The 144,179-nt window shown below is 41.6% G+C and overlaps 1 protein-coding gene across 1 annotated transcript; it reads left to right on the forward strand.

Moving 5' to 3' along the window:
- Positions 1 to 38,254: 38,254 nt before the first annotated feature.
- On the forward strand, positions 38,255 to 95,624 carry LOC148030302 (uncharacterized). The gene is made up of 6 exons (XM_087686586.1): positions 38,255 to 38,995; positions 39,167 to 39,265; positions 69,545 to 69,722; positions 93,671 to 93,768; positions 93,849 to 93,916; positions 95,262 to 95,624. Exons 1-6 carry the CDS (start codon positions 38,501 to 38,503, stop codon positions 95,374 to 95,376), a joined length of 1,053 nt encoding a protein of 350 aa, XP_087542712.1. The 5' UTR covers positions 38,255 to 38,500; the 3' UTR covers positions 95,377 to 95,624.
- Positions 95,625 to 144,179: the final 48,555 nt, after the last annotated feature.

The raw sequence follows: 144,179 nt of genomic DNA on the forward strand, positions 1-144,179 counted from the left end.
GTCCCTTGGCACTACTAGTCCATGTTCTTGCATTCTTTCCTTCCCTACTCATGGTAAAATATCACTATCAATATTGTGTAATCGTAGAGTGTTTTTAAGCTCTCATGAAATCTAATCACGACATGTGAAATTCATGAGCATTGTTTCTTTACCTCTTTGCACACAAGCCACGTTAGATGTCACTATAAATCTAAGATCTTCAATTCTTTCACCCTCTACATAGTACAAAACATTCTTATTGTTACTTTAGTGATGAATAAGATTTACATGCTTTAACATCATGAGTTTACTATATAAGCAAGCTTATCATCTCAATTCTTTGTAATTGTTGAGACCAAAAACGAGCCTGACACTGGCTCTCTAGCACTAGCTAGACCTCTAAGACGCACAAGACAACCCACACAACCTTGCCCCCAAGAGCGTCTAAGGGACACACTATACTAATCTATAATATAGATTTTGCATTTGTAATAGGACACAATCCAACGTTTGCCCTCTCCTACTCCTCAGAGGGAGATCCCATAACATATAGGTATAACACCTCTCATATCCCATACACAGGAGGCAACCTCTCGATTGAAACATAGCGGCCTCACTGTAGCTCTCCAACATCTCGGGGATTGGCCCCAAGATGCATTGCTTCAACATAAATGACAAGCATACAAGCTCCACTCTTTGATTTATTGAACAATCCAGGAGTTGATGTTTCCTCACTAGACTTACCCCAAGGGACCGCTCGTCTATCCTATAGCAAGGACTTCCTCACACTCTCAACGTTGGTCATTTATTTAGCAATCAAGTGCTATGCATCCATGTTTTATACCATGTGGCATACAAAATGCAAAAGTGTATGACCATTGTAGGAAAACATTCTATGATTAGAAATCAACCACGTGGTGTGCAAAGCAATCCTTTAATGATTTTCGATCTACTCGTTATTGCTGTGTTACTAGAGACTAGCACCGAGTTTCCTCGTGCTACTAGTCTCTTTAAAACTTAAATTTTTATTGTTCTATATGATGTACACAAACAAAAGATCAGATTTTACTTCATTTTTTGCACTTAAACGCTTCCACAACCCTTCTTTTTCCCCTACCATTTATGTGTTCCATCGTTGCATATGTGTAAGGTTTTGTTTTTTTGCCATTTTCAATGTATAAAGAAATAAAAACGCGCTAAAACATAAAGACAAGAGTGAGCTAAGGCTATACCTCATGCCTCAACCTTGGTAAACACTTAGGAACGTTAATCATTTTTTCTTAATTTTTAAAGCACTAAAATCTATTTTTATCTCAATTTTTTCTATTTATTTATTCATAAAAATAGGTTATTTTTTATCTATGATTATTAACTGATTATGAAAGCTAAAATATATTTTTTATCAGAATTTTATTCCATACACATCTCTTTTTCCCACCCGAAACTAACAAAATCTTCATTTTTTACTTTAAAAATGTACTTTTCAGGTTGTAATTTAATTATTGTGACTATGTATCATTACAGTTCTGCATTTTTTTTATACACAGCCCTCAATCATGATGCAAACAAGATCCAAACAAATTTTTGTTCCATATGAATTTCATTTGACTATCAAACATAAAAAAGAAGCAAATTTTCTTTGTAAAAATAAGGCATACCGCTTATGCGCGTGTTGCGGGTTTTTTGATAATTAATACGGACAGCCCATGGACCAACCAATGATCATTCTTCAGTGCTGAACATCTTCCCTCAGCCTCCTCTTGATCTTGGAGCAATCCGACCGTCGGACAAGCATCCTTCAGCCCCTCTTCCTCTTGATATCCTTCGTATGAATCCCCATTTGGAAGAGAGAGAGGGAGGAGAGAGAAATACTGAGTTTGAATCTCAGCAACCAAGCAGTCAATCCCGAAGGCAAGAGTGGCAATGGAGAGCATAGAGATCCTTCATCTTGCTGTTGTGATCGATTTATATAAGTGTATTGACCCTAGGTTATGGCTTATAGTCCCCCCCCCCTCCATTTTTTCATGTCGTGCTGCCGCCATGGCTTCTTTTTTTTCACCTTAAAAGAAAATGGTCCCCCCTGTTGCCTGAATTTTTTTTTGGGCGGCCAGGGGGGTGGGGGGGAGGGGCACCCAAGGGTCACACCCTTGCCTTTAAGTCCATTCTCATTGCTCCCATACTTTGGCCTTTGCCTCGGGCACCACCATTTCCACGTCCAACCTTTGATTGATGATCCGGAAATTTTTTTATGACCGACTCAAAGTCCCCCACTATCGGCCACTTCCTAAAGTCTGATCAGATACTCCAAAAACATATGAAAATTTCCCAATCGTTGCTCGGTGGGTCTTTAAAGCACTTTTGAAACTCGTATGTTGCTTACCCCTTAAAATCGACCCAATTGCCTCTGCTGCCTTCGACAGAATCCAAATTTTCCTTGAAATTTGGATTTTTTGGCAAGTTTTGAGCACTTTTATAGGGCAAAAATCCATCGTTCATTGGCAACCACGAGATAGGGCGACTCAGCCCGTCGAATCCCACGAGCAAATCTGCACATCAACACAACCACAAAGAGCATCAAGTTGATACAAAAAATACATAACAAAACACATCACAGCTCTCACCCTACCCCCTGTCAAAACCAAGGCATGAAATCCACAAGGAGTAGACCTAGCATAAGCTGACAGAAGGCCAAAGTTAGTTACTAACCAACTGCTCCAACACGGCCAAGCTCAAAAGAACTATCAGAGAGGTCATCCTAAGTGGTGGTATGAACCACCATCCTAACTAAAGACAACTCAACCAGGAGCTCCTACTAAGCAAGGACTCTTATAGCCCGATCAAGAAATATTATCTTTTAGCACATTGTCCTTTTAGGCCTTTTTTTCCATATTCGGGCGTGTAAACAAGAGGGAGCTAAGCGTATTGACCCAAGGAGAACAAGGCATCGGCCTCAGGTTTGTCTCGGTATCCAAGAACTTACCAAGCCCTCACGAGGTGACACTTAATCTTTTTCTAGCACTCACTTTTATTTTTGCTCCAACATTCTCTTATTCTTATTTTTTTAGCTAGATGTTGTCCCTAGGAAGGCAAGGCATCGGCCCCGGTCTTGTCTCGTTCCCAGGAATCTACCAGGCCTTTGCAAGGCGATGAACAACTGCTCAATGATTTTTCTTTCTTTCCTTTTCTAATTTTATAGGGGTTAGAAGCCCTTTTAACACACCTTTGTGTATTTTTATTCTTCAATTGTTTAAGATTTTGCTTCTTTGCATATATTTGTTCTGGCAGGCTTTTCTAATTGCCTCGCAACTAATAGAAACTCCTAGAATGGCCGCCTAGCAGGTCAGCAAAACATGGTCACTAGGATTGCCATCTAAAACAAGTCTTTCAGTGCCTAACAATGCCTTTGCAAGAGATAATAATTGCTCAGACCTCCCACAGACATACCGAACCTAAACATGGGAATTCATGCCTTGATTGCCGATCTCCAACAAGAAAATGAAATCCCTCACAAGTACATAGACTATAATGTCCCCATTACTTAGTTTATTTTAATAAACAATGTGCATATACATTCCAAAGAAAATTGATTTATGTTGCACATCCATACATGAAAAAAAACTGTAGAATCTCTACAAGATTTACAAGAAGCATGACTAGTTTACTAGAATAGTTTGAAATCTCTAGTATCATGTTTAGATGACTTAATTCCCACTTTAGATGGATCCAAATATATACTGTGACTTGTTTTGAAGGGAATAAGTCGTCCAAGATAATAGATGGATAAAAATAACGCGATTTACAAAATTGTTATTTTGCTCTTTTTTTTTGGATTTTCGTAATTCTGTCCACGCGGGCTTGTCGATCAGATGCGTTCCGATCGTTTTCAGTACCCGGATGACTATATTTAAAGCTCATATGACGAAGTTATGATCCAAACAAGTTACAAGGCAAAAAAAAACGAAAATAGTGAAAAAAAAAAAGCATAAGCTTTAAAGCTAAGCGCTAAAAGAAAGTGTTCTCTCTTTGTCATCGATGATATCATAAAAAATGCTAAAAAGCAAACATCCTCTTTTTACCCCCCTCCCCCCGATTACTATATAAACAGGGGTAGAGTGTCACGTCAAGAACACACACAGACACACAACGATCCATGCAGAAGTCTCTCTGGTGATATTGATGTGATGGAGCTTTGATCTAATCATCCAAGCCTCTCTTTCTCTCTCTCTCTCTCCACCCCTATGTAGAAGTGCTACCCGAACCCATCAAGCTTCTTCCATGGCTCCCAAGAGACTCAAAGTATTGAGCGAGGTCACGCTCAGAGAACTCTCCAATGCAAGGAAATGACTGCTACTGCTGAGGAGATTCAACACGATGCTAAAGCACAAGCGCAAGTTAACCCTGAACCCATTCAAACCGAAGAACCAGCCATCCCACAACAAATCGTAGTTGTGGCCATAAATCATAATCACAATGGATTGTCGAACAGAGATAATCAAGTTTAGTACATAAGAAAAGTATTACTTTTTAAGCTATTAACTCTACAATTTCCTAATAAGGGATAAGCTATTCCATTACATAGATTATGATCAGTTAGAATGTACTTAAACTTACAAAAAAACATGTAAGTATTATCAATGGCTTTTAGGAAGGAACATGGAAATTGATGGAGGGGATAGATTCCATGCATCACATACATTGACAAGCATGTTAAAAATGTCTTATGGTTATGACTACTTTTGGATTTGTGAATGATGAATTGTGGCTCTTATGGCTCTGTGCTTGCACAGACGGACGAATTGCTGATTATAGTGGTTTAGGATGTTGGGGTCCCCAACCCAATGCTTCTTAACACTCCGTAGAGAGTGTGGAAAAACTCACCTACGGGTGGGGGTCCTATGCTCCCGAGGGAGCTAGGTGTTTTTGATTTTGATCACTCAAGCACCTGAGAGGGCAAAGGGCCAAGTGGTAAGTGCTCATGTTATGTAGGATGGCTCTTGAGGCTCAGAGATGCTTAGAGGGGCTCTGAGCCAGTAAATTCCCTGTTGACAGTGGATGGAGTGCTATCACATACAACCCAATCCTGAGGGATTGGAAGATCCTATCCTAGGTTGGACGGTGTCTCTTTGTGGAAAGACGGCTTTGTATCACTATGCGGAGTGATGGTGAAATAAAGTATCTGATTTTCGAATTGTTTGTTATGTGTTAAAGATCGAGTTTGATGATTCCAGTTTAACGAAGTAATAAAAGGAAGCTGATTTTATATGTCCAAATAGTGTGGTAGTATGCTTTGCTAATTAGAAAGCTAAGCAAACCCATCAAGATAAGGGGGAGGCTTTGATCCTGACAATTAGAGGTATGTGGCTGTGGGGTCGGGTAACTTTTCAACACTAGATAGAGCTGATTAAATCGTGACCCTCCCAATACCGGTAGGATTAGTTATCGAGTTTAACACCGTTTTAAGGGGCCGGAGTTGAGATTTTACCTTATGGGTAGAGGGATCGAATTACACTCTCCCCCGTCTCTCACTCTCTTTGAACCAAGTGCGATGTTAACCTCACTCCTGCCTTTGATTGATTACAAAGTGGTCTTTTTTAGGTGGGCATTAGATTGTTGTCAGGGGTAACTTGTCCAAGCTTCCCTGTGAAGTAGAACTGAGATTCCCATGTTCAACTAAGTCCAAGGTTTCCCATGGGGAGACGGGATGGTGATGTGCATGGATATGAATTTCTATCGACTACTAGAGGACTCCTCTGGGTCATCTCACATGTGGTATCAAAGCCTAGGTTTTAAATGAGCTTTTAGTGTAAGGTTAAGTAGTCAACGTATAAAATGAATTAAGAAAATAACCACACCTGTTTGAAGAAAACTGTTATTGATTATCTTGCACTAACACTAGCATACACATTGTGCTCATCAGGAACTTAGCGATGAGGAAGCTACACATTTGTGGGATATTTTTCCCATCATGTATTAAGTAGCCTTAGGGTCAAATAATTTCTCATATCGCGAGGCTATATTTGAGATAATGGAAATCAACCTTCAATTGTTTTGCAGCCTCATCATAACTCATGGTATGTTTGAGATAATGGAAATGATCTTTATTCCTTCAATTGTTTTGCAACCTCATCCTAACTCATGGTATGTGAGAGATTTTTGGCCAAGGAAAAGGTCACATATGGATATATATTATGGGTATAACATCCCTCTTCATTAGGAACTATGGAGGGTTTGATGGGTTGAACAACTAAGGATAGTTAAGATATAACTTTTGTTTAGTGCCTTTGCTAAACAATTACTAAACGTTGGGGATGAGCATGTATCTGAAACCTTGTGGGTATATCGAAAAGTGTAACAAATAGTACTGCTCGAGAAAGTTGTTGTAGTACCAAGAAGGGTTATATGTACTTAGACTCAACTCTATAAATGAAGATGTGAAAGTCTATCTCAAGTTGTTGAAATGGCTTAAGGACCTCAATTTGATAGGACTTTATAAGTACGATATTCTTTAAAATGATAAGGCAAGATATATAGATGGAAAAATTGTAATGGGAAATAAATTGGTGTATGACCAATACACAAATGTTATTTCTCACGATAGGATAACCCTTACCCGGGAGTGTAAAGTCAAAAATTTATGAGCTCCCAAAGGATCCAAATCTCCCAAAGTCTTATCGATTCCTAGAGACAAAGGCCAAACCACCTCGTTTTGTAACAAAGAAGTTACGAAGATAATCAGAATCGCCAAATGGTGCGAATTGATGAAACATACAAGGGACTCCAAGAGAAGACGTTTCTTCTCAAGTGGACACCAATACCTAGGTTTAGCTGTGAAGGACCCAAGGTGGAGCAAGATGCATAAGCGTGGATTGAGGCTTTGGATGATTATTTCCTAGCCACTGAAACTACTATTGCAAATCAGTCCATGACTGCTCGTCTTCATCTTACTAGCGAAGCTAAGCTTTGGTGGAAACATTTTTGCCGAGATAAAGGGGTAACAGAAGCTTCCCAAACTTGGGAGGAGATCAAAGAAGCTATGAAAGGACATTATCTTCCCCCATCTTTTGAATCAATCAAGATGAATGAATTAAGCCTAACCTTGGAAGGATACTATTCTAAGTTTGTGAGTCTGCACAAATATGCAGCCCCAATGACAACGTCTCAATAGATTGCAAGGTTCTGCCAAGGACTAAATCCACCTTTGGACACTCACCTTGAATCAATGAGACCAATGACTCTCAAAGATGCTCTTATGCAAGCAAAACCTATGGCTAAGGAAATTGCTCAAATTGGCCAAAGGAACCATTTAATAAACAACTATGGAAGGGGCTACCCAAACCGTAGTGTCGACATGGCCAATGCCAGAGGGAATGGTAGAGCTAATGCAATCACCCAAGGACCAAATGGGATAGGAATCAGACACTACTACAAGTGCGGAAGAATTGGACACCTAAGGGAAAATTATCCTAACCCAAACCAGGTTGGTGGAAGAGGCCGAGAGAATAGCAACAACAACCTAGGCTATGGACATGGAAGAATAGCTAATGCCCAGGTATATACCATGATTGGACAGCCCGAGGAATGCATGTTAGGTGAAGAATTTGAAAGAGGATCCATTCATACTACTGTAGAAAATAAAGGAGCAGACCACCAATGTTCAATAATTCAATCTCTAGCTATTTACAAGGGTATTTCGTTTATGATCTTAATTGATTGTGGTAGCACACATTCTGTTCTTGCACCCAAGATAGTTAAAAGATTGCATCTAGAATCCAAGGGGACAAGGAAAATGATAGTAGAATTGGCTAGTGGGAAGGAAATCACCTCAACCAAAATTGTAGGGAAACGTCAATTTGAGTTAGACAGTCATATAACTAAAATAGAATTTCAAATCCTACCACTAGGATGCTACGATTGCATTCTGGGAATGGATTGGCTCAAGAAGAAAAAAGGCCAGATTCTATGTGCTAAAGAGGAAATAATCTTTCAAGTCTTGGAGGGAGAAACCGTAAAGGCATATGGGAAAGCAGGAAGAGCTAGAGTCCAACTAGCCAAGGCAAGTTGACTCAGAAAGGGATTCAACCAATCTACATGATCCAGTTGAATAAGGTCAAAAAGACTAATGAAGGCACTCTACCTTCCTAGATCAATGACTTCGAGGATGTCTTCCCAGAAGAATTGACTCAACTCCCTTCAAAGCATGACGTTGACCATGAAATAAAATTGATTCTTGGAGCCCAGCCACCAGTGTCAAAATAATCGTACAAAATGTCAATTCCTAAAGCTATTGAGCTTAAGGAACAACTGAGGCAACTGATAGAGCAAGAAGTAACTCACCTTGAGGTGCGCTTGTCCTCTTCTAGAAAAAGAAGGACGAAACACTTAGACTCTGCATTGACTTCAGAGGACTAAATTAGGTTATGGTAAAAAACAAGTACCCCATACCAAGGATGGATGAACTTTTAGATCGCCTACACTGAGCCAAGGTTTTTTCCAAGATTGACCTAAGGTCCAGATACTATCAAATTTGAATCAAGGAACAAGATATCCAAAAGACTGCCTTCAACACTAGGTATGGTCTTTATGAATTTTTAGTCATGCCATTCGGATTGACTAATGCCCCAACTACATTCAATCGTCTAATCCAAGATATCTTTCGACCATATCTCGATGATTTTGTGCTAGTATTCTTTGAGATATACTAGTATACTCCAAATCAATAGAGGAACATGAAGGTCACTTATAGATTGCCCTGGTCACACTTTGTGAAAATCAGCTCTATCCCAAGATGAGTAAATGCATATTTCTCACTAACTGGATTGAATATCTTGGATACATTGTTTCCGCCAATGGAATCTCTGTAAACCCTACCAGAGTAAAAGATATCCTAGAATGGCTAATACCTAAGATAGTAAAAGAAATCCAAGGATTTTGGGGACTGACAGGATGGTTCTGAATCTTCATCAAGGATTATTTCCTCATTGATGCACCCTTGACAAATCTTTTGAAGAAAAATATAGTAATCATTTGGACCAATGAACATCAAGAAAGCTTTGATAAGCTTAAAGAAGTTGTAACCACTGCACCTGTATTAAAACTCACTGACTTCAGTCAACTATTTGAGGTGATCACTGATGCAAGTGGACTTGCAGTCGGTGGGGTGCTAGTACAAGAAGGAAGACCAGTGGCCTATACTTCCAAAAAATTGAAACCATGTGAGTCCAACTATGCCACTCATGACCTTGAGTTACTCGTAGTAATCCACGCCTTGAAATTGTGGAGACATTATCTATTGGGAAGGGAATTCACTTTAGTGATAGATCATAAAAGTCTTAAGTGGATCTTCACCCAAACTGACCTAAACATGAGGCAAAGAAGATGGATAGCCATTACTAATAATCCTATACTTGAGCTTGTACACCAAGCTATTTCTCAGGATAAAAAATATGAAGGATTCATTGCTAAGGTACTCCAAGGAGAAAGCTCTGACAAAGAAAGGTCTAAGATTAAGGATTATCATGCTAGCAATGGTTGTCTATATTACCATGATCACCTTTGTGTCCCAAAAGGACCATAAGTGAAGACCAAGATCTTATGGGAAGCACATGACAACCCCATTGCAGGACATCTGGGGTATGCCAAGACACTCAATACAATCCATAAGAGCTATCATTGGCCAAGATTAAAAAGGGATGTATTAAAGTATGTAACTCAGTGCTTGACTTGCCAAAGAGTCAAGGCAGAAAGGATCAAGATGCCTGGAGAGTTACAACCCTTGGACATTCCACAAATGAAATGGGAGTCAACAAGTATGGACTTTGTTGTTGGATTACCTAATCCTGGTGGATATGATTCCATCATGGTAGTGGTTGATAGATTGACAAAAGTTGCACACTTGATCCCAGTCAAAACAACCTATAAGTCATCTAACATTGCTCAAGTCTTTATCAAAGAAGTATTTAGGTTGCATGGATTGCCAAAGAGTATAATCAATGACCGAGACTCCAGATTCACCTCTAAGTTTTGGACTTGTCTATTCCAAGCAATTGGAACGAAGCTATGCTTCAGTACTACTTATCATCCTCAAACTAATAGCCAAACTGAGAGGGTGAACCAGACCATTGAAGATATTCTAAGGTTTTATTGTGGCAAAGAACCGAAACGATGGATTGAACATTTACCTTTGGTGGAGTTTGCTTATAACACTACATTTCAAAAAACAACCAAGATGTCGCCATCCCAAGCCTTTGTATGGGCAAGAATACCGTGCACCTCTAAACTTCTCAGATCCCACTCTCAATGTAGAGGCTTCTAAGGCTATGCTTGAAGGGATGGACCAACAAATCCAATTGATGTGACATGACATCCAAGCTGCTCAAGATCGGCATAAATCCTATGTAGATCTTGAAAGATCCATAAGAACATTCAAGCAAGGCGACATGGTGTTTCTAAGGGTAAGACCTAAAAAGAGCTCATTATCCTTGGGGAAATATAAAAAGCTTAGTCTAAGGTATTGTGGACCATATGAAGTAATCAAAGTAATGGAGAGGCAAGCCTACAAACTCAAATTACCACCCCATCTCAAGATTCACAATGTATTTCATGTAAGCCTACTGAAATCTTATGTACCAAACCTCGATCATGTGCTTAATGACGAACAAATAGTCATGCTTGCCCAAGGAAATTTGGAAATGCAACCCGAGAAGATTCTAGACACAAGGGAGAAACCTCTAAGAAACTAAATTCTAAGAGAACATCTAGTACAATGGAAGGATTATCCTGAAAAAGATGCCACCACAGGGGTCAATGAGGCAACTCTTATGAAAGAATACCCCCAATTCCTCTCGAGATGAGGACATCTCGATTTCTCTAAGAAGGGGAGAATGTAATGTCCCCATTACTTAGTTTATTTTAATAAACAATGTGCATATATATTCCAAAGAAAATTGATTTATGTTACACATCCACACATGGAAAAAAACTACATAATCTCTATAAGATTTACAGGAAGTAGGACTGGTTTACTAGAATAGTCTGAAATCTCTAGTATCATGTTTAGATGACTTAATTTTCACTTTCGATTGATCCAAATATATATTGTGACTTATTTTGAAGGGAATAAGTTGTCCAACACAAAAGATGGATAAAAATAATGCAATTTATAAAAATTATCATTTTTGTCTATTTTTGATCGATTTTCGCAATTCTATCCATGTAAGCTTGTCGAGCAGATGTATTTCGATCATTTTGAGTATCCGGATGATTATATTTGGAGCTGAGATGATGAATTATGATCCAAACTAGTTGTAGGGCAAAAAAAAATGAAAATAGTGGAAAAAAAAAGCATAAGCTTTAAAGCTAAGCGATAAAAGAAAGTGTTCTCTCTTTGTCATTGATGATGTCATCAAAAACGCTAAAAAGCAAGCATCCTCTTTTTATCCCCCCCTCCAATTACTATATAAACAAGGGTAGAGCCTCACGTCAGGAACACATACAGACGCACAACGATCCATGTAGAAGTCTCTATGCTGCTATTGATGCGACGAAGCTCTGCTACAATCACTCTCTCTCTCTCTCTCTCTCTCTCTCTCTCTCTCTCTCTCTCTCTCTCTCTCTCTCTCTCTCTCTCTCTCTCTCTCTCTCTCTCTCTCTCTCTCTCTCTCTCTCTCTCTCTCTCTCTCTCTCTCTACACAAAAGCGCTACTCGAATCCATCAAGATTCTTTCATGGCTCCCAAGAGACATCAAAGTACTAAGTGAGGTCATCCTCAGAGAGCTCTCCAACGCGAGGAAATGGCCACTGCCTACTGAGGAAACTCAACAGATGCTGAAGCGCAAATGGAAGTTAGCCCCGAACCCATTCAAACCGAAGAACCAACTATCCCACAACAAGTCGAGGCTTAAAAACCAATTAATAGCTTAAAAAGTTTAGTACATAAGAAAAGTATTACTTTTTAAGCTATTAATTCTACAATTTCCTAATAAGGGATAACCTAGATTACAATTGATTAGAACGTACTTAAACTTACAAAAAAACATGTAAGTGTTATCAATGGCTTTTAGGAAGGAACGTGAAAATTGATGGAGGAGATAGATTCCATGCATCGCATACATTGACAAGTGTGTTAAAAATGTCTTATGGTTATTACTACTTTTGGATTTTTGAATGATGAATTATGGCTCTTATAACTCTGTGCTTGCACAGAGTGACAAATTGCGGATTATGGTGGTTCAAGACATTGGGATCCCCAATCCAATGCTTCTTAACACTCTGCGAAGTGTGGAAAAACTCACCTATGAGTAGGGGTCCCATGCTCCCGAGGGAGGTAGATGTTTTTTATTTTGATCACTCGAGCACCTAAGAGGACAAAGGGCCAAGTGGTAAGTAACCCTATTATGTAGGACAGCTCTTGAGGCTTAGGGAAGCTTAGAGGGGCTCTGAGCTAATAAATTCCATGTTGACCATGGATGGAGTGCTATCACATACAACCTAATCCCAAGGGATTGGAAGGTCCTGTCCTAGGCTGGACATTGTCTTTCTGCGGAAAGACGGTTTTGTATCACTCTGTGGAGTGATGATGAGATAAAGTATCTGATTTTCGAATTGTTTGTTATGTGTTAAAGATCAAGTTTAACGATTCCAGTTTAACGGAGTAATAAAAGAAAGCTGATTTTATATATCCAAATAGTGTGGCAGTATACTTTGCTAATTAGAAAACTAAGCAAACCCATCAAGGAAAGTAGGAGGCTTCGATCTTGACGATTGGATGCGTGTGGCTGTGGGGTCGGGTAAATTTCCAACACTAGATAGAGCTGATTAAATCATGACCCTCCCAATACTGGTAGGATTAGTTACTAGGTTTAACATTGTTTTAAGGGGCTGGAGTTTAGATTTTACCTTATGGGTAGGGGGATCGAGTTACACTCTCCCCCGTCTCTCACTCTCTTTGAACCAAGTGCAGTGTTAACCTCACTCCTGCCTTTGATTGATTACAAAGTGGTCTTTCTTAGGTGGGCGTTAGATCGTTGTTAGGGGTGACTTGTCCAAGCTTCCCATGTGAAGTAGAACTGAGATTTCCATGTTCAACTAAGTCCAAGGTTTCCCATGGGGAGATGGGATGGTGATGTGTATGGATATGAATTTCTGTTGACTACTAGAGGACTCCTCTGAGTCTGTTGGAGGAGGCACCTTACACAGACACATATAACATAAAAGAATGGTACTCTTAAAAGGAAAGATATCACCTGGATTGGGCCACAAGAAGCTTTGGCACATAGCAAAGGCTCCCTAGGTTTCACTAATCTGTTTAGCACAACACTAAAACAAAAAACGTTAACCGCACTTGCACTAAACAAACAAATGGCCCTCTTGGCCTAAAATGGATAGGTCATTCTAATCCATGCAATACATGGTCTTCTTGGCATATACATCACATCCTATCAAACTAACCAAGTTGCCAAAGATAACATAAAATATGAGGACTAGCGTCATGCTACTCATGCGAGTCAGCTAAAAGCTTGATCTCGGCCCTTTGTAGATCCACTAGCCCAAGCCTTTCTACTGATATCTCAATAATAATGGCCATCTCTTCTTGGGTACTATGAGCTAAATGAATGACATCGTTAGGTTGATATATCTCATCTTCTTGGTCGTCATTCAAATGGATCACTTGTCCCAACTTTCCAATAACTCCTCCTACAGTGAGAATCATGGACTTATGATCATTCAACTCTTCTCTAATTAGACCATTACATATGCCAATGATACGATCCAAACTAGACAGAGCTTCAAGCCTAGACCCATCACATAGATGCATCGCAGGGCAGTCCCTATTGTCAGATGTAGCATTATGGCCTTTAGTCACATCCTCTTGGGAATCCATCAAAGCATGCGATTCCTGGCCCTTCATCTGACACACCAACCATACATTTAGAATTTTTGGGTCTCCAAATATTCATTTTCATATTACTAGACTGCCTCATTTTGCCACATTGGTCTAATGGACTCAAAGCGGACTTTATTGCTATAGCCAAATAGCCTCACATCCTTAAGACTACTATCGAGCACAAGGGAACCTTTGACATCATGCATCTTCCTTATACGAGATGTCTTTACTTGCCTTTGTCCACTCTACAATGATTGATTAGCCATAGGAACCATGCTTTTACTTAAAGGAATAGCCTCTTGGACACATCCACACTGGTAGGCCCATTGGTTCTATCAATGTGGCCGTCGCAACTACCTCTCATGGAAGCATTGCAAGCCTTGATGGGACTTGCTTGTCTTGGAATCTTTTTATCCCCAAGAGGCATATTATCACTACTCATCAAATTGCCATTTCTTTCTTACAGATTCTAGCTATCAAGATCCCCTGCCAAGGTTGTCTTGGTATTAGCAAATGAATCTTCTCCTTATAGAAAAGGCTAGATATTTGGATGCACTTGCAACGAGCGGGGGAAACTCCAAAATTTTTTCCAACATCTTTGAATATACTGCTCATAGTCAATTGCAGGCCTCTTGGCCTCATTTAATGACTTAGAATCTTGCATCCTCACTTGGATTTGCATATTAATCTCTAAGCCGCTCATAAAGACCTCACATAGCACATCCTTAGGTAACTTAGGAGCTCTTCTTGGCCAAAGTCTCAGGATATCGTCAAAGGATCTAACGTATTCTTTAGCAAAAGGGTAAGACTCTTGTCTTATCTACATAAGCTGCCCTAAGACCTTGGTCATAGGCATCTTCTTTTCATATTCATCTAAAAATTTATCATGCAGCTCCTCGAATGATTTAATCGACCCTCTTGGAAGGCTCCAATACCATTTTCTAGCTTCTCCCTTCAGGGTACTTGAGAATACGAGCATCTGATGTATATCATCATACCCGCTTGCAAGGCAAGTTAGGCCGTATTAGTGCAACATTGGGTCCTCATTTACTAGCCCATGAAACATTGGGAGATCCCTATAAGGAGGAGGGCATTTAGTCCTCTCCTTTGGGATTAGCACTGGTTCATTAAATTCTTCATAATCATGACCTGGCTCCAACATCTTAGGGTCCCTAACCTCTTTTGTTTCCACTTTTATTGGTGTAGGAAGGTAAATATCATCCTTGCCATCCCTTTTTGCCAACTCATAGAGTGGTCTAGGGAGTCCTATGCTATGCAATAGGGAGTCTACTCCATTGCCTACCGATAGTGTTTTAATAATTCTATCCTTATTTGCTATCATTTACCTAGAATCGGAGATAAGGGTTTTCCACATATGTAGATATTGTCCAATGCTTTATGGATTTGCGAAATTGCGCTTTGGAACCCAATTGCATTAGGCCCTAGCATCAGAGGTATCTCCTGCTCATAGGCATATATTACTTTGACTAGTGGCATCATGGTCTTTCCCTTTAAAACCTTATCACCGCTGAGGATTGTAGACATATGTGCCCTCCTAGCCTCACTTTTACTTTCTAGTCTTTTGTCTAACTCGCATGGACTATTTCTCATGATTACTCCATGGGTATTTTCCCATAGTGACCCAAACTCCATCATGGTGTCACTTTCAGGGCAAAGGGTAAAGTAATCGGCCACACTTCTAGCCAAAGATCCCACTAAACCATTTAAAATGAACAAAGTATCTTTAGGGTTACGGGGGTTCCTTGGTTTCATTGTCATGCTCATGGCTAAAACTTTAATCAACCTATTTTAGTATCCACCGCTTCAAGGTGGCTGTCAACTATAGAATAAAGCTAACATGTCCCTTATAAGACCAAGATTTGGAAATCACCACTTATAAATGACTCCTGGCAAACACACCACATGTTAGGACCAAAAACAAGCCCGACACTGGCTCTTTAGTACTAGCCAAACCTCTAAGATACACAAGACACCCCACACAACCTTGTGGCCAAGAGAGTCTAAGGGACACACTATATTAAGCTCTAATATAGATTTTGCATTTGTAATAGGACACAATCCAACATTTTTCCTCTCCTACTCCTCAGAGGGAGATCCCATAACATATAGGTATAATACCTCGTATCCCATACACAGGAGGCAACCTCTCGGTTGAAACACCGCAGCCTCACTGCAGCTCTCCTACATCTCGAGGATTGGCCCAAGATGCGCTGCTTCAACATAAAGAACAAGTGTACAAGCTCCACTCTTGGATTTATCGAATGATCCAGGAGTTGATGTTTCCTTACTAGACTTACCCAAAGGGACCGCTCATCTATCCTACAGCAAGGACTTCCTCACACTCTTAATGTTGGTCATTTATTTAGCAATCAAGTTCTATGCATCCAAGTTTTATACCATGTGGCATGCAAAATGCAGAAGTGTATGGCCAATGTGGAAAAATATTCTATGATTAGAAATCAGCCACGTGGTGTGCAAAGCAATCCTTTAATGATTTTCGATCTACTCGTTATTGCTACATTGCTAGAGACTAGCATCGAGTTTCCTCATGCTACTAGTCTCTTTAAAACTTAAATTTTTATTGTCCTATATGATGTGCACAAACAAAAGATTAGATTTTACTTCATTTTTTGCACTTAAACTCTTCCACAATCCTTCTTTTTCCCCTACCATTTATGTGTTGCATCGTTGTATAGGTGTAAGGTTTTGTTTTTGTCATTTTCAATGTATAAAGCAATAAAAACACACTAAAACATAAAGACAAGGCTGAGCTAAGGCTATATCTCATGCCTCAACCTTGCTAAACACTCACGAACATTAATCATATTTTTTCTTGATTTTTAAAGCACTAAAACCCATTTTTATCTCAATTTTTCTATTTTTTTTTATTTATTCATAAAAATAGGTTATTTTCTAATCTATGACTATTGACTGATTATGACAGCTGAAAGATATTTTTTATCAGAATTTTATTCCAGGTGTATCTCTTTTTCCCACTCGAAACCAACGAAATCTTCATTTTTACTCTAAAAATGCACTTTTCGGGTTGTAATTTAATTATTGCGACTATGTATTATTACGATTCTACATTTCTTTTATTCACAGCCCTTAATCATGATGCAAACAAGATCCAAACAAACTTTCGTTCCATATGAATTTCATTTAGACCATCAAACATAAAAAAGAAGCAATTTTCCTTTGTAAAAATTAGGCATATCGCTTATGCGCATGTTGTGGATTTTTTTATAATTAATATGGACAGCCCACGAACCAGTCAATGATCATTCTTTAGTGTTGAATACCTTCCCTCAGCCTCCTCTTGATCTTGGAGCAATCCGATCACCGCCGAACAAGCATCCTTCAGCCCCTCTTCCTCTTGACCTCCTTCGTGTGAATCCCCATTTGGAAGATAGAGAGGGAGGAGAGAGAAAGATTGAGTTTGAATCTCAACAACCAAGCAGTCAATTCCGAAGGCGAGAGTGGCAATGGACAGCATAGAGATCCTTCATCTCGCTGTTGTGATCGATTTATATGAGTGTATTAACCCTGGGTATGGCTTATAGCAAACCCCGCCCCCCCCCCCCTCCCCCGATCCATTTTTTCCTATCACGCTGCCATCATGGCTTCTTCTTTTTTCACCTCCAAAACCCCCCCCCCCTAATTGCGTGATTTTTTTATTTTTTTTTTTTTTTTTGGGGGGGGGGGGGGGGGGGGGGGGGGGCGGGCGATCACACCCCTTCCCTTTAAGTCCATTCTCATTGCTCCCATACTTTGGCCTTTGCCTTGGGCACCACCATTTCCGCGTCTGGTCTCCGATCGATGATCCAAAAAAATTTTCCTGACCATCTCAAAGTCCCCCACTGCATCCACTTCCTAAAGACCAATCAAACACTTCGAAAATTTATGAAAATTCCCCAATCGTTGCTTGGTGGGTCTATAAAGCAACCCGTCTATTGCTTGCCGCTTAAAATCGACTCAATTGCCTCTATCGCCTTCGACGGAATCCAATTTTCCCTTGAAATTCAGATTTTTTGGAAAATTTTGAGCACTTTTCTAGGGCAAAAATCCATTGCTCAGTAATACACATGTTAGTGGGATGCAATGCTGCGTTCTTGGCTATTTTCTCACCACTTTTTGTGGCTATCGCACATCCCTCTATAGTGGTGTGTAAAGTAAGCCTCTCTGTCACAAGATCTAGATAAACTTGCTCTATCATTGTATCCATGTCAACAATACTAATCTCCTTGGTGGTGCCTTCCACTATAAATCAAATCTATTGGAAACATGTCAAGGGATGGGACAATACAGATCCTTTGGAACAATCTGGATGAATATGTAATAAATAGAAAACTTGCAAGTTCCAATGGTCTTATCTCTATTGCTTGAGTGCATTGTTTGTTGTATCGTTGGAAAGTTGATTTGCTCTTTAGTGGTATCAATCAAGGGGCCTACATGGTTTATTCATGTTTAGTGACATATTTTCACTACAGGAATACAAGAGATGTCTTGGCTATAGTACTTTAAAATATTAAATATTTCAAATATGGAGAAACCAAATTTATTGGCGATGAGGGCCGATTAGGTGTATGCTTGTTCTTTTGTTTTCTTTTTTCGAAAATTGCACTACTAGTATCAGTTTCCTATAAAACGACCAAAGTCTCTTTATTAGGAGACAACAAAGTGCAATATACTCCTAAGAATGTAACTCATTTTACTTACCACACCTTTGAGACCTTGTGTCTTTTACATTTTCTTTTTCCTTGGTACAAACCTTTCTCATTGGAGGAGTATTCACCTTCTGGGTAGTCGAGGAAGATAGGGCATCTCTGATATACCTCCTCATCCCACTCTTGCTCTATCTGTTAATTCTCATATACGCATTAATCATCCTGTATGTCCACCCAATCCTGGTATTCTCTCAACAAAGTTTGTATAACCGCCCTCTCCATCTACATGTACATGAACCTGATAGGCAAAGTCACCACATTTCTAGAATGGATTGGTAAGATAGCATTGCAAACATGCTATAAGAGAAGGGTATTGTGAATTACTTATACAAAAGCCTCCATGCTGCCAACTTTGATAACTTCTATGACTCTATATCTTCATCCGACTTGAAATCATGGAAGACCATCAACATTTGCTCTCTATGTTTTCTCTTTATCTCTTGCATGTATTGAAAGAACAAATCATGTTCTACTCGAATGTTATAATAGTTCTCCCAACTCAAGAGTAGCCTCCTTTCATTGACTAACATATTGGCTGAGGTGAATTGGAATGCCTACATCCAAAAGACAATACATGTATCGACAAAGGTACTAGCCACAACACCAAGGGTGGTAAGAGGGGAGTCTCTGGTTACCACAGCAAAGTCTGAGAGAAAAAAACCTGCCTCCAAGGCTTCGACCGTAGGTTTTGGAGGAGTATTAATAGCCATCATTCAAAAAACTCTGGGGGAGGTGGAAAGAGAAGTAGTAGAGGAGACCCCAATGCTGTCATCTTTCCAAGAGGAGCATCGCTCCCCTACCCCAGCAAGCCAACCATCTTGCTTTCAATAAGAGAATAGGGTGAAGATGAATTCCGCAAGGAATAGCAAGATAATACAAAAAAAGTTGCTAATGAAAAGAATGACCGACCCTCTCAATAGTAAGAAGCCTCGAGTGAGAGGACAGTCAGTGAGCAACAAGGCTCATAGTTATCAAGCCAAGGGGGAAGAAAAAAGATCATTCTTAAAATCCCGATAAGAAGAACTCGGTCCACCTCCAAGGAAAATAGAGAATTGCAAAGGGTGGAGGAGAAATCCAAAAGACTAGAAGAAGAGCATAGTAAGAGACAAGAAGAGGAGGAAGAATGACTCAGGTAATAAGGGGAGGAGGAGATCACCCTAGCCATTCACAAATCAGTGGAGCAGTCCTCCCGATCCCAGGAATTGACAATGATGAGTTGCCTAGCATGAGAGGATGTGCCAAGCATGAGCGCAGTTAGTTGAAGAGGTGGGACCAAGACTCGTGGTGAAAGGCAAGGGTAAAGCCCCTCTATACCCAATCCCACCAGTCATGGCTACACCAATAGTCACCCCAACACAGGAACTATGGAAGGGGCTATCAATGAAAGCAACATCATGGCTTGGGTACAGTACTTAGTTAGCAAAGTACAAGAAATTGCATGTACACCTAGCAAAGGAGCCCGGGCCCCTTGCAGGAACAAAGAGACTGTAGCAGCAGCATTAGAGCCGACACAAAATCACGCCAAGGGCCAAATGTACCCCACTTAGAAGTGTCAACCACTTCAGTGCCTTCAGCCATATGCAACAATGAGGATCAGGGCAATCTGGTGAAGGAGCTTCAAAGCCAACTCAATAAGGCAACCGAGGAGAAAAAGGTCATGCTTACAAAGCTCAAAGAAGAGAATATTTCCTTCACAGTCTACATGGTAGAACAAGCAAGGGTGATGACCATCATAAACATGGAGGTAATCACACTAATATTAGAATATCAAGCTCCCATTCCTCTTCAATCGGTCTATCTTTATATGTGTGACCGACATTAGCTGGATATAGTTGTACACGTGTGTGACATTCAATAAGTCGGTGTAGTCAACCACAATTAGTCTTGGTCAGTCATACCTATGTGTGTAAGTCTCTTTCAATTAATATGATGGAAGAATAATGGAAGAAGAACAACAATGAGCTAAGGCTCATCTTCCGCTCCAATCTGTCTCTCTCCCTCTCTTCCAACATGGTATCAGAGCTTGAATGCCTGAAGCCTGAAGGCTTGGCAGTGGCCATTTGACATCAAGACATCAGATCTGAAGAAAATGCCATCAAAGGAGACTGTGCCTGTAGCCCATTTTCTTGCAGAAGCTATATCTTGCTACAAAAATGGTTTTTGGAGAAAGGGCCCACTATCTTTGAACGTTTCGATGTGATCTACAACTTTGCAGAAGAAAGTTTTCTCAAATTCCTCACAGATTTTGAGATATTCAGCACAGACATGTGTAGACTGGTAATTTACTACAGTAAATAGCAGGTGATTCCAAGGCGAGCACTTGTGGCTTTCATCCTAATAATGTATATGCCTTTATTATCATGCATTTGACCATGATATTGAAGTGTTAAATGCTCAATTTTGGAGCTTATTTGCAGGCTAGAAACAATGAACTGGTTGCTATCCTAAATTTGGAAACAATATACCTACAAGATTCAAGTATCTGTGATGCTTATTTGCTATTGACAAATGCTTGGATCATATCACTTGAGTGGTAGATGCTTTTTGGGATATTGTGAGTGCTGAAAGTCCAAAGTTTGAACTGATTTGTTGCTAGTTATACCAGGGTATTGACTGGTTGTTGTCTGTAGGAAGGATACCTATCATCTTCACTTGACATACATGCAATATATTCTGACCAGTTGGACATGTATCAACTCTTGCATAGAGTAGCAACTGAATGAGATGTTTTGGGGCTATTTTGAGGTTTGAATACTCTTGTTTTAATAGAGAAAATACTGTTGGTTATAGCAGTGGGCTAGGTGTATTTGGTCCTGCTACTTGCATACAGTACAAACATTGATACTTGTATGGACATAGTTTGTTGTTGGGATGTTTTGCTACTATCATAGAATGTTTTAAACTGATTTGAGATTGGTTTATGCTCAGTTGACTGTGTTTATTCATTGTTGAAATACAGTTTATAACAAGCAGGTTGTCAAGAAAATTATCCTGAATTGCAAGACATTGTCATGAATAGTAGGAAACTAGTCCTGAACTCTGTAAGAAAAGGAGTCAGATACTTATAGGTTATATACATAACTGAATACCTAAGTTGCAACTATGGAAAATGCTCAAGGCATTGACAATATCACTCAAATTGTGGGAGAAAAGCTGGATAACAAAAATTTTGCTTTATGGAAGTTCCGTATAAAGCATTTTTTGGTTGGCAGAGATTATTGGGACTTATGTATAAGTGATGAGGCTGAACATGAAATGCATGAAAGGAATCCGATAAATGATCAGAAAAGGGCTCATAAGCTATGGATTGAGAGAGCATGCAAGGTGTTACATTGGTTTTCCTTATGTATATCATATGCTAGGTTATACAAATTACTGGATGCAATTCTCCAAAGGATGCATGGGACATACTTATGAAGAATTATGGAAATGTAATAGATGCAAGAAAGATTCAACTAAAGCAACAATTCAATAACATGTCTAGGAATGGCAAAAGCATTCAGGCCTACACTACAAAGATCGAGAACTAGCGGATCAGCTTGCCACCATTGGATCTTCAGTGTCTGAAGATGATATGATTGCAGTGACATTAAATGGACTTGGTAAAGAGTATAAAGCATTTGATACGTCTATTTTTGTGAGGGCTGAATCCCCTGATTGGGATGAGCCGATTGCTTTGCTGCTATATGAGGAAGTTAAGCTAGGGTTGAATACATGTTCTAGTATGTCTCAAAGTAGAGACATTGTTCTTTACTCGAAATGCTTATGGACAACATCAACAGAATGCCTGGCATGGCACAAATACACAAGGCTAGCATAGATCTGGCAGCTTTAGAGGTAGGGGGAGATCACCCCATGGTAGAGGTGGTGGATTTGGTTCATGGCAGTTAAATGATCAGTCAAACAGAGATAAAAACTGTCATTACTGCAGTAGATATGGACACATTGCAAAGGATTGTTACAAGAAGCAAGGAGATATGAAGGCAAAGGGCAAATAGCATGGGCACTATGCATCTTCTAGTAGTGCTCATGATGAACAGGTTGACAAGTTGTTTGCCATGCAACATATGTTTAAGAATGCATCTAGCAGAATAGAGATGAGAGATGGTACATTGATTCAGGGGTTTCAAATCATATGACACCCCATGGAGAATGGTTTGATGAGATGGTTGCAGGTTCTCATGGACATGTTTGTACTAGGGATGATACCCAGCATACTATTCAGCATAAAGGAGTTGTACCTTTGTTGATGCCTGATGGCAAGAAAAAGAGCCTGCATGATGTACTACATGTACCTACAATAACCAAGAATCTTTTCTCAGCTAGATAGACGGCAAAACAGAATCTACAGGTGAGATTTAATAGAGATGGATGCTTTGTTGAAGAATATGGTAATGGCTACAAATTGATTGCTAGAGGCCAAAGAGATGGTAGAATGTTTACTCTTGATGAGTCAATTCCAAAATTGAAAGCAGCCATGTTTGCACATGATGATGGTGCTATACGGGATGTTGAGATATGGCATAAATAGGATTGGCCATGTGAATGTACAAAAGCTGAAATCTATGCAGCAGAAGGAGAGTGTGCTTGGATTGCCTAAGTTCAAGTATCATGACTTTGGACATGTATGTGATGCATGCCAGTTTGGAAAGCAAGCACGGTTTCCATTTATGAGACATGTATGGAATAACTCACAATCCTTGCAGTTGGTACATTTAGATGTATGGGGTCCGTCTCATAATGCTTTATTTGGTGGTGCTCCTTACTATGTATCCTTCATTGATGATTTCAGTAGGTGTACTTGGCTTTACATATTGAAACATAAGGATGATGTGTTTGATGCATTCAAGGACTTCAAGAAGCATGCTGAAAATGAGTTGAGCTGTAAAATTTCATGTCTTAGATCAGATGGAGGTGGAGAATATGTCTCTAATTACTTTGATAGGTACCTTGCTAAACATGGGATCAAAAGACAGTTAACTTGCAGCTATACACTGCAGCAAAATGGTGTAGCATAAAGGAAAAATAGGGTATTGATGGAATCGGCAAGAGCTATGCTGAATGAGAAGAGTTTGCCAAATGGTTATTGGGCTGAAGCAGTAGTGACTACTGTCTATGTGTTGAATAGAACCCCTACAGCAGGGATTCATGGTGTAACTCCATATGAGAGGTTGTATGGTCATAAACCTGACATTTCACCCTTGAAAGTATTTGGCAGCATTTCATATATGCATGTTCCTGATGAAAAGAGGAAGAAATTGGATCCTAAAGTTGTCAAGAGTGTGTTCCTTAGTTATACATAAGACCGAAAAGCTTACAAGTGTTATGTACAGTCTACACATGAGACATTGATTAGCAGAGATGTTTTTTTTTATGAGCTGGCATCATGGTATGGTAATCCTATTGCAGTGGCTACTGATGGATCAGCCAACACTAGTAATGCTAAAAATACACCTACAATGAATACATCTATGAGTGGTCCTACAAGTGATGGGTCACTTACAGTAAGTTCTTGGTCAGCAGGATGCTTGTGGAGTTGTACTCTTACATCCATTGACATGGATATGTCAGTGAGGGGGAGATTGGATAAGGGAAAAGAAAAGATGCTTGAGGATGTGACAAGTCCACTTACACCAGGTTATGAGTCATCTAACAACGACAGTTTGGATAGTGAGTTGGGCATTCTGTCTATTATGACACCTGGAGCAAGGTAGAGTCGTTATGTACCGCCTCATGAGAGGCAAGCTTAGAGTGAGCCACCGTTACGGACATCTAAGAGAATCAGAAAACGAGTTGACAGGTTTACATACACTAGTTATTCATCTCACCATTATGCATATATGACTAGTGTGACGGGTTACAAAGAACCTACAAAGTTTGATGATGTAGTTACAGACGATAATTGGTGTGCTGCCATGGATGAGGAGCATGCAGCCCTGGCTGAAAATGAGACATGGGAATTGGTTGAGTTGCCTGAAGGCAAAATCCCCATTGGCTACAAATGGGTGTACAAGGTTAAGTGCAAGTCACATGGTTCATTAGAACGCTATAAGACCAGGCTGGTTGCAAAAGGATATGTGCATCAATATGGCCTTGACTATGAGGAGACTTTCAGTCTGGTCGCTAAAATGGCAACAGTCAAAACTATCATTGCTTTGGCAGCATCCAAAGCTGGAAATTATGGCAAATGGACGTCAAGAATGCTTTCTTGAACGATGATTTGGTTGAGGAAGTATATATGGAGCAGCCTGAAGGCTATGTTCACCTGGACTTTCCTACACATGTATGTAAGCTGAAAAAGGCTTTATATGGACTAAAGCAGGCACCTAGAGCATGGAATACTCAGATCAGTAGTTATTTATAGCAACATGGATTTAGATTGAGTGACGTAGATCACTATCTGTTCATGAAGAAGACAGATCATGGATATGTGTTTCTAGGGGTTTATCTAGATGATCTTATCATCACTAGAGATAATGAAGAAGACATTGCTGAAATTATATAATGTTTACAGGCTAAATTCAGAGTCAAATACCTTGGTGAACTAAATTATTTTATTGGGATTGAGGTAGTCTCTATGCCTCAAGGTATATGGCTGCTACAGAAGCAGTATGCTCATGACATGTTACAAAAGTATGGTATATGGCTGAATGCAAGCCTATGGAGACACCTCTTGATCAGAATGTCAAGCTACAGATTGATGTTAGGAATGACATAGAGAATATGACCATGTATCGGCAGATGGTGGGCAGCTTGATATACTTGACTATTACCCATCCTGACTTATGTTATGCAGTGGGGCTGATTTGTCAGTTCATGTAGAAGCCTCGCAAACCACATTCAGATGTAGTCAACAGGATTATAAGATATGTAAAGGGTACTATAGATTAAGGGCTATTTTATGCATATGAAAAATCTCTTGACTTGACAGGGTTTATTGATGCCAATTGGGTTGGTTGTGCCTACGACAGGAGGTCAACCAGTGGTTATGCATTTGGATTGGGTAGCAATATGATCAGTTGTTGGTGGAGTAAGAAGCAGCCTATCGTTGCATTGTCTAGTACAGAAGCCGAGTATAGAGGAGCTGCCTTAGTGTCTTGCGAAGCAGTTTGGTTGATGAAACTACTGAAAGACTTGGGAATACAGTTGGAAAGCAGAGTGAGATTGCTTTGTGATAACCTCAGCAGTGTTATGTTGGCTAGCAATCATGTCTACCATGCTAGGTCCAAACATACTGAGGTTCACTACCATTTCATCAGAGAAATGGTTCTTACAGGATAGATTGACTTGATTCATGTGAAGACTGAAGACCAAGTAGCAGATATATTTACCAAGTCTCTTGGTAAAGAAAAGTTCATATATTTCAGACAACTACTTGGAGTTTATCAAATGGTTTGAGCTTGAGGGGGAGTGTTAGAATATCAAGCTCCCATTACTCTTCAGTCAGTCTATCTTTATGTGTGTGATCGACATTAGCTAGATACAGCTGTACACGTGTGTGACATCCAATAAGTCGGTGTAGTCAGTAACTTAACCACAGTTAGTCTTGGTTAGTCATACCTATGTGTGTAAGTCTCTTTCAGTTAATATGATGGAAGAATAATGGAAGAAGAACAACAATAAGCTGAGGCTCATCTTCCGCTCCACTCTGTCTCACTCCCTCTCTTTCAACAACTAAAAGAGACCTTAAAGGCAAGGGAGGGAGAAGAGACTCTAAAGGAGTTGTATGATGAAGAAAGAGAGAACTGTATCTCCCTAAGAAACATTGGCGCCTTCAACTCTAGGGAAAACATACATCTAGAGCTAGAGATAAAGGAGTTGAAGAGGCAAAGAGAAGAGGCAAGGATAGAGCTACGAGTGGCAAGGAACCAAAGAGATGAGGAGACCATGATGAAGCTGATGGAGCTGCAAAACCAGCTTCAATAAGCTCTCCACAAGCAAGTCATACTAAGAGAATAGATAGAAAACCAAAACCAAGAGCAAGAACAAATACACACATTATGGCGGGAATAGAAGCAGGCGATTACCACTCTACCTGGTGTACCAAAATCAAGGGCTAGAGCACATGAAGGAGAAAGCAGAGGAATGGGCAGCTAGGAACAAAGACAGAATCAAAGACTTAGCTTACAAGATGGCCCATTTCGAGAGTGAATGCCTCCTGGTAGAAAGCAAAGACGTGGATGTTGAGATAGGAATGTTGGTGTAACAATGCACATTTTTTAGCACAGTATTGAATGTTATGTAGTCAGGAGGAGAAGAGACATTGGAACAACTAAAAAGAAAACTAGAATAAACAAGGAAGGTGCTACAATATGGATTCCATGCCAAGGTACCCAAGCCTAGCACCAACTTGGGAGTAGAGGAGAAACGTGCCCATCTAATCTCAACAGGCTTAACCTCACAATAACTCACCTTGCTAGGGCTTGGGGAGTCAAAACAACAAGTGCAGCCACCTTAACAAGAGTCACTGGAGCTGGTCCAGGAATAAGGGCCTAACTTTGAGCTAGACCAATAAGAGGAAGAACAAGTGTAAGAACCAAGCCCCCCTCTGCAGCCACAAGTACAGCCCCAGAAGAGCAAGGGGAGGAAGTTAGGCCACCTGAATGGATGGTGGATATGAGGCACAAATGCAAAGAGCAAGTGGAACAAGCATGCAAGAAGTTTCAAGTTATGATACTGCAAGTTCCACAAATGGCCATCCTTCAAAGCAAGGAGTGCAACCCTGTCAACTAGGGCCAGGAACTTGCAATGTGGGAGCAATGGAAAAACCGTGTCGACCCCTTCGAGTTCTCCTTCACCTTCCCTTGCACATTTGATAGAGTACTGTCTCCTAGGGTGGTGGAGGATGTCATTAAGCTTTCAACAAGGCTAGGAAGGAGATGGCTAGAGGAATAGATGAGGCACCCCACGAGGTGGCAAATAGCATGAACTTGCAGACTACCGGGAAGATAAGGTGGTGGAGGTACCCCAGAGGGTGGAGGGATATGAGGCACAGCCTAGGTGGCGCAGTAACATCTGGGACTCTAGCTTAGAGGCCCGCATCACTTTTTGCAGCACCCTACCCCATGAATGGGATGATCCTATCTACATGCCCTATGCAAGAAGGATTGGAGTTGATTTCTATTAGGAGGTGCATGGTAGACACGAATTCCCTTCAATCTACAATGTAAATGCCTTAATCCTTGAAGAAAGATTGATCTTCATTGAAAGGGACCTTTGTCTATCCATAACAGGTTTCATCAAAGACTTCTCCTCATGCCCTGACCCCATCTTCATCACCACATGTAACTACCTCTACCTATTGCAAATATTGCTAAAACAAAGAAAGAGCAGTTTTTGCCCCTCTTTTTTGATATCAATGCTAGGATAGATAGCTCTGTGATGGTGCACCTCATGATGAGAGCCACTCTCTTGCCATTATTTTGTATGAATCTCTAAGAAGATATAAGTGATAGTAGATTCACTAGATGTAACCATCTATTTTTGTCATCTACTCCACTCAATATAAGAGCTAACTTGAAGAGATATCTGCAGAGTAGGGCATTCCTAAGCAAAACCCTCAAGCTGCCATGCAACTTGGCCTCTACTCATCAACGGGATGCTTCTTAATGTGCTCCCCATATAATTCAAAAAAAAAGGAAGAAAAAGAAAAGAATAGAATAGAAAGAAAAGAAAAAAAGAAAAGGACAAGGACAAGGACAAGAAGTGGAAAGAAAAGAAACATCATAATGAAATCAACCCATCTGTACTCTACGAGTGTCACAAGCAGTGCACCTAGGGACCACCCTAGCCCCTTTCACATTCTTAGGGCACATCAAGGGCAAGGCATACCTCGGGAAACCCCATGCACCTACAATTAGACATGTCTCCCTAAGTCACACCCACAACACCTCCCCTTGTACACGAACTGGGTCCTCAAGTGTGGAATAACACCACGGGCTTGTGCTTGAGGTTCGACCCAACTCCCAATTCCATTGATATGGACACTGTGCATTGTATGGTGAGATAGACTCACCACTAGGTAGTGCACTTCCTTTTAACTTTTTAGATACATTTGACAACCCACAATCAACCACCAACATCGGAGGCCCCTATTACCCACTCAATCTATCCTCGGCCTCTGTAACCTCTCATTCATTTTATTATGCTTCGTCTCCATAGAAAATCTCCCCAAAGCCCCATCATTGATCCACATGACAAACCTTCAACCACCCAAGCCCTCACCAACAAGTGCCACGTGATTGGCACTCGGCTAGGAGGGGGTTTAATGTTAACCCCAGTGCAAAGAAAGCAAAGAATATTAAAAAGACGTAGATGACAAAGTGAAAAAAGATAGGCCAATGAAAAAATAGAAGGAAAAGAGCCAAAAGCACAAGAAGCAAACTCAAAATTCCAAGGCAAGTGCAAAAGAGAAAAGGCACATTTTAAATATAAAAGCACACCCTAAATCCTTGTAAAAGAGTGCCAGACTCCCTTCTGTACAATTTGTAAATGTAAATGGGCATGGGTGAAGGAACAATGTAAATAGGAAGGAAATAGGGAAAAGAGAACCTAGGTTAAAATGGCCGGTCATATTAAAAAGGGATGGGCGCCAAGAGGAGTAGGGCATGTATAAAAAGGCAAAAAGTGAATGAAGAAGCTCATTCTTGTGTGTGGCCAAAACTAGCTCTCTTCTTCTTCTTCTTCTTCTTCTTCTTCTTCTTCTTGCTTGTGCTTGTGCTTGAGAGAGAAAGTGCAAGGGAGTGAGTGTGTGAAGGTGAAGGACCATGGTGGAGAAGCTCTCCATCTTCTCCTTTCTTCTTCTTCTCTTCTTTTCTCTTCTTCTGTCTTGTGTGTGGCAATGGAGATTGGAGCTTGGAGCTTGAGGATCAAACTCACTTGAGCTTACACCTTAGATCGTGGAGCTACTAGATAGTTTGAGGCAACTCGATCGGGTATGAAGATAAGCTCACTACTAGAGAGTTTGAGGGAGGAGGCAACTCGATCGGGTATGAAGGTAAGCTCACTACACTCGTAGGTGTGGAAGCACGCACTATTATGTGAGAGGTCGCCATTGTACTTGGCTTGAATTGCTTGAAACAATAAGCAATCCATGGATCTTGGCAGTTGAGCGAGAAGCTCCCACAATATTTAATGCTTTGGTGAATCTATTTTAGTGCTCACATGTTATGATGATGCTTTTAGATGCTACTTGGAGTTTAGGGCTTAAGTGACTTAGTTTTTGTAGAGTTTATTACTATAATAACAATTTGGGCAGCAAGCATATAACGTTGAGCTTTATGTTTTGAATGTCTACAAGTGCTTCGGGTACTCTATATGCTTATATGGATGATTTGGCATTAATGTATGTGTCGAGATATGGTTATGATGAGCTTAGAGCTTCTCATTTGAGCTTGTTTGAATGCATTTTGGTAGTGGCTTATTGATACGGTGATTCTTCGCTTGGAAATTTGAAGACATGTTGGATGTATATACTCCTCAATGTACTTATCATGTATATTGGTTGCCCAGATGTTATGACACTTGCTCAATTTACATTATGTTTTTCACAATTCCACACGTGGAGTTCTAGATGGCTTATGGGAAAGTTGATGGTGCAATATGAGTGATTTTAACTATTCAAATTCTATGGCTTTCACCATTTGTAAGCTTAAATAGAGTAGGTAGCATGGACAACACAATTAGTTTTTACACGTGCAATGATACAACATTTTGTAATTATCTTTTTTGTTCTTTTTTTTAGTTTTAAATCACACTTTTTTTCAAATCGCACCTGTAAATAAAATAATCTTCAATAAAAGCAACAAAAGATTTTCAATCATTTAACTTTTTTGAAGCTTTTCCTGCTCTGATTCATAGCAACACAAAGATTTTGTCTCCTTTGCTTAAGTGGAACAGAAGCTTATAAATTCACTTTCTACACGCTAGCTTTTGTCAAACTGCTAGTCAAAGTCATGCCCTGATTTACAGCAACGCAAAACTTTTGTCTCCTTCGATCGCACAGGTTTTGTCTCCTTCGCTCGAGTGGAATTATAAATTCACGTCACCCAGTTAGCTTTTGTCTCCTTCACTCGAGTGGAATAGAAGCTTATAAATTCACGTCACCCAATCAGCTTTTGTCTCCTTCGCTCAAGTGGAATAGAAGCTTTTAAATTCACATCACCCAGTCGAACTACTAGTTGAAGTCTTGCTACACGTTCTGATGTCCCGTTAGTCGTTGACCTCCATTTATCTTTTTAAAATATTGTTAAACAATGCAAAGCTTTTTAGATTTTTAATCATATATTTAAAACTAACAACGTTGTTATGTTTATTGTATTTCTTGTTCTTTTCAAAATTCTGCTTTTGCACTTTTGCATCTCCATTCAATTGCTAAAATTATTTGCCATCACAAAAGAGTGTCATCTCGCCATAAAAGCTTCAATCACCCTCGCAAGATAAGACAGTATGCTTGACATCGTGTGTCTTTGTCTTTAACACTTTTTCGTAAAGAGTAAAATAATTATTTGAATTGCCAAGGCATTCAGTTAAAACATTGATAAATCTCCTAATTGAAGGCATATGATGGTCATCATAAGCCTTGAGCTTGTACGTTAGTCTAAATTAAAGGCGTCCAAGTTACCATTGACTAAGGCATGCATTATGTGATCGATTCTATTTGAGTTGATTAAGGCATGAAGCCTTTGGTGTTGTTCTATGAAGCATAATCTTGATGACCCATCCAAGTGACCATTGATGAAGGCATTAAGCCTTACAATTAATTCCATTTGAATTTCCAAGGCACATGTTGCCTGACATTAAGCCTTAAGATTGGTGCCAACCGACAACCCAAGTCGATGCTTTGAGCCTTCCATTTTACATCCAAGGCAAGGCTTTGAGCCTTTGTACTAGAATTGTCAATATAAGGCACCTTATAGCCTTAGCATATCCTGTCCAAGTAATGAGGCCGCTTGAGTTGACAAGGGGCTATACAAAGCCACTTGAAGGTCACCCCCATGATCCAAGAAGTATATTATCTCTATTAAGTGTAATAAGAGTTTTACATCACCTTTAGCAATTAGTGCTACCATTTCAGGTCAAAGCACCTAAGCCATCTCGTGGATAATTGCCATACATCTAGTTGAAAGGAACGGGAATTGACTAGGGTTAATTGAAAATGGTTGCTCTAATTACCAAAATGAGAGAGAGAGAGAGAGAGAGAGAGAGAGAGAGAGAGAGAGAGAGAGAGAGAGAGAGAGAGAGAGAGAGAGAGAGAGAGAGAGAGAGAGAGAGAGAGAGATTGTACTAATATCAGTTAATTAATTTGACTTATATAGTATTAGTAACAATTATTGAAGGCATTTGAGTGACCATCGACTAAGGCATGCATTATGTCATTGTTTCCATTTGAGTAGATTAAGGCATCAAGCCTTTGGTGTTTTCCAATGAAGCATAATGTTGATGGCCCATCTGACTCACCATTGACAAATTCATTAAGCCTTACGATCAATTCCATTTGAATTGCCAAGGCGCATGTTGTCCAAATTGCCAAGGCGTTAAGCCTTACGAACCGACATCTCGAGTCGATGCTTTGAGCCTTACGTTTTACATTCAAGGCAAGGCTTTGAAGCTTTACTTTTTCATCCAACACATTAAGGCTTTGAGCCTTTGTGGTAGGATTGTCAATATGAGGCACCTTAAAGGTGCTAAGCCTTTGAGCCTTTACTTTTTCGTCCAAGGTACTATGCCTTTGAGCCTTTACTTTTTCATCCAATGTGCTAAGGCTTTGAGCCTTTGTGCTAGGATTGTCAATATGCGGCACCTTAAAGCATTAGCATATGTTGTCTGAGTAATGAGGCTGCTTGAGTTGACAAGAGGCTATACAAAGCCACTTGCATGTAACCCCCATGATGCAAGAATGATATTATCTGTAATATTAAGTAGGAGAATAACCTTAGCATATGCTATCTAAGTAACGAGGCCGCTTGAGTTGCAACTAGTGGTACCGTTTCACTTCAAAGCACCTAAGCCATCTCATGGATAATTGCCATACATATAGTTGAAAGCAATGGTAACTCACTAGGGTTAATCGAAAAGGCTTGCTTTAATTACCAGAAAATGAGAGAGAGAGAGAGAGAGAGAGAGAGAGAGAGAGAGAGAGAGAGAGAGAGAGAGAGAGAGAGAGAGAGAGAGAGAGAGAGAGAGAGAGAGAGAGAGAGAGAGAGAGATTCTACTATTAATAGCTAATTAGTTTGAGTTATGTAGTATTAGTAATAGTTAATTACTAGTTCTAGTATTAGTAATTATACTTATTAATAATATTAGCAGTACTTAATTAGTTAGACTTATTAGTAATTTTAATAGTTATAGTGTAATTAGTAAATTAGTTACACTTTTGTAATATCAATAGTATTTGTAATAGTTAATATGTAATTAATAGTTACTATATTTGTAGATAGACTTATGTTAGTTAATAGTTAAATAGTAGTGAAACGAAAACGAAAGAAAACAATATTTTGAGTGTATGGCGAAAATGAAAGCGTAACAAACATTTGAACGTACAAAAAAAAAAGAATCATCCTTACATGTCAAAAAAATGAACTATCTTTCAAACTTTTTAAATAAAGTATAGCATCTTTTTTCGTGAACAAGTGTACTACAGTTTTATGATTAAAAAACATTGTTCTCATTAGCATCAATGGATACTACGAAGAAACAAAGTCACATGGCATCCTTTAGGACTTCTTGAAAAAGAAAAACTATGGCTTCTAGAAATCCTGTTGGATAGTTGCAATGCAACATCATGCTGTCAACTCGCAAAAGAATGATCCATCTACACAAAAAATACAAGTTACAATGGCTTTGTCAAGCATTATTCTCATCCTTACATACCAACAACACAAAGTTAACATGATGATAACTAAATGCTGACCATGTCTTGCGCATCAAGCACATCCTTCGGTATAGTGTTCTCACCTCAATACTGGGATCCCCATCTTGGCACTGGTGTAACTTGAAGGACCTTATCACAATGGTCAACATATGAGAAATGCCTCATTTCTTTCTTATGTTCATTGTATACGAGGTCACTAGTACAAGGTGGGTCAAGATCAACAAGTTGGAATGCATCGCAAAGGAGTTCAATCCCGAATTCTCATGGAAAGATTGTCTCGTCGAGTGCACCATCCTCTTCCATACCAAGTTTCATCTTTTCTTCAATGAGTACATCCTTGGCAGACCTATTTGCATTGGGCGTGTCCACCAGCACCATGTCATTAGGTATGAGATCCAACATAGGGGCTCCCACATGTAATCCTATGCTTACATGAGACAAACATTGCAAATATGACAAACGAGATATCTGCGTACATTCCATATAACAATGATTGGTGCAGTTTGACAACAAAACTAAGAGCCCTCACCATGGCAAAGCAAATTCATAGGTGCCATTATGACTGCTACATAAGCAAAAGTAACAACCACGGTAAATGCAAGTACATATTTTCGTATGCCTCATACAATGATCTAGAGCCAATAATACACCCTGAAACTCAAAGATACATCTACTATCGTCTTAGAGATGAGCACCGAAATGTTGTGCCTTGTCACCCAACGTTACTACTCCTATGGGGAGCACACATGAATATTCAACGAGTAACAAACTCTTCCATCTCTTACTACCTGCTCAAGTACGTAATGAAGGCAGATCCGATCAGGAAGATAAACCTCCAGAAAAAAGATGCCAATAGACTTGGATTGCAGGACTTGGACCCAGCAAACAAGCAGAAATTAATTTATGCGCAATGTTGTGCAAGCCAATATCACCCACCAAAGCGACGTTGAATTGCTTACAGATCTCGATAGTTATAAGAAGTGAGTTCATCAAGTACATTGAGGACTCCCCCGCACAAAAATGATAGTGGAAGCTCACAAGGATAGGGAATATCATCATGCACCCTGTAGACCTTTACTATGCCTAGCCATCGAGCTTAGAGCATTTAACATTCTATCACTACCATAAAAACTACAGCATCACCAAAACCACCACCACATCTGATCACGAATCCACTCTCCATGACACTTGTGGGAATATAGTGCTGGAGCATACGAGACTAGTACGTTTCACCAATTTTCACCTAGGTCACCAAACAGAAGGTTTTTTTTTCAACATATTATTGCAACATATAACCTTCAGGTCAGAGACTGAACTAATAAGCGTTGAGAACTTGGCACAATCATACTACATCATGTGTCAAGTTAGTGATCTCGTGTCTGATGAGGAATACCTTGAAATGTTTATCACGGACTACACGTAAAGAAACTTGCTCGCGCCTCAAACTGAACCCACCAACTGAGAACATGATCATTCAAAAGATCCCTTTCATCAAAGACAACCCAATGACATTCATAATACCTCCAGTAGCTTATAACTACGAAAGTACCCTTGTATCAGTACGAATAAAGATGTTATAGCTCACGAAAGAGTTTTGAACAATTCCTAAAAGTACTCTAACAATAGAACAACAAGCTATCTAAAACCAGCTCATCAATGTGACATACGTCCTATACATCATCAGTGGCACACCAGGCAGTGGAAAAAGCTTCCTTATACATTACTACTATTACAACCTCATTGCCCGGAATAAGAGCATATTGTTGGCAGCGAGCACAGGAGCAGTTGCAACTAGACTATGCAGCTTATCCACCATGGTCCACTACCATTTCAAGATACTAGTATGTGCACAACAATATCTAGTACAATTGTAAGAGACGTACGAATGCTACATTGCAATAAGAGAAGCTGACATAATCATCATTGATGAGATTTCCATGTTAACAGGGACAATGTTCGATATAATAGTGAGTTGGATAGTGAGCGTCTACCAAGGCTTGCTGCTCAATCCATTCAGCAATAAGCTCGTGATATTATTCAGCGATCTTGCACAGTTATTGCCTATTTGCAACCATCAATTTGAGTTTTGTGAACGATGTCACATCATGTCGCACATGGAAAGCAACACACTCTCCAAACCTCTGTTCAACATGCACACAACTTGCCGTTCCTACAGTTCCTACAAGTGATCAGGCATCATTTTCAAACAAAGCGAGATATACATGAATGCTTACATTGGTGCATGATTGACGAGAAGGACGGCCTATATTTGTCGATAAAAAAATAACAATTGTATGTACACATAAGGAAGATATTTGCAAATATAACAAGCAGATTTTACACAAATACTATATAGGTGAACAAATCCAGACCATCAAAGTTTAGACGAATGCACATGATGAGCCAACATTGTAGACCTAGCTACATGACAAGAGCTTCCACGAGATAGATGAGATAGTAATTGGGGTGACTGCAATGATAACCAAGAACATTGACCTCACCATAGGTGTAGCAAATGGTGTGATATATAAGATCAACCGTATCGACACAATAAACAATCAAATGATATCATGAATCTTGGTCATGATCGTTTCAACGAACCAACAACTCACCCTGTGGTGCAACAAGCACCAATGCAAGGCACTGAATAGTAAGTGGTACCATAAATCCATGTTCTCTTTGACCCTCACATACGCGATCATTGGTCACAAATCACAAGGAGCCACCATGAACCAATAAGCACTTCTACACATTAGAAGCGTGTACGTACCAGGACTAGTGTACGTAATGCTCTCCTGTGTAACCGAAAGAAGAAATTTGCGTATCATCGGCCTTCTAGATCCATCTGCCTTTGCTTTGACACCTTCCTTGATGCCATGACTCAAGTAAATAAACAACACAACTCAATTATAAAAAAAACATTAAATACAACACATTCTATCACACAACAATCTCATACGCTTCTTGTAGCAAGTAATAAATCAAACTTCTTTATCTTCTTTCAAACGTTGCATGTTAATAGACCAATGTGTTCTCCAAATTCTCTTCTCTAACTAATAGATTTATTAACAAACTAATGTACTTTTCTTATTTTCTCCTTTACAGATACATAACACCCATCAAGGCAAAGATGACTCCGGATGAGGTACACACAAACCAAACTATACCTACTATGTATTTAAAAACTAATAGATTACTTTACCTAACCACATTCATCTATGCATGCTGATGTTCCAACTATACATTTAAAACCATAGGAACACCCAAGGCCCTATCGACAACCGTCTTGCAAACACCCAGAATCGTAGGTATGTAACAACAAACCAGATGAGAATGGCAAACATTGCTGGGCAAAAGCCATCAATATACATCAATGGCTTCGCAACGTACAATGACCTCCGAAAACTAATGGCCACATGCACTCAAATTCTCGATAATGAACGACGTCTCGCGTTAGATGACAAGCTTGCAATTGGTACACAATCTCTTAAAACTTCACATTGTTAAATTTTACTACAAACAACAATGCTAACTTATATGCACTTAACATGCAAGATTCCTCAAATACATACTTGACAAACTCGAACTTGAGTACGAAGATATGGCTGACAATCCACTACGAACAAGCATGACCCAAGCACTATTGGACACGAACAAATGACATCAGAATGTATCTAATGAGGTGTTGCACTACGGATTTAACATCTCACTCAACCAGTTGGTAGAAGTTACGAAAAAAGAAGGTAAGGACACACTAGAAGATTACATGAGAAATAACCAGTATAATCACGGTCGTGACAAATTTGCAATAACGATTGAGAAGGTTTGATCCATTCAACAACATAAACTACATAACATACATGTTATCAAACATATCATTTTCTCAAATATTTAAAAATTTTAAAATGACAATATCAACTTCTCTCACAAAAATGAAGACAGAAGCAAACCAAGCTCCAAACTTGTAGCCTCAACCACTGCAATTCCTGCCACTAGCTCAAGTACTTCCAAATCGTTCGGCACCATCAGCAACCAAAACCCACGAGTCTGTCCAGAAGTGCTAGCGCAGAGATGCAAAAGCAAGTACTTCATCTACAACATAAGATGTAAGAAAAACATCAAGAAGTACGTCGAATAGACGATGTACATCGAGAAAAGAATCCAACAACACTGAAGAAATCCCGTCAAGAAAATGAAAAAAGACACAAAAACATTCTGGCTATTTGAGGATAGCTTTGAGGTCAACACAAAAGCAATAGTTGATATCATAGATAAGGCTAGGAATTTTGAGCATGGTACCATCCGTAAGAAAAATGCAACCGTGACAGGGTACAATAACCTATACGGACACCCATCAAGATATAAAAAGTATTATTTTTTGAAAAGAAGAAACCTCATTTAACATAGTAAAACTAAAATAACGTTCATACTCGCGATTATTGACTCGAACTACATATACATACATATTCTCCTTTTGATGTCCTCCATGTATTTAAACAAAGCTGAATCTAATCTACGAACGTACTTCGCTTCGAAATACGACGCATGTTTAAACACTATCAGTAAAACTGCTACATAATAAACATGCAAGAATTGCATATAAAGCTTCATACTCCTTTACTGAGATGCACTTGTCAACCTAGCTTTGTTCGTAGACAGTGCACTTTTCAATAGATCGTGTCTAGACTAGAACTGGATGTGTGGAATTGTGGAAGAGATTAAATTAAATATGCTTTGTTGTCCGTTGAGTGTGGAAGCTATTCCGCCCATCTTTATCCGGGTAAAGACTCTCGTCCGGACGTATGCGAATCCGGCCTAGAATTCTCTTGCCTTCGGTTCTGCCATCATCTTTGGAGGAGGAGGAGAATCGTCTGTACTGGGAGGCTCATGACAGTCCGAGAGTGCCAGTAACAGTCTGAGAGTGTTAAATACAGAGAGGGCCAATACAGAAATCCAATGATCGTATGCAGTAAGGTCTCCATCAGGTGAAATCTGCAGGACAGAAAAGGAGTTCGCTCAAATGGGTTCCCATCACCTGCTGGTGGACTCGCCCCTCTGCCACTCTCCTGCTCCTTGTCTTCCCCATCCTCTCGCCTGCAATCCCCTCTCTAAGAACCGTATTCAGTTCCCCTTATCATCATGCAGCCAGGCCCCCACCCACAGACACCCATTTGCATTCCTTGCTAGTGCGCGAAAATCTAAGAGAGGCGACAGCGAGACGGCTTCTTCTTCTTCACAGGAGGCATCCGCTATACCGAAAGATGAGAAGGCCACGGCCTCTCCTCCTGAGGACGAATATGAGGAGGTTGAAATGTCTTGGATCCAGGAGAAGGCAGAGGATTTTTACCAAATGACTGGAGCTGCTGTCAATGCCATCCCAGGTCCGAGGGTCGGGAGCACCTCTTTGCCATGGCTGCTGACAGTCCCCATTGGGTACTTAAGCATCACATTTGTGATTGCTGTTGTCAGAACCATATTGAAGTATAACTCACCAAAGGCGAAAAGAAAACGTCTGGTAGACTAGGCTTACTCCCCCAAAACACGAATAGTCTACTTATGTTCAATAAGTGTTGTCTGCAGGCACTCAATTTGTGTCTGCTGTTATTGTTTCTGCCTATCAAAATTCTGAAATTGTGTTTTTACTTCCCATATTTTCTGCACCAAATTGTGCTTGTCATCAGTGCAGGTAAGCAAGAATGCATATTTGTGCAAATCATTGGATGAGTTTTTTCCATCTCAGCGTCTGGAATTCGACTCAGCAAAGCTCAAGAGGTTGGAGCGCGAGGTAATGTTTTTCTGAACTTTTAAAGATCAAGATGGTTTCTATATCCTGGAGCTCCAGTTAATGTGTTACTACATAATTTGTGGCGAGGAAGGGGAAGTTAACAGATTCCTAGCTTAAGAAACAGGTCTACTGTGAAACATGTGAGATAGATAGCATTTCAAGGGTGCAAAAAAAATTCATTTATAGTTTATCCAGGGTCAAAGTTCAAACACCATATGTAATGCTGGTGAGAGGGTTGGATCTTGCCACCAGAAGCAGAGGCTTGTGTGAAATAGTTGGCTATGAGAAGTCTAGATGATTGTGCTAGAATCATCCGGTTTGGTTTGCAATGGACAGTCCAGACAACTCATCAAGCAGATATAACTATGGGGGTGGATGTGAAGGAGTTGCCTAACAGAGATTGGGAAATTGATATCTAGTATTGGATTAGGTGGTGGAGAAGCCATGCTCAGAATCAGGGTTGAAGATGGAGTACTACTGAGTGAACTGAATTTGATATGAAGGAAGCATCCTCCTCTTTGAGCTTTCGACAAAAGAAGCCATTGGACCATGTCGCTAATTTTAAGCTTGCTTCAAGTACTGGGAGGAGACATTAGGTGCCATACATTAGTTGAATGCACAAAAACAAGGGTAGTTTAGACAGATAGTTCTTGTTGTATGAACGCCACCTTTAATTTCAGTAAAATCAAAGATTGGTCCCACCGTGGAATGGCGTACAACAACGTTTGGGTGCCTTTGGAGACCTGATCCATGCATCTTCGCAAGATGAGCTTGGAGGTTTTGTATCTAGCATACACTCTGATAGATTTGCAGTCTATGGACATAAAATAGGGGCAGCAAGTTTGGAAGGTGGCTTGGGATCTTGGCAGCATCTTAATACCAGATGACACTTGATAATTGCTACTTGGGGCTGCTGCACAGTACCTTGAGATCTGTGCTGTCCATATCACATCGGAGTTAGACCAAATCTTGAGCTTGGAAGAATACATAGATAGATTTTTGCTCTATGGATATAAAATGGATGCAGGGGCAACAAGCTGGCTGTCAAAACTGACCAGCAAGCCTCCAAACAAATTTGCCCCTTGGTTTACTTGGGGATGGGCATTCATCCTGTTCCTTGAAAGACAAATTCAACCCTAGATCTGATATAGGCTGAATGGCCTCTTGAATCTCCTAAAATTTCTCAATTTCAGCTTTTGAAAGTCAAGTCCTAGGCTCTCATTTTTGAGCACACATCTTGAGGCGGTTGTTAAAACCCTAATTTTTATTGTGAATTACGGTTTATAGCAGAGATTGAGTGAAATCTCTTTTTTTGACGACTTAAATTGCTGGAAGATGTTGAGACAACTTAAGAGATGGCTGGGGGATATGAGAGAATATTGTAGAGAGAGAAATTTCAAAGTTTCATCGAGAGAAATGTTGAAAAACTGCTGCTGTCTTAATCAAACAGCCATGGAAGTTGTCATCTATAGGTTAGGACCACCAGAAAGATTGCTGCCCCATCCTCTATGTTGTCGTCTGCACTAGAAGGACCTTGGGCTGTTGTCACCTACTCTTGGAGGGCTCCAAACTGCTGTCACATGCTGTAGGATTGATCCCTGGTGGTTGCAAATCACATTAGTAGCCTCTCCTTGCTCTCTAACAGCCGTCTTCTTTCTCATGATAATTGGAATAGACTTCCACCAGTCCCTAAAAATGTTTTTTTTACTTGCATGGGCTAGTTTCACCATGTGCCAGCCTTCTAATCGCATTTTTTAGCATTATTCAGCTTATTAAATTAATTTTCAAAATATTAATTTTAAAAATTAATATAATAATTATTCTAGTGCTTAGAAAATTAATCTTACCGGCCAATAATTAAATTGACTAGGCCAATTTGTTTTCCAAGTATTCCTGAGTAGTTATTGATCCTTAGATTGACATTAATTAATTGATTAAAGCCTAGTCTTTAATGTCACCACTGACATTAGTGGCCAATAAATTGGTTTAGGTCTATATTTGATACCAGGTTTTACCTAGTACTTGTCAGGCATAACTTATTACAACTTTTGCCTTTGATACCCATTGTATTTCGGGATCCTTGGTCTGTTATCGTGAAATAATTGTCATGTGTATCACATGTGCTCAAACAACCTTGCACATGTGATTAATATCTTTATCAAATGTTATTGGCAAGATTAGAGCATCTGAAAATATCACGTTTCCGTGACAGCAAATATGTGCATATATTATGGTGGCCAAGATACAAGAGTTGTGGGGTACATTGACCTTGATTATGCAGGACATGCAGATAGTAAGAAGTTTACCTTTGGATATGTCTTCATCTTTGTTGGAGGTGTTGTTTCTTGGATGTCTAGGATGCAAAAATGCATGGCCTTATCTACGACAGAGGCAGAGTATGTTGTAGTCACCGAGGCTTTCGTGGAGGCTCTTTGGTTAGGCTGTTTGGTGGTAGACCTTGATATTATTGATGTGGTCCCTACATTGCATTTGGATTCTCTGAGTGTCATTCAGCTGGCCAGGAATCTAGTCTTCCATGCGAAGACAAAGCACATTGAGATGTGTTACAACTTTCTCAAACACGTTCTTGAGGACAAGTCCATTGAGCTTGCTAAGATCTCAACTAACCAAAATTTTGTAGATATGCTCACTAAAAATGTCTTAGCGAAACGTTTTGCCTTTCTTGGAAAGATGATGGGTATTGGATGAGATGATGTATTTTCTCATTCTGTTGTATTTTATGTACATTTGTACTTTGCATAGCAGCTAAGAAATGCGTTTCTTTGAATTTGAAACTTATGAAATGTTTCTTAAAGTACAAAACGTTTTTGAGAGAAAAAAACATTGACGTTTTTAAAATTTTAAATTTTTTAAGTAAGTTGAAACCCAAAACATGTTTTTTTGACAAAACTATTGGGCGATGTTAAACATGATGATGATGATGATGTGTAATTGCTTGTGAGGGTTAAAGATTTTGGATAAGAGACTGATTTTTTTGTGATTTATCTAGTATCTATTCTTGTCTCGAGATTTGAATATTATATGACTTTACTCTCATTTATGAGTTATTTATGATATATTACAATTTATTCTCGATTTTGTCATTTTGTCACTTTGTTTTGAAATGAAAATCATGATGTTGCAACTTTGACTCAGTCCATATTATAGATAGGCTATTTACATGTTGATTTCAATTTTCTTCGTATGATATGTATGAATCATAATGTTTGAGTTCTATTCCATAGTATAGCTTGTTCAAAGACTAACTTTGACATAAGTGACAAGTCAATAATGGATCATGGATATATAACGTATAATGTATTATTATCAATTGACTCTATTATCACTTAAGCACAATTAGTCATTCTTTGTTTAAGAGAGAGTTCCATAGAGGTTTAAAACCTCTTTCTCCAATCAAAACTATTAAAAATCCCTATTTAAAACAACTCGCGTTTCGTTTCTAAACGTTTCAGACGTTTCTTTTTTTGTTTTGTTTTTCTTTGAAGCATCTCACTACTAACCTTTGTTTTGCAAATTTTGGTTTCTCTTGCAGGGTTTTTGTATTTCCGTGTAGGGCTAATATGCAGATTTTCATTGGTCTTTCCTAGGTTGGAAATATGAGATGTGCACCATTCCTTTGTTGTTTTATCTTCCTAGGAGATTTGCTCTTCCATCAACATGGAGGCTTCCCTTCTTGAGGTAGATCGTGCAACATCTCTCTTGATGTTATGATGATGGTAACTTCTACCTTGCTCTTCTACTCTGGGTGCTTCATTCTCCTCTTTATATTTCACCATGATTCTTGATACCACACAAAGACTGACATCAAGCTCCTCTTCCTCCTTCAGCCTCAATATCTAGGGTTGAGAGGGGGTTCCTACGCTTTCTTGATATTCTATAGGATTCAACACTTAGTCTTTGACATGGGCCTCCCTTCCCTGTTGTACCTTCCCTTTGCATTGCATGATTTTCATCATGGTTGTATAAGGGAGACTTGGGTAAGTGAATAATTTTTCATGAGGGACACTGTCCAAGTGGTAGATGCTACAACTTTTAATCAAATGCTAAGCAAAGCATCAAAATTTCACGTCCTTGTGAGAATCTTAATGTGTGAATGATAGTGCCTAGGGTCTAGAGTCTAATTGTTGTGATTACATATGTGGCAGAAATGAGCCTTTGCATCCTTTTAATAGGACCTCTTAATCACCCCAGCTTGTATATCATGTTTGCGCAACGAGATCCTTAACCTCATGGGCACGTTCATGTCTAATCACCTTATGGTTAGTGGTTAGTGGCCAATGCTCTAGGCACCTATCGTATATGTTTAGGGATGTAACTTTTTAATTAGGAGATGGTTGGATTGGGGCATACTAGGAGGCTTGATGGTAGAGATGGCAGCATGGTTTGTGGAACAACTTATCATCAACGAGATAACAAGCCTAGAAACTTTGAAGAATATTTTGAAAAAACATTAATCTCTGAAGAAAGAGGGATGATGTGGCAAGTGTGAAGAAATGCTCTAAATACAAAAAGCATGAAACCAATCATATGGCAAAGCACAGATTGATAAACTCAAAACACAGTTAGGGTTAGGGTTAGGATAACTGAGAGATAGTGAATAAAATGAATAATAAAGTAAATGAATAATGAATACATAGTGCTTATGCAGCAAACACACTATGTAGTGAATACTAAACCTCGAATTCTTGTATCTTTGGGATCAAGGTAGAGATTACGAGCTTTAGAGTGTGTCGTACTCCGAACGGATCCCGAATCGCGGAGGAAGAGATTTGGCTTAATCTTTGCTGTAAATCCTAATTTGCAATAAGAATTAGGGCTTGACAACCACCTCGGGATGCGTGCAAAAATTGAGAGCCTAGGACTTGAATTCCAATAGCTGAAATTGAGGAATTTCAGGGAGATTCAAGAGGCTAGCCAACCAATATTAGATTTGGGCTTGAATTTGTGATTCAGGGAGTAGGGTAAACCAAGGGGCAAATTGGTTTGGAGGCTTGTTGGTCAATTTTGATAGTAAGAGGCGCTTGGATTAGCAGAGAAGATAAGAGAATCTCAATTGTACTCCTTCCATTTACAATATAAGATAAAGAAATACCTCAAGGGGCACCAGCTTTGAAGACAACTGGGTGTCCAATGTTCAAGATTAAAGTGTTGAAGTGTGCACTTTCAGTTTACGTGAAATTTGTGCTTAATCAGGTTATTTACCACCCTATCCGAAGTGGAAGGGTGGTTTTAATATCCCATTCCCTTAGCAGTCCATGTATAGAGTTGATGCGCTTCTTAGATCGCTTCAGGTTGATCTTTGTGGGCTGACATTCATTGTTGCCTTGAATGGTGTGTTGTATTTCTTTTTGATAGCGGATGATCATTCTAGGTACATATGGGTGTGCTTTCTCAATCATAAGTTCGACACATTTAGCTGTTTCTCCACTTGGGTGCTATTGGTCAATCACTAGACTGGTTGTCGTGTAGGATGTATGAGGAGTGATAGTGGTAGTGAGTTTACCTCCCACAAGTTTTCCGAGGTTCTATAGGAGTATGGTATCTCTAGCCAACTTATCTCTACGAACGTAGGAATTGAAGCATCATGAACAGGGCACTCTCTATACTATAGACACGAGAGCTCCCTGAGCGCCCTTGGGTTGCGGTTGCTAACACTTCAATGTACGTCCTCAATCGGTGCTCGACTATGGTTGTCCCTTAGGTATGAGGCATTCTTTGGCTCTCCGCGTGTTATTCTTCACTTTAGGATCTTTGGGAGTCATAAATATTCAATTCATGCACACCCTTGATGATAAGATATGAAAGCTCACTCCTTGAGTTGATCTCCTGATTTTTGTAGGTTACTTTTCTGAAGTGAAGGCCTATCATCCGTTTGATCCTTTAACAAACAAGGTGATTGTTAGGAGAGAGAGTTTTTGATGAGATGAATATTGTGCAGTCTTCTACACTAGACTTTGTACGATTTCTTGAGATTATTTTATGGGAGATAGTGCCTTTTGAGCCAGGTCTATTGGTTGCTTCTAACCTTACTGTAGATTCTTCAGCTCCTAGGTTCCTCTTTGTGGGACCTGTTATCTCATTGGTACCAGTAGACTATGTAGAATTAAGGGATTTTTCTACCAGATTCCACTCTAGAGGGTGCTAGAAGTTTTGCTTGGCTTGCACCTCATGCTTCATTGTGTTGCTATTTATAGCTGATTATATAGCACGTTCTGAGCTGGATAGTTGGTAGGAGATACTTCAACCACCCCAATGGTGAGAGGCCATGTAGAAGGAGCTAGAGAACATTGATCACAATGGGACTTGAACTTGGTGGATCGTCTGAGTCGCAAGAAAGTCATTGGGACGAAGTGGATCTTTAGGACTAAGCTAAAGGCTGATGGGAGTTTAGACAAGTACAAGGCTTGCCTTGTATTGCAAGGATTTTGATAGAAACATGGCATTGACTATGAAGAGACCTTTGCTCCTATTCCGGAGTTGATATCATTTTGAATGTTGATTGCACTAGTTGCTCACCATGGTTGGCCGATCTATTAAAGGGATGCCAAAAGAGACTTTTATCAATGGTTATTTGGAGTCAGAAGGATATGTGGAACAATCGCCTCAGTTTTCTTCTGCTAATCGAAAAAAGGTCTTTCACTTGTAGAAAACTCTTTATGGGCTGAAGCAAGCATTGCGGTATTGGTTCCAGAGGATGGATGAGTTCCTTTGAACTCATGGATACCATTTTATCCCTTATGATCCGAACTTATGTGTCCGCATCACTTCAGAGGGGGTCAACTATATTCTATTGTATGTAGATTATTTACTTATCATTGGCTTAGATTCTTCCCACCATTGGAGAAATTAAGATCAAGCTTTATGTTACTTTCGAGATGACAAACCTTTGTTTGTTGTCTTATTTTTTGGGGATGGATGTAACTGATTTGGGGATGTATTTTTATGGCACAGCAGAAGCACGTTCTTTAGTTAGTAGATCAGTATTGCAAGGATCAGACACGGCTTGTGGGCACACCTCTTAATCCCACCATCCACTTGTCTAAGGATACCTTGGGTCGTCCCTTCGGTGAGCACACCTATAGATCTATTCTAGGGAAATTGCTTTGGTTCATTCATACTGGATTAGGTTTAGCATACTCAGTTAGTTTGTTGAGTCAGTATTTTACTGCATCTCAGATGTCACATTGGATTGTATGTCTTTGTGTCTTGAGATATTCAAGATATATATTTTCTTATGGCTTGACTTATGGTTTTGGTTTATGTTTGTAGGGATACATAGATTTTGATTGGGTAGGAGATTTTGATACACGGCATTTCTGTGGCAGTTGTATCTTTACCTTGGGCATGGCTTCCATCTCTTGGGTCTATCGAAAGCAAGAGACGGTGGCAGCTAGGGCTCTCTTTGATGGTATCATGAAGGCCATCTACCTGAGGAGCTTAGCGACGGTGCTTTAGTTCCCATGTGCTTCACCAACCGTCGTCTACTGTGACAACTAGAGTGCGATTGCACTAGCTGGTAATTCCATCGTCACACCTTGGATGTGGCATGCTGAAGTACACTTTCATTTCACTAGAAAGCAGGTTGAGCTAGGTACCATTCACTAAGAGCTTGTGCCTTCATTAGACAAATTTACAGACATATTGTCGTGAGGATATAAAATTTTATTGCTATGCTTAGCATTTGAGTAAAAGTTAATCAAATGTGCTAATATGACTTGCATATATGAGGCGTAAGTTAATTATTTCATAGTGTGGGACCTAGAACTCAAAATATTAGTTGGTGCCAAGGGCAAAAATTGTAAGAAGTTATGTTTGACAAGTACTAGGTGGTACTCCGTTCCAGATTTTGGTCTAGATGAATTTATTGGCCACTAATGTCAGTGTATGGTGACATTAGAGACTAGGCATTACAATATTAAGTAATGTTGATCTAAAGGCTAATAATTGCTTAGGAATACTTGGAAGACAAACTGGCCTAGCCAATTTAATTATTGGTTGTGAAATTATTATTTTTGGGCACTATAATAATTATAAAATCAATTTTCAGAATTGATATTTTGAAAATTAATTTAATAAGTTGGATAATGGGATTAGAAGGTTGCCACTTAGTAAAACTTATCCATGCAAGTAGGAAAAACGTTTTGAGGGTTGGTGGGAGTTAATTCCATCCATTGTGAGAGAGGAGGAGGCTGTTAAGAGAGTAAGGAGATGTTGCTGATGTGATTTGTAGCCATAGGGACCAATTCTATAGCAAGTGACAACAATTTGGAGCCCTCCAGGTGTAGGTGATAGCAGCCCAAGGTCCTTCGGTGCAAGTGAGCATACAAGAGAGGATGTTAGCATTTTTGGTGGACCTAAGGTGTAGTTGACAACTTCCATGGTTGTTAGAGTAGGGCAACAACATTTTTTTTATCTTTCTCATGGTGAAACTTTGAATTTTTGCTCTCTTTAGCATTCTCTCTCATTTTTAGCAATTTCTCGAACTCCTTTCAATGTTTTCCAATAGTTTGAGTTATCAGGGGAAGATATTTCAGTCAATCTTTGTTGTAGACCTTAATTTATAGTAGAAATCTAGGTTTGATAGCCACCTCGAGATACGTGCTTAGAATTAATGGCGTAGAACTTGAATTTCAACTGCTGAAATTAAAGAATTTTAGGGAGATTCAAGAGGCCAGCCACCCATATCAGATTTGGGGCTTGATTTCTCTTTCAAGGAGCAAGGTGAAGGCCAATCCCCAAGCAAACCAAGGGGCAAATTGGTTTGAAGACTTGTTGGTCAGTTTTGACAGCAAGAGACACTTGGATTAGTGGAGGGGATCAAAAGATCTTAGTTGTACTCCATCTATTTGTAATCAAAGTTAAAGAAATATTTCAAGAGGTGCTAGTTTTGGGGCCAACAAGCTGTCCATTGTCCAAGATTAAGTGGCAACATTTGCGTTTTCAGTTTATGTGAATTTTATGTTTATTGTAATTTTTATTTAATTAGGTCATTACCACCCTTTTCAAGAAGGAAGGCTAGTTTCAAGGTTCCATTGCCGGGATACCATCAACTCCCTTGAATTGGTGGATCGGAGGCACTTTATTGAGGGTCAGAAGCTTTGCTCTAGTGCTGAAATTGTAATTAGTTGAGCATTTTAGCAAGAATTTTTTAGAGGGATGATGTCCCTCAATCTAAAAATTCGCAGTGTTGGGGGAAATGCAATGCCTAATCTTGGACAAGGCATGTAGCATGGGCAGCAAACTTTGCTCTAGTGCTGAAATTGTAATTAGTTGAGCATTTTATCAAGAATTTTTTAGATAATGAGATGCGGATCAAGTAGGGATGATTCTCCTCAATCTGAAAATTCGCAGTGTTGGGGAAAATGCAATGCCTAATCTTGGACAAGGCATGTAGCATGGGTAGCAAATTGATAATGCTTGTTTAGACCAAAATGTGGGTCCTGCTAGGTCTCTTGAAGTTGATGACCAACAAGAGAAAGAGGAATTTGATGACTAGCTTTAATGTTCAGCTGAAATGTTTGCGCAATTGGCAAATGATCCTCAGTTCATGTGCTTTTTGAAACCTTTAAGGGAGGGCAGCAAAGGGAAGAAGAGGAAATCGTCTTTAAGAGCTTTGGGATAGCAAGATGCACTGAAGGAAGAGTCAATACAACAACATGATATTCCAAATGTGCGCAGTGAGTATAAGCGAATGGTGCCATTGGGGCGATTGATGCATATGCAAGGCCAACTTGGAAGTGCCAATCCAATGCTTTTTGGACTGCAGGGCATGCATGCAATGATAGGGTAAGCATGATACTTTGGTGGTGGCACTATTTTTCATGCTATGGTGGGTTAGGAACCGCATACGGGTATGTATGACATAACTCCTTATTGTATGCAGGAACTGTTAGAGATCAGGTCATAGCCTGATCAGGGGCAGCAGGCTGGTGCAGTCGGATTGGCAGTCGGACTGCATAGTCGGACTGCCACGTGGCAGTCCGACCTGCAGCAGCCAGTCGGCTGCATTTAATGCAGCCGCCTGGCTATTTCTGGCGCCCTATTTCCCCCGTTTTTTTGGCTATTTATACCTGGCACTTTCAGCAGTCTGGAACACTTCTCTTCTTGCAGATTACAGACCGGTGACACGCGCAGATTCCGTCTCTGTTCGCAGATTTCAGACAGCAGACAGTGCAGACTGCAGCGGACTTCGAGGTGGACAGCAGGTTGCATCGTTGAGGTGGAGACACGCAGTCCAGCGCACTGCGCCCGTGTATATATCTGCATATCTTTGTATTCAGCATTCTTTATACAGCAGATCTTCATCGTCCACTGTCTCTCTCTCTCTTCTCTCTATGCGTTCTCTCTCTCTCAGTCCTACGCTTCCGCACCGCTGCACTCTGACATGGTATCAGAGCAGTGTTTGAGGGCTGACTGAGCGCAGAATCAACTTGAAGAGGAGTTTCCATCGCGACACAAATTTGCGTTTTTTGCGATTAAGGGCAGACAGGAGGGCTGCGCCTTGGAACAAGGCTGAAACGAGTGTGGGCGCACAGGAAAGGAGTACAGGTGGTGGATTTGCTGCTGTTTGACGCGGAGGAAGTTTGAGTTTTCAGCCTACAAGTGCAGGTTTTGTTTTTTCATCGCCTCCGGCGGGTGAAGAAGGTTCAGGACGCGGAAGAGCCTTAGCAGGCTGAGTTTTCCCAGTCAGAGAGGGCTGCTTTTGCGTTTGTGAAGGCATTGCAGGTGAAGATGTCTACAGAGATTGACTTGGAGTTCCAGGCGATTATGGACCGGAAGGTGCCTGTCTTACCGGCTCTTCCTACAGATCAGAAGCTTGACGGCGACAACTACTGCATTTGGCGGGTCATGATGTTGGCCATTCTTGAGTCCTATGATTTGGCGGAGTTGGTACAGGAGGAGATTGACCGGCCCTCGGTAAGAGATGAGTCCAAACTCTCTTTCGATGCTCGTGCGGAGTTGGCCAAGGCCCAGTCTCATTGGGACAAACTGAATGCCAGGATTCGATCCTTTCTCTTTCTATCATGCACTACAGCCGTGATCGCTCACATCGAGCACTTGACGGTGGCTCAGGAGATATGGCTGGAGCTTGATCAGATGTACAATCGGATGACCCTAATGAAGCGGGTTTCTTTGGAGGTACAGATGCGGACTTTGTCCGTAAATAAGTATTCTTCGCTACGGGAGCACATTAACAAGCTCAGGCAGCTACAGATGCAGGTTCAGAATGCGGGGAAGCGGATTTCCTCCGAAGACATGGCGATCACGCTATTGTCCCAGTTGCCGCCACGATTCGGTACATTTTACTCTGCCCTTATTGCTTCGGGGTGAGAGTCTACTCTTCGGTGGGAAGAGTTGGTTCCTATGGTCTTGGACCAAGAGGAACAGTTAAAGGGACAGAACGCTTCCAAGTCGGAGGTGCTGACAGGTCAAGCCTCTTAGAAGAAGGGGAAGGACCAAAAGAAGAAGGGGGATAACAAGTCCAAGAAGGACAAGGAGAAGGAGAAGGACAAAGACTCCACATGCCATATTTGTGGAAAGACTGGCCATTGGAAGAAGGATTGCCCTGACAAAGATACGAAGGACACCAAGGATTCTGGAGCGGTGGCTGCACCCTCATCAGCTGCATTTCTTCATCTAGCTGTCATTGAGGACGCTTCACCGAATGCTTCTGATGCTGCGACGACGGCCCCCTAGGCTCGAGAGTGGATTGTTGATAGTGGTGCCTCCCGGCACATGACTCCTTCATCAGATGGTGTTGCCCAGTTGCGACCCTCGCGTGGGCAGATTCTCATTGGAGACAGCTCTTCAGTTTCTGTTGCAGGTCGGGGTAAGATGCAGCTTATTCCGGATGGACGAGGTGGTACCCATACCTCAAAGGTTTTGCATGTACCAGGCTTAGGGTACCATCTCCTTTCAGTTCATAAGATTTGCTCCCTTGGCCTTTTGGTGGAGTTTGACAGTACTACGGTGCGAGTCCTTGATCGTGGATCGAGGAAGGTTCTCTCATGTGGGTATGAGGAGAACGGCATTTATAAACTGAAGTCTTCCACCGCCCTCTCTACTCTTCTTCTTACCTCTCAGTCACAGTTAGAGTTATGGCATGCTCGGTTTGGTCACCTGAACTATGACTATCTTCGGAGGGCGTCACGTGGACAGCTTGTTCGAGGGTTGCCGGATATAGTGGTGAGCCAGCAGCCATGTGTCTCCTGCATACGGGGGAAGCAGCATAGGGATGCCATTTCCCACACAGCTTCTCGGTGGTCTACTTCACCAATGGAGCTAGTATCTACGGATCTATGTGGCCCTATGAGGAATGAGTCCCTGCGTGGGAGCTCGTACTTCATGCTGATCGTGGATGACTACAGCAGGATGACATGGGCCTACTTTTTGGCACTAAAGTCAGAAGCTTTCTTGCACTTCAAGGATTGGCTTCTCTTTGAGGAGAACCGATCAGGCCGGAAGTTGAAGACCTTGCGATCCGACAAGGGAGGTGAATTTGTGTCTAATGAGTTTGCTCGGTTTTGTGCAGATAGAGGAATTCACCAGGAGTTTGCCAATACCAATACTCCCCAAGAAAATGGTATTCTTGAATGGAAGAACCGCAGTGTGATCGAGATGGCGCGCACCATGATGGAGCACCGACAGACCCCTCAGGTTCTGTGGGCCGAGGCTGTGGCTACTGCAGTCCACATCCTTAATCGATCCCCTACTTCGGCCGTGGAAGGGATGACCCCATTTGAGGCTTATTTTGGGACGAAGCCAGATGTTTCTTACTTTCGGGTCTTTGGGTGTGATGCCTATGTTCACATTTCCAAGGCTCACCGTGATAAATTTGAAGCAGCTTCCCGAAAACAGGTATTTGTTGGCTACAGCTCCCAGTCCCAAGGCTACCGATTGTATGATCCCGTCAAGCGGGATGTGTACACTAGCCGTGATGTGTAGTTTGTGGAGGTTCCGGCTACTTCAACGGGTGAGGAGCATCCCGTTCTTGGAGATCCAGGGGAGAGTTGGGCTCCTTCGACAGTTCCACTGGAGCTCGTGCCTTTTGATTATGATTCTGTTTCTGACACAGAGTCTACTGTTCCACCGGACACTTTTGAGGAGTTACCACCGGTGGATATTCCAGAGTCTTCTGCTGATGGAGAACGACGAGGGGAGGTTCGGCCTCCTCCTCGCTGGGCCCGTGACACACTTCGTGATTCAGGGATCGAGGGGGTTCCTGAGGAATGGGGACCGCAGGATGGTCCGCGGCAGTCACGGAGGCACCAGGCACATTCTACGGAGCTTGTTTGCTCCAACTATTGTTTGATGACCCGTGTTATGCAGGATCGAGAGCCCACCTCCGTGAAGGAGGCTTTACAGTCCGCACCATGGAAGAAAGCTTTGGAAGCCGAGTTGGAGGCTATTGAGAGGAATGGCACTTGGTCACTCGTGCCTCGCCCCCCGAAGAAGAAGGTGATTGGAGTCAAGTGGGTCTTCAAGACCAAATACCTTAGCGATGGTACTTTGGATAAGCACAAGGCTCGCCTTGTTGCTAAAGGTTTTGCACAGCGCCCCGGGATTGACTGCCATGACACTTTTGCCCCCACAGCTCGTATGGTGACCATTAGAGCTGTTCTTGCTTTGGCTGGCCATAGGAGATGGCCTGTTTATCAGTTGGATGTGAAGTCGGCCTTCCTCAATGGTGATTTGAAGGAGGAGATCTATGTTGAGCAGCCTCCTGGCTTTGGATCTTCCGATGGGAAAGTCTACAGGTTGAAGAAGGCCTTGTATGGCCTCAAGCAGGCTCCGCGTGCATGGAACGAGAAGATTGATTCGTTCCTCCAAGCTCAGTTGGGATATCGGCTGTCCAAGGCCGATCCGTAGCTGTATGTTCACACTTCCGAGGATGGTTGTGTGCTGTTTGTATTATATGTTGATGATTTGATTGTCACAGGTGATGCTGCACAGCAGGTCCAAGAGACGAAGTCAGCTTTACATCGGACGTTCGAGATGACGGACTTGGGTCTACTCCATTTCTTTTTGGGCCATGAGATTTATCAGTCTTAGAGGGGGATCTTTATCTCTCAACAGAGATATGTACAGGAGCTCTTGGTGTCTTTTGAGATGGAGGATTGTCGGGCCCTATCTACTCCTATGGATCCGAACTGGAAGGCCACTTCCCATTCAGCTTCTCCTTTGGCGGATGCGTCTCGCTATCGACAGTTGATTGGGTCCTTGATTTGGCTTCTCAACACGAGGGTTGATCTATGTTTTGCTGTTGGGCTCTTGGCAGGGTTCATGAGTGAATCTAAGACGGTGCATTGGCAGCCTGCTCAGAGGATTCTTCGGTATTTGAGGGGGACGTTTGATTTAGGGATTCATTACCCGCAGGGACAGATGGGTCAGATCTTGTACTTGCAGGTTGGAGCGACTCGGATTGGGCCGGTGACGTGGACCACAGGCGGTCTACTACAGGTTACTGTTTTACTTTGGGTGCAGGTGTTATTTCATGGAGTAGCAAGAAGCAGCCCACGGTAGCCCTTTCGTCTACTGAGGCGGAGTATCGGGCCGCGTCTTCCACCACATGCGAGGTTGTGTGGCTTCGGAGATTATTGGAGGAGCTTGGGTGCCCCCAGATTCGTCCTACATTGCTGCGATGTGACAATGAGAGTTGCATTGCCTTGGCAAGGAACCGTGTTTTTCATGCCCGGACGAAGCACATAGAGATCCAGTACCACTTCATCCGAGAAAAGCTTCTGGATGAGACCATCACTGTGGAGTATTGCAAGACGGAGGACAATCTTGCGGATTTGTTTACGAAGGCGCTTCCTCAGCCTCTACTTCGGAGACATTCCAGATCCCTCAGGCTTCTGCCCTGCCCAGGCTCTGAGAGGGGGTGTTAGAGATCAGGTCATAGCCTGATCAGGGGTAGCAGGCTGGTGCAGTCGGACTGCACAGTCGGACTGCCACGTGGCAGTCCGACCTGCAGCAGCCAGTCGGCTGCATTTAATGCAGCCGCCTGGCTATTTCTGGCGCCCTATTTCCCCCGTTTTTTTGGCTATTTATACCTGGCACTTTCAGCAGTCTGGAACACTTCTCTGCTCGCAGATTACAGACCGGTGACACGCGCAGATTCCGTCTCTGTTCGCAGATTTCAGACAGCAGACAGTGCAGACTGCAGCGGACTTCGAGGTGGACAGCAGGTTGCATCGTCGAGGTGGAGACACGCAGTCCAGCGCACTGCGCCCGTGTATATATCTGCATATCTTTGTATTCAGCATTCTTTATACAGCAGATCTTCATCGTCCACTGTCTCTTTCTCTCTCTTCTCTCTTTGCGTTCTCTCTCTCAGTCCTACGCTTCCGCACCGCTGCACTCTGACAGGAACCAATGTGTTGTGTGCAAGGCCCAATGTATTTGGGTATGGTTGGTAATATGCATAACCCCATGTATAGCAATGTTGGTATGATGCTGGGGCACAAAGTGACAAGTTTGGCATGCATATATGCTGTCTATTGTGTTTGGGACTCATGGTATTAATGTTGGTCATGCAAATGCTTCATATAGTGTTGGTCATGAGGAAAAATGTAGCTAGTAATGCCTGATGAGGAAAATGTAGCTATTAATAGATGCAATGTATGGGAAAATATATCTTGGTATGGCCGGTAGTACGTAAATTCCCATGCATAATCACATTGCAATAATCCAAAGTATGTAAACGTGAATGTTTTCTAGTGCATTTGATGCTCCTAGTATGTCAACTTGATGTGAGATTTCATGTTGGTTAATATAGAATTTGTGTAATGTGAAAATTCTAGGGATCTGTGGGTCCAAAGAGACAAAGGCCTAGAACTTAGTGGAGGTTTTGAGGCGAGTAAAGTTGGAGATAAAGTTTCCATGTGCTTCTTAGTGAAGCTCTAGCATTGTTTCACCTATGAGAGAATACAATTGGATGGAGAGGGGTGAGATTTGGTAGATCATCCTCAGTGATGCATTGTACCTTGATGTGTTTCAGTTAGAGTCGATTTTGGATCGGGCTCTTTTAGGCTTAGGAGTATAAAGAAATACCCTAACATAAAAACACAAACAAAAACCGTACGACAAAGCACAGATTGATAAAAGAACACAGTTAGGGTTAGGGTAACTCAGAGACAATGAACACAGAAAATAAATGAAGTGATGTGACTATAGAATATACAATGCTCATGTAGCAAACACACTATGTAGTGAATGAATACTAAACCTCAAACTCCTGTATCTCAAGGATCAGGGTAGGGGTAATGAGCTGGAGAGTGTGTCATACTTTGAATAGATCCCGAATCGCAGCAAGGTTGCCTCCGGATGTCGAACACCAACAAATACAACCAAGGAAGGTTGTATTTGATGCAAACGATAGTGCAGGAGAGAGAATGACTAAAAACGCAGGTGAGGAGAAAGAGAGACTAAAATGCAGACTGTAGGAGGGAAAACAAGAAACGTAGGCAGTGGAGAGAGAATCTGTTGCGATAGGTTGAGGAGAGAGAAAAAGAGCAGGCGGCAGCTGGAGAGTGATCAATAACAGTTGCTCTGCTGTAAACAGTTGCAAATTGCGGGTGGAAGGCTGGAAATAGACGCCAAACTGTAGATGACATCAAGGGATAACTGAGATTGCGATGTCCTCCACGAAAGGGGTATGGGCAACAAGCTGAAAGCACTTGAAACTTGAAAAAACGAGATCTATCATTGAATGGAGGGTAGCATACTTATTTATAGAAAGTTTGGGCCCTCCCAAGTGGGTTTGTGCTTATGGGACATAGACACTCTCTAGGAACTCATTTCTTTTAAATAAACAATATAATAAACAAGGTTACTTTATTAATTAAACATGCTTTGGGACTGTTTAAGTGAAGCTAATGCATTTTTAGCTCAACATCCTCTCTTAGGTTAAAATGAATGTTTAAAAACTATAAGCATCACCACTGTCACTATCAAGAGAACAAGCCGCCCCCTCTTAAACTGGAAGGGAAAGCAAGAGGGAAGCATGCTCTCTCCGTCAATCTGAAGTAGGGGAGGGTGTACTCAAGCCGATCTTGGTAGCAGGTATTGAAGGATCGGTCAATTGACCACTTTGGTCAAGATGTCTACAAAATTATCTGATGAAGGCACAACTCTAGGCGGATAGTGCCTAGTTCAACCTGCTCTTTGGAAAAGTGGAAGTGGACTCCCATATGCCACGTTCGTGGTGTGATGATAGGATTGCGTGCAAGGGCAATGACACTCTGGTTGTTGCAGTAGACAACGGTGGAAGAGTCGTAAGGAAAATGAAGCGCCGCCAGTAAACTCCTCAGGTAGATGGCCTTGGTGGTGCCATCGAAGAGAGCCTTATACTCCACCTTGGCGGTGGAAGCCGCCATCGTCTCCTATTTATAGCTAGACCAGGAAATAGGAGCCGTGCCCAATGTAAAGAGGTAGCTGCCATGGCAATCTCGCATGATAGGATCTCTTGCCCAATCAGAATCAGTGTGTCCGTGCAAACATAAACTAGAACCTTATCTTAGGCCATAAGAATAAGTATACCGTAAATAATGCAACACGCGAAGACATGCAATCCAATGTAACATCCTAGGTATTGTGAAATATTGATTGAGTATGCTAACCGAGTAAGTTAAATCTGGCCTAGTATGAGTCAACCAAAGAAGTTTTCCTACAACAGACCGATAGGTGTGTGCATTGAAGGGCTGACCTGTTGAGATATAAAGGCCCGGTAACCTCCGTGTATATAATTCACGCACATTGTACATGTGAACGCACCCTTTATGTGCCCTAAGTATAAATACATTTTATTTTTTGTGTACCAAAACATTGTTGGTACACTCTTATCTTCTCGTACTTTCACTCTGCTCACACACTCTCCAACCGTCGTACTCATACACTCCTGTTCGAACTCAAACTCTCTTAAGTTTGGCCTTACAGTCCAACAACTGGTATCAGAGCTTACGGTACAAGATCGTCGGGTCGTGCAGGTGCTCGCGACAGGCGTGCAATCGGCTAGAGTTTGTGTCCAGCTCGGTTGGAGTTCGTGACTAGAATGGAGGGGGGTGACCACACTGCTGAGTAGCATGACCAGTCTGCACCAGGCAACAACGGCATCCAACAGGTGTGGACCAAGCGACTAGCACGGGCAGTCGGGGCGACTAGCGCGAGCAGTCGCGCCAGACACGCATCGTGCGACGGGCCACAAAAGGCAATGGATGTAGGACTCGCGACGACTAGTAGGCATACACGGCATAACGTGCAGTAGGTCGACAATGGGTCATCAGACCCCTGCTCAAGTCCAACAATTGGCGGGCAGTTTTGACGGGCAGGCGTCAGTGAGACGTGACACGATGGGGGTGCCCTCCAGTTAGTACCTTCGTTTTTTTTAAAACAAATCAAATTTTCTCTAATCCCCTCATTAGCCTTGGCGGGTGTTCACACACCAGAGGCACAGTTTCAAAATCTGTGCACATCGGGCCACAGAATTTGGGGCTTTTCCCAGATTTGGCATCATTCATGCCTGTCAGTGACTTTTGAGTCAGAAATTGCAGACATCGCGTGCGGTGACCTAAATTAAATTGGGGATTTTGCAAATTTTGTCAAAATTTTGCCTTTCTTCGGTAAAATTTCTTGACATTGGATCCCAGAAATTTGGGGTTTTTCATGTATTGGCAAAGCTTTACTCAGCTGGGTCAGATTGATTGACATTCATGCAATTTTGGACTTGAAATTTTGGGGATTTGCGCAGAATTTGGTAAATTTCTGCATCTTTTACCCGTGCAGTGGCTGGTTAATGTTTAAACAGCAGAGATTTATTTCTGGTTGAGGAAAAACAGCAGGGTATTTTGCTTGTTCAGCTTGTGCTTCCGTAGATTAGTGCATTTACTCTTGTGTTCGTGATAAAATGGCTGCAACTTCTTCTAGTTCAGACATCAAGAGTTTGATGGAGATTAAACGGTTTGATGGTCACGGATTTGACCTTTGGAAAGACTGTATGCAGGGCATTTTGTTCCTGAAGGATTGTGAGGATGTTTTGCAGGAAGATAAACCCACACTAATGTCTGATGCAGATTGGGCCAGAGTGAATAAAAAGGCTGTGGCTTACATAAAGATGGGTGTCACTGATGACATTCTGACAGAGATTAAGGGTTTAGACACAGGTTATGCAATATGGGAGAAGCTGAAAACTACTTATGAGATCACCACACCTATTAATCAGGTGCATTTAATGCACAAGTTGGTGAATATGCGACTGGAAGAGTCAAAGCCTGCAACTGAGCACTTGAGTGCATTTACAGGGATTCTAAATCAGCTCAAAGATGCAAACTTGGACTTTGATGATAAGTTGAGGGCGATCTTTTTGATCATGACACTGCCGGACTCGTGGGAAACCTTAGTGGTTTCACTCAGCAATAACCCCAATCTCTCATATGATGGGGTGAGGGGTTCTATCTTGAATGAAGAAATTAGACGTATGTCTAGTGGAGAAGGCAGCAACTCAGCTTATAATGTAAGAGGCAGGGCTGAAAAGAAAAATGCATATGCAGGGCAGAGAAACAGGAGCAAGAGTAAAGGAAAGGATAAGAGTGATATCACTTGCTATCATTGTGGTCGGAAGGGCCACAAAAAACTTGACAGCAGGTACTACAAGAAGGAACAAGAGAGAAAGAAGAATACAAGAGATAAAAGAAGGAGGAAGAAAAGACAGATGCATTGGAGACATCCAAAGGCAAAGAAAAGGCCAATGTGGCCTCCAATGTGGTCATAGAGAAGCTTTCAGATACAGAGGTTGATGTATTATGTGCAGTTGATTATGATGCCCTTGTATGTCACATGCAGGATATGCAGATTACCAAGGCTGATGTGATTGATGCACTCTTGTTAGTTGATGATGGTGTCACTCAGACTTGGATTGTAGACTCTGGTGCCTCTTTCCATGTAACTCCTTGCTTGGAGTGTTTTGCTATGTTTAATGCAGGCAGTTATGGAAAGGTGTATCTTGGAAATAACCATGCTTGCAGCGTTGATGGGATTGGCACCGTACACTTGTCTTTAGACAATGGTCAAGAACTTGTGTTGAAAGATGTCAGATATGTGCCTGGCATTAAAAAGAGTTTACTATCTGTTGGTTAGCTTGACTTGCATGGCTACACCACATTGTTTGGTGGTGGTTTGTGGAAAGTAAAAAAGGGTTCCATGCTGATTGCAAAAGGAACCAAGAAGGGCACATAGTATTGTTTGCATTGTAAAGCCTTGAATGGCAAGTTTCTTGCAGTTGCTGAAATTTGCAGCCACTTAGAGTTATGGCATAAGAGATTAGGCCATATGAGCCAAAAAGGACTTGATGCTCTTACCTCTCTGAAGAGGGTTGATGGAAAAGGCTCTAAACTTGATTTTTGTAATGAGTGTCAGTTTGGAAAGCAAATAAAAAATCCCTTTACTCTGGTGCCTCTCGTAAGTCCAATGTCTTGGACTTAGTGCATTCTGTTGTATGTAGTATGCCCGTGAAATCATTGGGTGGAGCTGCATATTTTGTCTCCTTTATTGATGATTGTTCCAAGAAGATTTGGGTGTATTTGCTGAAAAAGAAAAGTGAAGTGTTTGCTGTTTTTAAAACTTTTCATGCATTTGTGACCACTCAGATAGATAGAAAGCGGAAATGCTTGAGAACTGATAATGGGGGTGAGTTTACATCGACTGAATTTAAGTCATTTTGTGACTTACATGGTATTAAGAGGGAGCTTACAGCCCCTTACAGTCCTTCTTCAAATGGGGTGGCTGAAAGATATAACAAGACTTTATGTGAAAGAGTGTGGTGCATGCTGTCCACTGCCAATCTCCCTCATGCATTTTGGGGAGAGGCACTCAAAACCGCGGTTCACATTTGCAACCGCTCTCCAAATAGGTCCTTAAATAATGGCATCCCTGAGGAGGTTTGGTTTGGCAAATCGGCCTCATATAACCATCTACGTATATTTGGCTGTGATGCTTTCGTACATGTTAGGGATGAGCGGAGGAACAAACTTGACCCAAAATCCACCAAAGGCATTTTCATGGGTTATGGTGATGAGGGTGAATTTGGCTACAGAGTGTGGTTACCTCAGTCCAAGAAAATTATTCGCAGTCGTAATTTTGTGTTTAATGAGGCAAAATTGCTGAAAGGCTCGTTAGCCTCTAATGAAGATCTGAAAAAGGTGAAATTTCAGAGTTTACAGCCACCCATAACTTCAGAAAATGAGCCTCAAGGTGCTGTACCACAGGCTGAAACTGATGATCAGCCAGTTACTTTTGAGCCAGATGATGATGGACAGCAAATAGAAGGACAAGGAGGTCATGGACAGCAAGATAGGCTTGCTGATTATGAAAATGCAAGTGTTGGAAATGAAAATGAAGGTGCTGTACAGCATGCACAGCATGCTGAAAATGGTTTACAGCAGCAAATGAATGCTGAAAATAATATACCTCTTGATGTAGACCCAATTCTTGACAATGTTGATCATTGGGTACACAGGTCTACACGCGTAAGAAGGCAACCGCATAGGTTTGACCCCTCCTTGCATTATGTGATGCTTACAGATGAGGGTGAGCCTCTTACATACAAAGAGGCCAAGTCATGTGAGTTTAACAGTAAGTGGGAGCTAGCTATGCAGGGAGAGATTAAATCTCTATATGCAAATGATACTTGGGATCTTGTGTCATTACCTAAGGGAAGGAAGCCACTTCCAAACAAATGGGTGTACAAAGTCAAGATAATTGATGGGAAACCCAAGTACAAGGCAAGGCTAGTTGCCAAAGGTTATGCACAAAAGAAAGGAATTGACTTTCAAGAGGTCTTCTCACCTGTTGTGAAGATGACCACTTTACGTGTGCTTTTTGCTCTTACTGCTGTTTTGGATTTAGAGCTATATCAAATGGATGTAAAAACAACTTTCTTGCATGGTGACATTGATGAGGAAATCTACATCAAACAGCCCGAGGGCTTTGTAGTTCCTAGAAAAGAGCAAATGGTGTGTAAACTAAAACACAGTTTGTATGGGTTGAAGCAAGCACCACGGCAATGGTACAAAAAGTTTGACGCCTTTATGCTATCTCATGAGTTTATACGCAACCATGCATATCATTGCTTGTACATGAAAAAGGATACAGATGGCAGCCCCATCATACTTGTTTTGTATGTGGATGATATGTTACTAGCTGGGAAAAGGAAGACTAGTTTGGATGCTCTCAAAAATCAGCTGAAATCAGCCTTCTCCATGAAAGATTTGGGGAATGCAGAGCATATTTTGGGCATGAGGATTCGTAGAGATAGAATGCAGAAATTGCTGTTTTTATCTCAAGGAAAGTACATTGGAAAGATACTGGACAGATTTGACACGGTTGAAGCTAAGCCTTTTGGGATACCCTTACCTCCTTATCTCAAGCTTAGCAAAGCCAACAGCCCGAAAGATGACGTGGAAGCAAATGCTATGAAGGGAGTTCCTTATGCATCAGCTTGTGGCTCTCTTATGTATGCTATGGTTGCTACTCCTCCAGACATTGCTCTTGCAGTGGGAGTTGTTAGCAGGTTTATGTCAAATCCTGGCAAAGCACATTGGGAGGCTGTCAAGTGTATTTTTCAATACCTTAAGGGTGCACAAAGAAAAAGTATTTGCTATGGGCAGGGTGCACTTAGTTTATAAGGTTATTGTGATGCAGGCATGGCAGGTGACTTGGACACTCGTAGGTCCACCAGCGGGTATGTCTTTATAGTTGCTGGTGGGGCTGTTTCTTGGTGTTCCAGGTTGCAAAACATTGTTGCACTAAGTACCAATGAAGCTGAATACATATCAGCTACTGAAGCTTCTAAGGAAGCTATATGGTTGAGCAGACTTGTAGATGATCTCGGCATGTCAATGGATACTGCAGTTTTGGGATGTGATAGCTAGAGTGCAGTGTATCTGGCTAAGAATGCTATATATCATTCACGCACAAAGCATATAGATGTACGATATCACTTCATCAGACAGATTCTGGAAGATGGTCAAATCACATTGACCAAGATTAAAACACAAGATAACCCTGCAGATGTTCTCACTAAAAGTCTAAGCAGAGCTCAACACGAGCATTGTATTCGACTAGTGGGAGTTGGTTAGCTAGAGGTTCATATCAGACCTTTAAGTGGGAGGTTGTTGGGATATAAAGGCCCGGTAACCTCTTGTGTATATAACACACGCACATTGTACATGTGAACGCACCCTTTACGGGCCGTAAGTATAAATACATTTTATTCTTTGTGTATCAACACATTGCTGGTATACTCTTATCTTCTCGTACTTTCACTTTGCTCACACTCTCTCCAGCCGTCATACTCATACGCTCCTGTTCGAACTCAAACTCTCTAAGCTGTGGCCTTACAGTCCAACATGACCTAGGGTATCCTTCGACAAGTGGACAGGAGGATCAAGAGGCGTGGCCGGTGGCCGTGTTTGATCCATAGTATACTGTTCCACAAGTTGAAGTGCGTAGTTCTGCTGTGACACAAAAATACAGCCCCCAGATCAAACTAGCTCCATCCCCAAGAAATAAGATAACAAACCAAGGTCTGTCATCTTAAAGATAGAACTAAGCTTTGCCTTAATCTTTGCGATGGCAGCAAAATTTGAGCCTGTGACGAGTAAGTCATCAACATACAACAGGATATAGTTGATCTCCTCTACAGTAGATCGAACACATAAGTTCGGGTCATAAGGGGTAGAATAGTATCCATGAGTTTGTAAGAACTTATCCATCCTATGGAACCAAGACCGCGGTGCTTTTTCAACCCATAAAGAGCTTTCTGCAAGCGGAATACTTTATTCCACAGGTTCCCAAAAGAAAAGCCTGGTGGTTGCTCCACATAGACTTCCTCCCCGAGATAACCATTCAGGAAGGCACTCTTGATACCCATTTGATATATCGGCCAACCGTGGTGAGCGGCTAGCTTTGTCCCGATGACTTTCTTGTGGCTCGTATGATCCACCAATCTCCAAGTCTCATTTTGGTCAATACACTCTAGCTCCTTCTCCATGGCCTCTTGCCATTGAGGGTGCTGAAAAGCATCCTGCCATGTATCCAGCTCAAAATGCGCTATGTAATCGACTGTAAACAACGACGCAAATGATGCATGAGGAGCAAGCCAGGCATATCTTCTAGGTCCCTTTGGAGTGAAATCCGGTGGTAAGATCCCCGAATCCCGCATGGTCTATTGGTATCAGCGAGGTAATGGGTCTCGCGGAGAGGGCATAGGAGTTGAAGAATCCGCAAGAATGTCAGAAGCAAGAAGTAAACTAGGCTCAGTAGGCGTGAGCTCCAATGATGTGGAAGGAGGAATTAGATTGGAATCCAGTACAGAGGACTGTACGATATCTCTCTCGTAAAAATCGACGTCCCTGTGAATGATTATCTTATTTATCCAAGGATCGAACAAATGATAGGCTTTTGCTTCAGAGGAATATCTGACAAAATTAAGGAGATCAACCCGGGGAGAGCTTTTCTATCTTATCATTAGGCGTGTGTGTGTAGACAGGACACTCGAAGACTTTGAAGTGGAAAATAACAAGCCGAGAGCCAAAGAATACCTCATACGGGGTCTTCTGAGGAAGAGCCGCCGTCGGGTAGCGGTTGAGCCACGAACCACGAACCACGAACCGCAATGTTCTCCTGAAGGGGTGTGAGGGTATGGAGAGGTTGGAGAGAAGAGGTGACGGATTGAATGAATCAGCCGTGGGGAATGAATGAGAGAGTGGCCTATAAAAAGGCAGAGTCAGTCTAGGATGGAGCCCCTTTTTGGGGCTGTAAACCCTATATGCAAAATGCAGGAACACAATAAATGCATATTGTGTGTGAAGGGTTTCTCAACACCCCCTCTCATACCCAAAAAGGAGAACAAGAGAAGAGTGAGGTGGAGATACAATGCTACATGCTGAAGAATGCTCATGTAGCAGGTGCCACTTGGACAGTGCCCCTCGTAGGGAAATTGTTCACTTGCCCAAGTGCCCTAGTACAAAGATGATGAAATCATGCAATGCATAGGAGGTAGAAAATCTTGAATATCCAAGATTTCCACCTGAAAGGTAACTTGCAGTAAAGAATAGGAGACAAAGTGAAATGGAGAACCCGAAACTCAACCTTGGGAGAGAAGCTACTAGCTTTGTGCATCCATGCTGGAAGGAAGACGAAGGCCTCGTCACCAAGTCGCGACTGAACCTTCGAGGTTCCAATTGAGGTGGTACCTGAGGATCCTGGGTATCAGTAGAAGAGATGACTGGTCGAAGACAGCCACCCCAAGAAAGTAGAGGATGGGTGAAGAACATCATGTGGAGTAGGATTCCTCTCTGAGGTGGGAGGTGGAGGGGCCCCTGCGGAAGTCGAAGAAGTAGATTCCGCCTCTGAGGGCAAAGAAATAACATCCCCCTCTGAAGTAGATAGGGAATCCAAAAACTCATGGATCACGGACTCTGAAATATGTGATGATGAAGGAAGTGTTGCCGGTCGTGCCGAAGAAGGTATCTGGGGTGCCGAAGAGCTCCGAGAGGTAGCCTCTTGAACTTAAGTAGTCGAGGGTGGGGAAGGGCGGGAGTTAGAATGAGCAATAGGTGGGCAACAGTTGCTGTCTCTCAGTGGAGCGGATTGGGTAGCCGAAGAAGAGAAAGGAGTCTAGCAACTACTGTCTCTCAAAGGAGCGGACTGACGAGGAGACGATATCAAACAATCGTTTTCTCTCTATGGAGCAGACTGCAGAACCGTGGGCCATGGTAGCCTCTGTATTCGAAAATAGGTGGGAGAAGACTGCTGCTGGCATTGCGACGATCTCCAAGAGGTTGTAGCGCCAATCGACCCTCCATGTGCTCGGAAGGACTTAGTGTGCATTGGATGCGTCTTATTGCCTTGAGCATAGTACTTTGATAGCCGATGTAGAACGTTCTCTGTGGCCCAGAAAGAAGAGGTGACACAAGGAGTGCCTGGTGGAAGACGCATATACTCCAGGGGGGTGGGGAGCAAAGGTCGAAGTCAGTAAGCATCGGTGGTGTGTCCGGTGATGCCATAGTAGGAACACCCAGTAGTTTGGTCATTTGTTGGTAAAGAAGCCATGGATACCAATGTGCCTTGTTGAAAAAGGAAGAGGTTAGCCACCATGAACCATGAACCGCAATGTTCGTCTCAAGGGGTGTGAGGGTAGTGTGAAGCATGAACCACAATGTCCGCCTCAAAAGGTGGGAGGGCAGTGGAAGGGCTGGAAGTGAGTTGCCAGTGGGAGGAGGATGCGACCAATAGTAAGAGGTTGTAACCAATAGAAAAACATAGGTGAGGAGATAGAAAGACTAGAAACACAGGTGAGGAGAGAGAAATACTAAAAACGCAGGCTGCAGGAGAGAGAAAGACTAAAAACGTAGGAAAAAACAGCAGTAGGAGTCAATATATTGAAATCAGCTCCGAACAGTGTGTGGTAGACTGGAAATAGACGCTAGATTATTGTAGATAGCAATGGTCAGCTTGGATAATACATTGCATTGCAATTAAGGACGATTGCAAGGATCTCAAGGGGATGGTTTGTCACGAGGACGTGAAATATTACTTTGCTTAGCATTATATTAAAAGTTAATCAAATGTACTAATGTGACTTGCATATATGAGGTGGAAGTTAATTATTTCACAATGTGGGACCTAGGACCCTGAAGTATCAATTGTTGGTGCCAAAGGCAAAAATTGTAATAAGTTATGTTTGTGACATGTACTAGGCGGTACCCAGTGCTAGATTTTGGCCTAGAGGAATTTATTGGCCACTAATGTTAGTGGTGATATTAGAGACCAGAGTTAATTAATTAATGTTGATCTAAGGGTTGATAACTACTTAGGAATGCTTGGAAGACAAATTGGTAATTATTGATTGGTGGAATTATTTTTTTGGGTATTATAATTATTATTAAATTGATTTTCAAAGTTAATATTTTGAAAATTAACTTAATAAGTTGGATAATGTTGGAAAATGGATTAGAAGGCAGCCACATGGCAAGACTTGTAGTCTTAGGGGTTGATGGAAGTCAATTCTAGCCATTGTGAGAGAGGAGGCTATTAGAGAGCAAGAATATGTTATTGATGTGATTTGTAGCCACCAAGGATCAATCCTAAAGTAGGTGTCAATAGTTTGGAGCTCTCTAGGTGCAGGTGACAGCAAGCCAAGGTCCTTCTAGTGTAGATGATAGCATATAGGAGGGGTAACAAACTTTTTTATGGTGCTAAGTTGTAGCTGAGAGTTTTCATTGCTGTTTGAGTAGAACAAGAGTAGTTTTTCAGCCTTTCTTGGGATGAAACTTTGAATTTTCTCTGTCTTCAGCATTCTCTCTCATTCTCTAACCATTTCTCAACTCCTCTCAGCATTTTCTAATAGTTGGAGTTATCAGAGAAAGAGATTTCAGTCAATCTCTGGTGTAAATCCAAATTTACAGTAGAAATTAGGGTTTGATAGCCACCTCGAGATGCATGCTCAAAATCGAGGGCCTAAAACTTGAATTTCAGCAATTGAAATGAAAGAATTTTAGGGAGATTCAAGAGGCTAGTCCATATTACATTTGGGGCTTAATTTTCTTTCAAATTAAAGAATTTTAGGAAGATTCAAGAAGCTAACTAGCCCATATGAGATTTGGGGCTTAATTTGTCTTTCAAGGAGTAAGTGAAGGTCAATCCCCCTAGTAGACCATTGGGCAAATTGGTTTGAAGGCTTGTTGGTCAGTTTTGACAGCAAGAGGTACTTGGGTTAGCGGAGGGGATTAGAGGATCTTAGTTATACTCTATCCATTTATAATAAAAGTTAAAAATATACCTCAAGGGGTGCTAGCCTTTTGGATTTGAGAGGGGGTGTTGAGCTAAGTTACCACTAGCTTTAACTAAACAACCCCAAAACTCAACTTAATTAATAAAATTTAACCATTCTTTTAAACCAGGAATGGTTCATGAGAGTTTTAGTGTTCCACATGTAAAACCCTAATTTTGGGAGGCCCCAAACTTTCTATACATATATAGCTTGCCCTCCCATTAAGCCAATCTCGTTTTTGTAGGTTTCAGGCGCTCTAGCTTCGCTGTTCACATCTCGTTCGTAGAGGACATCAGCCGAAGCTGCCCCAATCTGTTTACCCTCTAGTGGCTCTTGTTTCTCAGCCTCTCCACGCAGATTTGGACTGTTTTAGCCATTGACTGGTACTGTCCAGCCTTGAGGCCTGTTGTTGCACACTCTCCTTGCTGTTGCCAGCTGCCACGTGGTAGGCAGCTGTTGTGTTGGACCTACTAGCTGCCGCCTTGCCTACTAAGATTCGTTAGAATTTGCTGATTCTATGGGCAGCGCCCAATGTAATTTGTGTGGTGTGGACACTTATTAAAGTGTCAATGTAAGGTGTGTACATCTAGTGTCTTAGAAACTTAAAGTAGTGACACTAGGCTCTAGAGTAAGATAAACCTAACTCTAGGTAGTTGGTGGAAGCTGGTTAGGTCAACCCTTGGCCTAAACATAAGTTATACTTTCACTCTATCTTTCATTCTAGCAAGTACACTCTTCTCTTTTTGCTTCAGCTCACTCTCTTGCTATCATTCTCTCTCTTCCCTCTCTCTCCATAGCTGGCTGCCATTTTCCAACATTTGGTATCAGAGCAACTCATACGCGCGGATTTTGTTCAGCCACTGTCAGCCGGTGCCATCCCGCTCAAGGTCCTACTGCTGCCAGCTTCGTTCTCACAGGTGGTCTAGGTTCGTTGCCCACACCCCATTCGCAGAGGACATCTTGGTCGAAGTTGCCCCATCTTGTCTACCATTGATCGGCGTTTGTTTCTCAGCCTCTCCATGTAGCTTTGGACTATTTCAGCCATTGACTGGTATTGTCCAGCCTTGACGCATGCTGTTGCACACTCTCCCTATTGTTGCTAGCTGCCATCCTACCCTCTGTGATTGTAGCGATTGCTGCATTTTGGTTTGATGGCTATTGTATAGCTTGCCACATCATCACCAATTGTTGCATTTGCAGTTCCCTCTCTTCTCACTGCTCCATGTACTTAGATCCGACATCTACTGTTGTGTGCATTGTTGCGAGACATCTTGGAGGTTGCCTTGTTGCGTTTCAGGATCCATCAAGAGTATGACACTCTCTTCAGCTCATTACCTTTGCCTCGGTCCTCTAGACACGAGTTTGGGGTATAGTATTCGTTCACTGCATAGTGTGTTTGCTGCATGAGCATTATATTATTCAAATTCATTCATTTCAGATCTTCACTATGTTCATTGTCTCTGAATTACCCTAACCCTAACTATGTTTTGTTCAATTTGTGCTTTGTCGTATGATTGTATTTGTGTTTGTATGTTGGGGTGTTTCTTTACATAACTTTCAGATGACCAAGAGGTATGTTGGATGTAGTGGGGTTATCTTGATGAGAACCTCCAAAGGGTTGTTTGAGCAATGATTATTGAACTTTGGAAAAGGGTCATCCAATTCTGAGTGGGGGACCTGAATTTGCATGGTCGTCTAATCAAACTTCAGGTGGTGCTACCGAATCTCACGCAAAAGCAATTATAAAGTCTCCATGTCTGCTGTTGACAGCCTTTACTGAATTGAAAGCTCATTCTTGAACGATCAAGACACCCAATTATCCAAGCAAAAGAGAAAGAAAACCCTCCGTACTAGAAAGAAAACCCACAATGTAAGAAGGACCTCCATTCTTTAGATCTGATGGAACTTTCTTCTTCAAAGATAAATGGAATGTAAAAAAAGGATCAAGGCTTATGAAAGATGGTGGCTCAGTGGGGTGTTCATTAGTTATTGAAAGAAAAAGCAGAAAGCAAAGCAAAGTTTCCCTATTTGAAATTATCGCAGTGCAATTGGGAGCCAAAGACTTTAGAACCAGCTGTAGCTTATGAGGATGAAGTTATTCTAGATGAGATTGGCCTTGCCAAAAGATTGTGTAAATCAGGTTTTTGCCCAGGAGAAATTTATGCTATCAGTTACATTTTCACCACTTTGATTGCTCGTTTTGGTCTTGTGCACTAGGTACACGATTCTATAAATTAGATGTTTGTCTAGGAGATATTGATGCTTTGAGCTTATGTTGTGTGAGCCAAACCTACACCAGTTGGAACTACTAATTCCATTTGTGGTATGAGGTTTCTATCTTTCTGTTACTAGATTTAGAGATCTGATATTCAAAGATATTCTATCATAAGATTCTCTGGGTTACTGAAGTTTGCTTTCTTTGATTACAGACTAACTTTGATACCCAAGAAGTTCTGCGGAAGTACATTCGTTACGCATTGAATGAGAGGCCTTTTAACCCAGATATGGTGGCAGATTTTATTCATCTAAGGAAAGTTTCACAGTTGGATGATATACAAATTGCTGAGATACTCAATGAAGTCTCTAGACGCATTGTCAAGGACAAAGGTGTGGGACGTTATTCTAAGGCTGTTAGCCGTTGTTGAATCTTTTCTGAAATTCTGCCTTTCATAGTGCTGATGTTGCTCCACTTTTTACCTTACAGTTTAACTGTCTCAATATAGTGTTTGCATTTCATACACTATGCATGCATGCATCATGTCCTTTCATGACGTAGCAAACTTGAGCATGTGCATTGTCCTTTCTAGACCTCCTTGGCTGAACTCTTCCCCTCTGCGAAGTCGCTGGACTAAGTTCCATTTTTAAGTGTGTTTCCCCTTTTACCTGAACACATATATGTCTTTGAATCCTCTCCTATTTTGGGTGTGTAAGAAATTTGAATTATTCCTTATCTAGTCTAGTAAGTCACTGTCAAAGTTTGATTCAAAGGGCTTTTTTATCCCTTGGATGACACATGTCATTCCTTCAAAGTCGTCCACATTTTGTGCCACTTCATAGATGGCCTTTTTAGGGTCTTATCACTTACGCTGCAACATACATGGTACTGTGCTTGCTAGCTCACTGTAATGCCTGTTTGTTCACTCAGAGGCCACTGACAAGAGATTATGCTTTTTTGACAAGAATGTGCTGTAATGTGGTTGTACAGTTTTGGAGGCAGCAGGGGTAAGAGCTATGTCGGCACCAAGGGCAAGGGATTATGTTCCTATGATTTGTTTTTTGCTGTGAAAAAAGGTGTGGTTAATTATTACTTACAAGAAAATACAACAAATTACAATAGAGTAGCTGGAGTTGAATGCAAGTCTCAGGGCGGTCTTGGATGGATGGGGAAAAGAAGCCATGGTGGAGGACAGTGACAACACTGGGGTTTGACTTTGCCAGCATATAGGGTGAAAAACAGGCTTGAAGGGATGCTCAAGTGGCATATGCTGAAAGACTCTTGCGGCTGAAGATCAGCTGGCATCGGCTTTCTAGATGTGCCACATTGTGAGGTTGCCAATAACCTCCCACATCTTTGATTGTGACATTGTAGGTTCTAGCACTTGGTAGTTGGGTAGAGCCTTGAGGTCTCAACTGTACATGAGCCAGCCTTATACACACATCTCCACCTTATACAGTAGGTGATGTCCTTAATTGATGATGACGATTGTATCACGCATCTCCACCTTATACAGTAGGTGATGTCCTTAATTGATGATGAAGATTGTATCACGCATCTCCACCTTATACAGTAGGTGATGTCCTTAATTGATTGATTGCCCATCATAAAATACCCCGATGACACCTTTGAGTGTGGGCTCTTTTATGATAGTTATTTTATTCCTCTCTACTTTACAGGGGAAGTATGAGACCCTCCTCAACCACCGACTATCTCATAAGCATTTCTAGGAAGTACGTTTGAAAGCGTCCTTGATGCTATACTTCATCATTACAAAAACTGTTCTAGAACTCATACGAGTTTTTTGCGTAAAGATATGAGGCCTCTAAACTTTCAACCTACATATGCAGATTTTATGAACTTTCCATGATCATGCCATCTTGTTGATCATAACTGTCTTTTACGGTGGATCTAGCCAACAATCCAAAGCATTAGTCCTTTCTGTGTGTGAGTCTAATCTTGATATGTGTAAGTTTTGGTCACAAGCACCCTAGTCGGATGATATAGTGAAAGTATGTACTATCTTTCTTCTAACCCATACACCATAACCTGCTATCAGTCATTATCGGCGGCTAGCTCTAACACACTTTTCTAGATATCTGTTAATTTTCAAAGGAAACAAATTCAATTGATAATTGATTATGCAAATTCATTAAAAAGGATTCAAGTTTGTTTTTTGTTGTTGTAGCGCACTATCAGTTTTTGGTCCTACCTTTTGGGTCAACTAATGCTCCTGGAACATTCCAAATTTGCTTTTTTTCATATTTTGGAAAGTAGATAGTTGTCTCCTCGATGACATACTTATTTGTAGTAAGTCATCGGAGGAACATGTCGACCACTTGTGCATAGTTTAATGCCTCTTAAGATGAGTGCAGTTGTTTGCAAAGCTATTCAAGTATGAGTTTTTTTGTTTGTTGAGCTTTTGTACCTTGGCTTTGTCATCTTGGATGATGACATTAGGATTAATCTTTAAAAGGGAAGAGCAGTCCTTGATTGGCTTGTTTTTCTGACCGTTAGGCATGTTAAATCATTTTTGGGTTTTGTTGGTTTCCTCTTTAAGTTCTTAAGGACTATGCTGAAATTGTTGAACCCTTGACGTGTTTGCTTTGTTGGTTCTTATTCGTCCTTGTGTATGTAATTATTCATCTCTGTCTGTGAACACACATTAGTGTGTGTAAAAGTGCGTGTCTAGGCGTAAACACCTTTTACACCACTTAGCATTAAGTAAGGGTCGAAAGTGCAGGTGGATACTTCAACCTATATGTTTAAACCTTATTAGTTGTACTTTAATGAATCATCTTGTTATCATTCATCTATCTTATTAATGTTGGTGTATGTGCAACTCTCTCTTTCTCTCTCTCTCCCCCACCCCCCACAAGCCTCCCTAAGTTCTCTTTTCGCCATAGGGTTCCATCTGCCTTAGACGCAGGTCACATTTATGAGCTCCTTAATGTGACAATGGTATTGAGGTGTGAAAGATCTATTAATGGTGTGCAAAAGAAGAAGAAGACCCGTTGCTCCTTGGCACTTGCTCTTGTGGGGCATGTTTGACACTACCCAGATTTGTCTAGTTCATTTTTGTTGCCCTAGTTAAGTTGTTGGCTCCGCTAGTGCTGCACTTGTGCACTGCCTCTTTTGTCTAGCCACTCACTCTCCATTTGACAATCGAGTAGCTTTTGCTTCACTACTAATTGGATTTGCTCGTTGCCTTTAACTTCCACTCTAGGACATAGGTAGTAATGTCCACACGATGGTCATAAGCCACCAGCTCGACTCAATCGCCTTTGCATTGGTGTGGTCTTGTTGCTTCGTCTCCATGTCACTTGTTTCTATCATGCTGCAGTGTGCCACATGTCGACCCACTTACCAACATCCACATCATCATGAGGACACCTTGGCTTGCCATCTCGACACATAGTCAAATAGGTTTTGTAACTAACCTTGCTCAATCAAGGTCAAATCTCTTTCTTGCTATGGGCAGTTCACTGGCAACTTGGAGATATTCAATTCCGATCGAAATTTGATGAAATTTCTTCTCTGACGCTGGGGCTTTTTATTTGGCACCTTCTATAATCAAATTGAGACATCTAGCGATGGGTTCAAGATTGCTTGGGTGCTTGCCTTGGACATTGGGTGGAAAATGGCATGCCAAGTATCCAGTCATTGCTAGGTTGGTGATGTTGTCACAAGTGCTCGAATTGACTGCATCATCCTTGACGTCGACACCAAGGGGGACTTTTTAATCCTATTTATTTTTCTAAAAAATTAAAATAATATTAGAAAAAGTAAAATATGTTAAAAACTAGTAAAAACTTATGTGATTGGAATTAGACATTGGCCATGTAGATGCGTGCACTATGGCCTTTCCATCACTTATTAAATAATTGTGTGGGGTCCTCTTTGAGTTTCAATTTGGAAGTTGTGCCACTTGGCAGCTTGTGAGAGAGCTTGCCATGTGAATGTAGGCTGTTTGGGGCTGGTGGAGGTTGAGGTTGGCCATTTTAGAGGTGGGCAGCTGTTGGGAGAGTGGATTCCAGCCAATTAGGAGCTGACCTGGAGCAATAGCAGCCACTAGGGGCCTATCAGCACTAGGTGACAACATTCTAGGGACCAGAGGTTGTAGGTTACAGCTGTTTGGGGCTGGTGACAGAATTTGGGAGGTCCTTGGCAGCAAGCAACAACAATTAATGCTGTCCTAGATCAGGTGACAGTAGAAATTTGAATTTTCTCTCTTGTCATCCATCTCTTATCTCTTTGACACCTCCCTTAGTCATTCTGAGCAATTCTCAGCAGTTCTTGGTTGACAACATATACATTTGATATGAAAACCCTAATTTACAGCAGAAATTAGGGTTTCTCAGCCACCTTGAGAACCATTGTCATTGATTGAAGGCCTTGTGATTAGAGCAGAAGTTGTGGATGAAGAATTTGTAGCTGATTTGAAGATTGTTCCCATTCACATTTGATTGGACTTGCATGCAAGAGCTTGAACACCAGATTGTGCTCAAACCAAGGGGCAAATTGATTCTAGTTGCTGCTGGTCATTTGTCACAGCCCACTATGTTGAATTTGTAGAGAGATCAGCCGATTTCTCTTTATACTACAAGTACAAGTAATACAAGTTAAAGAAATATTGCAAGGGGCGTCAGTTCTTGGGGCCAATTGGGTGTTGGTTGTTCAAGATCAATAGGATAAAGTGTAATTTTCAGATTTGTAAATTTATTTCTTGCTGTAATGTAAGTTAAATCAGGTCAATTGCCACCCTATCCAAGAACGAAGGTTGGTTTCATTCTCCACCATGGTAATAAAAGACTTGAGACACAAGAAGATTGTTGGCCTAGGTGTGGAGCAATTGTGTGAATAATTTAATGAAGAATGAATGAGAATGAAAGATTTAATTGATGCACAATAGGACTTGATCACAAATGAGAAGCGATGTATTAATGAGAGAGAGAATACAATGCTCAAGGCGATTAGAATGAAAATGCCGCACTTCTATGCTAATGATTCATGGATCAAAGGGCGTCAACATGTAGCCAATGAGATGGCCTACAAACTCCCCTCCATGAAATGGGTGTCTAGACCAATATAGGAACAATGACAAAATCCTAGAAAATAAAAGAAAATATTATGTCATGTTTGCACGAGTTCATTCAAGTGGATATAACAACCTATGATAGTATGGAGTATGATATATCATGGAACAAATGGAATCAAGTTCAAGGCTTGTTGAAAAGCTTGGAACTTTGGTTGAGGAAGAGCCTTCATGAAAAGATATGCCAAATTGTCTTTGGTGGGTACATAAGACAACTCTATTTCTCCAATTGACACCCGCTCATGAACATAAGGGTAATGAACTTCTATATGCTTTGTGTGGGCATGGGGCACTAGGTGCCGTGCATTGGCCAAAGCACTTTGGTTGTCAGTGTAGATAAGTGTAGGAGCCGTTTAGTGCACATGAAGATATGCAAGTAACTTGCGGAGCCAAACACACTCCACTGTGGCTATGAACATTGCTTTGTACTCAGCTTCACAACTAGAAGTAGCTAATGTAGTTTGTTTCTTGCTCAAGAAACAAGAGATGTACCCAAGAAGAAGCAATTGCCACTATGAGAGGCACGAGAATCTAAATAGTAAGCCCAATCACTGCCAGAATATCCATGTAAAGAGAGTGAAGAATTAGCCTTGTAGAAAAGGCCAAGACCGTGGGTGCATTTAAGTTATCGAAAGGCACGCTTCACTGCCTGCCAACGAAGTACGGAACTATTGTGTATAGATATGCTCAACTAGGAGACAACAAACTAAAGATTAGGCCTTGTGTGACATAGATAAATCAAGCATTCAACAGCCTGCTGATATAAAGTAGTATCAAAGGATCCGCTACCATCATCAAAAGTGAATTTGAAATTAGGCTTCAAGGAAGTAGGTAGGGGCTTGCAATCCTCAAAGTGAAAGTGCTAAAGAAGCTGTCCAATATACTTGGATTGTCTCATGATGATGCCCCCTCAATGGTGGCAAATTGAATATCCAAGTATGTCAGAGCGCAGTGATGCGGAAGCGTGGGACCAAGATTGAGAGAGTAGGGTGAACATAGAGAGAAGAGAGAGAGAGAGAAAGAGATTTACGAAAAAAAAAGAGAGAGAAAGAGACAGAAGAACAAGAAGATCTGCTGTATAAAGTATGCTGAATATAAATGAATGCATATATGTACACGGGCGCAATCCATATGTTTGCGTATCTCGACCTCGACAATGTCTCCTTGTTGGACACCTCGAAGTTTGCTGCAATCTGCCCGATCTCTGCCCTGAAATCTGCAACTGCAAGAATGAGAGAGTGTGCTGGTGGTAGGCTATTTATAGCTTGAAGAAAAAGTAAAAAAATTGTCAGGTCGGTTGCATTAAATGCAGTTGACTGTGCTGAAATCTGGCCGACTGGACTACACAGTCCGACTGGACTGCCACGTGGCAGCCCGACTACAACATGCATGTCTGGCTGCTGACGTGGCACTAACAAATGAAAACATTGCTCCGCACACCGAACTACTTTCGAATGACTGCCTGGCTGGAAAACTGCATATATTCACAGCCTAACTGAGGAAAATGCCTGTCCAGGGGATGACAATCTCTAACAAGGTAATAGTGAAGTAGACCGATATTTGTCATGGCAAAGGTTTGCTATGAATTGGCCTTAAATGCTGCAATTTGACCAGCATTGGTCCCAGTGGCAAGCATGCCATCAACATAAGTATAAGAATAATAAAGTTAGATGCTTGACGTCAAATGTAAAGAGTGGCCTCAGTAGGGCTATTCTAAAATCCAAAATGCAATAGATGAGATTGTATGCAAGCATAGCAAGCTCGTGGAGCTTGCTTTAAACCATACAAAGCCAACTTGAGAAGACAGACTTTGTGCTCAAAGACTTTGACTACAAATCTTGGAGGTTGAGAAACATATACCTCCTCAATGAGATATTCATGGAGAAATGCCATCTTGATGTCCAGCTGATGTACCTCCGAATGAAAGTGGGCAGCAAGGGCAATAATACTCTTGATGGTACTAATGTGAGAGGTAGGGGTAAAGGGCAAAGGTCTCCTCAAAGTTGATTCCTTGCTGTTGGGCATAGCCCTTAGCAACAAGGCGGGCTTTGTACTTATCAATAGAACTATCTTTCTTTTAATTTTATAGACCCATTGGATACCTATTGCACACTTGTCATGAGGCAAGTCACATAGCTTCCAAGTGTCATTCTGATGGATGGAATTAAATTCTACCTTCATTGCTTCCATCCAATGATCATTTGAAAAAGCATCTTGATAGCATAAATATTCTTCATCGCATGCTGTAGCCACCAATGCACATGCAAAAAGATTGACTTGTTCCTTGTGGAGTAGAGGCTTGTGTGCAGGCAACCAAAGAAAGAGGTTGCTTGTTGTCCCAAATAGTTACTTTTAGCTTGTTGAATTTCAGCCCTTGTTGCCATAGCAGCAAAGAAACACGTTTCTTTGTTTTGAATCTTTCAAAATGTTTTTTAAAGTAAGAAATGTCTCTATGAGTTAAAATCGAGAGGTTTCTATGACAAAAAAATAGTGAAGCCCTTCTTTAGTAAAATGTTGCATGATGCTATGGGACCTTAAGTGGTCTTTTTTTCCCCTTTTTCCACACTCCTCCCGTCACTCTTGTTTCTTTGTCATGCACGGATAGCATCAGCTTCTCAACCTGCCAAAGTTGATTTTGGATGAGAGACTTACTTTTTGGATAATTTGTTTAGTTATTGGACTCTATCCTTGTAGTAGCAATTCATGTGTTGAAAGTTGATTATAGGACTCTAGTCTCATTTATAAGCTATGTATGATCTATCATAATTCATTTCAAAATTTGACATTTTGTCATTTTGTTTTGGAATCAGAATTATGATGTTGTAGCTTGACTTATTCCACATTGCACATGAACTATGTAGCATGTTAATGTGAAATTTCTATGTATGATATGCATGGATCATGATGTTTGAAGTTTGAATGATGATATAGCTTGCCTAAAGACTAAACTTGGACATAAGTCAATAGTGGACATGTAACGTGTTATTCTCAATTGACTCTCATGTATAATCATTTATGCTTAATTGACATTTCTTTTTTAAGAGAGAGTTCCAAGGAGTTTTAAAACCTCTTTCTCTATTATAAAGCTACAAAAAATTCTTTATAAACAGCCTCATGTTTCTTATTTTGCCTCCTCTTGAAAGAAACTTATGAAACATGTTTCTGACGTCTCCTTTTGGAATGTTTTTGATGTTTCTAGCCGCTATGCTTGTTGCTCCAAGTGATCATGAATAGTGGGCTGCTCATGGGACAAGGTATCGTGCTGCTCTTGTGGCTGTAAATCAAGCTGAATAGGCTGGTGTAATGTATCTGTATATGGTGGAAATGAAGGCTAAGTAGAAGGATCAACCATGGAACCATTATGGAAAAGTGGTAGTAGGTTGTTAATGATGTTTGAAGCATCAATAATAGGCTGTTTTTGACAGTTCAGCAAGGGGTGAGAAGCATTCTCAGTGAAGATAACATCTCGGCTAACAATAATCTTGCATGTGGAGGATCGATAAAGCCAGTACTCTTGGCTTTATCTAATAAATATGTATGGAACATTCTTATAATGCAACTTGTGCCTTTTTTGAGAAGGCACATGAGCATACACCAATGAACTGAAAGTCCTCATACGAGAGAGAGAAGGCTCGAAGCCAATCCATGCCTCATAAGCAATGATGGTGCGTAAAGCTCTTGTGGGAGTCGGGACATGTATTCAAAACATAAGCGGCACGTAGAATCCCATTGAACCAAAAAGAACTAGGTCAATTCTTACTATTCAACACGCATCTTGCCATCTCCATGAGTAAGGGACGATGCATCAGTGATGAATATCTTGAGATGCAAGATACTTTGAAAACTATTTGGAAAGATATTCACGTCCATTGTTGGTGTGAAGGGTTTGAATATGAAAATCGCCATGGTTTTTCACTATGGCAATAAAAGTCTTGAAGTAAGAGAAGACTTCAAACTTAGACTTTAGCCCATATGCCCAAGTGAATCGGGATTTGTTATCAATATAGATGACACAGGATAGGAATCCACCAAGAGATTTGGTCCACATAGAACCACAAACATCACTGTGAAGAAAGATGTAAAATAGATGGAGAATGAACATGAGAATCCTTAGGAAAGGAAAATCAATGCATCTTACCAGGTGAACATCCTTCGCAAATGTGATTTGATGGCAAGTGAATTTTTGCAAGATCTTTCATCATGTCCTTTGATTGGAGCTTCATCAATGCTTGATAGTTAATGTGGCCAAGACTCTAATGTAATAAACTTGTATCTTGGAAAGATTCACTTGTTAATAAGGCATTGCCAAAAGGATTCAGCAAACTATTGATCATATGTATTAAGACAATAGAGACCTTTATTGAGGGTCCCTGTCAAAATAATGGAAGAAGAAACTTGATAATCATATACCTCACATTGGGAGCCATAGAAAATGACGCAAAACCTTGAAGTTGCAATATCTAAGATAGAAATAAGATTCTTCTTGATACTGGACACATAGAATATTGTGCAATGTCAAAGGAGTGCTAGAAACAGAGAACTTGCAAATGACCAATGCCTTCAACTGCATAAGAGGCATTGTCAGCACACATGATTGTGCCCCCCTTAGGTACATGAGAGAGAGAGAGAGAGAGAAAAACTAATACTCAACAAGGGATGATGTGCTTGGATGCACCACTATTGAAATACCAAGTAGAAGCCGCATCAGTAATAGAAAAATAAGTAGCTTGATTAGAATGATTATACCGACATTGTATGAAAAAAGTATAATCCTTAAACTAAGTATCGATTGCTGTCTCATGTGTCAGAGCAAAACCAAACTCCTTTTTTTCTTCTGCAATGGAATGTGCTTATGACATTCAGTGATGTCATGGTTCATCTCTTGGCTATAATTACATCTCTTGGGTTTGTTGACTATATCCTTTGAATGGTTGGAAGAGGATGGACCAGCATGGAAAGATGTGTTACACCTTTTGGGTTTGTTGACCGTACCCTTTGAAGGGTTGGAAGAGGTTGGACCAGTATGGGAGGATGTCTTCGATGGAAAAGGAGTGGAAGTAGAAGAATGACCAGCATGAAAATTTACTAATTTTTTACCAGCAGGTTTGTTTTTGCAACAAAGTGGTAGCAAAACCTTGATATGACTTCAGTAGGCCATTAAGAGTGATGGAAACAAGCTGATTATGTGGAACCACTTCATCAATATTTAATAATTGCTCAATAAGATCTTGATGCTTGTAAGATAAGCATCCATATTACCACCTCCTTCCATGCGAATGCCTTCTAGTTGCTTATGTAGGTAAGCAACCTGCGCTTCATTGTGCACTTGATATGATGATGCAAGCTTATCCCATACATTCGTGGCTATCTTGGATGATCGGATGTGTGGAATGGTACCTTTTCATGGATAAAGCAATCAGGGCATGTACTTGGGTGTCATAGCCATCCCATCGAATCTGTTCTTGAGTGGGAGGTGATGTGGAAGAAGAAGATGATTTGGCATTGCGAGAGCCATCTCTAGATGTGGAGGTGAGAGGTGGTGCCGGTGTTGGAGAAGGTGGCCTTCACTCGGTTCCATTGACAGCATGCCACAAATTCTTCTCTGTAAGAATATGTCATGTCATGCAAGCCCACATTGGGTCGAACAATGACGACGAATCCCAAGTCAGTGTGAGAATTTTGGTTAGTGCTTTCTTGTTGGGCAAGAATAGGCTTGACGATGAGGTCGGTAGATTCAAAGGTTAGTAACAACTAGCGTGCAGGATGCCAGGCATCATAGTAGGGATGTGACTCTCAATCGGCAAGAAGTCAATCAAGGTAGAGGGCGATGACCAACATAAGCTTCATAGTCTTCAAGGGAACACAAGGCATGACTAGGAGGACAATGAAGATCAATTGAGGTGGCATGAAGAGACTAAGTGGTGGTAACAATGGTCGAAATGGTGGCGTGCGTCCGTCGAGCACCACATGTCAAAGTTGATAGAAGCTTGCACAATGGCAATGGTGTTGGGTAGCAGCTAGCCAAGGTGTATCATCAATAAAGGTGACAAAATGGAGGAATGCACCTCGATATTTGGTTCACATAGGACCTTAAACATCATTGTGAAGTAGATGCAGTATAGATGGAGAACCAACATGAGAATCCTTGGGAAAAGGAAATTGGTGCATCTTACCAAGTAGGCAGCCTTCACAAATGCGATTTGATGGTGAGTGGACTTCAAAAAGGTCTTTGATCATATCCTTTGATTGGAGTTTCATTAATGCACGCTAGTTGATGTAGCTAAACTTCTAGTGCTACGAATGTGTATCTTGTGAAGAATCTTTCATTGACAGCTTCAGGGTTGCATTTCGTGCTTACATGACATGTTTCATACGATACTGTACCATATGTTCATTTTGTATGATACTGTATGGTTTACGTGCGTTTGAAGTGTACCCAAAAGGAAAAACAACCTTTTAAAATGTCCATTGGTGCATTTTTTGAAAACTTACCCATTTTTTAAGGTTGTTACACATTCAAACTTCTATTCGTTCACATTCCTCCCTCTTTCATACTCCTTCCTCTTCTCTTCTCCCTCATGTCAGCCCTTAGAAAAGGGCAGTCCCCTCCCCCCATCTCACCACACAAATCAGCCTCCATCTTTATCAATCTCCCTCTCTTGAGCTCAACTTTCAAGCCACTATCTTCTTCAATCACCCTACTCTCTCTCTGTCTCTCTCTCCCCCTCTCCCTTTTCCTTGTTCTCTTCCTCTCCCTCTCCCTCTCCCTCTCCCTATCCCTTTCTCACCTTCTCTTCCTCTCCTCTCCTCTCCCTAGCCCTCTCCCTCTTCTTCTCTCTCCCTCTCCTTCTCTCTCACTTTTAAGTTTCATTCATACACAGCACATCCTTGTGCCTCTCCCTTTTGCTCCCTGTTTCCCAACATGAACTAAGGTATAAAACCCTTTTGTTTTGCATGCATTTTTGGCAAGTGTCCTAAGGCTATTGAATGAAAGAACATATCCCTCTTCCTCTTCCTCTTCCTCTCCTCCTTTCTCCTCATTTTTCTCCACAATGCCTAGGCCCCTTCATGATCTATCTTTAAGTTGCACATTTTATATGTGTGTAGGCTGATTTTATGTATAATTTGATATGTATTTTTAAAATGAACATATGAAACAACGTATTTTATTCTTAAAATTTTTGTGTAGGTTCCATACCATACATATTCACATATTGAATGTATCATATTAGACATACGAAACTACCCTAGCTAGCTTCTAGTGCCATGAATATGTATCTTGCAAAGAATCTTTCGTCGATAAGGCGCAATCAATAGGAGTTTCAACAAGTTGTTGATCATATGTGCAAGACAATAGAGGCCTTTAGTGAAGGTGCATGTCAAGTCAATAGAAGAAACTTCATCATCATACATTGCACATTGGAGGGCATCACAAATGACTAGAAAGCTAGAAGTTGCAATGGTTGAATAGAAATCAAGGTCTTCTTGATGCTGTTTATATAAAGAATATCCTACATTGTCATAGGTGTGCCTAAAATAGAGACAACTTGCACATGATCAATGTCTCTAATTGTGTAAGAGCCATTGTCTGTACACATAACTGTACGACACAAAGTGATGAGCACCACCATCGAAATACCAAGTAGAAGCCGCATTAGCGAAAAAAAAACAATAATCATGAATAGAAGGATTATATTGACATCAAACAAAAAAGTTATAATCCTTGAATTGTGTTATGCCCCGGTTTTTGGCATGATTACACCTCTACGGTTTGGAAGTAGTACCTTTTGGAGGGTTGATAGAGGATGTACTAGCATGGGAGGAGGTCTTCAATGTAGAATGTGTGGAAGTAGAAGTATGGCCACCATGAGGGTTTATTGGTTTTTGATCAACATGCTTGAGGCTTGGCTTTCTCTGATGGTGGGTGGAAAAGACTTGTTTTGTTGCCAAAGTAGCATTGTGGGTGAGACAACTTTGTTCTTTTTGTAACTTAAGCGATATGAGCTAGTTGGATGTATAGGTAACTTGGTATCCCATGGTTACCCATTGCAAAGTAGTTGCAAAGCCTTGATAAGATTTGGATAAACCATTTAGAGTAATAAATATAAGCTGATTATTTGGAACCACTTCATCAATGTTTAATAGTTGCTCTCAAAGATCATTTGATGGGGTGAGTTAAGCATCGATATTACCTCCTTTGTCCATGGGTACATCTTCTAGTTGCTCATGTAAGTAAGTAACTTGCACTTCATTGCAACCTTGATACAAGGAAGCAGATTGATCCCATGCATCCTTGGCTATTTTGCATGATCAAATGCAAGGAATGATGCGTTGATAATAATTTTGAAGAAATATAGTATTGCTTAATAAAGAGAATGGTGAGCAAATGTTGCAGGGTTGTCTCCACACATAGTACGGACTCCATATAGTACCGTACCGTATGTATTCATACGATTTAGGACCAAAAAATTGGCACTTTTTGGTCACTCTTCCCCAAGGCTATAACTTTTTTTCTTTCTTTTTTTCTCTTATTTTTTCTTCTTTCTCTCTCCCCCAAGCCTCTCTCAAGCCTCTAACACCCTCTTTTTCTCTCAAGCCTCTCTGTTGGGATAAAGGCCCGGTTTAAACCCCCTCGTGTATAGTACACGCACATTGTACATGTGAATGCACGCTTTACGTGTCCTAAGTATAAATAAATTTAATTCTTTGTGTACCAACACATTGTTGGTACACTCTTATTGAATCGTACTTTCACTCTGCTCACTCTCTCTCCAGCTGTCACACTCTATCTCGCTCACTCCTGCTCGACTTCCATCTCTCTCAGTTGTGCTCTTCTCACAACATCTGGTATCAGAGCCAATCTGTGCGTGCTTCCCGGGATCACTGACTAATAGGCGACAGTCAACTCGGGAATAGGCAGACGTACAACTGCTGAGCAAGTGACTGCCAGTCAAGTGGCTTGCGTGGTGACAGGAAGCAGCATGCAACGGACAACAACAGGTCAACGAGGAGGAAAAGGCAGCAGTCGGGCGTGAGGCAGTCAGTCGACAAAGCAAGCATAGACGTAACAACCAAATGACGTTTGATAGGTGTTGGCGAGCTTCAACAAGGCAACAACGTGACGTAGGCGCACGCAAGGGGGACCATGGAGAAATCGACGGGTCCATCGGGCGGACGCAGCGGTCGCGTGATGGGTGATAGGCAAGCGACGTGACGTCACGGGACAGGGTCAACGGACGCCCCTCCCCAGCCGGTCAGTTCCTTTTTTAAAAAAAAATCAAAATTTTTCTTTAATCTCTTCATTACCACTTGTATTGGCAAGGGCTCATGCACTGGAGGCACACATTTCAAATTTGTGCAAATTCAAGCCCGGAAATTTGGGGCTTTTCTCGAATTTGATCTTGTCCATGCCTAGCAGTGACATTCAAGTCAGAATTTGCAGACTTTGTGAGTGGTGACCTCGATTAAATTGGGGATTTGACCAAATTTGTCAGAATTTTACTCTTTTGAGTAAAATTTATTAACATTGGATCCTAGAACATTGGGGCTTTTCATGTATTGATAAAATTTTGCTTAGCTGGGTCAGGTTGGTTGACATTCATGCAATTTTGGACTTGAAATATTGGGGATTTGCACAGAATTTGATAAATTTCTGCATTTTTACCCATGTGGTGGCTGTTTCATGTACAAATAGTAGAGATTTATTTCTGATTGAGAAAGAACAAGTGTATTTTACTTGTTCAGTTTGTGCTTTTGCAGATTAGTGCATTTACTCTTGTGTTCGTGATAAAATGGCTACAACTTCTTCCAGTTCAGACATCAAGAGAGAAGAGCTTTCAGATACAGAGGCTGATGTTTTATATGCGATTGATTATGATGCCCTTGTATGTCACATGTAGGATACGCAGATTACCAAGGCTGATGTGATTGATGCACTTTTGTCAGTTGATGATGGTGTCACTCAGACTTAGATTGTAGAGTCTGGTGCCTCTTTCCATGCAACTCCTTGCTTGGAGTGTTTTGCTATGTTCAATGCAGGTAGTTATGGAAATGTGTATCTTGGAAATAACCATGCCTGTAGCATTGATGGGATTGGCATAGTACACTTGTCTTTAGACAACGGTCAAGAGCTTGTGTTGAAAGATGTCAGATATGTGCCTGGCATTAAAAAGAGTTTACTGTCTGTTGGTCAGCTTGACTTGCATGGCTACACCACATTGTTTGGTGGTGGTTTGTGGAAAGTGAAAAAGGATTCCATGCTGATTGCAAAAGGAACCAAGAAGGGCACCTTGTATTGTTTGCACTGTAAAGCCTTGAATGGCAAGTTTCTTGCAGTTGCTGAAATTTGCAGCCACTTGGAGTTATGGCATAAGAGATTAGGCCATATGAGCCAAAAAGGACTTGATGTCCTTACCTCTCTGAAGAGGGTTGATGGAAAAGGCTCTAAACTTGACTTTTGTAATGAGTGTCAGTTTGGAAAGCAAATAAAAAATTCCTTTTACTTTGGTGTCTCTCGTAATTCCAATGTCTTGGACTTAGTGCATTCTGACGTATGTAGTATGCCCGTGAAATTGTTGGGTGGTGCTGCATATTTTATCTCCTTTATTGATGACTGTTCCAAGAAGATTTGGGTATACTTGCTGAAAAAAAAAGCGAAGTGTTTGCTGTTTTTGAAATTTTCATGCATTTGTGACCACTCAGATAGGTAGAAAGCTGAAATGCTTGAGAACTGATAATGGAGGCGAGTTCACATCGATTGAATTCAAGTCCTTTTGTGATGTACATGGTATATAGAGGGAGCTTACAGCCCCTTAGAGCCCTTCTTCAAATGGGGTGGCTGAAAGATATAATAGGACTTTATGTGAAAGAGCGTAGTGCATGCTGACCACTGCTAATCTCCCTCATGAATTTTGGGGAGAGGCACTGAAAATTGCGGTTCACATTTGCAATCACTCTCCAAACAGGTCCTCAAAATAATGGCATTCCTAAGGAGGTTTGGTGTGATAACCTGATTTAAGAGTTAATTACAGCAATAAATAAATGCACATAAAATGAAATACACACTTTACCATAACATTCTTGGACAGTAGACACCCTGTTGGCCCCAAAATTGGCGCCCCTTGCAGTATTTCTTTAGCTTTCATTCAATTGGAAGGAGTACAACTTGAGATTCTTCAATCTCCTCCTGCTAACCAATTGCTCTTGCTGTCATAAATGTCTAGCAAGCCTTTTGGGTCATTTGCCCCTTGTTTCACCCAGGACTTCTTCTCCAATTTGACCCTTGGCTGGCCAAATGCTACCCCAAATCAATTCGGGATGGGCTGGCGCCTGAAATCCCTTGATAATCTTCAATTATTTGTTGCTGATTTCAGTCCCTTGAGCTTTCAATCTTTGGCACGAAACCCAAGGTGGTTGCTAAGCCCTAATTTCTGCTGTGAATTAGGGTTTACTGCAGAAATTACAGATCAGCCCACCAAAAATGACTGAGATCTCCTCCGAATGGCTGAGAATTGTTGAGAATGGCTGAGCATAGGCTGAAGGAGATGAGAGAACGCTGTAGAGAGAGAAAATTTTGAGATTTGTCGCGAAGAACTGATCAAAATCAGTTGCTGCCCTGTTGTACCAGCCCCAAACGGATGCACCAACAACAATAGGAGCATCAGAGACTGTGATCTTCAGGAGAAAGTGCATCAGCAGCAATTGTTAGCTTCCCAAGGTCAAGAATATGCAATCTCCATCACCAAAATGGTCTCCAATGGTTGGAAATTGGCCCCAAAAGCTGGTAGCAATAGTCCAACACCTCTTTCCAACATCTCCAAAATGAAAAAACGAGATTTCCCTCACCCTTCAGCCCTATTTAGCCTTTCCCCCACTTGCATGGGAAAGATTTGCCAAGTGGCAGCTTTCTTAATCCATTTTCAGCAATTTCTAGCCATTTAATTAATTTTCAGAATTAATTAATTTTGAAAATTAATTCAGCCCTTAATCCATGCCTAGAAAACTGACCTTGCCCATCCAAAAATTAATTGGCTAGGCCATTTGCAACCCAAAGTGGTCCCATGCATTAATTGACCCTTGGACAAGCAGTAATCCATTAATTAATGCCTAGTCCCTAGTGTCACCACTGACACTTAATGGCCAATTAATGGTCCTAGGGGCAAACTGACACCAAAATTCACCTAGAATCTAACAAGTGTAACTTGTTACAACTTTTGCCTTTGACACCCATCTTTTTCACAGGGTCCTTCGGTCTTCAACTGTGAGAAAGTAGCTTGCACCTCACATGCGCAACACATGTGCATATTTTAATTGCACATTTGATTAATCCTTTAATCAAATGTCAATTAAACATAAGCAAAGCATCAAATTTTCACGTCCTCATGACACTGAAACTGATAATCAGCCGGTTATTTTTGAGCAAGATGACAATGGACAGTAAATAGGAGCATAAGGAGGTCATGGACAGCAAGATAGGCTTGCTGATTATGAAAATGTAGGTGTTGGAAATGAAAATGAAGGTGCTGTACGGCATGAATAGCACACTGAAAATTGCTTACAGTAGTCAATAAATGCTGAAAATAATATACCTCTATATGTAGATCCAATTCATGAAAATGTGGATCATTGGGTACGCAGGTCTACATGCGTAAGAAGGCAACCACATAGGTTTGACCCCTCCTTGCATTATGTGATGCTTACAGATGAGGGTGAGCCTCTTACATACAAAGAGGCCAAGTCATGTGAGTTCAGCAGTAAGTGAGAGCTTGCTATGCAGGAAGAGATTAAATCTCTATATGCAAATGATACTTGGGATCTTGTGTCATTGCCCAATGGAAGGAAGCCAATTCCAAATAAATGGGTGTACAAAGTAAAGACAGTTGGTGGGAAACCCAAGTACAAGGCAATATTAGTTGCCAAAGGGTATGCACGAAAGGAAGGGATTGACTTCCAAGAGGTCTTTTCACCTGTTGTAAAGATGACCACTCTACGTGTGCTTTTTGCTCTCACTGCTGTTTTAGATTTAGAGCTGTATCAAATGGATGTAAAAACAACTTTCTTGCATGGTGACATTGATGAGGAAGTCTACATTAAACAGCCTGAGGGCTTTGTAGTTCCTAGAAAAGAGCAAATGGTGTGTAAACTAAAACGCAGCTTGTATGGGTTGAGGCAAGCACCACGGCAATGGTACAAAAAGTTTGACACCTTTATGCTATCTCATGAGTTTATACGCAACCATGCATATCATTGCTTGTGCATGAAAAAGAATATAGATGGCAGCGCCATCATACTTGTTTTGCATGTGGATGATATGTTACTAGCTGGGAAAAGGAAGACTAGCTTGGATGCTCTCAAAGATAAGCTGAAATCAGCCTTCTCCATGAAAGATTTGGGGAATGCAGAGCATATTTTGGGCATGAGGATTCGTAGAGATAGAATGCAGAAATTGTTGTTTTTATCTCAAGAAAAGTACATTGGAAAGGTACTGGACAGATTTGACATGGTTGAAGCTAAGCCTTTTGGGGTACCCTTACCTCCTTATCTCAAGCTTAGCAAAGCCAACAGCTCGAAAGATGACGTGGAAGCAAATGCTATGAAGGGAGTTCCTTATGCATCAGCTTGTGGCTCTCTTATGTATGCTATGGCTGCTACTCATCCAGCAATGGGAGTTGTTAGCAGGTTTATGTCAAATCCTGGCAAAGCACATTGAGAGGCTATCAAGTGTATTCTTCGATACCTTTAGGGTACACAAATAAAAAGTATTTGCTATGGGCAGGGTGCACTTAGTTTGTAGGGTTATTGTGATGCAGACTGCAGTTTTGGGATGTGATAGCCAGAGTGTTGTGTATTTGGCTAAGAATGCCATGTATCATTCACGCACAAAGCATATAGATGTGCGATATCATTTCATCAGGCAGATTCTGGAAGATGGTCAACTCACATTGACCAAGATTAAAACACAAGACAACCTTGCAGATGTTCTCACTAAAAGTCTAAGCAAAGCTCAGCATGAGCATTGCATACGACTAGTGGGAGTTGGCTAGCTAGAGGTTCACATCGGACCTCTAAGTGGGAGATTGCTGGGGTAAAGGCCCGGTTTAACCCCCCCGTGTATAGTACACACACATTGTACATGTGAATACACCCTTTATGTGCCCTAAGTATAAATACATTTTATTCATTGTGTACCAACACATTATTGGTACACTCTTATCGAATCATACTTTCACTCTGCTCACTCTTTCTCCAGCCGTCACACTCTCTCTCGCTCACTCCTGCTCCACTTCCATCTCTCCCAATTGTGCTCTTCTCACAACACCTCTCCAAGTCTCTCAAGCCTCTTTCTCTCTCTCTAGCCTCTCTCATTCTCAACCTTCTCTCTCTCAAGCCTACTCTTATTTGTATTATCATGTATGATATATCACTCCCATCTATGTACTGCACCGTACGTATTCATATGATTTAGTACGAAAGACTTCGCCCTTTTTGGCTACTCTCTCCCAAGCGTACATATTTCTTTCTGTCTTTCTCCTTTCTTTTTTTTTTCTTTCTTTCTTCTCTCTCTCTCTCTCTCTCTAGTCTCTCTCTTTCTCAATCTTCTCTCTGAAGCCTACTCTTATTTGTATGATCCTTCATGTATGATGTACTCCCATCTATGTACTTGTAACTTGCAGATAACAATAGTGCATGGTACGCATGAGACATGAGGTTTTGGCATGTTATGCTTAAATATTCATCTTATATGCTCTAATTGCATTGCGATTTAGACTTTAAACATCTATTTTATTATCTTTAGTTCAAAATAATCAAGTTTATTTTTTTTCATACTAATATCGTACCGTACCTTATAAAATCTCCAGGTATCATTTAGTACCGTACCGTATCGTACCTTTCATACTTGACAACTATAAAATGCTGAAATCAATGATTAGTGGTTGTTGATGATCTGAAAATGCACATAGTAGTAGAAATTGAAAATAGTCACTAAAGAAATATGCTTGAAAAGTAGAATTTTGCTTGAATGTCAAGAAGAAATAGGTCAACAAGCCAAGTAATGTAATCTTTGAATACGTTGACACAAAAACAGTGATTTGGGCAAAAGCTCCAAATTTGGGGTGCCTCAGAGGTCAAATTGGACAAAAGCCTCTAAAAATTTCTTGAAAATTGAAGTAAAATTTTAGAAAGTTGATGAACTTTTTACTTGATTAATGTCGAATTGAGTCTTGATTTCGATGAATTGGGCCAAATTAAAGCCCTAAAAATTTTGAAGAAATTTGGGTAAAGCTGAGCTTGAACAACAAAAAGGTCCAAGTTTTGTGAAGAACGAAGCCACAATTTTGCGATTTGGTAACAAATTTTTGGAAATTGATGAAAAGCCCTAAATTTTTAAAATAAAATATTAACCAGATTGGGTGAATCTGAAGAAATCTCGAACTTTTTGCATAGTTTGTGTTGTGCTAGGGGCTTACATGGAAACATGGGCTTTGTTCAATGAGAAGTCAAAGGTATATCGACCTTGGAGGTGTCAAGAAGTTGGTTGATGTGGCCAGTATGTTAGACCCAAGGTGACAAGAGAGCATAGAACACTGGATGACATTGTGGCGGATAGAAGGGTAGAATGTAGTCGGCGACGAGTGTGTTAGATGTAGCATCAATGGCAGTAACAATTGATAGTCTAGGGGAGTATCAAGGGAGCAATGACATGGCAAATGTGGTCACAACATTCAAGCAATTGGCGCAGGGTGGCTACTTAAAAGGCAACATGTGATTATGACTAAGGTGGCGGTGACTCAAGAGGTAGTAGCCTTGGACTAGGTTGGTTCTAGGGTAGGTGGTAGATTGGGCCTCAGCTAGGATGGCTGGTTATCCATAGATCAGTGAACAGGGACTAAGGCAACAAAAGCAATCAAGCAATTGAGGACATGTGTAGTGTGTTATAGACCGAGTTGTAGTGGCAGCAAGAGTTCTAAGGGTGGTTGAATCCTCTTGAAAGAAAGGTGGAATGGCGGTGACAATGGTTACATGGTAGTGCACAACCGTCAATAGCCACAAGTCAAGACGATGAAAGTTGGCGTAGTGCCAATGGCTTTGTGTGGCAGCGAGCGGAGGTGTAGTGCTCAATGTCAATGGCTAAAATCTGATGTTTCTATTTTTTTTGTAAAGGGGTGTTGCCAATTGAATTCTCACTTTGGTAGGATGTGGCCATTAGTCCAAGATGAAACTAGTAGCTTAGAAAGCGTTTGCAGTCAAGATGCTTGAAAGTTGGTGGTTGAGAGAAAGGTGGTGAAAGTTTATTCCATTAACATGGTTCACTCTTTAAACAAGGAAAAGTGTATTTGTCCAATTATGAGGATATCCTGAAAAAAAATACGAATGTCACAACGTGCTTAGTGTGTGGAAATACCTTGACATACACATAGTTGCCAATAAACTTGTTTTAAAAGATTAGGAAATCTGTTTAATACATGTATAAAATATCTGAACTTTTTAGCAAAAATCCTAAAAATGCTTTTGAAATATTGTAATTAAAGTTTATCATGGATTCATTTGAGACATTAAAATGGGTTTTTATTAATGGTTGATATTGATTGCATAGAGTTTGTTTTAGTGGTCAACCAATGTTACATCCATATATATATATATATATATAGTTAATGTTAGTCATAAACAATGGACCATGATGCATGTTAATATATATAGTATGTTGAATGTGTGCGTGCGTGTGTGTGTGTGTGTGTAGTATGTTGAATGTCCATTTGTATCTCATAGAATCATGAACCTTGATTAGGTGTGCTTGCTGTGTTATAGGAGTCATATTCTACATGTATATAAAGTTACATAATTCTTTCCCATCTCGAATGAAACCCATTTTCAACATTTAAATGAAACTTGTATGAAACTAAAGATACTTGTTTCAAACCTCCCACTTTAGAAATATGGTCTCTTGACTCCATCCCTGAGGATATTGTTGAGGGCAACAATCATTCATAAGGGAGGAATTGTTACATTCTTTGACATCGAGGATGGGCGCCTATAGTATTGGTCACAACCTTGGCCCATGATTGACTTTGTGGGAATGCATTCAGGGCACTCTCAAGTTACGGTACTTGAGTCTTATAATTGGACTCAAGGTCCATTTGTGTACATTCATTGTAACCACTACGCTTGGACTTTGGGCTTTTTGTCATGTCCATACATTGGGACAGTATGGATTGGTGATATGGAATGCTAGCCCTTGTGACATGAGTCTATCTTGATACGTTGTTGGTCCCATGTTGGTGGGCGAGGTGGTTTGGCTCTATGGCTAGGAGGTGAGCTCAATGTCCACTGCCTTATGGTTTATATGGTGTGGGTACAACTTGTGTTGTGTCTTACGTTCGGATTGGATTCTAGGGGGACATTTCACACTTAGCTTCACTATTGAGAACGTTGGATACTACAATAATGGTCTAGAAGGGGAAAGTGTTTTATTCCCACTCCAAAGGATGAGGCGTGAGTACATTCGATAGTACAATAAGGGTCTAGAAGGGAAAAGTGTTTTATTCCCACTCCAAAGGATTAGGCTTGCCTACACATGGTCAGAGATCTATTGAGGCAATAAGTTGTACTTGACATGTACTAGGTGGTACTTGGTGATAGATTTTTGCCTAGATCATTTTATTAGCTATTAATGTCAATGGTGACATTAGGAAGTAGGTATTAATTACTTAATTAGTACCAGTTCAGGGGCTAGTAAATGCTCAGGCATACTTGGATGACAAATTAGCCTAGCTAATTTAATTAGATTGGTGAAATTATTTTCTAAGCAATAATTAATAGTAAAATTAATTTTCAGAATTGAGAATCTGAAAATTAAATTAATTTGGCTGAAGATTGCTGGAAAATGCAACTAGAATGCTACCACTTGGCAAAACTTGCCCATGCAAGTGAGAGGAGGTTGGGAGAGGAGTCGTCATTCTAGGCTTGACCAACTAAGAAGCCCGGAGCAGGTCGCCAACTGTTCAGGCCCAATTACAGGCACTAGGAGCATCACCAAGAGCAGGCGATAGGAGTTCAATGCCTTAGGACAGTTGGGCAGTGGAGTTTGTGGGTAGGAGACAACCTGCTTGAGGGCTGTTCTAGCATGGCAGCAATCGAGATCGGCCCATTTTACATGACAAGGTCTAAATTTCCTCTCTCCTTAACATTCTCTTTCATTCTTTAGCTATCGCTCAAGTTATCTCTGCCAATTTCAGCTATTGGAGGTGAAGAATTCTAAGATTCATTGTTGTAAACCCTAATTCACAGTAGAAATTGGGATTTGATAGCCACCTTGGAAAGTGTGCTCAAAATTTAGGGCCTAGTACTTGAAATTCAGCAGCTGAAATATGGGAAATTTAGAGAAATTCAAGAGACCATCCAGCCAACCTTAAGTATGGGGCAGAATTTGTCACCCAAGAATTCTAAGATTCATTGTTGTAAACCCTAATTCACAGTAGAAATTAGGATTTGATAGCCACCTCGGAAAGTGTGCTCAAAATTTAGGGCCTAGTACTTGAAATTCAGCAGCTGAAATATGGGAAATTTAGAGAAATTCAAGAGACCAGCCAGCCAACCTTAAGTATGGGGCAGAATTTGTCACCCAAGCAACAAATTGAAGATCAATCCCAAAGCAAACTAAGGGGCAAATTGGTTGGAAGGCTTCTTGGTTGCTAAGGACAGCAAGATGTATTGAAGATTGAAGGAGATCAAGCTGGATCTTAGGTGTACTTCAACCTTTAGCAATACAAGTTAAAGAAATACTGCAAGGGGCACCAGTTTTGGGGCCAACAAGTATCTATTGTCCAAGATTAAGTGGCTACGTTTGCATTTTCCAAGATTAAGTGGTTACGTTTGCATTTCAGTTTATTTGAATTTAAATTGTTTGCTGTAATTAGTGGATAATCAGGTCAGTGCCACCCTTACCAAGAAGGAGGTTTGGGTTCAGTGCTAGTTATTGAGGTGTGTAAGTTGAGGCCTGTTGATTGCTCTGCTAGCTTGGAGGGTTCCCAATCTTTTGCCCTAAATCTGAGAGCTCCTTCCCTTGGAAATAACATGTCAGTCTACATCCTTGCTATAAGCCCATCTTTAAAACTGAAAGAGAGTTTTTCCTCTTGAAAGCTTGTGGTGTTCCAAACATAATTGTTGCAATTGGAGACTTTGGATACTTCAAACAGGTTTACTATATATAATTTCATCCGTGAAGGTTTTATGAATGTTTGATACCAGGTGTAGTGCTGATGAATACAACGGGACTCTCATCTCAAGGTGTAAAACGAAAAGCAGCAGTTCAGGCACTTTTTAGCAAGCTCCTTTACTTGTCTGAGGTACCCTGCTGGATGCTCTCCATCCTTTAGAATTGTAACAAAAATATCTAGGGCTTATTACCTGGCTTGTTTTGGATCAGCTGGATGAATTCTGTTTAGAAACATCACGGGGCTCACTGCAGTTGAAACAGATTTTTGGAGTCACAGAGTAAGCTTCACTCCTTTCCATGTTGAATTTAGTACTTGGATTTTTTAATTTATTTTTTGGTTTCAGGCCTGGGGGGGGGGGGGGGGGGGGGGTGGTGGTGTTGGTTGGGGATGGATATATGATACAGTTTTAGCCCATCTCAAGCTCCCAAGAGGTTGGCATAATGTTTGCAGAAATTGAGCTAGACCAGTATAACCAAGACGGCGAATACCTGCGTGGAACATAATCTTAAATGTTTTTCCTCATTTTTTGTCTCCATGTATGCAGGTTTATGAGTTCTATTATCACAGGCTCATTTGTGGTGTTCTATGTTAATCTTTGTATGATTGTTTATTTGTAAATTTTTGTATGATATAATAGATGAAATTTTTCTGAGAGCTTTAGGCCTTACGTTAAATGTCAAACAAGCACATTTCAAGATAGGACTAATTATAGGATAGGCCAAACTAATATTGAGATGTTAATTGTGAAATTGGACATGCATATGTGGACTATGTTAGAAAGATGCATGGATTCTTCTGAACTAGAGGGCTGGGATTCTCATTAGACTTGTATTCTTTTGTTCTATTTGTCCTTAATGTGGTTGGTGCCAGCTGGATTGGCTCACAACCTTGTACCAACACTGGCTCTTACTGTTTGCTGGATTGTGGAGAGTTATGTAATAGTTAAAGATTAACCACAAATGCAATAGAGGATTTTGAAAATGGGAAAGTGGTCGAAGTCCTGACATGGGTATATATCTTTTACACATGTTTTGTATCTTGAGGTAGCTCTGAAGTGCTTTCTTTTTTCACTGGTTTCTCTCCTGTCCTGCCTCGTGTAGTCTGGTTTAAATGTTTAGGACTTCAGCCAATCTATCCATTTCAGACACCAATACTTCTGTAATTTGTACTGAACTTCGTTAGCCTCTGGTAGATCAGGAATAGTCTCGGTCATTAGAGACCAGAACTGGCACCCAAAGCAGTTGTCAGATGTACTGCCATAAATTGGATAGTCTAAAGTCTGGAAGTACATGGACTTGACCAACTGGAATATGTTCACACTAGTAGGAAAATGCTTGTACAACAGGCAGGAGAGTAAGTTGCAGTGGGAGAGTTTCCTGAAGTTCTGATTGTTACTATTTCACTTTGCGAAAGCTCAAATCTAAAATGCACTGTAGAAGGGAAATTATAGGTCGTACAGCATATATTTTCTGTTTACTGCACAGCTTGGTTTAAACCATTTTCATAAATTAATCCTCCTATATTGGATGTTTATGGTAAAACACCACCACTTTGCAGAGTTTTTGGGAAACTCCAGCAGCTTTTTCTTATTTTTGTGTTTATGAAGTGTTCTCTTTTTGCAGTGAGGATGCAAACAGCATACGCATTGAAACTCTTTCAGAAGTTGCAGACGTGGAATCACTCGAGAAAATGGTCTCTCCATCTAAGTTGGACATAGAAGAAGGGGAGTCCCAATGATTTGAATTTTGTTGTCCTAGTGGTTTATGTCTGTAGGTATTCCAAGGTGAAGCATAGTATTTATTGCTAACGGCTAATTGCATGCAGCAAATTGACTCTTTTGCAGAGCTTTAGATTTTTTCCCCTAAAGAATACATATTTTCCTAAAGAACATATATTTTGATAGCTAGCAGGAGCAGTTTATATTGGTGCATGAGCCTTTACTTTTGCCAGAAATCACACCGAAATCAAGTGCACGGAGTTTTGTGTGTCTGCTTTATTGGAGATCTTGCACATTGTTGTATATAGAGAGAGGGTGAGAGGGATGGATAGAGGAAAGGAGTGTCAGCTATGATTTCAAGGAAGAAGTCCAGGTTTGTTGTACTCACCTATTTAAATCTTGACAAAATAGGGTCAGACGGCTTAGGTGGGATTGATTAAGGTGATATACTCTGAGCTGGCTCATCCCATTGTAAGCACATCTTGTAGTTTTGGAGCTATCATTGGTTCTCCTTGTAGAATTGTTAGCCAAATGCTTAAACTTGTATTTCAAAGATCAAACTGCACTTCTGATTCATGACCATTCTAAAAATGTAAAGAGTAAATATCTAGCTGAGGAGTTAGATGAGCATGAGGTCCATTCTAAAAATATGATTAAAATTGATCTTGTGAGAGGTTCCAGCACTTAATAAGAATGGTGAGCCTAATGTAAGGTGGGTGACACAAATCAAGGAAAGCCCATGCATTCAAATTAAGTCCATGGTATTAACCTATGAAACAAGTTCAAGTGACTGTCAACTTTAAGAATAGAAGAGCCTGAGCAAATCATATAAGAGGTAAGATAGTAGGCCTTGAGAATGGTGTTTGAGGAATGATCGAGACACAGCTATCAAGAAAAGTTGAGGTTCTTATATAAAATAATCAAGGAAATTGAAACATAAGAGAGTCAACTAGATGGTTGTAAGGGTATCCTTGATTTGATTGCGCCCAACTTCTATGCACACATTTTTTAGGAGCTTCTCTTAGGCTGCTGTGGCATAATACACCATCCTCATTACCAAGTTTTTCCCTTCATCCATTTTTGCACCACATTTTGGCAAAAAGAGGTGCAACAATATTGTGAAGATCAGTTGTAATCATTGCAACAAAATTGGGTCAGGGATTCTCGTGTCCAAGCATGTAGCATAGGTAGGAGGTAGTGCCACTTGAGGTCAGGGAAAGGTGGCACTACGTGCCTCAACCCTACAACTGGTCCTTATTATCTAGGTCTATATAGGTGGTTTTGATCTGTGTATGAACTGTGATTTTCGGTGTTATATTGTCTACTGTGGCATTATGGTGAGGTTGGTAAATTGGTAGCATTAGCACCCATTCTATTTTGACACTTGGTTTATTTCAAAGAACCTTAATTTTTGTAGGATATTGAGTATTTGAACTTGCTTGTGTCATAATTTTTATTGGTGTTGATGTCTTCTATTGTAGTCTTGTTTCCCAATTGTTTTATTTGTTGTAGTTATTGTTTGTCTATGATCCTTACTATACTACTATAGTAAGCCAACATCTTAATGATGATGTTTGTGTCGTTATTGACTTCTTTTTGTATGGTTTGCTTATTTGCCTTGAGATTTGTATTAAGAGTTTCAATTTATGTGATTGTAATAATTTTGAGAGTTGGTGTTGTAGTTTTTTAGGAGTTAGGTTTGGTTTGACATTCATTAGGTATCTCTACATGCAATATATCTAATTTTTGTCATAGTTTCAATTTATGTGATTGTAATAATTTTGAGAGTTGGGGTTGTAGTTTTTTAGGAGTTAGGTTTGGTTTGACATTCATTAGGTATCTCTACATGCAATATATCTAATTTTTGTCATTTCCTTGTGTTTCTTTGGATGTTCCCTTTCAAAGAGTGAAATGGAAAGAGTTCATGACCATAAAATCTAGTATTACTTAACGTAGTTAACATGAACATGATGCCTACATTTTTATGTAAAAGAAAAATACCCATGAGAACAAAATAGGGCTACATCATGGCTATGTTGCATTACCATGTAAATAGATATGATCATATTACATGCCTAGGAATCATTCAAGGGACAATGGACAATGGTTGAAAACTTGAGTGTAGCAAACACGGAAACCTTGAATTTATTGAAGATTGTGGTGGGATAAAAAAGTTCTCAACTTGTAAAATGATTCAAATATAATTTGTAGAAGGCATTGCATACCAAGAGATTATAGTGAAATATATTATTTTATTTAACTAAACCCTTAAAAGTTCACTCGATGAAATATCTTTCCTCTTAAAGGATTTCCTTCTAACAAGTTTAAATAGAAGGAACCAATCACGTGACTAAATATGTATGTAGTTGGAGTTTTGTATTTTTTTGATGTAGGTAGGTGTTTACATAATGATGAGCTAAAAAAAATGATTCAACATGTGTATGATACCTTGTTTTAGATTAGCTTATTTTAGAACAACTATAACTTTTATGGTATTTGCTAGAATGCAATTGAGGCTTTTCAAAACAAATGATTATGTATTTTTCAATTTTGTGCATAGCCTTCTATTGATATCTAAGAAATTTCACATTGAAAATCGAAATGTAGATGATCTTTGATTAGCTAAAAAGTCTCACTATCCCTAAATGTCAATTATCTTTAAGCAAAGCTCAAAGGTATGTGTAAAGATAAAGTGAACGAGTATAACTTGATCACTTTCTGTTCCACATAGTTGCTTCTTAACAAAGCGAAATTTATCTTTCACATATATCTTCAAGCGTTTCAAGCAAGCACAAATGACTCTTCTCTCACCTAGTCGATGTGCCTTTGATCCCACGGGGGTGTAGTGAGCATACCTTGATGCCTGAATGAGTAGCCTCCTCCCTCAACTAAGTGGTAGCTCTATGATTTGAGATGCGAGCTTAAGTAACCTCAAGCCTCCTTCTTTGAGCTCCCTTTTTCACAATCGTGCGTGAAACAAGAGAATATAAGAGAAGAGGAAGAGAGGAGAAGATAAAGAGCTTCTCCACCACGGTCCCTTATCCTCACACATACTCTCTTACATTCACACTTCCTCTCTCAAGCACACACAATCAAGCAAGCAAGGAGAGAAGATACCACTTTAGCCACATATAAAAATGAGCTTTTCATTTACTTTTGGGGTTTATATTCAAGTCTTAAATCCCTTGGACATCCATCCTACTTTTTACATATTTGAGCATCTTGCCAAGGTCCTCTTTTGTTATTCCCTTCTAGTTACCTTATCCCTTTATCTATTTTCATCTATGTTTTACAACTCCCACAAGAGAGAGTTTGACGCTCTTTTATAAAATTTTAGTAGCGCCTTTGTATTATAAAATGCACTTTTGCCTTCGACTTGGTCTTTGTGATTATCCTTGCACTTTTGATATTTTCTCTTTTATTTCTTTGCTTGGTTGTCCTTTTTACACTTTCATATTTATGATTTTTTTTTTCGTCTTGCATTGGGGTTAACATTATCGCCCTTCTAGATGAGTGTCAGTTTCATGGCACTTGCGGGTTTATGTTGATGAGGGTTCGATGATATGAAAGGGTGGTCTTGTGAGTCAATGGTGACGAGGCCTCGTAGGGATTGGTCTGGGAAAAAATTGACCAAATGGTTGAGGTAGTGGAGATAAGAGTGAATTGAGTAAATCGGGGTCTTCGAAGTTGGTAGTTTGTAGCATTTGTATTTACCTGAAAAGAGAAGATGGTGCACTACCTGGGGGGTATGACTACCTTACCATGTGGTGCATTGTGCTCATGCTAGTGGAACTAGGAGTTGGGTCGAACTAGAGGCAAAAGCTTGGGTGTTGTCCCACACTTGAGGACCTAGTTCGTGCACAAGGGAGGTGCGGTGGGTGTAGCTTAAGGAGACGTGTAACCATAGGCAAGGGTGACCTCCTTAGGTATGTTCTACCCTTGATGTGCCCTAAACGTGAAGTAGGGAATCTTTAAAGGGCCAGGGGGTTAGGGGTGGAGCTGATCGATTGAGACCACCAAACACGCCTAACTTAAGGACCCTTAAGTGCTGTGACTGTGAGACAATTAAGTTTCTTGCTTTTTCTTGGGGTTTTCTCATCTGTTTTCTTGTTCTTGTCCTTTTTTTTCTCTCTGTTATTTTTTGTCATATTTTATTATTATTATTTTTTTTAAAAATATAAATGATATAAATATATGATAACAAGAAGCTAGTCTTCGTCGTCATTGTCATGAGAGGGAGAAATTGAAGGCTTAATGGATTTGCTAAGAAATTGGCTACCTTGGATGTATCTTCTTAGGCCCATTCGAACGTTAAGAGGAGTGATGGATGATAGGAGGGTAGCACGCAACATTAGTCTACCCATTGCACAGCTATCTATGTGGCATTGAGATAAAAAAAAGAGTGGTGGGAGGTGGTACTTTTGCAGAGTAAGGTCTTACCTTAATAATATTCTGAGCATAATGTAATTACAAGTGGTTAGGACTGCTCCCATACTATAAGTTCTGCATTCTAATCCACTGGGAAGTAGTCTTCTCTTGGAGGGATGGGTGCTTCTGGAGTCTTTGTTGGTTGAGCTTGCAGCCTTTTTTGTGCTTGTTTGAGCATTCTCATTTTCTTCTTTTTGAGCTTTGTTTTCCTCTCAGTAGGTGTCTACCTCATGCTATACTTGAGGCCCTGGAGAGGGGAGTTGTGGGACTAACTCTTCATCATGCTGTCCCATTGCCAGGCTTGGTCTTGATTCTTTAGTTGGCCTTTGCATCTCCTCTCTTCTGTGCTCTTGTGGCCTTGCTTCCTCGGGCCCTACTGCTTGTGCTTGGACGTGCAGTCTGTATTTCAGAGCCATGCGGGCAATTTTTAGTTTTTCCCTTAATGATTTAACAACCTCCTCCTCTTCAGATTGCTAACACTTTGTCACCTTCTGCAAGGGCTAACAGGCTTGCTAAGTCTCTTACCCTTCCTTCGCTCCTACCCACCCATTCATCCACACTTCTCTTAATCTCCTCCAAGCTTTCATTATGCCTTTGGGCTAAGGCTCTTATTCTCCTCTCTTGTTCCTCAATTTCTCTTTCTAGTATTTTCTACTCCTCTAGCTCCATATCCACCCTCTTTTTCCACTTGTCTATGTTTTCCTGGTACCTTTGGGCTCTCTCTTCTTCTCCGGCTCCTCCATTGCGTCTTGGACCCTCTTCATCTATCCTTGTAGCTCTTCTTGTTGTAGGATCATGAGCTTATATTCCCTTGGAAGCCCCATCAACTCTTGATTTTCATCTTTAAGTTTTCTTCGCCAGCTATCCTCCTACTTCTCCTTAGCCCTGAACTCCACCTTTAGCTCACTTATTTCTTGTTGATACCCAGCTACCTTGGCGGGTTTTCTAGAGCTGGAAAGTTGCAAACATAACCTTTTTAGCTTCTAGCCCAGCAACTGCCACATTCTTTTCCTCTTTCGCTCTTTCTAGTTGTGAAAGGAGTTCTTTGACGTAGTTATCATAGTTTGTAGACGATGGCAGTGCTGTAGGAGTAGTTGTGTGGATACTTCTATCTTCTGTCTTTTGGGATCTTGTCTGGATTCCACATCTGCAGGCAGCTGGCAGTCTTTTTGCTCCAATCACTAGGGTCCCTCCACTTCCACCTTGAATTATGTCTTTATTGACTAGAAACTACACCCATGCTACAAGGCTAATGGTATCCAATGTGGTAGAAGTGCCTTGGGTGGGTGCATAGACTAGGGTGGTGGGCACTAGGATAGGTGGGATGGGGTCAATTAGACCCTTGCCCTTGCCCTTTCCCTCTGCTATTGGGGGTGACATGCTTTTGGGTGCCTGGGAGCTTGCTTGTCCCTGGGCGTTCTTCTTCATGAGGGCTCATAGAAACTAGCTTCTCCTTTATGGAGGGCTACTCCACTAATAGGCAGATGGCTAGGGCTATGTCGTCTTCTTCTCTCCTCTTGAGCTCCTTGACTTCTTCATATGCTTTCCTCTTTCTCTCCTCTTTAGCCCTCTTGGATTCCTCTTTTATTCTTTTTAACTCCTTTTCTTTTCTCTTTCTTTTTTCTTCGGCATTTTTAGACTCTCTTTGGGCTCTTTGTAGGTCTGATCTCTTTTTCTTCCTGCTCTCTTTTTTGGCCTTCTCTTGTGGAGTCTTTTTCTTTGACTTCTTGGCCCCTCCATGGCTAGATTGTGCTTTCTGCTCTTCTTCTTCGTCACTCATCGTTCTCTCACTAGATTGTTCATGTTCTTGGTGGAGAGGAAACCTGTTTGGTGTTTCGCCAACTCCCTCGTTTTCTTGTGCTTCCCCCAATGCCTCTTTGATGATGGCTGTCAATACCCCTCCAAACCCAATGGTCGAGGCCTTCGATGATGACTTCTTCCTTGCCTTGGAGGTTGGGGATTTTCCACCCACGGGTCTTTCGCTCATAGCTAGTGCCTTGGCTGAAGTTTCAATGGTCTTCTGCACGAAGCTGTTCAAGTTCACCTCATCAAAGGACTTGGCTGCGATGCTTTTCAGCATTGGCACATTGATTATGCTAATCAATGCATTGTATCTTTGGTTGGAGAACAAGGCGTATACCATTTTTGGCCTGTAGTTGGACTTCGGGGTCAGGGATATCAACTAAGATGATGCTATCGTTGGTGTGGAGCATTACTTTGTCCATTCTCAGCATGATGTATATGTCCCTTTTCGGTTGTCTTTCAATCTTGTTGGCCATGCCTAACGCTCTCTCCACCAGCCCTAGGGTCAGACTTCTACTTGTTGGCGGGCAGCCTCTCCTTGTTGTACAGTTACTGTGCCGCAGTTGCTATTGAAGGTATGAAGGAACTCCACGCACTTTTCGTAGCCCACAACTTGGCCAACCTTCTCCACATACGTCTATTGCTTGCACTGCTTCACAATTTGCCTTATGGCTTGCTCCTCCATGACTACATCTTCCAAATTCAGGATGTGCCTGAACTTAAATTGGTTGTACGCCCTTATCTTCACTGAGAGGCGATACTTTGCATGCTCTTTCTCCAAGAACGAGAGCTTGTTGGTTTTCTCTTGTCCTACCATTGTAGGTGCGTGTTATGATACTTTTTCTCACTCATAAGTTGATTTTTATCCATTCTTTTCTACTTTTGGATGTTGATTGAGGTTTAGGGTTTGGTTTTATGTTCCCCACCTTCCCTTCTCCCCCCCCCTTGGAGATGAGAAGAATCCTTCCTAGGATTTGAAGGGTTAAGGGCATTTATGGTGCTTCACTTTCGCATGAGCCAAGTGTAGAAGTTCGGGTTGTACTCTATATTAGCATAGTGGTCCATGTCACAAGGCTAGATGCCTACACGAGTGATGTTGTAGGTGAGGACATCCATTAGGAAATCATTAGAGTCTTTTCTGCTGGCAATGTGTAACTCCTCCTCTGTCAAAATGCGATCTAAGTAGGGGTGAGTCATGATGTGCTCTTCTAGGGGCTAATTGCAAATGGTGGTCAACACCATATAGGAGGTTGGGGCTACGTAAGTTGGGTTGTATTATAAGGTCTTAATTGCACGCCTTTGCTCACAATGTTGGTCATGATTTGGTAGCCCCTTTGGCTCCCATTGAAGTCGGAGAGCATACCATTTTCGCAAGAAAGAGGAGTCATTGTTAGCACGCTGTTTCAACTCCTCAATTTCCTAGTCGGTGGCAAGGACCGTGTGCTTGTCATAAGGTGTAATGAGGTGTTGCTTGCATGCTTGTTTGCAGGAAATCTCAGAGGCAATGAGTTCCTCAACTGCCTCAGGAGCCTTAACAAACACAAATTCCAATTCTTCATATGAGCAAGGCTGTGTGTGTACCTCCGTTGCTAAAGGCTCGTCTAAAAGACCTAGGTCTAATTAGTCATAACTTTTAGCAAGTGCGATAAATGTGGCATCCAAGAGTCGAAGGCAAACAACCAAGCCATCCCTCGTGTTTTCAGCTAAGTCTGAGGCCAAGGTAAGAATCAATTGTCGTTCGTAGGAGGGTTTAAGGCCTGTTAAATGCTAGGGTTTGACTGGACTCAACAGCTCAGCAGTTGACGTCTGCGGTTATGGCTCCTCTTGAGTGTACGGTTTAGCCTTTTCTGCGCTAAGTATAGTTTGTGATTCTGACGTGGTGCTAGATGTTTATGAGGCTTTAGGGGCATTAGCAGTGCTAGGTTGAGTCGATTTGGAGTCAGCAAGTCATTGGTCGATAGACTTATTGAGGCTCTGCACGCTTAATGATGTTGGGCTTTATGGGCCTCGCAGCACCTTGAGTCTTTTGCAACTTTAGTGCCAGATTTGTCGTGGGGCTTTGTGTGGTTAAGTTCGCGGGTGGCATTTGAACAGTGCCGCTGGCCATCTTGGCTTTAAGCACCTATATCCAGGCATTGTCCTCGTAATAGCCTTGCACTTGTAATAAGGTCTTGGGGACCCATTGTAGCTTGACAGTTCCTCAATGCCTATAGTTTCTTCTTTGCCTTTTAGGTTTCAAGTATGAGTTCTTAGGCTTGTGAGGTCATGTCTGTATGCTTCTAGGTGGCAGTCCTCAATGTTTAGGCACCCAATTGAACTGTGGTTGAGGGGCCATAGCTTTGATCTCGACAGTATGCTGGCAGTGTGGCTTGGTGGGTTGTGACAAGTCACAACCCCCCTCCTTAGGCTTGGTGGTGGGTTTCTCTAACGGTGGCTTTGCAAGCTTTGACGGAGCCGCGTTGCCCTTGCTAAAAGCCGTGACTATTCGTACATTGCCAATAGCTAGGTGAATACGCTAAGACTCGTAGTCGACGTTACAATGTGCTTGCTTTTTAAACGAGTGTCCTAATAGCGATTCCTTAGTAGCATCTTTTGTATTCAACAACACAGAGAAAATTACAGGTATGCTTTCAAACTCGATAGAGGCCGTGATTTTGCACTTTCTTGAAAGTGCATACGCCTTTACATTCAAAGGTGCATATCTTTTTTAGCACCTTTTGGGCCTATGTGGATGCGCCTTGGACTTCTTGTGGCCATGCCTGCGCTTTTGGCCTCTTCCAAGTTTGATTTCCTTCTGGGCCGCCTCTTACAGCTCCCGAGTTGCGCTTTTTCACTTTTTCTATTTTTTCTCATGTTGAGGTTAACATTACCCCCTCTTAGCTGAATGCGAGTCCCATGGCACTGATGGGTAGTAGCTGGAAGGTGGGGTGGGTGTAGCCAGATGGATTTTTGAGTTTGTATACAAGCCCTTGCTAAGGATGGTTTTAGATGGATTTTCCCTCGAAATTCAAGATGGTGTTGGGGCAAGTCCCTCCCCTAACGTTGACGGTGGGTGGATTTGTCCTTTGAAATTAAGGATGGTGTTGGACGGATCCTTCTTGGAGAATGGCAGATGGACGGATTTGTCCTTGAAATTGACGATGGTGTTGGATGGATTCCTCCTCGTGCCCTTTGAGGTCGATACGACGCAATCTTAACCTGCAAGACAAAGTTGTGCACTTCCTAAGGGATATATCTACCTCTCCGTGTAGTGCATGGTGCAGGTGCCAGTAGAATTGGAAGTTGGGTTGTCTCAGGCAAGCATCCGATGTTGTCTCACACTTGAGGACTCAGTTCATGCATCGTTGTAGGTGCGATGCGTGGCTTAGGGAGACAGGTTTGGAAGTCCTGTCCTTGAGGTGCCCTAAGCGTGAAGTGGGGGATGGGGTTAGGTAAAAAATCCTAGGTGCAGCGATTGTGGCACTTGAATGATTTCAAAGACTTAGTCTTTTCCTTTTCTTTCTTTTTCTTTATTTTATTTTTTATTTCATTTTTCTCTTTTTTTCTCTCTTTTTTTAATAGATAAACACAATCGACATCATAGATACACGTGTGCTCTTAGGCTATATCCTAGTCCTCTTCTAATGATGCATCATCGGGTAGCCTAAGGGATTTGCTAAAAAAGGCATGGCTTTGCATGTAGCTCTTGAGGTAAGCCTTGATGTTTAGAGGTGTGGTTGACAAAAAGGGTGTTCACTCCTCGTAAATCGCCTATCGTTCATGTCTTTGAGTACTTTCATACAAAAAGAGGGTAACAACGTAGCCCTCATCATTAGCCACAGGCCATGGCACAACTATCTATTTCTAGGTTGAGATTAAAAAAAGAGTGGAGGGAGGTGGGCCTCCTCGGCGGCTGGCTTTTGCTTTAGTAGAAACCTAATAGTCCTAAGATAATTATAAGTTGTGATGAAAGTGGGGTCGACAGGATGAGAAATCCTCGAGAAAGAGCATGATTGACAAACAGATGTCTCTTGCCTTGAAGGTTAGGTACTCGGGATTCTTTGCATTGGCATTGTAGATCTTGGGAAAGTCATACCCACCATGCTCCTCCCTATTGTAATCCACTCCGTGCCTGCAAGGGTAGGGCATGTAGATAAGATCATTCCTTTCTTTAGGGAGTGTGCCATAGAATGCCATCCATGCATTAAGGTTTGTGTCTCAAGATCCTTCTGTTCCACTTGGGTTGTGCTTCGTAGTCTTGGACCATCTTGGGAATGTGGTACACCTTGTCCTGCCACTAGTTTGGTACCTCCCGCCTCCATTTAGTGATAACTATGCCCCACTCCTCAACCCATTGATTCGCCAAGTTGTTGGCATTTGAATTATGCTATCCACTACTTCCACTGGTAGGACTCGATCTAGGGTCCGTGGGTAGAGAAATGATAGCTTGAAGGGCTGGGTTTGGATTTCTCCTTGCTCCCAAATAATAAGTTCCTAGGGCCAGTTGATGGGATAGCAATCCTCACGTTGTGGCATGGGCTTTCCAAGAAAATTTTGGGGTTGCACTCTAGCTCTCTATTGTGCTTGCTCCACCAATTCATGTCTTTTTCTCTTAGTTAGAATGATGCTCTCGGGTACTTGGCTTCCTTTTGGATCTTCTTGAGGCACATCTAGTAGTGGTGGGCTAAGCTCTTGAGCATGTTGCTCTTCTTCTAGCTCCTGCTTGAAGTTGGCCCTTCCTCTGGCAGTTGCTCTTGTGGGATCGGAGCTGGGGGTGGATGGGACTGCTCATGCTCTTCAAAACCTAGCTCCTTCAGCATCATCGATGGAGAGGCTGACTTGCCTCAAAATACTGGCATTGTTCTTTTCTCCTTAGGCCGGTTAGAAGAGCACACTCTTGTAGGCTGCTGTACTTCAGGGCTCTGGTGGTTATTTCTAACTTCCTTCTTATCCTCTCTATAGAATCCTCGTTGTCCACTTGTGTTACATGGAGTACTGTGCTTAAGAAGGCTTGCCATTGTGCATCTGAACTTACTTTTGTGGCTTCAGTTTTGGCCTCTGCCAACATCTGCTCGCATTCGACTATGGCCAAGCGCTCAGAAACTCCTCGCACCCGTTTGAATTTGTGCTTTTCCCTCTGTTTGGCTCTCTCTTCCAATTCCTTCTTGCCCTTCTTTGTGCTTTGAGACAACATAATTACCACTTGTTGTTGTTCATTCAATACTTCCAGCATGTGTGTTTTTTCCTTGTTCTCGCAGGTCAGCTGCTCCTCGACTATCTTCTGGGCTTGTTGCACCATAGTGAGTTGCATGGAAGTTTTTGACAGCCTTTTAGATAGATCTTCATTCTTCTGCGTGTGGGCTTCTTGCCTTCCTTCATGCCGCTGTCTTTTAGATTCATCCATGGTTTTTATCTCTTCCACCTCCTAGTCTAGGTTCTCTAGCTCTTCTTGTAGCCCTTGGGTTGCTTCTTTGATGGCTTATTCATTCTCTTTCTCCAAACATTCGATTTCCCTTTTCAGTCTCTCCCGTTCCTCCAATTCTAAGGCATTCCTCTTCTTCAAGTTTTCTATTTCTTCTTGATGTCTTCGTGCCCTCTCTTCTCTTGTTGCAGCTCTTCATACAGCTTGGCTAGCTCCTCATTACATTGCTACATGCTCACACGGTCTTGTGTCTCTTCACTTAGTTTTACTTGCCAACTTGCTTTAGCCTCTTTCTTAGCTTTGAGCTACTCCTTTAGCTCTCAGATTTCTCTTGCTGCCTAGTGGATTGCTTCCAACTTGAGTGTTGTTGAGGCTTCTCTTTCAATCTCCAGCTCGACTATTGTCACTCTCCTCTCTTCCTTGGCCTTTTCTAGCTGTGCTAGAAGCTCTTTGATGTACTCACCATATGTTGTGGTCGTGGATGTTGTGGGAGGTGTTGTAAGCATAGAGGCTTCTAGCTTCTACCTTTCGAGATCCTACCTTGACTCGGCATTGGCGGTCTTTTAGCTCTTGCGTTAGGACCCTTGCTCCTAAATCCAGAGCTATATGCTGCAACTTTGTTACCAAAAGTTGCATCATGGATATTAACTTGCTTGTGTCCATGGTAGTCGTAGTATTGGTCTTGCAGTTGAGGTGGTCATGGCGTGGGAGCTGAAGATTGATGGGAGGGGGTGCATTGGGGCCTTGCCCTTGCCTAATACTATTGGGACCGCTTCAACCTTTGAGGCCCTGGCATTGCTGCTTGGCTCTCCTTCCCTCCGGGGGCTCATGGTGGCTAGATCTTTTGTGCCAAAAGTCTCCTCCACTGACCTGTGCATGGCCTCGGCCATGTCTTCATCTTCCTTTCTCGTCAACTCTTTCGCCCCTGCATTTGCTTTTCTTTTTCTCTATTCTTTAGCTCTTCTCGACTCCTCTTCCACTCTCTTTAGCTCAACTGTTTTCTTCTCCCTTCTCTCCTCTTCGGCCCTCTTGGACTCTCTTTGGGCTCTCTTCAGGTCGGCCGGCTCCTCGATTATTCTTTCTTTTGTTTCCTTCTGTGGCTTTGATGGGGTTTTCTTCTTTGGTGCCCTGGGATCTCTTTGGCCAAACTATGTCTCTTGCTCTTCCCTATCACTTATAGTCCTCTCATTGGGTTGCTCTTGCTTAGGGTGTGGCAATTAGTAAGGTTTCTCCCCTACTTCCTCTTCACCTTCTTGTGCATCCTTCATAGGGCCTCTTGGATGATGGCCGTTCAGTACTCCACTAAACCGTATGGTGGATGATGGGTGTGTCAAGATTGTGGGAGAGAAGGAAGGAGTCTCACTTGAAGCTTTCTTGCTTGCACAATGGGGGAATACATACAAGGGTGGAGGCTGAAAACAGTTTTTCTCTTCTTAGTTGTATAAGCCAAAATAACTCAAGTACAAAGAAATAGAAGAACCCTATATATGGGTCTCAAACCAAACTCAACTAACTAAGGTGGCATACTAACTGAGCCACGAACTAGAGTAGATAAGGATAGCTATCATGTAGCTATTATTCACGAGCGGTGTACCAACCGCGTCTGCAACTGACAAGTCGATGACATAAATACACAACGGTCACCCTGGCGTATCACGAGTGGAGCTCGATATCTCAACACTCCCCCTTGAGCTCAATCCCAATTCCTTCACACCAAGCAGGTCTCTAAACTTGCGCAGCTTCTCTGCACCCAATGCCTTCGTGAATATGTCAGCTACCTGATCCTCTGTACTGACATAAGCTAGATCAATAAGACCTAGTAAAACCCTCTCTCGCACATAGTGATAATGCACCTCAATGTGCTTTGTTCTAGCATGATAGATTGGGTTATTTGCCAAGTGTATACTACTCATGTTGTCACAATAAATGACAACTGGCCCATATGTAGACTGATGCATATCATAAAGTAGCTTATGCAACCAAGCTACCTCACATGCAGCCATTGCTGCACCCCTGTACTCAGCCTCTGTGCTCGACAAGGCAACTGTAGGCTGTTTCTTGCTGCTCCAAGTGACTGCAGCACTCCCAAAAGAGAACACATATCCACTGGTAGATCGTCTATCATAGATACTACCAGCCCAATCAGCATCAGTGTATCCATGCAACTGTATCTGAACCCCAGTCTCATAAAATAGTCCATACTGCAATGTGGACTTCACATACCTGAGTATGCGTCTAGTCGCATCCAAATGTGGTTTCCTTGGAGCCTGCATAAACTGACTTACCAATCCAACAGCGTAGCTCAAATCTGGCCTGGTAATAGTTATATAAATCAAACTTCCTACTATGCATCTGTACATAGTAGGGTCTTCTAGAAGCTCACCTGCATCTGTGCTCAGCTTCACATTTTGCTCCAAAGGAACTGAAATAGGTTTACAGCCTGTCATCCCATATTTGGACAGCATGTCCAATCCATACTGCCTCTGCAAGAGCTGTATCCCACTTGGTGATCTAATCACCTCAATGCCCAAGAAATAACGCAGCTCTCCCAAATCCTTCATCTCAAACTTCTGCTTCAATAGCATTTTCACATGAAGGATATCTTCATCACTGTCACCTGTCATAATCAAATCATCAACATAAATGACAAGTAGCATAATACCTTTCTCTGTTTTTCTCACATAAAGTGAGAAATCTGCCTTGGAAATTTGAAAGCCAATAGTGACAAGATACTGTCCTATCTTGTCAGACCATGCTCTAGGTACTTGCTTCAAGCCATACAAGGCTTTCTTCAACCTGCAAACAAACTCAGGATGAACAGCATGCACATAACCTGGTGGCTGCTCGATATAGACCTCTTCTTGCAAAGCACCATGCAAGAAGGCATTCTTTACATCCATCTGATGTAAAGACCATCCCTTTGATGCAGCCATAGCAATGACTGCTCTTACGGGTGCCATCCTTGCAACCGGGCTGAATGTTTCTTCATAGTCAATGCCATATGTTTGTGCATACCCCTTGACTACTAATCTTGCCTTGTATCTGTTCACAGAACCATCTGCATTGTGCTTCACCTTATAAACCCACTTATAGCCAATTGCATTTTTACCTTTAGGCAAAGGTACCAATTCCCATGTAGCATTTGCTTCCAAGGCATCCATTTCTTCATCCATGGCTTTCTCCCATTTTTCTTTTCCCATGGCTTGCTCAAAAGAAGTGGGTTCTGGTTCCTGTATCACTTTGACCATATATGCATAGTGAATGGCTGTAAATCCATCATATTTCAGCCTATCCACAGGATACCTAGCTCTCGTAGACCTGCGCAAAGTAGGTTCACTCCCAGGTGCTCTCAAAACATCCCTGGTCTTCCTTACTCCAGGTGTAACAATAGAAGGAATACCCAACTCATCATCAATGCTCTGTTCTGAGCCACTAGATTCACCATCCACATAAGAGTGACCTGCATTCACATCAAACATGGGCTGATCAACCTTTTCTTTTCCTTTTCGTGATACCTGCATACCACTATCTGCATTACTTTAAGAAGATTCTCCTGATCTCAATCTGCCTATCCATGGCGAAGAATGTGAACCACTGCTAGAGGGTGCTCCAGGTCCACTAATATTTTGTGACTGCTGCTGTGAATTCTGTGCAGCATTACCATTTTGTGCATCTACATCATCAATCACATTTACTGGTTTATACCAGCTACTCATCTCATAAAAAACATCTCTGCTCACTATAAACTTACGAGTAGAAGGGTTATAGCATCTATACCCTTTTTGCTGCAGAGAGTAACCAATAAAGATGCACTTCTCAGCTTTTGGATCCAACTTGGATCTCAACTCATCTGGCACATGTACATAGGCAATGCAACCAAAAACTTTCAAATGAGAAATATCTGGTTTCCTACCAGTATACCTCTCCTCTGGAGTCATTCCATGTATTGCTGCAGTGGGAGTCCTGTTCATTATGTAGACTGCTGTAGCAACTGCTTCAGCCCAATAAAAATCTGGCAAGTCTTTTTCATTGAGCATGGCACGAGATACCTCTGCAATATGCCTGTTTTTCCTTTCTGCAATTCCATTTTGTTGTGGGGTATGACTGCATGAATATTGCTGCTTTATGCCATGCTCCTGTAGGAACCTTGCAAACTCATTTGAGAGGTACTCTCCCCCTCCATCTAACCTTAGGCATTTTATCTGCACGCCTGTTTCTTTTTCAACCATCGCTTTAAGAGTTTTGAAATGCCCAAAAACTTCACTTTTCTTTTTCATAAAATACACCCAAACTTTTCTTCTATAGTCATCAATAAAAGTGACAAAATAATGACAGCCTCCAAGAGATGCAGCTTTAGTTGTCCACACATCAGAGTGGATTAATTCCAATGGCTTCTTACTCTCTTGAACATATCTAGGAAATGGTTTCCTTGCCTGTTTTTCAAACTGACAGGCTTCACATACCTTATGCATTTCTGCAACCTTGAATTTTGGCAAACCTTCAACAATATTTTGGGCCTGCATTGATTTAAGTAACTGTACATTAACATGACCAATGTGTTTATGCCAGATATCAATATCTGCAACTACACCGGTCCCATGTGCAAACATTGCTGCACTCAATTCAGACATGTCTGCATCCAATGTAAACATTCTGCCCTTCTTCTTTCCTTTTGCTATCAAGCGACCTTTATTTTTCATATCCTCAACAAAGCATCCATGAGGATTAAATCTGACCTGCAAGCCCTGCTCAACCATTTGACCAACAGAAACCAGATTCTTGGTGATATTCGGGACATGAAATACATCGGACAGGTATTTCTTTTTCCCATCCTGCATAGACAAGGGAATTTTTCCAATCTGCACAATAGGATATGCAGTATCATCACCAGTCTCCACAAATCCTGGTTTTTCCATTTTTCTTGCATCCTCCATCCATTCTGCATGACCTGTCATGTGGTTTGATGCACGTGAGTCAACATACCATACATCATTGCTTTCTTCTACACTTGTCACAGAATTGTTCATGTACTGCACCATAAACAAGTGCTCATTTATGTCATCACCCTGTCTACTAGAAGATGCATAATTCCCTTGTTGCAGTTTTCCATTCATGATGTCTTTCTGCTTTTTATAGCAGTCTTTAGCCATATGACCCATTTTACCACAGTAGTAGCATTCAACATTACTGTTTGCATTTTGGCCTCTTTGCCATCCACCATGACCTCTTTGGCTCCCCCTGCCTCTAGAGTTACCACGTCCTCCTCCATAGGACTGGTTTTCTTGAGTTTGCTGCATATTCTAATTTCTGCCACGGCCTCCAAATCGGCCTCTTCTACCTCTGCCTCTACCTCTTCCAGCATTTGAGTAGAAGACAGCTTCTTTTGAAGTTCCTCCTGAAGAAGATGCACCACCATTTCTCTGGTCCTCAGAAATTAGAAGAGCAATCAACTCCTCAAAATCAGGAAATCTTTCACGGACGGAAATGGATGTTCGGAACTGTGCATAATCCTTTCCTGGACCATTCAAGGTCACGGAAACTAAATCATCATCTTCCACTGGCGACCCAATGGAAGCAAGTGCATCTGCAATCTTCTTTACCTTCATGTGGTAGTCGTTGATGCTCATACTTTCTCTTTGCACATTATGCAACTCTTGCTTGAGCTGCATTTTCCTGGCTTGCGTATTTGTGCTATACATTTTTGACAAAGTATCCCATGCCTCCTTTGGCGTACTTGCATCCTGAATATGCACAATCATAGAGTCTAAAATACTGATAGACAGCCAATACATAACTTTTCTGGCTCTCTCATGCCATGTTTTGAATGCCTGCATTTGCTGTTGATTGGGAACATCAGGAAGAACTGATTCTTCTTCATTTCCTGCAACAAATTCCCAATATCCTTTTCCCATAAGAAAATTTGTCATTCTTAACTTCCATGCTTGGAAGTTGTTCTTGTCAAGCTTTTCAGTGACAATCTGTGAAAGAGAATCAGACGCCATTACAGAACACTGCAAAAAATTCTGTCATTGCAAAGAACACAGCTTCAGCCTCACAAGGGCAAATCTGCAAAATTGACGAAAGTGGTATTTGACCACACAGTCACTTCCTAGTGACGATTTTGCATCAACAGGCAACAGGGATGATTTTGTAACTCCCAATGTCCTTGCGCACAGGCATACAATGCAATTTCTACAGTAACTTTTTACCAACCTGCAGAACAGTGGTCGCACAGCATAAAACTTGGTCTTTTCCTGAGTGCGTGCAGAAAACTTCCGCCTCCAAAACAGGCCCCGAAATGGCCTCAAATAAAAAAAAACAAGGTCGCCTAAGGGCTAAAGCCCTTTCCCACAGCATATACTGCGCTCTTGCTTCACCGCGAAGGGCGTCTCAACCTGAGACAATGCACTCCTGCACTTTCCGGCTGTGCTACCTGCAGAGATCTGCTCCCAAAACAGAAAATGAAAGAAACACTGCTCCTCTTACCAGAACACCGCGAGCTTGGCTTGCTTCCTTGAGCTCCTTACCACGAACAAGGCTCTGATACCATGTCAAGATTGTGGGAGAGAAGGAAGGAGTCTCACTTGAAGCTTTCTTGCTTGCACAATGGGGGAATACACACAAGGGTGGAGGCTGAAAACAGTTTTTCTCTTCTTAGTTGTATAAGCCAAAAGAACTCAAGTACAAAGAAATAGAAGAACCCTATATATGGGTCTCAAACCAAACTCAACTAACTAAGGTGGCATACTAACTGAGCCACGAACTAGAGTAGATAAGGATAGCTATCATGTAGCTATTATTCATGAGCGGTGTACCAACCGCGTCTGCAACTGATAAGTCGGTGACATAAATACACAAAGGTCACCCTGGCGTATCACGAGTGGAGCTCGATATCTCAACAGGGTGTCAGTACTCCATCAAACCTGATGGTGGATGATGGGCGTCGGTACTCCATCGAGGAACTTGATGGTGGATACCTTGGAGAATGACTTTTTCCTAGTTGACCTTGCTGTGGAGGCTGAGGACTCGCCACGTGTTGTTGCTGTGCTTGTGGCCAAGGTTTCTACTAAGTTTTCGATGGACTTGGGCATGAAGGCATTTCAGTCCACCTCATCTGGGGATCCAGTTGCAATGCTTTCTAGCAATGGTACCCCAATTTTGTTCATAAGGGCATTGTATCTTTGATTGGAGAAGAGGGCATAAACCATCTTTACATGCATTTTAATTTCAGAGTTTGGGATATCTACCAAGCTTATCCCATCAACTGTGTGCACAACAACCTTGCTTACCCCTAGCATGTTATACACATCCCTCCTTGGGTGTTTCTCAGTCCTGCTAGCTAAACCGAGGGTCTTCTTCACCATTGCAGGGCTCAACTCCACCTCTACTTGCTGGGCTTCTTCTCCTCTTCTTACCGTCATTGTGCCACAGTTTCTTTCGACATCGAAGCTCTTTGGAAATTTTTCGCACTTGCTATAATCGATAGCCTGCTTGACCTTCTCTACATACTTCTGTAGATTGCATTGGTCCACCAATTGTTTTATGGCTAGCCCCTTCGTGATGACATCTTCTAGGTTTAAAGTATGCTTGAATGTCAACTAGCTAAAACCCCTCGTTTCTATAGTCAAGTCGTACTTTGCTTGCTCTGCCATTTTAGGTTCCTATCATATATCATAGCTCAGCATTAGTTTTCTTGAGTTAACTTCCACAAGGAGGTAAATAAACACACATGAAAGCTCTTAAGAATGTGAAATGCTTAAGTATAGAGTAAAATTTTCACTTCGAGCAATCCACACGATTCAAAAATATCCATGATAAATTTTTCCACATTCTGAGTCTTGTCATTTAAACAGTGATTGATGTTTAAGGCATGTTTGTTTTCTTCTTTTCTAGTTTTATTTTTATGCTTGTTTCCTTTCCACCTTACCCCTTCCTCCCCCGTGAATGATTTGAATCCTTCCTAGGATTGGAGAGTGAAGGGTTAAGGGCGTTTATGCACGCGTGGGTGGGACATTACCTTGTAGAAGCTAGGTATAGAATTGTGGGTTATATTCCAACTAGGCATGGCTATCCATATCGTGAGGTCTGATGCCTATGTGTGTGATATAGGTGAGGATATAAGTGATAAGATCACCAGAGTTGATCATGCTAGCACTGTGTAGCTCTTCTTTAGTAAGGACTCGATCTAGATAGCTCTTAGCAAGTAGGGTGAAAGTGGCATCTAAGCACTTGATGAAGGTGACCAAGTCGTCTCCTTTGTTTTTAGCTAGGTCTTTAGCCAAATGTAAGGATCGATTGTCGTTCGTAGGATGGCTTAAGAGCTATTGGCGGGTAGGGTCGAAATGAGCTAGACAAGGGAGCTTCTAGTGGCCGATCCTTAGGTGAGACTTTAGGAGTAATGGCATCCTTAGGGACCATGGGTTGGGCTTGCGGCTTAGAGGATGTGCTAAACTTAGCTTGAGAAGTAGCTAGGTCACTAGGCTCCTTGGGGGTGGTCGAGTCAACTGCAGTTTTGGTTGATGGACTTGCTATAGTGCTGGCAGCTTAGTGATCTTGGGCTCTATGGGTTTAGTAGCTCTAGGCTCTATAGGGTTGGGTATGAGGGTCTCTTGGGGCCTTGCTTCCTTAACTGTTGTTTGATCTTGCGTAGATGGGTTTGAGGGTGGTACTTGAGTGTAGTACCCTTGACAGTTTTGGATTTAGGCACCCATATCTAAGCATTGCCCTCGTAATAGCCATGTGCTTGCAACAAGGTTTTGGGAACCCATTGCGGCTTGACCGTTCGTCTTCGCCTGTGTTGCCTATTCTGCAACCTCTTAGCTCTTGGGTGTGAGTTTCTAGAGTTGCAAGGTTGTGTGTGCTTGTTTCTAGGAGGTGGGCCTTTGTGCTTAGACACCCATTTGAGGGTAGGCTCTTTGGTCTTTGTTGTGTTCTTGGTGGGTTGTTGCTGTTTTGTATGAGTGGGGTGTGACGAATCATGACCCCCCTCCCTAGATGTGGCCATGGGTTTCTTTATCGATGGCTTGGGTTGAGCCACAAAGCCCTTGCTACAAGTTGTTATTATACATAGGTTGCCGATGGCGAGGTGAATGTGCTACGACTCGTAGTCCACATTGCAATGAGCTTGCTTCTTAAAGGTGTGTCCTAGTAGCAATTCCTTACCTACACTTTTGTGTTTGGCAACACATAGGATTAATGGGCATGCTTGCAGACTCGATAGAGACTGCCACTTTGGACTTTCCCACCAAGAGTGCATATGATTTACCCCCAAATGGGTTGAGCTTTGCATTTATGGGTTGGAGTTGTGGTTGATCAATGAGGGTCCAATGTTCATGGGTCAAGACGTTGAAGTCAACTCCCTCATCAATCAAAGCATCGAAGGTATGGGTCTGCTTGGCAGTGACAGTTACACGTAGGTAGTAAGATGGTGCTACTGCTTCCTCATCTTCATCTTCAATGTCGGTGAAGGTGGCAACGCAAATGTTTATAGGTAATTCTAGCATTGGCGGCTCGTGCAACAGATGTGTGGGAGGGTAGTACTTTTTCATGCAGTTGTCGTTAAAGAAGCCTATGCCCTCACCATCTAAGGTCTCGAGCTCTACGTTGCCAATTCGGCTAATGGTGCAGACTCGGAAAGCCCCTAATCCTCTAAACTTCATTTCCTACTTATGGCCCTTCATGGAGTACAACAACACTAGGTCTCCCTGATCAAAGTCTCACTGTTTGATTTGCTTGTCAAATCAGCTTTTACGGCGTGCCTTCTCACAAATCAGTGCATGTGTGGCAAGAAGGCGAGTCTCTAATAAGCGCTCTAACTCGACTAGGCGATCCTGTCCATGCCTCCTTTCCATCCCATCTCTCTTGGATGGCTATCCTGAAGCTAGGGACAAAGAACTCTAGAGGTAGAATAGCTTTAGTTCCCAAAGTGATGCCATGATTTTATTGTCCCAATCGTTGTGCGAGGTGAAGACCGATTTAGTGATGACACTCACTAGGATCTTATTCGTTGATTCCACTTGTCCATTAGCTTGAGGGTAGTAAGGTGATGACTTCCTATGGATGATCAAGAAGGTAAAGAGCATGTGGGCAATCACCTCATTGATGAAATGAGTGCCTTGGTCATTGACTAACTCAATAGGACAATCAAATCGTGAGATAACTTGCTCCCACAAGAACTTTGCCATAGTTCTAGCATCATTCTTTCTCATAGCTTGTGCTTTAGCCCATTTCGTAAGATAATCGGTTGCTACTATGATGTACTTGGCTTGTGAGTATTGGGCTGCAGGACTAATAGGTCTGATGAAGTCAATACCCCATTTCTCAAAGGGTTGTCGCACTATGATAGAGGTCAATCCCATCTTGTCTTTATGTACAAGAATCTTAGTCCTTTGGCACTCATCACAATGCTTGACGAACTTAGCAGCATTATTTCGGAATAGGGTGGACCACCATAGTTGAGATTGCAACACCTTGCGGGCTGTCGTATCTCTGTTGAAATGTGCTCCAGCAATTCCACCATGTGCCTCACTCAATACATCATGCATTTCATGGTTGTAGACGCATCTTCGTAGCAATCCGACTTGGCCTAACCTATAGATCTGACCGACTATTACTTGATAGGGTTGGATCTTAAGAATAAGTCACCTAAGCTTGGCCTTCTCAATAGGTTTTTTGAGTAGACCGTGCTCTAACACTTGGACAATGTCATCTGCCCAATATGGTGTTAAGTCGCTCTAAACAAATCCCTTTCACTAGACATGCTAAAAAGGTGAGCGTTCGGCAAGTCATCTGCTATGCCTTATCCAGTGGCTTCTCCTGTGGGTATGTGGGACTTATGATCTGCCATGTAACATTGTTTGCCCTTGCATACAACCACTGAGAAGTCAAACTCTAAAAGAAGAAGCAACCATCAAGCAATGCATCCTGTAGCATATGGTTTATTCACAAGATAAAGCAGAGCTTGATGGTCAACGAAGAAGGTAAAGGGTGTGGCCAAAAGATAATGTCGAAACTTCTTTACAATGAATACCATGGCCAACCCTTCCCTTTTTGTGGTGGAGTAATTCATCTTCATTTCTATGAGCTTCCTACTAGCAAAACTCATCAGATAATCAAGGTTGTGCTCACCAGGCTGGTACAAAACGACTCCAATGGCAAACTTAGATGCATCTATGTGCACGTGGAACGTTATGCTCCAATCTGGGGCTCATAAAATCGGTACAGTAGTGAGAGCCTTTTTTAGTTCCTCATAAGCGCGTTGGCACTTCTCAGTCCACTCAAAGACAATCGACAGCTTGTAAAGTGGTCTAGTGATTATTTAGCGCATAGTTTAGAAACAAGACACCGATAGTATCATGTGTGGCCTAAGAAGCACTGAACTCCCTTCTAGTTGTTTGGTGGTGATAAGTTGACAATAACCTTGATCTTTGAAAAGTCAGTGGCGATGCCATTCTTGAACACCACGTGCCCTACGATGCATCCATGCTTCACCCAGAATTGGTACTTTAAGGGGTTCAACGAGAGGTTATAAAGCCTATACCATTCAAAGATTGCGTGAAGCTTATCTAGGTGCATTGTCCAACTAGAGTGTACACATAGGTCATCAACAAATACCTCTAGTTCTCATCTGAGCATGCCTTTGAAGATGATGCACATCAAGCATTGAAAGGTAGCTAGTGCATTCATCATCCCAAATGGCATGACGATATAGGAGAACACCCCCACTTAGTTTCTAGTGTTGTTTTGTGCCTATCATCAGGATGTACTTGCACTTGGTTGTAACTTGAGAAGCCATCCAAAAAACTATAAGCTTATTTTCCAGCTACTCTAATTATCTCGTTTAGTTGCTGCATTTACTTTTTTGTGATTTACATACACTTGGATCTTCCCATTCTTCTTCATGACTATCACGATGGGTGATACCCAGTCCGTGTGCTCTATCTCGTAGATGAATCCTACTTTCATTAGCTTGTCTATCTCCTCCTTCACTACGTGAGCATGCTTCAAATTCATCGGGTAAGGTCATTTCTTTACTAGTGTTGCGTCATGGGCCATTGGTATGTTATGTGTCACTATCCTTGGATTGACTCCCTTAAGGACCAAGCTAACATGTCTATGTACTCTCCCAGAAGAGCAACAAGGTTGGTCTCTTTTTCCTTCGTTAAGTCATTAGCTATAAACACGGGTTGAGGCTTCTCCCCTTCCCCTACTAAGTTGACTTCCTTGACCTTGGTGTATCCTTTGATGGGCTCACTCATCTGTCCTTGCCTCTTTGCCCCCAACAAGATCACTACCCTATCCCCTTTTTTAAACTTCATGAGAGGAGGTTCTTCATCCTTTGCTTCAACCTTGATTTGAAGCTTCAACTCAAGGTTTCATGGTAGCCATTGTTTCTTCCTCTCAAGAGCATACTATAGAAGTCATGGACAACTATGGCAGCTTGACAACATTATCATATTTTGGCCATAACTTTTCAATACGGTATCGGATTTAGACATTCTATAGCTAGAAACAAAGTGACCGATGGCAGCTACAAGTCTAGGCAATCAAAAAGTTAATTCTATGTAGTTTTCTATTCTCTATTTGTTAACCCTAGTTCAAGACAAGGAAAAAGAAAGCAAAAATAAATCCAACAAAATTCAAAAATGTGGACCCGATGGAGGAAACAAGAGAAGAAAAGGCAAAAGGCGCAAAGGCAACCTCAAAGAAGGCAAAGGGGAAAGGCACATTTTAAAATGCAAAGGTGTCCCCAATTTTTATAAAAGAGTGCTAGGCTCCCTCCTGTGCAATTGTAAAGAGTAGACACACATAAGTGAAGGGATAACGTAAATAGAAGGGAATAGGAAAAGAGGACCTTGGCAAGATACCCGGTCATGTAAAAAGGGGATGGGTGCCCAAAGGGATAAGGGCATGTACGAAAACCAAAAAGTGAATGGAAGAACTTATTCTTGGTGTGTGGTTAAAGTGGCTCTCTTCTTCTCTTCTCCTTGCTTGTGCTTGTGCTTGTGTTTGAGAGAGGAAGTGTGAGAGTGTGAGGGAGCGAGTGTGTGAGAGTGAGAGACCATGGTGGAGAAGCTCTCCATCTTCTCCTCTCTTCTTCTCTTCTCTTCTCTTCACTTGTCTTGCATGCACGATTATGGAGGATGGAGCTTGAACGTAGAGGATTGAGCTTGCTTAGCTTGCATCTCGGATCATGGAGCTATCGGAGTGCTTGAGGGAGGAGGCTACTCAATCGGGCATCAAGGAAAGCTCACTACACTTGTAGGATCAAGAGTACATATGGCCAGGTGAGAGATAGCCATTAATCACTCGCTTGAAATGCTTGAAACAACAAGTGGTCTGTGGGTCTTGGTGATCGAGTGTGAGCTCCCACTTCATTTTGGTTCCGTTGTTGCTGGGGACCAATGGATTCAAGTGCTTAAGCACTTGCATGCTTCAAATTGAGCGTCGAAGTAGGGTTTCATCCTCGAACCGATGCTTGATGTAGGTAGGAGATTTGGGAGTTTAATATCTTCGAAGTAAGTAAGTATTTTGAGTTTTTGTTGAGTAGGCAAGTAGATTAATTCATTTTAGTACTTGAGTTGTGTTTTTTTGCATTTAGAGTAGGATAGGACCAATAAATCAAAGTGAATTATTTTAGGGTTGCTGTTGTAAAGAGGCCCAAAACAAGATAAAAACAAGGGAAAAAGGGGTTGAAATCCATTGACAAGGCAAGAGCATGAATGAGGCAACATTCGGTCACTAGATCGGGGGTTTAAGGCCCAAGGGAAGGGGGGTGAAGGCTCATTTGCATTTGTAGCACGCACGCGCGCGTGCACACACACACACACACACACACACACACACACACACACACACAAAGCTAGGTTTTCTTGCAAGTGTGGGAGACCAAAAAATCTCTGCGATTGTTGCAAGTGAGCATCATCCTTATTCCAGGTGAGTTACATTAGTCCCTAGGGTGAAGGAGCTCAGTCCCAGGAAGTGTCAGTAGGATTAGAAAGCATCAAATAAGAAAATCCTTGAATTTTTATCCTTTCTGGTAAAAAAACGTCATCATACTTGGCCCGTGGGACTCGGACGGCCACAGGCGGTCAAATCCTTCCAGCTTACATACTTGGCCATTCAATCATTCGGCAATTGGCCATTTGGACGACCACTATTTGTCCGCTTTGATTCGACCACTCGGACGGGTACCCCGTTCGAGTTGAACACTCGGCTACTCGGACATCATAGTCAAACACTTGGCTGCTCGGACGTCAAAGTCGGGATGCTTGGATGCTCGGACTTGGACAACTTGGTCATGTGTCATTCAGACAATAGGACCTTGCCATTTGGCCCATTTGTACTCGACTCGCGGGCCGAGTCTAGGATTCGGACCACTTGGGCCGAATGTGAATTTAGGAGAAATTGACATCCCTAGATCCTGACAAACCTAGACACAAGCCCGACAAACCTTTGGAAGCCTTACAAACTAGTTAAGTGGCTTCTAGCACGAAAAATGGAAGAAACTATGACTTGATGACTCAAAAGAGCGATTGTTAGCTAACTCCTTAGCTATTTGCCCCCACTTAGTTCCCCAAATTGCTCTGCAGACCCTGATTACACCCTGACCAAGTTGGGAGACACAACATTAAGAGACCCTAATTGACCCTTGAAAATGGATAGCAATCGTGCTTAGAGCTATGTTTAGCTGAAACTAGAATGAGGGGAGAGTGAGCTACATTGTTCATCTTGTATTCACACGTCACACTGTTTTTAACACTTGAAGTGCACTTGAAAGTTGAAAGCGTGATTTTGCACTGCACACGAAAAAGAGCACCACTCACACATTGAGTACACATAAGTTGAGGGTTGTTTGCAACAATAAGAAGGAATACATCAAGACATAATAAGCAGATCAAACCCACTAATAGGAGATGACCCTCAGACTTAGATGGGTGACTAAGAACCCCAACCAGTAAAACCAAGAGAGAGTCAAGACATTAAAGACTCAAGAACATAGAAGGGCCAACACCATTGGAGACGCATTGCTGCCAAGCTTAATTAGCTTGATCAATACCTTTCTGGAGCAAGATGCCACCAACATGTCAGGATCTAACTCCAACTGCAAGAATGACCAGCTCGATTTGAGAGATTTCCTAGTCGATATCCAACAGATGGTTAATACATATGACTTACAAACCAAGATGGAGCACCATGGTAGGCCAGTTGAGGACATCATAGCCGATCTCGAGGAGGAGAGGAGATTAGCACGGCAAGCACTAGAATGCATAGCAGCATACAACCATGAGTAGCAGGCTAGGAAGTTGCAGCAAGACATAGAGATGTGGGAAGTCCAACGCGTTTTAGCTCTAGCCAATAGGAATTGGACGAGACCAAACGCAAAAAGGGAGAGAGCGCTAGAGGCAAACTTGATGCTTAAGCGAGCTTCTCACAAAGTGGCTCATAGACAATATAGCCTCAGAGCAGAGCGTGGCAGCCCTAGCAACCTCGTTGCTTGTAGGGTTAGGAATCAACCAGGGCTCCAAGAGCCAATTGAAGATCCTTGTAGTCGCAAAGCAGTTAGAAAACACTAGCTAGGTAATGACCTGCATAGCTTCATAGAGTAGTTTGAGCAAGTTTGCGAGGCCAACGGCCTCACGGATCTTGCCTAATGCTCGCACGCCTTTGGCCTTGGCCTAGGTGACAAGGGTAGGATATGGTATACCAGCTGAGACGCGGCGGAATGAAGTAAATTTAACAACCTCAAGGATCTCTTCATCAAGAGGTTCTTCGAGACTGGGTATTCCAACAACCTCATAGTATGACTAATGAACGTCAAGCAAAAGGACAAAGAGGACATTAGGGATTATGTTACCCATGGTGAAGTCTCTTTAAGAGAATCCCATCTAACGAACGACCCAGCGAAAGAGTGGTCTCCACAATAACCACCTTCCAGTGGAATGTCAGGACCCTTGGTCCTGACCTTGCACCAATTGTAGTAGGTTTGGTCATGATGCTATGCATTGCATACTACCAAGGAGACTTCCATACACCCACTTGCCATACAACCAGTCATATTTAGGGAATAGGTCACTGATCTTCTTTAGAAGGGGAGCCCCATTGGCTCTTCCAAAATGACATGAAACCAACCATCCCTAGAATGGAGATTAATCCCACAGGCATACCTAGGTCACTTGGACCTTTCATGACCCACCCACTGAGTGATGCTCTAGTCCACTATGTGGAGGAGCCGAATGACGAGGAAGGATACATGAACCCTTATGCCTTGTATGATGAAGAGGGCAGTCCTATTCTCATGGACTATCAACTAGTGCCAGTGATGGTGTTAAGCAGAGGTAGGGGTAGAGACCTAGAAGGGTAGACCCAAGAGCCGTGGTCACCTAGGGCATATTTCTTCATGCTGCCTTGAGAGGGAGCAAGCCAATTGAGAGAAGGCCAACCTTAGATTCCCCGAGTGTGGAATTTCCCACCTATTTGCCGATTGCCCTTGGATGGAAACCACCCTTTAGTTTAGCGATCATGCCATCAATACCATTGGAGCTGTTTAAAGTTGAAACACTCGACAGAGAGGCTACGCCCATCCCGTTGCATGTTATGACCCAAGCACAGACGAAGCAGGCTGGCATATCATTGCCAAGGCCTAGCAACCTAGATGTAGCCTCAATAGGAAAAATGAGCTGTATAGGCAAAGGAGAAAGAGAACCGAAGCAAAGGTCATGCTTAAGACGGAGAGTTCCATGACACTAATCGCAAGGGAAAAAGTCACAAACGTAGAAGCAGAAACATCCGCTCCAAAGTTTGTGGAAAAGGGGAGTGCCAAGGTCGAGGAGTACCCTAACCCAAAGCGTCAGCTTGAAGCCATAGATGAGGTCAAGGAGTGGGTGAGAGAGGCCCAAGAGCACTTGAAGGATGCTGAGCCCATCCTAGAAGATGAAATCAATGAGCTCTCTAGTGTGAGCACATTGGTTTTACCTATGCAAAACTGAAGTCAAGAGATGCATTTGCACCTTGAGCATATACCGCTTATATAAAGATTAAGTGCCAGGGGCCAGCAAACTAGCCATGGCTATTGGCCAAGAAGCACAAAATTAGGAGGGAAGCAAGCAACTGACAACCTTCTTTACGACACTAGTAGTGACAACCCCTATGACTGCGTGCTTAGGAGACTTGCTTAGGAAACTCCCAACATTGTGGTTAGAGTCGAAGTAGTGGGTGGAAGGACCAATTGAACAAGGGACTATTGACTTACATGATCACAATGCAATGACTCAGATACCTAGCTTGACACACTGCACTTAGTGCCTAAGTCCTTACATGTTAATGCTTTTTGGGAAGGCATAGAGATGCATGTAGTCTTGCCAGTCTTAGCATTAGGAGATGCTACGAGGAAAGGGATTGTGGACATGGAAATTTGAGTGAGTGTACTTAGCCACACAGTGCTCTAGGCTTGGGGTGACCCGCATGTCAAGAATGCTAGGTTTAATGTCACTGGTCAATGGGACAAAAGTTAGGCCATTCAAAGTGTTGAAGAATTGGCCGTTGAAGATCGCAGGAGTCTAGTTTCAACAGACTTCATCGTTTGAAGGGAGTAGACTACGACATCTTGCTAGACTAACCCTAGATGGAGAACGCACGAATTATAGAACATTGTGTCAACGGTTTGATTTTCTTGAGCAACCAAACGGAAGCAGTGAGAGTAGAGATGGACACCTAGAAGACAATGCCAATCGACTTGAATGCCATCTCCGTTATGCTTAAGGGTGATGCTCAAGTTAGGAAATCTTATGGGCCGTTAATGAAATATATCCCTAGCCCTGAGAATGAGAAAGATTCAATGCATGTGTTAGCCACCACCAATTTGTCATTCTTGGACAATGAGGAGGAATATGAGCAAGGTGTTAAGATAGCGAGCGAGCCCATGAATAAGCCCTCAGTACCATTATGCATGATGGCTAGATGCTCTTGGAGCTGGCCCACCCCTATCACGTTCCATGTCTTGAACAACAAGCTAGAGCTCCACGGGATCTTAGAGTACTTGATGGACAAGCTAGCTAGCAACCCCGTTGCTAACCTTAAATTCCTCAAGGATATCATGGATGAACCTAAGTGGAAGTGGACCAAAGTACATGATCTAAACCTGACGTACAATTGGGCCTTAGTCACGGATGAGAAAGAAAAGGAGCATAGAAACCTAGTAGATGATGAGCAGTTGGATGAGGACAATTCGGATGACGAGTACAAAGATTGTTGTTCCCTTAGTGAAGAGAGCGAATAAGAGATTGATACAATAGAGTATGACATTGACGGACACGTGATTGCGCAAATACGAGTAGATTCCAAACCACAGAAGGGGAATACCTTTAAAATCAACAGAGGAATCATGTGAATGGAGTGTGATTGCATGTGGTTGGAACACATAGGGGCAAATGATTACGAACGAGCATGGATTAACCAACTAAGTGCCGCACCACTATTTAGAATGGAACCACCTTCAGAGCTACGACCACCAGGAGAGACTTCCTCTTCTAGCAAAGATGGAGAGTTCAATTCTGAGTTGAAAGTAAGATCAGATAGCGATCCTGAAATACCTTGACCACTTAAGACCAAATGCACCAAGGGGGACCTACCAGTCCACCTAAGGCATAGACGATTGAGGGAGGAGAGAAAGAGACAACCTAGGGAGTTGAAAGTTGAGGAGCAAAAAAAACCGCAAGATCTACCAAAGTGATTCACGAAATTCAAGAAGGGTGATAGAGTAGTGATCTTTTTGGGTGCCAAAAGGCAAGGACAAGCAAACAAACCCATAGAAGGGCTTGCCAAAGTCAAGGAGGTTGACCTAGCTAAGGAAGGGGAGAAGCTACGACCTATCTTTATTGCTCATGACTTGACCGAGCAGAAAGAAGCGAATCTCGTTGCACTCCTAAGAGAATACATAGACATATTCGCTTGGTCCCTCGACAAGCTGAAAGGAGTAGATCTGAGTGTAGTGACTCATAATATTCCCATAACACCAGATGTAATGCCGGTCAAGTAGTAGGTGACCCATATCTAATGAATCCTAAGCATGCTCATGCAGTCAAGGAAAGAGGAGGAGATATACAAGTTGTTAAGAGTTGGATTCATCTTTGAAATTGAGCACACAAACTAGGTTTCACCCATCATAATCGTCTTAGAGAATAACATAAAAATTAGAGCGTGTGCCAATTAAAAGAAAGTCAACATTGCTACGAAGAGAGACAACTATCCACTACTGTACACTGAGCATATGCTTGAGAGAGTGGCTGGCAAAGAAGCCTGCAGTTTCCTGGATGGCTTTTAAGGTTACAATTAGGTGCAAGTGCATCCTAATGACATGCATAAGACCACATTCGTTATCGAGTGGGGCGTCTTTGCCTACATAGTCATGCCCTTCGGGCTGACAAACGCACAAGCCATGTTCCAACGACTCACGTGTGCCATCTTCAAGGATATGCTTAGGTGAGATCTAGAAGTTTTTGTTGATGATCGGTGTGTTCACTCAAGCTAGAGGGAACACTTAGACAAACTCCGCGCAGTCTTTGAACGATGCAGATTGTATCGTCTCTCATTGAACCCCCTTAAGTGCCAATTCTGGGTGAAACATGGATGCATCCTTGGGCATGTAGTATCCAAGAATGGCATTGCCACTGACTTCTCAAAAGCCAAGGTTATTGTTGACCTTCCACCACCAACCAACTACAAGGGAGTTCAGTGCTTCCTAGGATATAGAGGGTACTATCGACAATTTGTGTTGAACTATGCGCTAATCGCTAGACCACTCTACAAACTGCTAATAGTATTCGAATGGACCGAGGAATGCCTATGTGCATACAAAGAGTTGAAGAAGGCTTTGACAACCGTGCAAATCCTAAGAGCCCCAGACTAGACCATAACCTTTCATGCACATATTGACGCCTCAAAGTTTGCTGTGGGAGCTGTTTTGTGCTAGCTTGGTGAACACAGTCTAGACTATCCAGTGAGCTTTGCTAGCAAACAACTCATGGATATCGAGATGAACTATTCCACAATTGAGAGAGAAGGTTTTAGCCATGGTGTTGCTATGAAGAAATTATGGATTTATCTTTTAGCTATGCCTTTCACTTTCTTCATAGACCATCAGACTCTGTTGTATCTCATGAACAAACCTTGCACTACTAGATGCATAGCCAGGTGGCTACTACTTCTACTAGAATTTGACTTCTCTAGGGTTCTATGCAAGGGGAAGCAGTACTATATGGGTGATCACATGTCTTGCATATCCATGGGAGAAGTCACTGATTAGGTTATCATAGATGACTTACCAAACACACATCTTTTTAACTTGTCTAGCAAGAAGGATTTATTTAGAGCCGACTTGATACTATACTAGGCAGATGACATAGTCCAAGTGCTAGAGCATGGACCACCCAAAAGACCTATTGAGAAGGCCCAACTTAGGCGACTTATCCTCAGGATAAAACCCTATTAGTTGATAGCTGTCAAGAATCGCGTGGTGGGGGGAGTTGCTCAAGATGCTACGCCGAACACACACAGAATGCACAAGGAGAAGCTCACTCAAGAGATAAGAAGAGAGATGGAGGCCGAAACATTTTCTTGCTAGTTTCTTCTTCTTCTTCCACACTCTTTACAATGTACACAAAGTATAGATAAGATACAACATAAAGGAAAGTGGCCTACTAAGTCAAACAATGCATAACCGACTACACTAGTCAACTGGCGCTATAACTATGCCAGCTGTAAATACGTGTAACAACCTGAATATAATAAGCAATGAGTCAGTGGCCATGTGAGAGTCATAATGACCACCGACGTGCTAAGTGTAGACGTGTGGACCCATCTAACCAGGCGGTCCATCATCAATGTCCACATGTGTTGAGCTTGTCATCTCAACAATAGCCGATCAGTGGAGGACACTTCAACGGAGACACGACAACGTGCAAGGTGCTGTAGTCTCAATTGTGGTGGCCCATGCTTTTCTGTGATGCAGCACAATTTGTGAAACACTATGATGAGTGCCAATGGATTAAGGTCCCCGTTTGCAAGGACAGGATGGAGCTAACCCCAATCATTGCAAGGCAACCATTCAAAAATGGGGGATTGACTTCATTGGGCCGATTAGTCCTATAGCACAATACTTGCAGGCCAAGTATATCATAGTCGCCATAGATTATCTCACAAAGTGGACAGAAGCATGAGCCACTAGGAAAAATGACGCTAGGACCACAACCAAGTTCCTTTGGGACCATGTGATCTCATGATTTGGCTACCCCATTGAATTGGTTAATGACCAAGACACACACTTCATCAATGAAGTGATTGCCCACCTCTTGTCTACCTTCGTGATCATCCATATGAAATCTTCACCCTACTACCCTCAAGCAAATGGCAAGCTGAATCCACAAATAAGATCTTAGTGAACGTCCTGACCAAGGTAGTCTCTACTTCACGCAATGATTGGGACAACAAGCTAATGGTAGCCTTATGGGCCTATCAAATAGCCTATAAAATGGCTATGGGACAGACTCCCTTTAAGTTGACCTACAATAGTGAAGCCATTCTACCAGTGGAATTCTTTGTCCCTAGCCTAAGAGTAGCCATCCAAGAGAGATGGGATGGAAAGGAGGCATGGGTAGAATGCCCAGTTGAGCTAGAATGCCTATTAGAGACTTGACTTCTAGCTACCCATGCACTAATTTGCAAAAAGGCACAACGTAAGAGCTAGTTTGAGAAGCATGTCAAGCAACGAGACTTCAACCACCAGGGCGACCGGTGACCTAGTATTGTTGTACTCAATGAAAGGCCAATAACAAAATATGAAGTTTAGGGGATTAGTGCCTTTCAGAGTCTGCATCATTAGCCGAACAACAATATTGAGCTCGAGATGCTAGATGGAGAGGGCATATGTCTCTTCAACGATAATGGCATAAAGAAGTACTATCCTCCCACGAACCCACTACATGAGCCTCTGATGCTAGAGCCCCATATGAACATACGAGTTGCTACAATTACAGAGATTGAGGAAAAAGATGAGGAAGTAGTAGCACCCGCTTACCTACTCATAACGGTCACCGCCCAACAAATGCATACTTTCGACGCTTTGATCGATGAGGGGGCTGAATTCAATATCTTAACTCATGATCATTGGACTCTAATTGGTCAATCACAACTACAATCCATGAATGCTAAACTCATCCCATTTGGGGGTCAATCATATGCAGTTTTGGAAAAGTGCAAAGTTGCAGTCTTTATTGAGTTTGAGAGCATAACCATGGTCTTTTATGTGTTGCCAACCACAAAGGATGCTAATAAGGAATCATTGTAGGATGCACATTTAAGAAGTAGGCACATTGCAATGTTGATTATGAGTTGCAACGTATTCACCTTGCCATCTGCAACATATGCATAGTGACACCTTTCAGTAAGGGCAACACAACTCCATTATCAAAGCCGGCAAAGCCATTGATAGATAAACCTACAACCAAGTCTAAGGACGAGGGTCATGACTTGTCACAACCCACCAAGCCTCAACACTAGCAAACCGCTGAGAGTGTAACCAAGGCCAATGAACCCAAGTTCAAATGGGTGCCTAAGCACCAAGGACACCTAGAAATAAGCAAACATGACCTTACTTTGCTAGAAACTCATACTCAAGACCTAGGAAGTAAAGAAGACATTATAGGCATAGATAAACAGTCAAGCCACGATGGGTCCCCAAAACCCTATTATAAGTGCAAGGCTATTATGAGGGCAATACCTAGATATGGATACCTAAACCCAAGATTGCCAAGGGCACCACTGAAATGCCACCCTCAAACTTGTCTACACAAGACTGCACAACCGTTAAGGAATCAAAACCACAGGAGAGTTAAGCTACAAAGCTTATAGAGCCCAAAATTGCTAAGCCTGCAGAGCCTCAACAAGTGTACCAATAGAAACTACAGCATGCTACTTCCAAACTGCCTCAACCTAGTGCTGCTAGTGTCCCAAGGGCATCACAAGCATATAAGAGCACAACATCAACATCACAAACCATGCCTATCACACAAGAGGCTAAACTGGGCCCTCATAGGATCAACTGAAATCGTAGATACTAGTTGCTAAGCTGTCTAGACCCCAACCTCCTGCATGCCTTAAACCCTCTTATAAGCGGCAATCCATCCTTACCTTGGCCTCTAACTTAGTTGAAAATATAGGGGATGACTTGGTAACTTGCATTCGACATTTGGATGTTACATTTACCATGCTTGCTAAAAGCTATGAGCTATTAGACTTAGGTCTTTTAGAAGAGCCTTTAGCAACAAAAGTGCATACACTGCCTTGCACTTGGGAGGAATTAAAGTTCTGTTCGTTAAGGCCCCCAACCATGACAACTGAAGAGTTAATTGCCAACAAGCTTTCTCGCGAGTAAGCGCGCAAACAATGACTCATCGCATCTTATGACAAAAGCACGGTCTCCACCACAAACCAAGAAATTGAAGAGTTGAAAAACCTAGCTGACAATGACTCCTCTTTCTTGCGAAAATGGTATGCTCTCTGACTTCAATGGGAGCAAGAGGTCGGCCAAATTATCACCAATGCTGAGCAAAGATGCACAATCAAAATTTCTGAGTATGACCCAACTTATGTAGCTCCCACCTCCTATAGGGTATTGGCCATTACAACAACTGACCTCTAGAAGGGCATGCCATGACCCACCCTTATTTAGATCACATCCTTACTGAGGAACAACTACACATTGCTAGCAAAATCGATTCTGGTGACTTCCTAACAGATGTCCTCACCTACATTACTCACATAGGCATCCAACCTTTTGACATAGACCGCTATGCTAACTTGGAGTACAACCTACACTTCTATGCTTGGCCCATGTGGAAGTAAAGCACCCTGAGCATGCGCTGAATGCCCTTAACCCTTAAACCTATAATCCTTGGAAGGATTCACATCATTCTCGGGGGGGAGGGGATAAGATGGAAATCAATTGGAAATCAAAACACCAAAAAGCAAACAAAATAAGTATGGAAAGGAAAAAGAAACAATAAGAGAACCTCAAAACTGAAACCTAAAAGCGAAAAGAAGAGAAAAGTGATTTTATACTTAAAAAGAATAAGGAGGAAATTCTTTCTTGGAATAAATAAATTCCTTGAAGTAAAATTTGTGTTGCAATCCCTTTGTCTTCTTGCGGAGAGAACGATCTTGCAAATGAACTAATAGAAGCTTGTTGTGCTACGACAGGAGCTACAAATGGTAGGACACAAAGACTGCACCCATCGACTTCCATTCACGAAAGAAGAGAGAAGACGAAATGGCATCGCCCTCAAAAACCGAGCCTATAATTAGTTGAAGTTTAGGACCATCCATAATATTGACAAGGTGGTGGCCAAGGAGAAAGTAGCCAGAAGAATCATAGAACAATGCAACCTAGCAAAGTACATTGAGAAGTTTGGGTAGGAGACCGACCACAATACGAGCATAGAGTTCTTGAGAACCAATGGCTCTAAGAGAGCATGTGGCACCATGACAATGGAAAGAGATGAAGAGGCCATGTTGTAGGGATGGACCCTATAGATGCCTCTATTTTTTGCTTCTTTGGGTCTTGTCTTGATTCAGCATTTGTAGCTTCTAGTCTCTTTGTTCCAGTTGTCGAGGCTCCTCCACTTGAGTTTGGAGCTATCTCTTATGCTTTATTTACTAGGAATTGCACCCGAGACATGACATTGTGTGCATCCACCATGGTTGAGGTGCCTTGGGTGGGTGTGGTATAGCTGGGGTAGTAGGCATGAGAACAGATGGAATTGGATGTAATAGGCTCTTGCCCTTGCCTTATGTTACCAGTGGTGCTACGGTTTTCTGGCACTTGGGCACTAGTGCTTGGGCCTTGTTCTCCTCATGGGCTTATGTCAACCAACTCCTCCTGCCTGGAGGGCTGCTCTACCGACATGCATAATGTTTGAGCCATGTATTCATCTTCCTTTCTACATAGCTCTTCTTCGACTTCTTCTACTCTCCTCTTTCTTTCCTCTTCGACTCTCTTAGACTCCTCTTGTATCCTTTGTAATTAGGCTTCTTCTTTCCTCCATCTCTCTTCTTTGGTCTTCTTTGACTCTTTTTGTACCTTCTACAAGTGGGCCTTCTCTTTTTTTGTCATTCTCTCCGCGGCTTCTTAATCTACTACTTCTGTGGAGTCTTCTTCTTTGGCTTTTTAAGCCCTCATTGGCTGGATTATGTCTCCTATTTTTCTCCCTTGCTTATTGTTCTTTCGCTCGACTATTCTTGCTCATGGGGCAGTGTCCTCTCTTGGGTGTCTCTCCTACTTCCTCTTCACCTACCACCTCTCCCACTGCCTCCTCGACGAGGGAAGTTAGTACTCCACTGAACCCTATGAATGAAGTTTTTGAGGCACGTTTCTTTCTTTCTGTTCTAGTTTTTGATGTTGGGGACTCTCTGCCACTTGGCATGCTCCCTAAGGCTAGTGCTCTAGCAAATTGATCGATTGTCTTCTACACATAGCCATTCCAATCAATCTCATCAAGTGAATGGGCTGCTAGGCTCTCCAACAAAGGCACTCCAATCATGTGCATGAGCAAGTTGTACCTTTGGCTTGAAAACAATGTGTGGATGACCTTGGCCTAGAGTCTCACTTGAGGGGGTCAGGGATATCTTGGATGCTGATGCCATTGTTTGTTAAGACTTGGTCCTTGTTCATGTTGAGCATGGCTCCTTTCACAGCTAGAGAGGGCTAAGGAAGAAAAGAAAATAGTAGTGGCCGAGTTGGAAGATAAAAGAGAAATATTGGCAGCCTTTCAGCTAGAGAGAATTCACCAAGTGGCCAGTTATCAAAAAGAGATAAGTGAGCTGAAGGCAGAGCTTAAGGCCAAAGAAAGAGATGAAGACATGTGGCAAGAAAGGTTCACATAAGAAACACAAGAGCTAATTGGCTTACAAAGATAGTACAAGCTACTAATTGTGCAACACAAAGACCTGACAGGGTAGGTGAGAAGAGTTCAAGAAGCCACGGATCAACTTGCAGCAAGAGAAGCAGAGATAGCTCATGTAGGAGAAGAGCATCAAAGAGAGATGGAGGAAATGAGGTATAAACTGATAATGGAGATAGAGGAGCAAGGAAGGTTGGAAAAAGAGAAATCAAGTACTTGGAGGAGGAGAAGGAAAAAGTGACCCAAAAGTGGAGAGATCAAGAGCCAATGATAGTGGCCTTAGCCCAAAGGAAAAGTGAGAGCCTAGAGGAGATGAAACAAAAGGCCAAAGCATGGGTGACCCAGAGTGAAGGAAGAGTAAAAGAACTAGCAAGGCATCTAGCCCATGCAAAAGGTGATAGAGTATTAGTGAAAAGCAAGCAGAGGCTATGAACACGCGATTGGAAGCTCAACAATGCACCTTCCTTAGTACGATCTTGGATGTCACACAGTAAGAAGAGGGAGGAGGCCATTAAAACTCTAAAGAGGAAGCTAGAGATTTCCTGTAGAGCCATAAGGCATGGATTGTGTGTCCAACCACAAGAAGCGGGAACTAGTTTGAGTCAATAGGAGCAATGAGAGTATTTGTTAAGAATAGGGGTGACAGTCCAAGAGGTGGAGCTATTAGGCTTTAAGGAGGGACAAGGACCACAAGAGTCCATGAGGGAAAGAGAGAAACATGTGCCACTTCTAGAAGCAAGGCTAGATTTCAAGATGGGGCAACAAGACGAGGAGAAGGTCCCACATCCTCCCTCTCTCCATGACCAAAAGAACAGTAGGAGGTGGACACAACTGTTGAAAGAAAAGCGGAGTTCATGAAAAAGAGAATGAGGGTGTTGGAGCAAGCACAAAGAAGATTGAGAGATTAACTAATAGTAGCCCTAGAAGTGCCCATTCCACAAAGAGAAGATTGTTTACTAATGAATTGGAATGTCGAGCTTGTAGCGTGGGAGGCAAAAGAGAACAACCACCAACCTTTTGACTTTACTTTCCAATTCCCCTCTACACTGAGGAGTGTGCTATCAACCAAAGTGGTGGAGGAGGTGATCATCATGGGTAAAAGGCTCTGAGATAGGTGGAACCAAGAGAGAGGAATCAAATGCTCTGGGGGACAAAAGCACAAGATTATTGGAAAAATAAAGTTATGGAGGTGCCTAGGACTATGAAGGGGTACGAGTCATAGTCAAAGTGGAGCAGAAGATTTGGGATGGGAACATGGATGCCTGGATGTCATTTTGTAGCACCCTACCCTTTGAGGGAAACAACCCAACATACATGCCATATTCAAGAAGGGTAGGAGTGGACTTCAACCTCAACATCCATGGCCGTTACGATTTCTCTGAAATATACAATGTAAATGCCACTAACTTGGAGGAAGCCCTTACGTTTTTCGAGGATGACTTATGGACCTCGATTGCCCATTTTCTTAGCGAGTTTTCTTCTTGCCTAGATAACTATCTTAGGTTGTTTAGAGTACTACTTAAATAGGACCCTACACCATAAGAATACCACCTCCCGCCCCTATTTTTTGACCTAATGTCGGCATAGATAGTTGTGCCATGGCTTCTCTTCCATGCCAAATCCTTGCAAGAGCCCCATCATCAACCACATGACAACCCTTCAACCAGTGAACCCTCACCAACCAAGATCCATAAGTGCCATGGAACTCGCACTTGATTAGGAGGGGGGTAATGTTAACCCCAATGCAAGACAAGGAAAAATAAAGCAAAAATAAATACAAGAAAATTTAGAAATGTGGGCTTGATAGAGAAAACAAGAGAAAAAAAAGGCAAAAGGCGCAAAGGCAACCTCAAAGAAGGCAAAGGGGAAAGGCACATTTTAAAATGCAAAGGTGCCCCTAAATTTTGTAAAAGAGTGCCAGGCTTCCTCCTGTGCAAATTGTAAAGAGTAGACACACATATGTGAAGGGATAATGTAAATATAAGGGAATAGAAAAAGAGGACCTTGGCAAGATACCCAGTCATGTAAAAAGGGGATGGGTGCCCAAAGGGATAAGAGCATGTACAAAAACCAAAAAGTGAATGGAAGAGCTCATTCTTGGTGTGTGGTTAAAGTGGCTCTCTTCTTCTCTTCCCCTTGCTTGTGCTTGTGCTTGTGTTCGAGAGAGGAAGTGTGAGAGTGTGAGGGAGTGAGTGTGTGAGAGTGAGGGACTGTGGTGGAGAAGCTCTTCATCTTCTCCTCTCTTCTTCTCTTCTCTTCTCTTCTCTTTTCTTGTGCACACAGCTATGGAGGATGGAGCTTGAAGGTAGAGGATTGAGCTTGCTTGAGCTTGCATCTCGGATCGTGGAGCTATCGGAGTGCTTGAGGGAGGAGGCTACTCAATCAGGCATTAAGATAAGCTCACTACACTCGTAGGATCGAGAGCTTGTATATGACTAGGTGAGAGATAGCCATTAGTTGCTCGCTTGAAACACTTGAAACAATAAGCAGTCCATGGGTCTTGGCGGTCGAGCGTGAGCTCCCACCTTACTATTTCATACAAAATAGAACATTTCTCGTTTGGACAACAAACAATACATTCCATAATGCATGTTTGATGCTTTGAGGATGCTATTTTGGTACCCAGCACATGTGGTTATGCTTTTAAAATTGATTTGAGCTTGAAATCACTCAAATTTCATTATCATTTAGTTGATGTAATAAGAGGATAGCAAGCATTTATTAGTAAAAAGCTTATGCCTAATGCTCATTGATGCTTTACAAGATACTCAGTGGATGTACCGCTACTCTCATTGTTTCGTATACTTCATGATATGCTATGGCATGCTTTTGAGGTAAGATTTGGGCTTTGTTACATCGATTTTGGTAGTGGTTACATGCCTTCTTTACTTTAGTGGCTTATGCAATTATGGGCTCGAAGAATCTATTGGGTTTTATACTTTGGGCTTTTGCTTCACGTATCTTGGATACTCGGATGTCATGTACTTGATGTTTTGAGCTTGCATTGCTCATTTGGCATTCAATTCTATTTCAATGGGAGTTATTTGTGCTACTTTGGATGTTATATAGAGCATTGGATTTATGAAGTTGAGAGCTTGAGCTTACTTTCACTGAGACTGTGGGACACTTACTTCATGTACATGCTCTCTTAATATGCATTAGATGCAGTTACCCTACAATGGGCTAATTTGATTACCGATTCTCAATGTCTATGATAAGTAGAGCCTTGCCTCTCAAATGCATTGGCAAAACATCTCATGGACCTTCGTATGAAGGAGGGGGACTTCCATGTCCATCCACTTAAATGAGTTTCATTCTATTTGCAACCACTTGTCTTTGTACGGAATCGAATTCAAGGACAATCTTCCTCTTTTTTTCTCATTGGTAATATTGCATGAGTCACGTGACACATTTTGTACTACTATTTGTGTAAATATGACAACTAATGGGTTGGAATTGCAGGATGTAGAGGGTGCTCTCTTGAATGAAGAGGTTAATAGAAAGAATATCGATGCTTTTTGCACCTCTCATACTTTGACAATTAGAGACATTAATGGTAGGAGTGGTAATGACCGCCGTGGGAGAGACTCTTAGAAGTTTCATTCTCAGTCACATCGAGTCTCCTAGTAAGTTTTGTAGTCGTAAGTCCACATTGACTTGTTAGTAGTGTGGGAAGCAGGGTCATATTTGATTATAGTGCCATAAAATGTGTGATGACAACCACAAGGAAAAGGGAAATGATAAAGCACAAGAAAATAATGATGATTGCAACATTGTCCCTAGCAAGTCCAGTGTCAAGATTGAAGATATTAATGTCATGTAGACTAATTCTAATGATGACTACATACTTGTAACTTCTTCTCTTGATGTTTTGCAATTGAGTGATGCCTCATTTACCTATGCTCAATGTTGAAAGATTGATTCAAGGGCTTCATTTCATGTCACCCCTCATCAAGAGTGGTTCCACTCCTATCGTAGTATGACAACAAGATTTGTTAGATTGGGTGATGATGGGCATTGGATATTGTTCATATTGGATATGTCTAGTTGTAGTTTCCTTTAGGCAGTATGCTTACTTTGCATGATGTATGCCATGTTCTAGCTTTGACTAAAAGCCTACTTTCAGCTAGACAGTTGGATGATGCACGTTATGCTGTCTCTTTTGGTGACTCCTCATGGAGGCTTACTTGTGGGAATCTTGTCCTAGCATGAGGTGCTAAGTCTTACACTCTTTATGACTTACAAGCCTTACTTGTATCTAGGTCTATTGACTATGTTTTGGCAGTGGTGGCTGCAATACCACATGTTTCATTATGGCATCTCCAACTTGGGTACATATCATTGAAGGGAAAAAAAATGCTTACTCGTTTGTAGTATCTTCTGCCTCTTGACTATAAGTGTTTTGATTCTTGTGGTCATTGTCTTTATGGCAAGCAGACTCATAATTCACGTAAGAAGTCTGGCATCACACGTGTACAGGTGAGCCTCTGGCTCTTGTTCATTTTGATGTTTGTGGATCTATGCCCTGCAAGGATTTAGTTGCATGAAGTATTTTGTTACTTTCAGTGATTATAACTCGCATAAGGTCTGTCTATACCCCATAAAGCAAAAATTGGAAGTCTTGGATACCTTTCAATGTTGGCTTGCTTTTGTTAAGAACCAATCTGGGTATAGGCTGAAATGCTTGATCTAACAATGGGGGTGAGTATGTATCTAAACTGGATATCGAGGCTAGCGTGAGTGCTGTTAGTCACAATGTCCTCCAAGCATGGGGTAATCCACCCCATTGAGCTAGTTCATTTCAATCTCATTGATGCAAATCAAGCACAACTCATTAAAGATTAGGGCAATGGTTTAATCTCCTTAGAAAATCAAAAAGAGGTAGTTCGTGTTGAAATGGAGTCATGGAAGACAACCCCTGTTGACCTTGATGCCATTTTGGCCTTGTTGAAAGGAGATTTTGTAGACTCTCCAGCCATTACATCCCTTGAGGATGAGTAGGATTAGATTGACATTCTCACCACAGTGGAATTGCCATTCACAAAGGAACTGGAGTATCATTCAACCTATGAATGCATGAGTGAGAAAGAGGCACTCAAAGCCACAACTCTCACCATTGAACCATCCTTGGAAACACCTTCAATGTCTTTTTTCATGATGGCCCCTGACTTTGCACCTCACCCATTCCATGGCTATCTAACCTTGGAAGATAGACTAGCACTAAGAAAAATCCTCAATAAGTGGAGATTGTGTTTTCATGATCATCTAGATGCAAATTTGACAATCTTCAAGGAATTATTAACTAGCCCCACTTGGCAATGGATGAATCTACATAAAGTCTTATTCAACTTTCATAACAACCTCTTTGTCTCGCTAATGCAAAAGCTAACGAGCTTAGTAACTCTGAGGCCTGAGTGATCCACCTAAAAGAAATCATTTATATAGCGTGTGTTCAAAAGATATTAAGAAATACCATTTCTTTACATGTTAAGGCCTTAAAATGACCCCTTTTACTTTACTAAAGTTATGGATTTTTTTCAAATTGTAATTAAAAACCCCTTTTGTAAATATAATTTTGTAAATTTTACTAAATATAATACCCTTTCTTTTGAACTCATGTGGTATCTAACGTGTTCTATACGGTGGATTCCTTGGGCTCTGAGGACAATCACTATGAGGAGGATTTTGATTTAGACTCAGTAGATTATGACATTGATGGCTACACCATTGGTAGATTCAATTGGACTCTAAATCATCTTAATAAAGACACTTGCTTATTGATACTCGAATTATAAAAATTACATCTAAATTAGAATGGTTGGACTACCTTAAGGTTTTGGATCACGGTCAAACTGGACCTCCAAATGACAATCTAGGTTCTAACCTTGAGTTACTCTTAGCCCAACATAATTAGGAGGACACTACAACACATTCAAATGATTCGAACTTAGAGTGGGACAAGGACTTGGACTCTAAGATAGTTTAGCAATCCTAGTTTAGGAGCGCTAAAGTTAAACTTCCAATCCATTTAAATAAGAAACATTTGAAAAAATATGCATCCTACATTGAGTCAGACTCTTGTAGTTAGAAAAAGCAACAATATTTACCACCTTGATTCACCAAATTCAGGAAAAGCGATAGAGTCATTTTTTTTATTGGAGCCAAGTGAGAAGGTGCACCCAATGAACCTATTGAGGGAGTAGCCAAAGTCAAGGATCCTTCAGGAGTCATTCTCCATATGGAAGCAGGTCTCTAAGGTCACCACATAGAAGTTCACCTTCTACATGAGGGAATGGGCCTAAGATATGGATATGGCAGAGGGCCTTAAGGTAGGTTCAACTCCTACTATCCATTTGCAAAAGGAACAAGGGCATGAAAACCAAGAAGGAGTCAAAGAAGATCAAAGACACCACTAGCTACCTAATTCTCAGCCATGGCTCTAATACCATGTTGAGATGTCTATGTTGCATCTTGTTTGCTTAACGTGTATGCCAAATGCAACACCCTTGCAAAATCACAAGAAGTCTTCAAAGATTTTCCACTTCGTAATATAGTCTTATGGAATTCTCTAATCACAAGGTATACCCAGCATGGGCATGATCGTGAAGCTCTCAGTTGTTTTGAATAGATGTAGCAACAAAACTTCTCTCGAAATGATGTCTCGTTCACCTGCATTTTAAAAGCCTGTGGCAGCATAGGAGCAACAGAGAAGGGCAAAGAAATACATGGTGAGAGGAGTTTAACTCCTGCAATTTCAAGTGTAGGGAAGTTTGGCATGGAACCACTTAATGATGGTTCAAACTGCCGAAAGCACATGATTCCATCTGTGTTAGATTGGTTTGCATCCTCAGGAACTCGAGTTGGGAACTAGAGTTGGATGAAGTGCTTCCCTCGTCAATTCAACAAGATAATACGTCCAGGTCAATTGCAAATACTATCTCGGAAGGTCCAATGCTGGGACAAAGTAGTGTGACTGCACATCGTCCAAGAATAGTGGTACTACCCAAAAGCTATATAAGCATGTACTTGATACTCATTTCAATGCAATGGTACTTTTAGTTTGAGTCACTCAAGATTGTGTTTATGAGTCCAAGCTAATCTATCTTGGAACCTAATTCACTTGAGTTACAATATCTTCACTTTATCATGTTTAGGTTTTGTGATTTGCATCCACCATAGCCAACTAGCTCTAGATCCATGATTCTCAACAATCTTGGGCCATATCGTATCCAAAAATGGCATTGCAGTAAACACTACTAAGGTTAGGGTTATCATCAACTTACCACCACCATCCAACCTTAAGGGATTGTTGTGTTTCCTTAGACACACTAGGCACTATTGTTGCTTTATGCTTAATTATGTAGCTATTGCTATTGCTTGACCTTTGTACATCTGGGAGTGGACTCAGAAGTGACAGCAGGCTTCCTATGAAGCATTTAAAAAGGCTCTCATGATAGCACCTATCCTACGAGCCCTAGATTAGTTAATTACCTTTCATGTGCATAGAGATGCCTCCAAAGTTGCAATGAGGGCAATATTGTGCTAGCTCGGAAAACACAACATGGACTTCCTGTGAGCTTTGCTAGTCGACAGCTCATTAAAGCCAAAATGAATTATTCTACCACTAAATGGGAAGGTTTAGCTATGATATATGTTAAGAAATTTCACAGCTGTTGGGGGTAAAGGTGCCTTCGCCTAGCTGTCCCTGTATTACTACACTGACAGTACCCACTGCACACTATAGGTGGCAGGTACTCATCACAGTCACTTATTCTTTATTCTTTTAGTGACAGTTTGAATAAAGGAAGGCCCCCGACCACACATTGTGGTTGTTAGAGTTCCCACTTTTGAGTCTCTCTCTCTCTCTCTCTTGGCTCTTGCTTTCCATCTGTCATAGCTCTCACCGCCAAGATTCTTCCTCCTGGGTTTTTCTTCCATTTCAATTGGTATCAGAGCAAAGGCATTGGAGCTTGCCCAACATTCTCTTTAGCCTGTATTTGAAGAGCCTCAATCCGAGTTTTAATGGCAGCTATGACATCTTCATTTGCAGGTATGTTTTGATCTCCCACCTCCTCCTCGAGCTTTCGAATGTTCATTGGCTTCTTCCTGGGTTGCATTGGAGCCCCCTCGACATTGCCAAGTGCCCCCGAGGCCTATTGAAGACCCCCCAGCCCCCAGGAATAGGCAACACAATTTTCAGTGCATTTTTAGGGGGCTTGCTAACTTGCTCCCAGCATTTCCCTGCTCTTCCTCGGCTTCCTAGCACTCTTGGCAATTTTCCCCGAGCATTGTTGGACTCCCCAGCATCAGTGCTTGGCTCCTGGTGATCAATTTGTGTGCTTCCCCCTTCAGCCCTTTGCTGTATACACAGTCCCATGACTGTCAAAACAAGGTAGCACTTGACATTTACTATTTGATGCTTCTTGGCATTGCTCGTTTGATGCCTATTGATGGCCGGTGATTCCCGAATATTATGGGATGCTATATCTATGCTTTGGGACTCATTTGGAGTAGATTTGAGCACCGTTTGAGCTTCATTTAACAATAAATTGCTTGCTGTAATACAGTGGACTGAAGCTAATTTACTTGGTGTATGCATTGGTTCATGGATACAGGGTGTTTATTGGAGGTTTGAATGATCATACGGATGTATTTGGCGGTTGTCAAATGCTTCTTCTTGTTTCAGAATGCTTTTGAGCTTGGATTAGGCTTCAACTTGGTTATTCTTCACTGGCATTTGGCTTCAGTTGGCATGCTTTGGACAGGTCTATGCCTATTGTCACTGCTTGACATTTAGGCCTCTTGCATTTATGCTTTGGTCATATATGGATGCCACTTGGTTTGCCCATGCTTGACAGTTACTTGGAGCTTCGTCTTCAGATGTATTTGAGCATTTTGGATCTATCGAGCATTACTTTTGGTTGTCAGTTACATGCTCTTTGAATGCTTTCAGGCTTATGCTTTACGGGTCTGAGATAGCTTGGGATTTATGCTCTAGATGTACCCTATTGGGATTTGGCATGTCTAATGCTATGTATTCGATGTATTAGAGCATTTCTTGCTCTCTTTGCATCTGACTTTACTTCCAGTGGGAGCCTCTTGGTATATTCGGATGTACACGTAGTCTTATTTACACTTGAGCTTGAGCTTGTGGGACAGTTACATGCATTTGCTCTCTTGAGAGCTTTATGTATGCAGTTAGTCTGTAGTGGGTTGATTTCATACACCTATTAGGGCCAGCACCTATCTCTGTCATATGTTTGTCAGTTTTGTATGCATCTGGGATGGTTATGTATTGAGCTTCTTGCTTTATCAGTTGTGCTTGTGCTTGGTCTCTTCTCTTACCCCGAGACCCATTACATGCATGACTTTTAGGCCTATGAGATGTCTCTTGCCTGACAGGTTGTTGGTTTGACAGTTCTTGGTACCTTCTTGCTCCCTGGACACTCACTGTTGGATGTATCTTGCTACCTGGCAGCTGCAGTGACATATGTATTAGTGATTGCTTCATTTTGGGACAATTTTACATATTGCTGTCATTTATTACAGCAAATTAAAATCTATAGATTTTGAGCACTCCTATGAGGGTAATGCTTACTATTTGTTGTTATCTTGGTTATATTTGGTAGACAGGTGCTTCTCTTGGTGATATCCACTCTTTCAGCCGGTTTTAGCAGTGGTTCTAATTACAACAACCTACAATTTTGCTTTTTTGCATTGATTTGGGACAGTATGGCTAGTCATTTGAAAGACATAGCTCTCTTTAACATTGCCAAGTTGGATGGTATCAACTATGCATATTGGAAGTCCCAAATATGGCAGAAGTTGCAGATTAAACCCTTGCATTTCAAGGGTGTCAAACCTGAGGATATGGATGATGATGTTTGGATGGAAGTTGATGAGCTATGCAAGTCTACCATTATTTTGTCACTCTCAGAAGAGGTCCATCATAATGTTCTTGAAGATTAGAATCAGACTGCATGGGATTTATGGGAGAAGATTCAGGAGCTCTATGCACAGCAGAGTCCTATCACAGATGTATTGGCTAAAGCAGTTAATGGACCTTTGCATGAAGGAGGGGACCTCCCTATCATCTCATTTCAGTCAGTTTCATGCTATCATGAAGAGTCTGTTGTCACAAGGTATTGAGTTCAAAGACAACTTGCACCCGTTGTTTCTGCTTGGCACGTTGCCTGAATCATATGTCTTCCATACTGCCATATGCACAAACAAGCTTGATGGGATGGAAATCAAAGATGTTGAGAGTGCTTTATTGACTGAGGAAATCAACAGGAGAAACAATGATGCTTCCCACTCTTCACATGCATTGACCGTTAGAGGTGGCAGACATGGCAGGCATGATAATGATAACAAGGGTAGGGACTCTCAGAAGTCCAGGTCCAAGTCATGTGGTCGCAGTAAGTCCCGTTGTCGTAGAGTTCATGCAAAAGCTACAGAACACGGGGTTCAAAATGTTGCAAGGAAAGAGGCTAACAAGAAGATCTCAACTTTTGATGCCAAAGATCACTATATTGCTTGTCAAGTGAATTACAACAATTTCCAATTGGAAGAACCTTGTCAAATCCTTTCTGAGCAATTTCAGTATGAAGAATTTGCTCTTCTTCTTTATTTCTCAATGCCTGTACAAGCTTTCAGCAGGGCTAGGATCATGTTAAACATATCAATCAGCTTGGCAGAATTTAGCTATGGTTCAGCTGAGTGCAAGATACTCTGGAAGTTATAAAGGTGAAGCTGGTTCTTTCCATTGATGGACTTCCTCAAACCTGCCTCCACTCTTCTTTAGGTGTTAATAGAGATTAGGATAATGGCTAATCTCGTCTGTAAGCAAGCTGGGCAAACGCAACAAACAGCTTCCTGTTCAGTCTTCATCCAGAGGCCCTTGCATTCAAGCTTTTCCCTCCAATACAACAGTTATCCTTGGTTTAAGCAACTAGGAAGTTCTTTTCAAAAGAATCATCGATTTCCTTGATTGACAACCTTATAGAATTTTGGTTATTTGAAAGTGAATATTCTGTGTTAACATGAATTCCAGGCGACTACCGATGATTTATAGCCGCAGTAGCATTGTATGTTGATCCAGCATATTACGTATTACGCTTTCGAACTCTGATCCGCATGTAATCTGCACAGACGACTTGATGGCTCCTGTGGTCTATCTCACATAAACCCTGCTTCATCCCGTCCTCAGTGTTTGATGAAGTCACAATGGCCAATCCTT

The sequence above is a fragment of the Lygodium microphyllum genome, chromosome 10 (assembly GCF_053477565.2).
Source record: "Lygodium microphyllum isolate KBCC chromosome 10, Lygodium_microphyllum_v1.1.10, whole genome shotgun sequence".
NCBI classification, from domain to species: Eukaryota; Viridiplantae; Streptophyta; class Polypodiopsida; order Schizaeales; family Lygodiaceae; genus Lygodium; species Lygodium microphyllum.

What these genes read in the sequence shown, in the direction of transcription:
- LOC148030302 (XM_087686586.1), top strand. Translation starts at nt 38,501, where the DNA reads ATGGGTTCCCATCACCTGCTGGTGGACTCGCCCCTCTGCCACTCTCCT. An exon ending in AGGCGAAAAGAAAACGTCTG is followed by an intron (nt 38,996 to 39,166) that starts GTAGACTAGGCT and finishes TCATCAGTGCAG; the next exon opens with GTAAGCAAGAATGCATATTT. An exon ending in TCAAGAGGTTGGAGCGCGAG is followed by an intron (nt 39,266 to 69,544) that starts GTAATGTTTTTC and finishes CTTTGATTACAG; the next exon opens with ACTAACTTTGATACCCAAGA.